At 44.0% G+C, this 144,179-nt stretch overlaps 4 protein-coding genes, 1 long non-coding RNA gene and 1 pseudogene across 5 annotated transcripts; 4 read left to right on the forward strand and 2 right to left on the reverse strand.

Moving 5' to 3' along the window:
• Positions 1–9,431: 9,431 nt before the first annotated feature.
• On the forward strand, positions 9,432–74,999 carry LOC124689765. Its single transcript, XM_047223237.1, has 7 exons — positions 9,432–9,922; positions 10,016–10,078; positions 10,164–10,367; positions 10,508–10,614; positions 11,506–11,670; positions 74,032–74,378; positions 74,611–74,999. Exons 1-7 carry the CDS (start codon positions 9,470–9,472, stop codon positions 74,997–74,999), a joined length of 1,728 nt encoding a protein of 575 aa, XP_047079193.1. The 5' UTR covers positions 9,432–9,469.
• An 8,539-nt stretch (positions 75,000–83,538) lies between these two features.
• On the forward strand, positions 83,539–84,333 carry LOC124686513. The gene is made up of 2 exons (XM_047220441.1): positions 83,539–83,999; positions 84,135–84,333. The coding sequence occupies exons 1-2, from the start codon at positions 83,613–83,615 to the stop codon at positions 84,243–84,245; spliced, it is 498 nt and encodes a 165-aa protein (XP_047076397.1). The 5' UTR covers positions 83,539–83,612; the 3' UTR covers positions 84,246–84,333.
• A 457-nt stretch (positions 84,334–84,790) lies between these two features.
• LOC124686514 lies at positions 84,791–85,422 on the forward strand. Its single transcript, XR_006997854.1, has 2 exons — positions 84,791–84,913; positions 85,023–85,422. It is a non-coding gene; the product is annotated as an uncharacterized LOC124686514 (long non-coding RNA).
• A 2,575-nt stretch (positions 85,423–87,997) lies between these two features.
• Positions 87,998–89,523, reverse strand: LOC124689766. The gene is made up of 4 exons (XM_047223238.1): positions 89,350–89,523; positions 89,202–89,255; positions 88,500–88,625; positions 87,998–88,354 (listed from the first exon to the last, which is right to left on the reverse strand). Exons 1-4 carry the CDS (start codon positions 89,476–89,478, stop codon positions 87,998–88,000), a joined length of 666 nt encoding a protein of 221 aa, XP_047079194.1. The 5' UTR covers positions 89,479–89,523.
• A 560-nt stretch (positions 89,524–90,083) lies between these two features.
• Positions 90,084–99,167, reverse strand: LOC124689767. Its single transcript, XM_047223240.1, has 6 exons — positions 98,982–99,167; positions 98,819–98,930; positions 98,523–98,581; positions 97,806–98,441; positions 95,195–95,421; positions 90,084–90,196 (listed from the first exon to the last, which is right to left on the reverse strand). Exons 1-6 carry the CDS (start codon positions 99,165–99,167, stop codon positions 90,193–90,195), a joined length of 1,224 nt encoding a protein of 407 aa, XP_047079196.1. The 3' UTR covers positions 90,084–90,192.
• Positions 99,168–128,038: 28,871 nt separating this feature from the next.
• On the forward strand, positions 128,039–132,213 carry LOC124689768 (annotated as a pseudogene).
• The last annotated feature ends 11,966 nt before the right edge of the window (positions 132,214–144,179 follow it).

Genomic DNA, 144,179 nt, shown 5'->3' on the forward strand with positions numbered 1-144,179 from the left:
GTGATGAAGCAATCTTCATTAGAAGTGAGGCCCACAAAACTTCTGATATTTCTTCTGATGCATCTTCTCATAGCCGTCAACCTAGACCATTGCTTTCATCAAACAGTAAATATCTCAAGGCTGTACTTTATAAAAGACATGGTATTGCTGCTTTAAGATCTGTAGCTGATATGTTGACAAAGAGTACACAAGATTCAATCAAGGCGATTGCCAAATGTCAACGTGTTATTGATGATGCTAATAGAAGTCCTCAATGATTCTATATAATTTTTTTATTTGAGCACATGAATTGCCTTGTAATTTTCCTACTTGTTTTATTTGTGTATGTAATTGTGTGTATCATTGATATCAGATTTTAGGCTCATGAAATTTAATGCAAGTTGACTAGTCAAACAAGTAGGGCACTACAACAGATTGGGCCGGCCCACTTACAGTAGTGTGGGACCCACTTTCATTTTGGACCGGCCCACTTCTTTAGTAGGCCGGCCCGTTACACGATAGTGGGATCCACATGCTTATTGGGCCGGCCCACTATCTTGTTGGGCCAGCCCATTTGCTATATGGTGGTCCCACATGGTAAATGGGCCGGCCCTTTAACAGGAAGGTGGGACCCACATGTGTTTTTGGCCCGGCCCACTATCTTGTTGGGCCGACCCACTTGCTATATGGTGGACCCCACATACTAAATGGGCCGGACTTTTAACTGGAAAGTGGGACCCACTTGTGTTTTTGGCCCGGCCCACTATCTTGTTGGGCCGGCCCACTTGCTATATGGTGGACCCCACATACTAAATGGGCCGGCCTTTTAACAGGAAGGTGGGACCCACCTGTGCTTTTGGCCCGGCCCACTATCTTGTTGGGCCGGCCCACTTGCTATATGGTGGACCCCACACACCAAATGGGCCGGCCCTTTAACGAGAAAGTGGGACCCACTCGTGTTTTTGGCCCGGCCCACTATCTTGTTGGGCCGGCCCACTTGCTATATGGTGGACCCCACATACTAAATGGGCCGACCCTTTAACAGGAAAGTGGGACCCACCTGTGTTTTTGGCCGGCCCACTTGCTATACGGTGGACCCCACACACTAAATGGGCCGGCCCTTTAACAGGAAAGTGGGACCCACTCGTGTTTCGGCCCGGCCCACTTGCTTCTTGGGCCGGCCCGATAGGCCGTAAGGTGGACCCCACATGTTAAATGGGCCGGCCCATTTAAGTTTTGACCGATCAACCTTAGAGGTTAGGCCCGGCCCACATAACTAATGGACCAGCCCAGCTATATAGTTGACCGGTCAAACTATGTCAGCTGGCCCGGCCCGCTTAAGACGTGGCAGGCCTCGTGTGAGCCTACCATCTACCACGGGGTTTCAGCCGGTTAACGCCGTTAACTGCCGGCTAACGGCGTCCGCCACGTGTCGGCTTGCATGACGTCGGCAGTCAACGGGCTCCCGGAAACACTTGCGCAACGGTCCGATTTTCCGTGGCGGAAGGGCGCCCAAGCGCGACGGACCGAAAAAACGTCGTTGGACTTTGCCTGACGCAGTTTCCACAACAGAACCCATATCGTCGGGTTAGGCCCATAGGCGACGAAAAATACCCCTTAGCGGACGATTTTGAGACGTTGTCTATCAGAACTTTTCTTGTAGTGGAGGTCATCTGAAAAACGCGACATGTAGGAGGATATATGGTCGTCCAAAAATGACACGGCCGGCCGCGGTCGTGGCTGGGTGAACCAAAGAGAGCGGAGGTTGTGGATCGGCCCCGGCGTCATCAGGGCTGTAGAGGTACGCAAGGATGCACGGGGATACAATGCCTCCTTGTCGGGTGACGCGGTGGATGAAAGACGGATAGAGTATGTCGCGACGGAGCAGCCTGAAGGCGGCGGCGCAGCGGACGAGAGTACGCGCATCTGAGCGTGCGACTCAAGCGGTAGATCCGCCGGTAGCGTCCACTGGATTGCTGCCGGTGACTCCGGATCTTCCGGCATGCATTCGCTGCTTCCTTGTTGGTGTTTACACGCTGCCATCGTCTTTGTCTCTTTGACTAGGGGCTAGTTGATTGGCGAACGCTACGCGTCGGCCGATGGATCTGGGGCCAAAAATCGGTTGTCCTCCGCGCCGTCCGATGGTGATGCGACGGGCAGAATCAGTCGTATTAGGAAGTTTACATTATAGCCCCCGGTTTTGTGGAGAATCAAGCCGCAGTACTATATTTCTCAGATAATAGTTTAAATGCAGTTTTACATTTGCCACCCTCCTTTTTCTGGAAACCAACCCACAGTACCTCCCTAATGTGAAGAGGATTACAACAAAAATCATCTCTCCGCATACAAAAAATATATACTATTACAACAAAAAGTCGCAACATTTTTAAAAAGTAATGTCACAAATAAAGTGGTTAAACCAACAAATTGTTTTGTTGGACATCAATTTACAACAAAAGTAGCCATTATTATTAACAAAAACCGGAGACTATTACAACAAAAATCCATATGTTTACAAAAAAAAACATTAATTTGTTACATATTAATTACAACAAAAGTCACCAACTTTTTTCACAAAAAGTCACAAAGGATTACAATAAAAAATCAATATGTTTGCAAAAATGATGCAAAGTGGTCAAGCGATATTTAATTTGCCACAGATTGAATTACAACAAAAATCACCTAGTATTTTATCCAAAAGTCACAAATGGTTACAACAAAAAAATCACTTTATTAGCATCAACATAAAAATAAAAAAAAATGTTGTCTCTTTACAACAATTGTTAACAACAAATGCTACAAAAATTACGGATTGTTTACAATAAATAGTTCATCATCTCACTCATGTGTTTGCAGCGAAACCATTGTTGGGCCGAAAAAACAGGCCCATTAAGCCGAAGCGGGAGCGAGGCCGGACGACCGATCGGTGGCGAGCGATCGGTCCCCGGATCGTAAGCGTTTTCCTAGTTAATTGGTCTGCGGGGATGCTTTGGTTCGGCTGTTGTATATAAGTTGCAGATCGATTGAATTGTACCCGGACGCTGAACTCCAACAGGACTCGGTTTCTGTTGCTCGCTAATTAAGGGTGTGTTCGGTTTGAGAACCGGAAGGAATGGAATGGAATGGTTCCATTCCGACGGAATGGGATGGTTCCGACCCCGTGTTCGGTTCAGACAAAGTCGAGGAACGGAATGGTTCCGTTTTCTGTTCGGTTCAGGAATCCCACGGCGGAACGGAATGGCCTAAATATGATTTTATTTGTCCAAATCAAAATTAACATGAGCTAAACATGATTTTTTTTGCAAACCAAAGTCAACTCAGGCCAAAATTAACAGGAACGGAGGAGGAGCACGGCGTGCCCTTCCTGGCCGCCGCTCGTGCCTGGCCTCCCGCGGGCTGGCTGCCGTGTGCTGGGGTGCCGCCGCGCGCTGGCCCTCGCCGGTCGTGCTAGGCGCCGCCGCGTGCTGGCCATCGCGGGCTGGGCGCCGCCGCGAGCTTGGCGCCGCCGCGAGCTTGCCGCCACGGGCTGGGCACCGCCGGGGGCTGGGCTCCCGCCGCGCACTGGCCGTCGTCTCGTGTTGGCCGGCCGCCGCGCCTAGCCGAGGCCGCCGCGCGCTGGCCCTCGCCGGTCGTGCTGGGCGCTGCCGCGTGCTGGCCATCGCGGGCTGGGCGCTGCCGCGAGCTTGCCGCCGCGGGCTGGGCTCCCGCCGCGCACTGGCCGTCGTCTCGTGCTGGCCGGCCGCCGCGCCTAGCTGCATGAGATGGACGGCGGCGAGCACGGAGGAGGAGGAGATGGACGGCGGCGGCGTCGGTGTTGACCTTGGAGAAGAACCACAGGAGAGAGAGGGGAGAGAGGCTATGTGAGGGAGCGTGAGAGAGAGATTAGTTTCGGCATTAGCGAGTCGTTCCTCGCGATTCCACCGATTCGGCCGGACGAGGCCGTTCCGCATATTTAAGGAATATTCTCTTTCGGGGAACCACTTCGTTCCGTTTCTTTGCCGAACCTAACAGAACGGGCTCCAGGTGCGGAACGGTTCCGTCCCATTCCTCTAGATTCTGGAACCGAACACACCCTAAGAAATAGAGTAGGTGTTTTACATTTTAGTCCTCCTCTCTAGTAATTATTCGCTCCTTTGTACTGGCTGATGAAAGGTTTTCAGTTGATCAAATCAAGCCCACATGGTCGTCGGTAGCATGGCGTGGTAATAACAACCTTGTGTGTGTTATTTTGTGATCCAAATTCATATACTAAAGGGAGGCTAACTTCTGACGAGCGGAGCGAGGCCCGTCGCCGGAGGCTTGGTACGGATCGTTGCCACCGCCTATTTATATTCCCTGTAAGCCGCCGCTAGGGTTATCATCGCATCATTGTACACCCACGGCGTTTGTAAACACCACCGAAATAGTGAAGTTTTGCTGGCTGGCGCCCGTGGTTTTTCCCTTGTGTGTTGCAAGGGTTTTCCACGTTAAAATCTCGTGTCCCCTGCAGTGTTTTACTTTTCGTTCTTCGTTTATTGTGCATCTCGATTATAACAGTGTGCTGACCATCATCTGTACAAGTGCGTCCGAGCTTGACCTTGCTGCCTGAATTTTGCCATCCGAGTTCGACCCAACCGCCGATCTCGTGCCGTCTGACTGACCTGCGCTGCCGGAATCCTGCTGTTCGACTGGTCTGTGAGACATTAGGCGTTCTTGTTTCGTATTTTTACTGCAGCTGCTCTCTTATTTGGCTGCTGTTAATAACTTTTCTTGTGCACCAACAACCACGTTTGGTTGTCCACCATCTCTTTTCTGCACGCGAGAAGGAACATGTCAGGGTACCAACGAAAAGACTGCTCAGCTCGAACGAGAGCTGCAAGAAGAAATCGTCAAGGCCAATCCCCATTTATATACAATGCAAATCTTGTCGCAAATTTCATCTATTTAAGATCGTGTGAGGAGAAGTGTGGATGGTCACGCACGCTAATAAGCCCAAGAAGCCTCTCATGTCTCATCAGGGGATTTCTACGACCAATGGAAAGAACGAGTTCCATTTGGAAATAAGCTAGTACTTTAGGTGTTGGATTAAAGGAAGTTTGTTGCTTCTTTGATTCGTATTTGCATCCAAATTTTGGAGGAATAAAATCCTTATAAACTTTTTCTATAGTGTTTGTCTTATTTGTAGGATTAAAACCATAGGAATTGTTCTAAAAGAAATCCTTTGCACTAGTTTGTATAGAAAATCTAACATCCGCTCAAACCTCTTTTACATAGTCCTTTATTTTTCTATAATGGAATAATAAAAAATTGATATTGCAATCATGCGTTTTTTCCTATCATGTAAAATCAAAAATCAAGGAGGACCTTGCAATTTTTAGACAAAAATTAGCTTCTAGTTTTTTTAGGCAGAAAATATAGCATTTTTTAGAACAATGGCTGAAGCTTTATTCTTCCCTTGTAGAGTAGTTTACAGCAACACCCATCCCATTTGGAGGATTTACAAACCACACATGTCTACCAATATCTACTTTCATAGTAGCTCATGCTAGACGATGTGCTTCTCCATTCGTTTCGCGCCGCTCGTGGATGAAAGAGACATACACAAAAGCTTCATTCGGAGATAGAACTTCCTTCCGAGATAGAACTTCCTTCCTCACCGTGCAATGAGAGCCACCACTCTATGCACTCTGGAGTTCCTGATTACAGCGAGGCAATCTGAAGAAACTGTAAACTTGGTAGACTTGAGACCAGCCGGCAGAGACATGGACTCCGCACACGCCATTGTCTCCAAAGCAACCGGGCTGGTGATGTCGTCCACCCTGACCGGTGAGCACCCCAAAAATCTTCCTCAATAATATCTACAAACAACACTAAAAGCTCCAGAATTTTAAGCCTTTGTAACCACCACATCGACATTACATTTTAGAACTCAAGCAGGTGGTGGACTCCACTGCGTTACGATCAGATTTGTTGCTCCCGTGTTGGATGATTAGCAGGGCAGTGGCACCCCAGTCCAGTAGAGTTTAAAACCCCAGGTTTGACACTTTGGTGTCTCATAAAGGTAGAATTTTCTTTCAGTGGGAGGCGATGTTTCCATCTATAGCGAGCCTCATGTGGTGACTTCGTCAATCTCAAGACATGTCGGATCATCAGTTTCATGAACTCGGTCTCTCATAGGTGCTCACATGGGTAGGGTATGTGTGCGTTTATAGGGGTTAGTGTATCTGCGTATTTGTGAGCGTATGCGTCTGTATCGTGCTTGGAAAAAAAACCTTGAGTCTAATATAGGCAGGTGTTTCTCTCCTTGCATGGTTGCAACAATAGTGTTTGTCTCTCGAGGATAATTATGGGTTTTGATGTTGAATCAAGGTTAAATGGGATTTGAGGGTGGTGTCTACCACATTGTGTGTGTGTGTGGGGTGGGGGGGGGGGGGTCTACCATCCCTCTAGCCTGGTCGGTTCCTGGGTTTCCCAGCGACGTGATGCCTTGTACCGCATGATTTTCTATAGCATGTGAAAAAAGTATCATAAACACATTTGTCCGAACTTCTAGAAATTTCTTGGTCTGCCACTAGGAAGTCATGAATCTAACCAAGACTAAGGACACATGCTAAGAACTCTTAGTCACGCTTTACTTGTTTATGTGTTCTAATATGCTACACCTTTAGCTTTATCCGTCTTTTGTGTTGTAATATGCTAGACCTTTAAGCTTTACTTATCTCAATATTTTGTGTTGTAATATGGCAACTTTGGGTTATGATGCTTTTTAAACTAGTATAGTCCTCCTATTCCATCTCTGTTATTTACTACTTGTGATTTGTATAATGTGCAAACTCTAACATGTGTCCCCAAATGGTCCAAATATATTCTCAAATTCACCTGCCCAGAATATTCCTTAAAATTTATAAAATTGAACATATCTTTGACTTATCGGTGAAAGTTTTATTCCGTTTTAATGAGTGGTTTGAGAGAACAGTCGATGTGAATGCTCACTTTCAAATTTTGACCGGAAACTGGATGCTTCAAAAAAAAATCCAGTAATTCAAGTACATATATGTAAGAAATCTGGGAACTTTTCATTCCATTTTAATGAGTGGTCTGAGAGAACAGTCGATTTGAATGTTCGGCGAAAATCATACTTTTCAGAAAAATAAAAAATCATTACTAGTAATTAAAGTACTTGTATGTAATCAATCTGAAAAAATTTCAATTCATTTGACGGTTCTTCCATTACAGAGTTTATTAAACGTGGAAACTAATTGTAGTTACTCCTTACACAAGATTGATTATGTCAATAGATAAACCATCGGCCACTTGGGGCCTTGGGCAACAACAAGTTTCAGGTAGCAGACTTTGGCAAGTTTCAATGGCTGGAAGAGGCAAGGGGCGGCGACGCGCGGTGGGCAGCAGCTAGTGGTGGCGCCGACATGTAGGGTCTGTTTGGATTATGGCCATGACCTGCCCAACCAATTTTTTGGCATTGACTGTGGACACGGGCAATCGTTTGGATGGAAGCCAAGATTTCACATCCGTTCCAATTATTTGGCCGTACCTTCAATTTTTTCTACCCGCAACTTGGCGAGATGGGGCGGCGAAATCGTCCACCGAATAATTGGTTCGCCCATGTTTTGGCAGGGTGCGCGTGGGCACAATCCTAGTAGACCCGAAGAGACGTGCCTCCGCCGACATGCGGCAAGCTAGGGTTTCTTGTGCGAAGGCTAGGTTTCGGTTGGGTATGTATCAAGGGCAGTTCATTCAATTCACTCCTCGAGCTTTTCCACGAATTCTCGAAATAAAAGAAAATAAGTCAAAACTGTAAATAATATAGTCACCAAATTAAAACCGTGCCAAAAAAGGAAGGTCAAACAAATAGAGGGCAAATCCTAGAGATACCAATTAAATAGGGGTAAAAATAAATACAAATCACCATAACTGGCAGCGCCGTCTCCTCCAAAAAATCTGCCCCGTCCCAAATCCACTCATTCCAAAATGGCGGGTCAGATCGATCCTTGTTTCCCAAAACCGCAAGCCTCCTGCGTAATCTGTATTCCCATGGCTGCTTGATTTCTTACCTACCGAGCTCCCTATATGAGCCTCTGTGTTGAGCCTCGGCAACATCCGGTGGATTTCCTCAAACGAAGAAGAACGTCGGCTGCTGGATGAATTACGCTACTTGTCTGCTCATGTGCGCTTCCTGCTGCTTGCCTGCTTCTATTTCAGTTTACTTTGCATTGAGTTTCAACTTTCAAGTCAGTCAGACTAGTCATTGTGTGTATGCTAAACTACAGCCCGCTTGTTGGATTCTATTATGTTCATGTCCAGTTTTGTGTTAATTATCTTGGCTAGTTTTTGTTGTTTACTATCACTAGTTAGTATGTACGTGCATGCACGTCTCGATTTGTTGATATAAATTGTAATGCAACATATATATCATAATAAGCTTAATGATTTTTCATCACTGATGCGTGATAGATTAGGTGGAGCGGGATGCAGCCTTTGTATTCTAGAGCTTGCGGCAGCGTGGAGATTTTTTTCGAAAATAACTGCTAATTTAATGGAAGGTTTTCAAATTAGTCGGACGATTCGTTCGTCAGCATGGAGATTTGTTTCCAAAATAACTGCCAATTTAATGGAAGGTTTTCAAATTAGTCGGACGATTCGTTCGGCAGCATGGAGAAACAAAATAACCGCTAATTTAATGGAAGGTTTCCAAATTAGTCGGACAATTCGTTCGCAAGGACGCGCAATGTTATTGGAGCATGCTAGTCCACAGGATCTCAGTAGATAGATGGCTGAGATTAAATGTTCCTGCCAACTTCTTGCTTTTATAAATAGTTTAGATTATAAATAGTTTAGATTAGATTACTGACGGTAAATGCTGGCCAAATTTTCTGCCTCTGTCGAAGTTTTTCTTTGTGTGGAAGCTTCCTCTGTCCAGCTAATGCGCAAGTATCCCAGCCGGCCAGCCCAGCCCAGCCCACCGACCTAGCTAGCAGGCCAGCCCAGTACTTCGGTCCGATTGCTCCAAAACCGATGACCAAACAGAACGATCGGGGCACCGATCTCTTTTATTGCTTCATTTAAGTGTAGATATGGACACATTAATGGCGTTTAATAAAAAAATATCACCATATATCTTTTAGTACTACTTCATATAAAAGTTTATTTTCTATATGCTTGGTTTTTCGTATGATATTTAACACAAAGGAAACTCTTCAATGTACATGAGTAATGACAAGATTGGCACGGTGAGTCATGCAACAATTTGAGCAGTCATTTGGAAAGAGTTCCCACGATAACACCACCATTAATGAGTATAGGCTGTCCATCGCTTGCTTTATTTGTCACATATGCCTATCCTCCGCTCATACTTTTGGAGGTATTTAAGTTTGAACTTTATGCCTTAACTTAATTGATAAGCATATATACCCCCATACCTTCTTCCTTATGGGTATCCTGTGATTCAGAACTAGCATACTCTTCTATCCTTCTGTCCTCCTAACCCACCTCCATGGAACCCGGTCAATTCCATGCCTATAACTTTTCCTATCTGATACTTCGAGAGTTGTTCTTTCGCTTGGTTGTTTGTTTTGAAATTGAGTCTTCCCTTTCCAGGGAGATAATAGCCTTTTGGTTGTGGCTCCAAGGAAATAGCCAGGCTGCTCTCCTTTTGAGCATTGCGTCTTTTGATGATAACCATTTTCATGTGATTGCTTCTACTGCAAAACCTTTTGTTGAGGTTCTCCATTTTGAGTTTGATGGCTCAGATCCTAGATCTGTACCAATAAATCACTTTCGGAGGGAAGCTATTGAAGGGATTTCTTACTACCTCAACAAAGTTTGTTATGAGGCCTTGCAAGTTCTTCAAGAAAGAGCAAAGATGAACTTTTTCCATAATCAGACGGCAGATCTGTACGAAAGAGCCTATGGACAATTCATGAATGATAGGGTTCCTATATGCTCGGTAAGACTAGGGTGGACATTTTGTTATCCAAGATCTGATCTGTAACTAGTTTAAAGTTTGTTCCCGTTCTGATTTTCCTTGTCATCTATGCAGATGACAGATCTACACAAAGAGGCATATGGCAATTCCATGAATGACCAGGTTCCTTTGAGCTCGGTAAGAGTAAAGTAAATCTGTAGATCTGCTAATAGTATGTCAAGTATTTTTCTCGTTTCTGTGATTTACCAAGTCATCTATGCAGAAGCACCTTCTGACCAAGATCAAGGCTTTGTATGCTAACACTCAAAATCATCATGGTGGAGAAGGCACAAGTTCTAGAAATCTGCATCTTCAAACAAGTCATATGCTCCTTCAAGATATAAAGGGAGTATACGAGTGTCAGCCAACCTCCCGTTTGGTGACATTGTTTGATAACTTGAGCTTCAGAGAGAGGCATGATAATCCAGTAAGAATGTCATCTATGTATTCTTGTTACAAATCACTAATCATTATTTGCATCGTTTTATTTTTATATATGAGACTTGATAGCCTTCATGCAATATTATTGCAGTACCTAGCATAATGGAAGTGTATATTTCTATGCAGATCATGCAGCAGCTATCTGATGTTCCACGTGATGAGAGAACTTTGTTTGTAACATTTTCCAATGGCTACCCACTGACCAAAGATGAACTGCACGATTTTTTCATGAGGTATGCCTGTCATTTGAGGTTATAGTATATACGTAAATTAACCGCCATACGTGCATTTCAGAATCCCGGTGATTTGATGTGATGCATAATAATAGAAAAACATAAAAGGGTAAATACAGATTTAATTTTTTGTTATTAGACATTAATAGCATTGAGTTGTTAGGCTAAACTACATCCTCCTTCAGGTCCACAAAGACATGTCATTTCAGTCCTAGGTGTAGTCAACTTTTGATACTTCGACTGAATAGTTGAAGGTCATATATTTATATTTGTCCCTATAGTTAGTTGATAAATATTGTATGTTTTTACGTACTTACATTTTACAAATATGCTATAATACTTGGTTGTCAAAGTTGCATTCGAAGACCTTGTCGATGTCCAAAGCGACATTCATATTTGAGAATCGCTGCAAGTAAATTAAGCAAGTCACATGCATACACAGGCTGTTAATAATAACCATTACGTAAACTTCTCCATCGGGAAATATAATTTGTATGCTCGTGTGCAGTATTAAATAATCGATCTAGATGAAAGGTTACTAGAACAATCAACATCTTGAAGTCCGCCCACTGAACCTTATTAGTATGAACTGGAACAAGTTACAGACACCCATGACACTAGAAAAGTAAGTTTGTTACCAATGTAGTTTGATTTTTTAAGCGATATGAAGATGAATGTTCTGATTTTTTTTTAAAGACCTGTGTAGCTCCTGAGGTTGTAAATTTGATTTGATAGTTAGTAGTAGATATGGATGACATAAGAGATAGTAAACTTTATCTACAGTTGACTGAATCATTGCAGTAATTTTACCTATGTGGCTGCTTATTTTATCAGTTTATTTTGTAAAACAATTGCGAGTGAGTTTTGTTATACTAATTTCTTTTATCACAGGCACTATGGAGATGTTGAAGAGATAACTGTAGAAGAGCCAATTGGAAACAAACAACCCTTATATGCACACGTTATATTTTACTCACAGGTGACGCTCTTCCGTGTCCTTGATGGGAACTTGAGAGTCAAGTTCATGACGAGGGGAAAACATCTGTGGGCTCGTCAGTATGTGCCTAAGAAAAAGAATACTAAATCATGATGAGCTAAATCCGACTCGTTAGTATTGATATCCTATCCAATCATCTCTGAAGCATTGGAAAAGTAATGTACTTCTATAATTACTCTTGTGCAGTCTGCACCTTACTACTCTTTTGTAATCTAGATTTATGGCCATTGTTCTGAACTTCAAATGTATGGCATTGTAATCACTCAAATGTGTACGTGTTAAGGGTTGCAAATCAATACTTTGGGTATGACAGTATTTACATTTGAATTTATTCTTGGAAACCTATTCTAGTGTATGGTAGTTACTGTGTGAGGCTTAAATGGTAAGCTTATTTAGCTAAATCTAGACTCTGTACGGATGAATGAAGCACTGAATAAATGGTTCACATAACGGGCAAGAGTGAGTACACATCTTTTTTTTTTAATATAAGGGTTACCCCGATTTCATTTAAAGAAACCAAGTCTACAATATTTTCCACCTCACACCACAACCACCAAGAGTTCTCCCTTGGAAAGAGCTGAAAGGAAGAACTCTTGGTGGTTGTGTACTCAGTCACTCAGTCACAGTGAGTGCACATCTGTTTTGTCGTCTATGTTTTCTTTTTAGATTGAACTGGTTCAGCATGCTCCAGCAAGATATAGGTCTCGTCCATGTTGATCCATGTGCGGTGACACCATTAAAACCGGTGATTAGTATGCTCGTACACTGCCGGGCAATGATTCCTAGGTACCCGAACAGGTTAAATAGAAAAAAAGTGGTGTCGCCACTATCAATTTTAGGAAGGGGATCAACAAATAGGGGATAGTGGGAAATACTGAGGTAGGTTAATTCGATGGCATTTTCCTGGGTCATAGGAAAAAGCCTACAATGGACATGACTGCTTACTTCGATCTAGAAGAAAATTTCAGTCGAACCAAAAATATGATGGGTAGTTCGGAATTTTGAGGCCGACAAAAATATCAGAAATATTGATAATTTCCTATATATTTTTATGAGATTTAAGCGGGGCATGAAGTGTAGTAATTAACATACCAACATGCAAGTGGTCCACTAGACATTGAGAATGTCCCGTGTAATCAAATATATAGCATGGTAGCGACCTATGTTATGCAAGGTTCCATTATTTATTTGTGGCTGGGAGAGTACCGTAGTCCAAAATCCATCTTGAGCAGACTGGTTCAGATGAGTAGATTCCGTTTTAATTCAAGCCTACATGCTTCAATCAGGCTAAATGGATATAGGAAGCGCCCAAGTTCCACCAGGTGATACTTTTTGCGTGCAACTCCTCGTATTTCCAAATCCCAAGAAGTAAACTATTGACAAATGCCATGGCACGTAGTTACTTCATACTACTAATCAAGTGGATCTCAACACAACCTACCTCCCTTCGATTGAATTGGGCCTCCGAGTGGCGAGCAGACTGATGTCAGAGTGTGAGGTGCATGATGTCATCGGCGCGAAGAATGCGCAGCTAGCCATGGCGGCTTGGAGCGGGTGGTAGCCTACAATGCCTTGGAGGTGCCTCACTGGAGAAGGCAAGTGGGGGCTGTAATGTAGGTCACCGGGTCACCGGGGTAGCAGCCAAGGTTGAGATGATGTGATGTGGGGTTGGTCGTATGTAGAGCTAATAATAGTAGTACTATCAATGATTGATATGGACATATTTTACTTCATGAATGTGTGTTACCGACCGGGATAATTCTACTATGTTAACTCGGTAAACATTGCATTTTTTATGTGTTAATGTGGTAATACTGTGTTTGAATGTGTCCATCCTAGATGCATGGAGCATATGCTCTTTATTTTTTTATGGCTTTATATGTTGCCTGATAATTTTGCAGGGAATCAAATAAATAGACATCTTATCATCAAAAGAAATATATATGTCCATAGTTTGTTTTGGAAGATGGTTGAGAAGTTCACATATATCGAAGAGAATGAATTCTCAAAGGATTAGGATAAGGAATAATCGTCGGGCAAAATGGGTCATATGGTTGTAATCATGTTCATTGTGCATGCCTCAAATCGCATGTTCATATGCCTGAGTAGTTAAATATGCATGAAAGCGCACATGACCCAATCAAAAATGCCACTTATGGTCATTTCATGGACACTTATTAATAATACACGAACTAACACTCTCGACGGTCTAATAATACAAATCTTAATTGTTAGTTATATATCCCCAAGTTTCATACAATCTTGGTAGGAGGGTCCAACATTTCAATATTCACGTAAAATTTTGACACCCATCATGAAATCTCCAATACCGACTAAACAAAGCTAATAGAATAGACATAAAATCATGAACGAGATGGTCCTGACGCTTGTGCCAAGCGTGACTAGACTGACTGTAACTTGGTGGTGGAGATGCATTTGATGGCATCAATAGGTTTGTTATTAATTGCAATATGTTGATTTTGTACACTTGGAATGAGCGGTCACAATTATGTCTTTGGTTGTATACATGTCATGGAATCTTGTTGACAAATATCGTATCTCAAACATGAGTATACCATGAGATGTTGATGAAGGCATGCCAGTCGATACTTTTTGCGTGTAATTACTCGTATTTCCAAATCCCAAGAAGTAATCTATTGACAAATGCCACGGCACATAGTTACTTCATACTACTAATCAAGTGGATCTAAACACAACCTACATCCCTTCGATTGATTTGGACCTCTGAGTGGCGAGCAGACTGACGTCAGAGCGTGAGGTGCATGATGTCATCAGCGTGAAGAATGCGCAGCTAGCCATGGTGGCTTGGAGCGGGGTGGTATCCTACAATGCCTGGGAGGTGCCTCACTGGAGAAGGCAAGTGGGGGCTGTAATGTAGGTCACTGGGTCACCGGGGTAGCAGCCAAGGTTGAGATGATGTGATGTGGGGTTGTTCATATGTAGAGCTAATAATAGTAGTACTATCAATGATTGAGATGTACACATTTTTCTTCATGAATGTGTGTTACCGACCGGGATAATTCTACTATGTTAACTCGGTAAACATTGCATTTTTACATGTGTTAATGTGGTAACACTTTGTTTGAATGTGTCCATCCTAGATGCATGGAGCATATGCTCATTATTTTTTATGGCTTTATATGTTGGCTGATAATTTTGCAGGGAAGCAAATAAATAGACATCTTATCATCAAAAGAAATATATATGTCCATAGTTTGTTTTGGAAGATGGTTGAGAAGTTCACATATATCCAAGAGAATGAATTCTCAAAGGATTAGGATAAGGAACAATCGTCGGGCAATATGGGTCACATGGTTATAATCATGTTCATTATGCATGCCTCAAATCTCATGTTGATATGCCTGACTAGTTAAATATGCAAATATGCATGAAAGCGCACATGACCCAATCAAAAATGCCACTTATGGTCATTTCATGGACACTTATTACTAATACACCAACTAACACTCTCGATGGTCTAACAATACAAATCTTAATTGTTAGTTATATATCCTCAAGTTCCATACAATCTTGGAAGGAGGGTCCAAAATTTCAATGTTCACCTAAAATTTTCACACCCGCCGCGAAATCTCCAATACCGACTAAACAAAGCTAACAGAATAGACACAAAATCATGAATGAGATGGTTCTGACGCTTGTGCCAAGAGTGACTAGACTGATTGTAACTTGGTGATGGAGATGCATTTGATGGCATCAATAGGTTTGTCATTAATTGCAATATGTTGATTTTGTACACTTGGAATGAGCAGTCACAATTATGTCTTTGGTTGTAGACATATCATGGAATCTTGTTGACAAATATCGTATCTCAAACATGAGTAGACCCATGAGATGTTGATGACGGCATGCCAACAAATATACTCCAAGGACATCAAACAAAACGTATGTTATGTGGAATCGCATAAAAAAGAAATACATGAACAACAATGAGCATAAAACACATACGTGAATGGTAGAAGTCAAATATAGTGTTTTTCAGTAATTAGTTCAAATAATGGAGCAACACACATGCAATTGTTATGTTCACTCTTATTTGGCTATATGGGCTTCTTGGGGATTAGAGGTAAACATTGCATTAGCATATTTTGGTACAAATAACAGTTGGAGTTAACCCCATAGTCATACGTTCCTTGTGTGCGTGCGTGCGTGCTTGTGTGTGTGTCGTGTTTAGTCCTTGTAGTCGTAGAATATCAGTTCATGTTGATTTGAGTCGAAATCGGCTTGCATTTGACATTGTCTTAGTTGGGTGATTCCTACACCGAGTTGTAGTTGGGTCATTATAAAATCACATGTTCTGGTTCTTCTAAAAATCACATGAAGTTGAAGCAATATACAAAAAACTTGCACTATGCTTGACTATATATGGATGAGAGCTACTAAGGATATAGTCAATCAAACCTACTAGCTTTATAGATGCATGTTGAGGAAAGTTGGCAAATAGATATCAATCCAACTTGTTTTCCACTAAGGATTGCATCGATGAGATTGGTTCGTCATGGACGCTGGTAAGTACTTGAAGGTCGAGTCTTCCAGTATCGACATTACCTAGCAACATGTTATGGACATAAAATCATGCTCATTCAGTTTCATGTCACTTTTAAATCCCACGCAACCAGTGAGCTAGTGAACACAAGAGATGTATGGCTCAGCCAAACAAGTGCATGTTGAGAGATCAATAGGTACATCCTAGAACCCCTAGCCTAAATAAAGACCTTCTAAACCCGAACCGAGCCCAACCAGAAAAACCGGCTACCCTAGCCGTAAGTGAACCTCTACACCCGGCCACCCGCACGTTCTCCACTAACCCAACCCGACACCCTAGCATCGTCCCCAACCCCGACACGCCGCTCCGGCGATCTCCCTCCGTGCGCCGGCAAGAGACTCCTCCCCTCTCCGCCTCGCAGATCTCCGCCCCGCCTCCCCGTAGACCTTACGTAAGTGCCGTCCCGCAAACCTCCCACCAGATCCCCATGTGCGCCCTGAAGAGCTTCCCCGTGCGCCAGACCGGAGGCCTCGCCTGGGCGCTGTGGCAGCTCTGCCGGAGGTGTTCCTCTCTCTTACTTTCGCCTGACCGCACTTCCCACCACAGCGCCTTTGGATGGCCTCGATTCCGGCCGGTGCTGGGTCAGAGGAGCCACCAGAGATGGAGAAGAAGATCCCCCCGCTTGAACTTGCTTGATCGGATGTGGGAGTCCACCAACGCAGTCGCAAAATTGCGATCTCAAGCGCCACGCGTGGCAGTCCGTCGGCCCGACGGACGGTAGTTCACCGGCAGCACACGGCATCAGTGCCTCCCGTCCAGCATAAACGAGGTCTCGTTCAGGTAGTGCGCAGGAGATTCGATTTTTACTCCTGCTATCTCACTAGGGCGTTGGTAGTTCTTGATGTGGTTAGGTTCAATCTTGTTTTTGTTGTCTCTGTAATTTTACATACTAATTAGTCGATGGTGTGCGTTCTAGAGCATGCTACCGTACTCTCTCTAATTGATTCTCTCCCATAATTGATTTTTTTTCTGTTGTTGTAGGTCTGCCTACATGACAACTGCTGATTATTTAGTGGTGAATGTCCTTAGAGTACATACCTTAACTCGTCTAAATGATCTCCTTGCAGTCAGCGTTGGCTCAGTGTACTGCTGCTCCGCGCTCGCCCACAAATCAATAGTATCTACAAATTGGGAGGGCTTTGCTGACACGAGGAGAGCGATGGAGAGGAGGCCATGAGAGATGGCCACTCTGAACCTTCCTTCGGCCATGGACCAACGCTGTCGCGCCATGCACACAACAGCAGTGCCCGCCTCTCTATTGTCGCTTCTACGTCGGCACAGCGCCCTGGTAACCAGCAACACCGCCCCTTCCTTTACTCCTCTTACCAGATGAACTCTGTAGTTTACTGTCTTTAAAGCATGAAATTCAGATGATGAACTTGTGAAGTTCAGTTGATGAATATGCGTAATCCACTTTGTTAACAAAAAAATTCATTTTCTTATGAATTATCTAGGAGTGTAATTTGCCGTGGAAGCTCACAAATTCTTGCTAGGAGGTTCAGTGTGTTGTTGTGGAGCATGCGTTTGTTCTTCCCCTGCACTATGTACTGCAGGGACACCAAGTAGTGGAGGCCAAACATACAGTAACGAGTACGATACATCCTCTAAACTGTACATCTGGCTTGAAGTCCACTGTTTTGCTAGCGAGTAGTTTAGAATTCACAAAAGTTCAAACTATTTTGGACTCTGCTGCCCCTCTCCACCTCTCAATGAGTAGAGAAGTCATGTGGTGGGCTGAGCCCTTACAAAGCATCAGGATCTTGCTCAGTGTCCACAAGCAGTAGCACAACGAGATGGGAGATATTTAGGCTGTAGGTCCTCCCACGGTTGAAGTGCAGCTCTAAGTCGTGCTCTTCTTTTTGTTTGGATGAAGTAGCAGCTGGAGCACAAGTGCACACCCAAAAAGAAAGATGCAGTTACTGGAAGAGAGAAGTGTATGCGATGGTGGTGAGAGGGTAATATAAAAATGTGTGATATAGAAAAGACCACCTCATTTCCTGATGCCCATTGGTCAGTATCTAGATTTCTTCTGTGAATAACAGTGATCGTACTCATTGTTAAAAAATAGACAGCAACATGAGGTGTCTGGGGGAAATAAACTGGGCAGTTCGGGAAGGTTTTTATTCCTCTATTTATTTTTTGTCGACTCTGAAAATGTTCAGAGGGTTGGAAATGCTATTTGTCGACTCTGGTTAGCTTTGTGTATGGGTGTTCGCTCTATTCTCATCTGGAGTTCACTCTTTTCTTTTTTGATGGAGTTCACACTTTCCTTATTCTGAAGTTCAGTTTGGTCCATGTCTTTAGGTCGATGAGGGAGTTCATGTTCTGTAAAAAACGAGAGAGAAAAATGCCACCTGTATGATTGTTTTATTTAGGCAGTTGGTGCCATTGCTTCTTACCACTTGATGTAAGTTCAGCAACTGAGCATGATACATCTGTCTAATTGATTCTACGTCTCTCTAACTAATTTATACACTGGCCATTAATTTATCTTTTGCTCAATTAAATATGGATCGATTAGATAGCCATAAAAATAGAAGTTCACCTTCCACATATGATCTTTACTTATTTTTGTTGGAAGTTCCCTTGGTCCCCTGAATTTGGGTTAAAAGCGAATAATTGCGAAGTTCACTTATATTTTACGGCAAAGTTCGGCTCGTCGAGTGCGAAGTTTAGGTTTTCTTTTGAATGCACTGGGGCGTTCACTTTGAATGAGCTGGTAGTTTACCTCGTCTTCCTGATCAGTCAAGAAGTTTGATTCGTCTATACTTGAAGTTTGCTTCTTTTTTTCGCGGTAGTCTGCCTCATCAATTAGTTTACTGCAAGCTCACATCGTACTTGTGTGGAAGTCCACCTTTTGAATCTATGAAAAGTTCAGTTTTGTAGAACAAACTGTGGTTACTCTATCGCTTCTCTGTCCATGTGTATAATTTTTCACTCCTTTTCTTATCTTGCTGTACTACCAGTACTTACGTTTTTATTTCTTTCTTCTATCTTGTGAGAAGCATTTGATCAAATAATCATGTAGCCAGGTTGGATGTAGAATAGAAGGGAGCAAGAGCTGGTGGTGTTCCCCTTTATTTTGAATTACGGTTTTCTCTTGATCTAGATTCAGCCTGTTAGCATGTGCAAGTTAGTGTGATTATGGTTTATTATCGGCAAAGTTCATTCCAAGTTAATTTCATCCTAAAAAAATGAAGTACACTCTGCAAACCATGACGTTTCAGTGTTTTCAAATTAAACTAGTGAAAAATAGACCGATCAAGATCTTGGCCAATGAAACATTGAGAGAAGTTCACTACATGTAAAAAAGAGAACTTTGTTTCCGAATTAATTTATGTTATGTTCTACCATCCATACCATGCCTTTTTGTACTTTCCTCATAAAAGCGAGGAAAAGGTTAAGAAAAATAGAAGTGCACTTCTTAAACTACAGAGGTTCACCGATGTAAGAAGTTCATTCTAGCTCCCTGGAAGTTTACTTCTATGCAGAACAAGCAGTCTACATATTGAGGAACAGGAAGTTAGCATGCTTATTTGAGGCAATGCACTTAATACATACATATTAAAAATTAAAAGAACCACAGATGTCCCTGGACATCAACAGCTAGTCATGTTATATATTTTTAGCGCGTATATGATTGCAGTTCAGTTTATTTTTGGACATAGTTCAGATCTTCGCGCTTGAACCTCTGTATGAGCGAACTGCATTGCTCTACTCTATTTTGATTCTTATTTCTTGCTGATAATTGAAATATACGTACGTTGTTCTTGCACTATGCCTGATAGAAAATATAGAAGTTTAGTTTGGTACAGTGATGTAGGCCATTGTGTTAGTATACTTCTTTGTGAAAAATAAGTTCACTAGATGTACATAGAGAAGATCATTTCTAAGTTAATTTATGTTATAGTCCACCATCCATAAAATTGTGTTTCGTACTTTCCTGAGAAAAAGTTACTCTTATCGGATGTTCAGTCTTATCTGTTGTGGAGTTCACTTGAACCTACGGAGGAGTAATATTTATTTTGGCCGGAGAGGTTTCATTAGTTCACATAGGAAGTTTTCATATTTATGGTGAATTTTTTTACAAAAAGTTGGCTTTGTAATAGCTAAGGAAGTTCACTCTTTGTTCTAAACCGGCTTAGTAAATGAAAAATAAAAGTTTATCTACCACTGAAAATAACCATTATAAAATTGCATGTCCGGAGGTCCACTTAGTTACAACCTGGAAGCTCACCATTCATGCTTCACTTCACTTCATGTTCTGCACCTCAAATATGCTCATCGTGGTGGTCGTTTGCAGTTCCTCCTGGTGTTGTTGGCAGTAGATGACGGAAAAGAGTGTAGCATGGCTTGTGTTAATTGTTTCTTTTATGTTCCTAAAGTTTTCTAATCAAAGGAAAAATACAAAAAGTTAGTGTATCTGTTGGGGTCTAATGCAGATAAAGTCATATGCTACACTTAGGTGTTTGTGGTTATGCCTAGTTATTATGACAAGTTTAGTTGGTGTCCATTCCATTGTGAATTACATGTGGGTGGCCGTGCAACTAATGCAGCGCTGTAGATTCAAACTGCGCCAGCTCCCCAACAGTCTACTACGTGGGGTCAGGAAGTTTGCTGCGCCTCAACTGACAGTCCAGTGCGTGGTGCCGGACAGCGAAAGTGGGGAGTTCACATTGACGGCACTGGGAGTCCAGCTCGCCAACCCTCATCGCCCTACTGGCACGGTATTTCCTCTAATTATGAATTCAGCGGCAGTTTGCACATCATTGAATAAAAAAGTTTGCTATCATATTTGTGTGATATTGAACTCGTCCATGTATGTTTCTGAACTGTCGTTAGATGAGAAATAATGATGGTCAAAGCAGTTTGATTCATTTGTGCGCTGAGTTTTCACTTAATCTAGAGGAGGAATCCACCTTTTGTTGTATATGACAATGTCCACCTGCAGTACTTGTTCATTTTAGGTAGTTCACTCGTTCGAGAGAGGTTCACTTTTTCAAAATCTTGAAGTTCTAATCATCTGAGGAGGATGTTCACCTTTTTTGCAAGTAAAATTTTGCGAGAAGTTAACCTTTTCTGTTAAGAGTTAAATTAGCAGTTCACTATTCCTTGTCACAAAGTTCACTTTTAAAATGTTGGGAACATAAGTTCAATAAATGAACTACAAAATGGTTCACTTTAACCACAATTTGTGCATGAAGTATTTTTAAATCAAGAAGTTCACTTCATATGTACCTGAAGTTTGCCTGTTTTTATCCAGGGTTTTGTCTTGTTAATTTTGTTGGCAAGTTCACATCTTCCTTGCATAAAAGTCCGCCTTTTGTCTCTATGGAAGTTCAAATTACATTATCAGGGAGTTCAGTTTGTGTGCAAAGTTCATTTTTTATGAGTCTAGTTTGTTCAAGAAGTATAGTGTGCATATAGTATAGAATTATAATGGGTCAGGAAGAGTTCATTTTTCTGTTTAGGAAGTTCAGTTATTGCAATAGGAAAGTTCAATTATTATTTTGTACTAATCTATAGGCTGCAACCATGGCGTTGTTCTTTATCAGCTGGGAAGGCACATAAGAGAAGCCTTCAAGATGACACCATGGAATAAGCAGTGGCGGTGGCTGCCTGTAGTCATGGGAAGTTTAGTAACAGGTTGTTTGATGTTTGTTTTTTTCTTAGATTGTGGTCTGTTGCTATGCCAGCGTCTCCTTCTGGTAACCACCTTACTAGGTTGGGAAGTCCACTATGAGCATCCAGGGGAGTTTACCTTGTGTAGTTTGGTTCTATTGCAGATTAGTTGTTCAGCAGTAGTAGAGTGGTGGCTCTCGTCTAGATCTTGGTATTGTCGAGCAAGCAAGCGGTGTGTGAGGCCCTTCCAACGGTAGGTACCGCTGCTGTAGCTGTTAACCTAATTTACATTGTTGATGCCACCCTAAGTATTAATGCTTTTGTTTCTCTTCATCAGAATAAATGGATGCTTGTGTGTGATATTTGAATGGATAAGCAAAAGAGCAACAATATATGGGAAGAAATTTATATGTTATACGGTGGATCAAAGAACTAAAAAAACAATGTGTGGTGTTTCTATACCTCTCCTGGCAGCTCGTTTCAATAAGCATAATGAGAGGTATATTTCTCGTTTCTCTTTCTCCTTCCACAAGGAAGATTATAATTTTCTGAACTCTTGCGCCACTCTGCTGTGTTAGTTGATTGTTCTGTCTTTCTAGGAAGTTGGTTCCCCTGTTTGTTTTATGCACATGAGAACAAAAAATAGTTATTCATAATTCCACTTTGAGAGTACAATGGTTGTGAGTAAATTGTTCTTACTAGATAATTCTTTGGAATGACTATGGGTTTCCCTGCACTTTATCCCATTCATATGGATGTAGTAGTAAGAAACAAATGTATATGCAGTATGGCTGATTCATGCATGACTAGCTCTAGTTATCCAATCTTAGAAAAACCAGTAGTTACTTATATATATATATAAATATTGTTCATGGAATGCAAATGTATGTGTTGATGCGTGGCTGATAAAACAAATAGAACTCACTTTATTCTCGGAGCAAAGTTAACTTTTATATTGTGTGGAGTTCACTGTTCGGCAGCAACAGTTAAGGTTTGTTGACAAGAAGAAATAAGCTGTTTGCTGACAAGAAATAGTTTGTGTTAATTTCTAGAAAGACAACTTATGTGAACTTTTGAAGATTTAATCATTGTATTTCTCAAATATAATTGGTGAACTTCTCGAAACATGATCGAAGATATGGACTACTGATCGACTATGTTCTTTCATTATAATCCAATATTTCGAGTTATTATTCACCTAATTAGTTAACTTTGGTGCTAGGTATTTGGGAAGTACACTCTTATTGTCTGAGCATTACATGTATATACAACAGGGACTCCCCTGAGTGCTGCCACCCCGATGGGGCAATGCTGGAGAGGACGAGGTCATAAATGTGGTGCCAGCCCCGTCTACTTCAGGGTGGACACGTCTTGGTGGTCGCTCCCTATCCATGGCGTCGTCATGCCCAACAGCCTCACGTCGTGGGGGCATCTGTTGAAGGAGCATTGCTGGGACGGGAATATGACGTGGGATGCATGAAGTTCACTTATACTACTTTGTGGAGTTCACTTCTCCTATTCGTGATGTTCATGTATCCTGATGCTTCACTTTAGATTTTCCCTGCTAGATGGTTTTTCATTTGAGTCTGCTAGATGAATTATTCCCGAAGTTCACTTCCAATGTTTGTGCTGCGGGGTGGATGATTTCTGTATATAAACTATGTGTTAAGTTAACTGTTATGTATCTGGTGGAGCAGTACACTTATTTGTGAAAAGGTGGTGCAGCCTACCGTATAAAAAGTTTACTTCTTTGACATGAAGTTTGTGCATCGAGTAAATGTGTAGCAACCAGATGCTACTTCTATTGAACCTGTAAAACTGGTTTTAAACTGCTAACTTGGATGTGTACGTTTGTGATTTCAATTTTACAAATTTCGTTTTCGCACAGATTAATAAAGTTCTGTAAAATGTGTTGTAGCACACGGGCAGTGCATTCACTTGTATTTTGTCAATATTATATTTCAACGCGGAGGATGTTCATCACGCACATGCCAGAAATTTGTTTTTGTTAAAATTCACTTTTTTACGGAGCAAAACTTTGAACCATGTAGGAAGTTCAATTTAAACATGCCCAAAACTTTTATACCGCGATGGGAAGTTCACTAATAGATATCAGGAAGTTCACTTTCATATTCGAGCAGCTCACACACTTGTGGGCGGAAATCATACACATAGAAACCATTCGTACGACTACCGATCGCGTAAATCGACCAACTCCACGTACAATTAGCACTAATATAACTCTATTAATACCCTAACATACCGCAATGCCACATCTAATCAATCTAGATGAGCCAATTTCGAAATGTTCTCGTGTCGGCGTTATTTTCACTTTTATGTATTTCTAAAATTAAACTAAAATCATTTAGTATTTGGAAAAAGATTCAACATGAAAAATATGCACCTAATCAATATCTTTTCAACGCAATATCATTTGGTACATTCCGACAAGTGGTTCGGAAATAATTCACAAAAAACAGTTCGAAAAACCGAGAAGCTCGAAAAGAGCAATCACGTATTTTCAAATCTGCTCTTAAACAGTAAAGAATTTAGAAAAGTGTTCTTCATGAGAAAGATGCGCCTATTCATCAGCTTTTCAACGGCATATCATACGCATCAATCTAATAAACGGTTTGAAAACTAGAACCCCAAAACTGCACGAAAAGAGATAAATCCGCGAAAATGTTGTTTTGTATATTTAAAATTAGTTTTAAACAGTACAGAATTTGGAAAAATAATGAACACGAAAAAGTTGCGAAATTTCCAACGAATCCAACGGTATATTGTATGCATCAATCCGATAAGCAGTATGAAAATCAACATGAAAATAGTGTCCGCACGGACATGCAATTATGGTATTCCGTCGAGAAGTTCACTTGGAAAACATCCAGAAGTTCACAAGTGGTTCCAGAGAAGTTCAGACGCGACGGAAGTTCGCTATATTTTCTGAAGTTCACTTCAAACTAGACTCAAGTTTCGGAAGTTCGTCCTGTACAATATTGAAGTCCGTCAGGAAATTCGGATTCAAGGAAGAAGAAGTTCAGATCCATGTACTGGGAAGTTCAGAAAGGGTTCGAGAATAGCAGACCTATATATATATATATATATATATATATATATATATATATATATATATATATATATATATATATATATATATACACACACACACACACACACACACACACACACATACATTGAGAACATAACAAAGTCACTCGGACGAGCTTTAACATCTAATGCAACTTAATTTCCTACCCATCATTTGTAACTTGTACGTAAGTGAATTTTCTTTGTTACATATATACATGTAGAGCTTATAATAGTAGCACTAATTGAGATGGGTTGCATCTTGGTATACTTCTGTGTGGCCTTTAACTTCATCAACGTGTTCCTTGGTGTTACCGATCATTATAGCCTCATGATAGCCTATTTAGTTTTCGCAGTTGGTGTTATACTTCCCTTTTAATAGTTTTAATTTGGTTGTTTGACATGTGTATATTTGATGCATGGAACGAGATGTTAAACTATTAAATGTTTGTATATTCTAGCATGTTAATTATGAAAAAAATCAAATAAATAGGTATATTATTAGGTACAATTTTTTCCATAGGATGGTTGGAAAGTTAGCACTATATGTAGGAGGAAGATTTTTCAAAGTATTAGCGTAATGGATGATCATCGGGAAAATGTCTCTTATGGCCATACTGATGTGTATTGTGCATGCCTCGGACTCATGTTGATATGTAAATTAGTTTGGTGTATGCTTGTTGCTAAGACACTAAATAGCGGTCTCTCGACTTGCTACCCCCTCTATATGGGATTATAAGTCTCGAGGGCCAATTTGTTGGCGCTAAGGTAAAATTTGATTGGCACAATAAGTGCATTGTTCTCAATCAATATTCATGGGATGAGATGAACGCAAGTAACACCTTTCTATTCTCGACCAATAACCCCCTCCCCCTCCCCGCCTCCCACAAAAGAACACATGTACTAGTTAGTGGGAAAGAATTAGGCATGAAGAACATTACACCATGTGATGAGTGTGAGATTAGCTATGATAACTAGTCTCTTTGGACTTATACAAGTATGACACTTTGCACGCTGCAGTGAAAATCACTTTAAGAACTCTAAAGGTTATTATATGCTTGAGATGAAGTATCTAAAATATTCTAGACTAAATTGGTGAAAATAGTTGAGATGCCAAATTTAATGTTTGTGTACTCCCTCCGTCTCAAAATGTAAGGCGTCTAAGGACCGGTCAAAAGTCAAACTTTACTAACTTTGATCAAATATTTAGAAAAATATATTTACATCTACAATATCGAATGGACATATTAAGAAAATATATTTTATGATGAATCTTTTCATGTTGATTCAGTACTGTAAATGTTTATATTTTGTGTATAAACTTGGTCAAACATAAAAAAAAACATTGACTTTTGACATATCCTTAGACGCCTTACATTTTGGGACGGAGGGAGTATTTGTCAAATTAAATGTCGTTAAGGTTCAATAGTCTAGATGACTGATGTTGATTGCAACGGAAACTGGTCGGTATACCTTGCCAAAAATAAGGTGACATGCACATTTTGCCACATGAACTTCTGGAAAAGTCTTACATATAGCAGAGCACAAAATCTGGAATAACAATGGCATCGAATTGTCACACAACTCACTTGGTTAGCTGAAACATGAACATCCAAACAAATTGTAGTGTTCGATTCAAATGATTTAATTTTGTAACTACAAAGCATAATGGTGTGATATCATCAACTGAATGTCTAAGAAGGATATACTGCTCAATTGGATGGATAAAAGAAAGAATAATGTGGATAGAGAAGCCAAGCAAGTTCATGGAAACAAAGTTGAAGCTCGACTAAATGACATTCTAGAAAACCATCAAAGTGGTTCTTCTCAAACAACTAATTAAGTATTCAAGCTACAGAATGATATCATCCTTGATGAAGACATGCTTGTGGATTACACTCAAGATGTTTTTTTGGAGATATCAGGTAATCTCCATCAACAATTTATGTCATGTTGCTATTCAAAATACTATTAGATGTTATATATTGTATAACAATAAGTAGAATAACGTCTTTCATACTATGTATATTGTATGATGTGAAACAGAAATAATATTGTTTTGTATTTATATTTGACATTTGTAATATAGATACCATGTTGATGAATACATGAATAAACAATAAGTTATTCTAAAATATTCTCTTTAAGTTCACATGAAACAATCTTATGGAAAACGAATTATGTTTAGTGGATTGACTACCACTAATAAAAATTTAAGTGAAACAAAATAATTTCAAGCACTTACTAACAGAAAGGATGATGTTATGACCATCGCTAGCCATAACACAAAAAAATTTGGTTACTGAGGAACCATATTCATACTCCCTATAGGTACTACTCCCTCCATTCACTAGTATAATATGTTTTAGATTTTAGTAGATTCGTCTATTTTCGTATGTATCTAGTATATTTTTAGTGTGTATATTCAGTCATTATAGTATTATCTAGTTCACTTCGAAGTGCCTAAAACATCCTATATTTATGAACAGAGGAAGTACTATTGAAATTCAGAATGCACTCTTGTATCATGATTCTATTGGTACCCTCACAAGTTTCCAAGATATGCGATCAAATGTTTTCCGACTAACATAATAGAGGTGGACAATAAATAATACTTGTTTTTAACAAAAAAAACAACAAACATGAGAAATAAACCCTAAAAATAATTTCTCTTTGTTTTGATCCAGATTATGCTATGCATACATAAAAATTGTACCTTATGTTGCGTACAACATAATTTTCCAAGTTTTGTTTCGATAAATTAAGGAATTGGCATGATTGCCTTGATATATTGGGACATGTATGATAAGAAAAATTCGTGATAATTATGTTGGTCAGAACTAAAAAAATTCAAATTTCTCAAGTCTTCAGATTTTATGTACACCACGTCTTCTGTGAGAAAATAAAAAATTTAGGGCTCTCTCACCTTAAAATTTGAAAGGATCCATTTAAATTTATCCAACACTGCATGGATTACCCAACCATAATTTTTTCCATAATATAAGTACTTAGTAGTATCAATAGACACATATAATAGATGGTCTTATGCGGGTCTTTACACTACATAAAACCCATTATTTTGCTAAAAATAACTTCTCAAATCAAGAGCAAATTATCCTACTGGTTAAACCCAGTTGAATGCCGCTTTCACGAGCATTTACGATTATATTAAGTACCTCATGTACATATCCAGAATAGATAATTTATTTTTCCAAGAGCCAAATTACTTACATGACCTCTTATATATAATTTTATATACAAACATCTTGTTGAAAACATGCAGTCTTACATGCCGCATATCTAATCTGGATCAGGACAACTGCATATTATATTGCTTCCCCAACCACTTCCCCTTGAAACATGTACGTGAAAATTAAATAAATATTTCTCATCTACCATCAATCGTTATATGGCCACTTCAACTTACATCAATGGCCATCACATATGTTTATCCGTCAATCATAAACATCCCAATCTCCTATCAGGTGAATTGTTTATAACACGTAGGTTGCTTATATTTTAAATAATTGCATTCAGAAGAAGCTTGGTGACCGGATGTATACGTGAGCACGCATCCATTGGTTGACACGTGTCACATCTAGCAATCCACCAATCCACTGTTACCATCATTGTTGGGTCAGCAAACCACATCAGCACTAACAATACTTCCAAATCACGTAGGACCCACCGTTTTGAAATACTGGGCCAGATGCACTTTCAAATCACGTAGGACCCACGCCAATTATGCTTAGCGATGGATAAGACAACGTCAAGGCAACAGATCCAATTCCTATTTGCATTTTAGGAATTAGGGGATAGTAGTACCACAAATAATGCTGATAAATAATTTAGAAACGTCGTTATTTGACAAAGAGTATATATTAATATCAGAGATACCAATTACACCCAGCCTCTGCAACAACGCACTGCCCTAACGACATTACGGATGCACACAGCCAAAAAGAAAGAAGAATTACCAAAAAAGAAAAGCGCCGCTACAGTGATCTAATCATTTAAACAACATCACTAACACCACCATGACAGCACCAGAAGTTCAGCTTCTCCAAAAGCGACGCCTCCAAGAAGGTAACAGTGCACCAGCGCTGTCGTCGCCCGATCATAGATCTTAGGTTTTCACCCTGAAGAAAATCCTCACTCTCAAAACAATACCTTCAACAAGGACATTGCAAGGCACAACCAATTAAGACCAGACCTTGGATTTTCACCCTGAAAGGTAAGATTTTGAACTTCTCCTGTGCAGTCGCCCCCACTCGCATGCCGCTGCTCCAAAGACACCGATCACGAAGCCAATTCCTCCTCGCCACCCAGACTCGAGTCACCATTGCAAGACCACTGATCTCGACTTCCATGTCATTCTCCGCCAGCACCACAGAACGAAAACGTGCTCCATGATAATAACTGCCAGTAGAGCTTCGAAACGCTCCCTCTGTAACCAAACGGCCAGAGTAAAAACATGGGTTCGCTCGAATGAATTCCACCCGATCCGGCAACCTCCAGGCTTGAATCGCCCAATGGAGCGCCGGCGGAGCATTCCGGAACATGACACATCCGCCAGATCGATGAGGACAGGCACCAGCAGATTTGCATCTTGGCGCGAGAAGAAATCCAAGGACCACGCCATTATTCGCAAGATCAGCCGGTCCCCACACCGCTGGTTGATACGTCTCCGACGTATCGATAATTTCTTATGTTCCATGCCACATTATTGATGATATCTACATGTTTTATGCACACTTTATGTCATATTCGTGCATTTTCTGGAACTAACCTATTAACAAGATGCCGAAGAGCCGATTGCTGTTTTCTGCTGTTTTTGGTTTCAGAAATCCTAGTAACGAAATATTCTCGGAATTGGACGAAATCAACGCCCAGGGTCCTATTTTGTCACGAAGCTTCCGGAAGACCGAAGAGGAGTCGAAGTGGGGCCACGAGGCGCCGCCACCATAGGTCGGCGCGGGGCCGCGCCGACCTATGGTGTGGGGCCCTCGTGTGGCCCCCCACGTTGCCCTTCCGCCTACTTAAAGCCTCCGTCGCGAAACCCCCAGTACCGAGAGCCACGATATGGAAAACCTTCCAGAGACGCCGCCGCCGCCAATCCCATCTCGGGGGATTCTGGAGATCTCCTCCGGCACCCTGCCGGAGAGGGGATTCATCTCCCGGAGGTCTCTTCACCGCCATGGTCGCCTCCGGAGTGATGAGTGAGTAGTTCACCCCTGGACTATGGGTCCATAGCAGTAGCTAGATGGTTGTCTTCTCCTCATTGTGCTTCATTGTTGGATCTTGTGAGCTGCCTAACATGATCAAGATCATCTATCCGTAATGCTATATGTTGTGTTTGTCGGGATCCGATGGATAGAGAATACCATGTTATGTTAATTATCAAGTTATTACCTATGTGTTGTTTATGATCTTGCATGCTCTCCGTTATTAGTAGAGGCTCGGCCAAGTTGATGCTAGTAACTCCAAGAGGGAGTATTTATGCTCGATAGTGGGTTCATGTCTCCGTGAATGCGGGGAGTGACAGAAACCCCTAAGGTTATGGATGTGCTTGTTGCCACTAGGGATAAAACATTGATGCTATGTCCGAGGATGTAGTTATTGATTACATTACGCGCAATACTTAATGCAATTGTCCGTTGTTAGCAACTTAATACTGGAGGGGTTCGGATGATAACCTCGAAGGTGGACTTTTTAGGCATAGATGCGGTTGGATGGCGGTCTATGTACTTTGTCGTAATGCCCAATTAAATCTCACTATATTTATCATGACATGTATGTGCATTGTTATGCCCTCTCTATTTGTCAATTGCCCGACTGTAATTTGTTCACCCAACATGCTTTTATCTTATGGGAGAGACACCTCTAGTGAACTGTGGACCCCGGTCCATTCTTTTATACTTGAAATACAAATCTGCTGCAATACTTGTTCTTTACTTGTTTTCTTGCAAACAATCATCTTCCACACAATACGGTTAACCCTTTGTTACAGCAAGCCGGTGAGATTGATAACCTCACTTGTTTCGTTGGGGCAAAGTACTTTGGTTGTGTTGTGCGGGTTCCACGTTGGCGCCGGAATCTCCGGTGTTGCGCCGCACTACATCCCGCCGCCATCAACCTTCAACGTGCTTCTTGACTCCTACTCGGTTCGATTAAACCTTGGTTTCTTACTGAGGAAACTTGCCGCTGTGCGCATCACACCTTCCTCTTGGGGTTCCCAACGGACGTGTCAATTACACGCATCAAGCAAATTTCTGGCGCCGTTGCCGGGGAGATCAAGACACGCTGCAAGGGGAGTCTCCACTTCCCAATCTCTTTACTTTGTTTTTGTCTTGCTTTATTTTATTTACTACTTTGTTTGCTGCACTTATATCAAAACACAAAAAAATTAGTTGCTAGCTTTACTTTATTTACTGTCCTGCACTCTATATCAAAAACACAAAAAAAATAGTTACTTGCATTTACTTTACTTGATTCATCATGTTTCCTTTTAATTTTACCACAAAAGACATACCGGTAGGACGCGGGTCTATAATTGGGAGAAACAATATAGAAGAGTTTTTCAGTCATGTTAGTACCGTTGAAGATTTTGAGGATAGACACTTGGTAGAACTTGCTCCTACTTATGAAATTGCTGCTGCTGCTTTAGTTCGCATGTTGGAAACTAAATTTGTTAATCTCAATCCTATAATCCAACATATGTTTCTTACACTCGGTGCTATGGAAGAGGGGAAAAGAAAGATTTTGTTTTAGAAACCCTTCTTAGAGAATTTGGTGGTCTAGCAAGAGAGGCTAGAAAGGTCTTTGCTAAATTTAATATGCTTGGTTCTCATACTAATTTTGTTGATCTCCTTGAAAAAATGGACATGGATAGAATAAGGTACACTAATAATATTAATGATGGTGGGGAGATCAAAGCACCAATACCATGTAAACTCCTAGCTATGAATGATGCACTAGAAAATAACTATGCTTGGCTTGTTCCTGAAAATTTGTTCGATGAGAGTAGCAAGCCCAAGACTAATGAAAAGGGAGACGCTGAAACTTATGTATCCAATATACTATGCATGGTTGATAAAACTCTAAACCCCGCTGTAGATGCACCACCCTTTGATAATACTTGATATACACTTTCTGCGCCTAGCTGAAAGGTGTTAAAGAAAAGCGCTTATGGGAGACAACCCATATTTTTACTACAGTATTTTTGTTTTATATTTGAGTCTTGGAAGTTGTTTACTACTGTAGCAACCTCTCCTTATCTTAGTTTTATGTTTTGTTGTGCCAAGTAAAGTCTTTGATAGTAAAGTAAATACTAGATTTGGATTACTGCGTAGAAACAGATTTCTTTGCTGTCACGAATCTGGGTCTAATTCTCCGTAGGTAACTCAGAAAATTAAGCCAATTTACGTGAGTGATCCTCAGATATGTACGCAACTTTCATTCAATTTGGGCATTTTCATTTGAGCAAGTCTGGTGCCCTAATAAAATCCATCTTTACGGACTGTTCTGTTTTGACAAATTCTGCCTTTTATTTCGCATTGCCTCTTTTGCTATGTTGGATGAATTTATTTGATCCATTAATGTCCAGTAGATTTATGCAATGTCCAGAAGTGTTAAGAATGATTGTGTCACCTCTGAACATGTTAATTTTTATTGTGCACTAACCCTCTAATGAGTTGTTTCGAGTTTGGTGTGGAGGAAGTTTTCAAGGATCAAGAGAGGAGTATGATACAATATGATCAAGGAGAGTGAAAGCTCTAAGCTTGGGGATGCCCCGGTGGTTCACCCCTGCATATTCTAAGAAGACTCAAGCGTCTAAGCTTGGGGATGCCCAAGGCATCCCCTTCTTCATCGACAACATTATCAGGTTCCTCCCCTGAAACTATATTTTTATTCCGTCACATCTTATGCACTTTGCTTGGAGCGTCGGTTTGTTTTTGTTTTTGTTTTTGTTTGAATAAAATGGATCCTAGCATTCACTGTATGGGAGAGAGACACGCTCCGCTGTAGCATATGGACAAGTATGTCCTTAGGCTCTACTCATAGTATTCATGGCGAAGTTTCTTCTTCGTTAAATTGTTATATGGTTGGAATTGGAAAATGCTACATGTAGTAATTCTAAAATGTCTTGGATAATTTGATACTTGGCAATTGTTGTGCTCATGTTTAAGCTCCTGCATCATATACTTTGCACCCATTAATGAAGAAACACATAGAGCTTGCTAATTTGGTTTGCATATTTGGTTTCTCTAGAGTCTAGATAATATGTAGTATTGAGTTTTGAACAACAGGGAAGACGGTGTAGAGTCTTATAATGTTTTCAATATGTCTTTTCTGTGAGTTTTGCTGCACCGTTCATCCTTGTATTTGTTTCAAATAACCTTGCTAGCCTAAACCTTGTATCGAGAGGGAATACTTCTCATGCATCCAAAATCCTTGAGCCAACCACTATGCCATTTGTGTCCACCATACCTACCTACTACATGGTATTTCTCCGCCATTCCAAAGTAAATTGCTTGAGTGCTACCTTTAAAATTCCATCATTCGCCTTTACAATATATAGCTCATGGGACAAATAGCTTAAAAACTATTGTGGTATTGAATATGTACTTATGCACTTTATCTCTTATTAAGTTGCTTGTTGTGCGATAACCATGTTTCTAGGGACGCCATCAACTATTCTTTGTTGAATAATCATGCGAGTTGCTATGCATGTCCGTCTTGTCTGAAGTAAGAGAGATCTACCACCTTTATGGTTGGAGCATACATATTGTTAGAGAAGAACATTGGGCCGCTAACTAAAGCCATGATTCATGGTGGAAGTTTCAGTTTTGGACATATATCCTCAATCTCATATGAGAATAATAATTGTTGCCACATGCTTATGCATTAAAGAGGAGTCCATTATCTCGTTGTCCATGTTGTCCCGGTATGGATGTCTAAGTTGAGAATAATCAAAAGCGAGAAATCCAAAATGCGAGCTTTCTCCTTAGACCTTTGTACAGAGCGGCATGGAGGTACCCCATTGTGACACTTGGTTAAAACATGTGTATTGCGATGATCCGGTAGTCCAAGCTAATTAGGACAAGGTGCGGGCACTATTAGTATACTATGCATGAGGCTTGCAACTTGTAAGATATAATTTTCATAACTCATATGCTTTATTACTACCGTTGACAAAATTGTTTCATGTTTTCAAAATAAAAGCTCTAGCACAAATATAGCAATCGATGCTTTCCTCTTTGAAGGACCATTCTTTTTTACTTTTATGTTGAGTGAGTTCACCTATCTCTCTCCACCTCAAGAAGCAAACACTTGTGTGAACTATGCATTGATTCCTACATACTTGCATATTGCACTTGTTATATTACTCTATGTTGACAATTATCCATGAGATATACATGTTACAAGTTGAAAGCAACCGCTGAAACTTAATCTTCCTTTGTGTTGCTTCAATACCTTTACTTTGATTTATTGCTTTATGAGTTAACTCTTATGCAAGACTTATTGATGCTTGTCTTGAAGTACTATTCATGAAAATTCTTTGCTTTATGATTCACTTGTTTACTCATGTCATTACCATTGTTTTGATCGCTGCATTCATTACATATGTTTACAAATAGTATGATCAAGGTTATGATGGCATGTCACTTCAGAAATTATCTTTGTTATCGTTTTACCTGCTCGGGACGAGCAGAACTAAGCTTGGGGATGCTGATACGTCTCCGACGTATCGATAATTTCTTATGTTCCATGCCACATTATTCATGATATCTACATGTTTTATGCACACTTTATGTCATATTCGTGCATTTTCTCGGAACTAACCTATTAACAAGATGCCGAAGAGCCAGTTGTTGTTTTCTCGCTGTTTTTGGTTTCAGAAATCCTAGTAACGAAATATTCTCGGAATTGGACGAAATCAACGCCCGGGGTCCTATTTTGCCACGAAGCTTCCGGAAGACCGAAGAGGAGTCGAAGTGGGGCCACGAGGCGCCGCCACCATAGGGCGGCGCGGCCCGGGCCCCGGCCGCGCCGACCTATGGTGTGGGGCCCTCGTGTGGCCCCCACGTTGCCCTTCCGCCTACTTAAAGCCTCCGTCGCGAAACCCCCGCACCGAGAGCCACGATACGGAAAATCTTCCGGAGACGCCGCCGCCGCCAATCCCATCTCGGGGGATTCGGAGATCTCCTCCGGCACCCTGCCGGAGAGGGGATTCATCTCCCGGAGGACTCTTCACCGCCATGGTCGCCTCCGGAGTGATGAGTGAGTAGTTCACCCCTGGACTATGGGTCCATAGCAGTAGCTAGATGGTTGTCTTCTCCTCATTGTGCTTCATTGTTGGATCTTGTGAGCTGCCTAACATGATCAAGATCATCTATCCGTAATGCTATATGTTGTGTTTGTCGGGATCCGATGGATAGAGAATACCATGTTATGTTAATTATCAAGTTATTACCTATGTGTTGTTTATGATCTTGCATGCTCTCCGTTATTAGTAGAGGCTCGGCCAAGTTGATGCTAGTAACTCCAAGAGGGAGTATTTATGCTCGATAGTGGGTTCATGTCTTCGTGAATGCGGGGAGTGACGAAACCCCTAAGGTTATGGATGTCTTGTTGCCACTAGGGATAAAACATTGATGCTATGTCCGAGGATGTAGTTATTGATTACATTACGCGCAATACTTAATGCAATTGTCTGTTGTTAGCAACTTAATACTGGAGGGGTTCGGATGATAACCTCGAAGGTGGACTTTTTAGGCATAGATGCAGTTGGATGGCGGTCTATGTACTTTGTCGTAATGCCCAATTAAATCTCACTATATTTATCATGACATGTATGTGCATTGTTATGCCCTCTCTATTTGTCAATTGCCCGACTGTAATTTGTTCACCCAACATGCTTTTATCTTATGGGAGAGACACCTCTAGTGAACTGTGGACCCCGGTCCATTCTTTTATACTGAAATACAAATCTGCTGCAATACTTGTTCTTTACTGTTTTCTTGCAAACATCATGTTCCACACAATACGGTTAACCCTTTGTTATAGCAAGCCGGTGAGATTGATAACCTCACTGTTTCGTTGGGGCAAAGTACTTTGGTTGTGTTGTGCAGGTTCCACGTTGGCGCCGGAATCTCTGGTGTTGCGCCGCACTACATCCCGCCGCCATCAACCTTCAACGTGCTTCTTGACTCCTACTGGTTCGATTAAACCTTGGTTTCTTACTGAGGGAAACTTGCCGCTGTGCGCATCACACCTTCCTCTTGGGGTTCCCAACGGACGTGTCAATTACACGCATCACTGGTCAACTCCGATGCAGCAAAGGCCGAAGAGGAAGAAAAGGGATCTAGTGTAGGACCGGACTAACCCCACGATCGCCGGATCGGGCCACAGCCATCCACCAGATCTCGTGGGTTAGGGCACCGCCACGGACGCCTCAACCCTCCTCCTCGACGCCTCCCGCCGGAGACCTCAAGCGCCGGCCATGGGGCAGCTGCGCGGCCCTTCGCCCCCGAACCGATCTCCCACCTCCTCCCATGACCATGAGAGACCTCCAGGGCACGCCTCCCCTGCCGACCATCGGGTGGGTGCCACCACCAATGCCGGTGAGGGCAGCAGCGACGGCCAGGAGGGCGGCAGAGGGCGGCCTTGAGGCGGTAGCGGCAGGGTCCCCCGGAGTCTCTCGGGAGAGGAGCGACTCGGGAGGAAACAGTTACACAAGGAAGTGAGCCTAGTTCAACTGGTTGGGGGAGTGGATGTACAAACTCAGCACCTGAGTTCAAATCCTCATGGACGCGAATTGAGTTCCTGTTTATACTTAAGGCCCAGGCTGGTCCTGGTACTCATGCAATTTATCTTGAGGACTATGCTTTAATCTTAATCAAGATTAAAAATCTTAGTACTCATGCCAAATGGTTGTGTGCATCCCTGGTTGGTGCAGAGGCCCGGAAGTGAAATTCTCCCCATTTTAGATTTAGAAACGTCGTAGCCATTCAATCCTTATATTCACATACGTCAAAATTAGAATGAAAAATTCAATGATAATTTACAATGCATTACAAATCTTCTAGAAACATTTACTGATATAAAGATGTGTCTTCCTCATACTACTCATACAACCAATGGGCCAAAAGAACGTGGATGTATCTCATACAACCATTCTTCTCCTAAAAATGGACCAAAAGGGCAGAAGCATGGTCACATGATACACAATTTCTCATGTCCTTCGACTTAAACAAAAGAAATTTTATCCTCAATTAGTAAATGCCGTTCATATTGAATGTCACAAAAGAATGCTCATCATCGAAACCCAGCCCAAATGTGCATGCAACACGCTGGCTCCACTATTATGGGAAATCAGGAGGAGTTAACCTATACAATGTTTCCACATATTTCATTGATACAATAGAATCATACAATATAAGACTATTTGTTGAAAAATATTTATTCTTCAAATTGCTAAAACCTATTGAGTCTTGAACTAAAATCCATGGTAGATTTGCCTCATGCACTCATATATTGGTTCCACTAGAAATAAAATTAACACTCGTTCAACAAAAGAGATGTATTTCCCAGTGCAAAACCTTGTCCTCAGAAGTATCTTCCCTATGGAAGACAAATGACTTTCCGTATATAACGAAAAAATGAGACTGTGAAAAGTGAGGCTTGTTGCACAAGGTTGCACATAAAACCCGACATCAATTATGATGTAACATATCCTCTTTGCATAAGTGGAATTATGTTTTGATGTTTAATATTGTTGGCAGTTGACGAATGTAGTGACTGCATACTCAGATGGGTCACTCAATTCGGATATCTATATAAAAGTCCACGACAACCTTAAACACAACATATGTTGTGTAAAACTTCAAAGTCAATCTATGACTTCCAAATAGTAGAAAATATAATACGGTACAACCGACTAAGAGAGTTCCTTCTTCAAAAATATTACTCGAATAATGATGATTATAGTCATAACCAAAATCCCTAACTGGATTCTACATGGCCTCTATTTATGTTAGTGATTTCGTCATCAAAATCTGTGAATAAGGAAAGCTTCTTGCAATCCGTCCTATGAAGGACATTCTTCATATATGTAATTTTTTTTGGAGAACTTAAGTGTGGATAAAGTATATCCACCTAATAGACCCATGGTCAGATCCTTTGACATGAAATAAGATCCTTTTAGACCTCGGGAGGAAGAAAATTAAGTATTGGGTCCCGAATCACCATATCTCGATGGCATAAGAGAACCAATGTACTCAGAAACAATTGCATTATATGAAAGCTCACAAGTGATTGTATGGCTTCTTAGACTAACCAAACATATTAAACAACGATATATTGGTTTATTAGAATCACCAACCATTATTTACGGAGACAATGATGTGTGTGTTGCTCAGATACATACTGGGTACATTAAAAGTAGTATCACAAAACATATTGCTCAAAAAAATATCTTTTCCTCATGAGTTACAAAAATGCAAAAATTGATATTTTACAAATATAATCATGTGAAAATCTTGTAGATTTGTTCACTAAGTTGTTATCAACATCTTCATTTCAAAGAAAGGCGCGTCGCCGTGCACCTTCCCCGCGTCTCTCCGCCTTCCACTCGACGTGTTGGACCGCGTCGATGCGTGTACAGTGCTAACGTTGTTAAACACGTGTCGAGCAGAGAAGGGGTGCTCACGTATCCCCCTAATCACCAGGCTTCATCCGTTCAAAGAAACATCCAGGACATTGATATGAGGCGCATATGAATTTCTCAAAGTTCAAGGTGTGCAAACTCCTAGAACATAACATATTAATTATCATCTGATAAACAAAATATTGAAATCTTTTCCTTATGAGTTCTCTAAGCAAATTTTCATATACGTTTTATGAGACAATTACTATACCCACAGTTTATCAAATTTCTATATTTTCTCTCCTCTTATTTCCTACAGGATTTTTGGAGGACGTAGAGTTTCAACATCAGACTATCAAGACCATAAAGGAATTTTCAACATTCAATAGTATGTGAAGATTCAAGGCGATGATTTCACAATGGAGATTGGGGGAAGTGCTAGAGATAAAATAGCAGTTAGAAGTTAGCGTTGGATGTAGGCTAATATGGCATTTAGTATCTAGCGTTATCCAACCGCTACCCAAATCAAAACGACATGTCTATTGGAACAGACGTGAGGCACTGTAACCGACATGTAAAAGGACCCCTGGGGACATATAAGTACCCAAGTTCACATCAATAACTCACACACTTTTCTTCTCAATCTTTCCGTTTCGCTACAAATATAACCACAAGTCCACACTTGATACGTCAGCAGTTCTTAACCTTCTAGTTAACTCGCAAGCCTACCCGCAAAAAAAAAAACTTGCAAGCCTACATGCACCATGGCCGACTTTAACCATAAGTCCACACTTGATACGTCAGCAGTTCTTAACCTTCTAGTTAACTCGCAAGCCTACCCGCAAAAAAAAAAAACTTGCAAGCCTACATGCACCATGGCCGACTTTTACATGCCGAGGATGACATGGGCATAACCTTTTTTTTTTTTTGAGAATACAGTACAACGCAGACGCTCACAAACACGCACGTACAAACACCCCTATGAACGCACGCACACCCTACCCCTATGAGCACCTTCGAGGGACTGAGTCGGCATATCTTGAGGTTGATGAAATCACCACTGGCGCCTCGCTGTTGACGGGCACGTCACCTACCACTAAAAGCATAGCGCCGGTTAAATCCTGAAATAAATCCAGGTAAATGCAAACAACCCTGTCAAGTCTATGACTTGAATCTGGGTGGGCTGGTTCCACCACAAGGGACCTAACCACCAGAGCCAAGCTCTGTTTGCATGGGCATAACCTTTTGGGTACCCATTGTCACTATATCTGGTTCGGCCCAATAAGGAAATTCCAGTATGTAGTCGATTATGACTCTTGTAAACCACGTCTTGGTTGCATATATAAATCCAAGCAAGGGTACCTCTTGAGAACACGGGAGATCATACGAGGCGCAACATAGATGGACTAGATACAACTCCACCTATGGTGGCTTCCTGTAAAATAACTATTATCATATACTAGATTGTTAGCAGGATGTAGAGATCCTCCATCGTGAGGACGTGAACGTGGGTATGTTGTGTGCCTAATCTCGCTCCCGAAATATATCTCTATCGTCATCTTTCCCTGAAACCCCTAGTCAATATCCATGGGCATTGCCGAGGTCACCCCTCGTCAATTGGCACCGTATGTGGGAATTGCGACGATTGGATTTTGTCATCCAGGTGAGATGCATCACCATCAACAACGGCCAAATCGTATCTAGTCGACTTGTCTTCTTCAATGTGATCAACTTAAATCATCGACAAGACGACAACAGTCGAGTTGGCGATCTCAACGACCAAATCTAAGCGCATATGCAGGCGTGGAAGTACGGCTCCCCTGCGCGAACGTGCGTCCGAGCAGTGTACCGGCCGGCCCCTATTGATTTGTATACTATCCGGACTCGATGATGGACAAAGCGATATCGATCAGACTAGAACAAGGCGAAAAACACCAACCAGTTGCATGGATTCGGCGAAATGTCCGGCAACTCATTAATTGCTACCAGCATATGATGGATTTAGAGGAAATCAACTGCACAACTGGATCATGTTAAAAAAGAAAACAGACGATGATTGTAGCGCCTAGGTCAAGTTGGGTCGAAGGAAGAATCTATCTGGGGACATTTCAGGAAGTCATCTTGGTCGTCGGAAGCCGTGTATTTTTTCGGGCTACCTCGCTAGGCACATAGGCTGAGATTCCTTCCGCCGTGTCAAGGAGGCATTGTCGGGTAACCCAAATCGAGTACCACAAACACACTGCTCGAGGACTTGCCGATCCTGACAACGCTCGAGTGCTGGGGGGCTTGACAACAATTTTCGCCCCTGAATCGTGACACATGCCAACCACCCAATGGCGGACTCATGTGTATATTGGAGACACAAACTTCACTACTTCGACTCAACAAACCAGGCAGTGCTCGGCAGCACCCGATAGCTCGGCGAATTCTTCATCAATGACTTGGCGCGCGACCCTATCTATCGCACCTACGTCTGTGTTTACCGTGCAGCACCTAGCAAAACGGTTTGGGGTTTGGGCTCTCTCGTGACATGGTGACATTGATTGCTTCGTCCATGATCAATCCCTACAACGAGTCAACCCTTAGGGGCTCAACAACGACATTTCCCCTAATAATTTGTGGAACAACAAACATGGGCATATGCTACGTCGACTACATCCACCGCGTTGACTGCTTCAGGCTAAACGCCGTATGACTACGCCGCTTCGACTACGTCCGCCGCACGACCTGCTTCTGCGTGGACTGCGTCCGCCGCGTCAACTACTTCAACATCGAGTCCATATAAAGCTAAGTGTTCCTCTCCTAAGAGCTAATTATTATTTACTTTTGCCGCACCCGAAAGTTGGGGGCTGCGCCATGCAAAGTCGTCCTATATATCATCGACTCCGAGTGTCTGACACCTCACATGCGAAAGGCTGAGTAGCTAATTGCCCCGTCAAATCCTTCAAAACTCCAATCCAGTTGCAGCCCAACTAACAGGTTGGTAAGGCATAGAGACACCGGGTGTTAGGCTAACGAAAAGGTTTAGCATAGGTGGCCACTCGATTGGTCTTATCACCGCCAACGACACTATAAGTTGTAAAGGAAATATTTTTAAGTAATAAATATTTCATATCTCTTCACATTATTTGTAGTTCGAATACTCAAGAAAAATATTTCATCGAGTGTCCCAAAAACCCGAGATGAATATTTCCTCAGTTGATTCAAAAAAATCGGGGCAAGTACTTACCCGAGCGCTTCAAAAACTCGGGTTTAGTATTTCCTTCGAGTGATTCAAAAACTTGGATTGAGTGCTTCTTCGAGTGGTACAAGTCGACTCTACGCGCAGCTGCAAGCACCCGCCCATAGACCCAGGAGCTACACCCGTCTGAAATGCTGGTCGCGCACCCGATAGAAAATATTGATGAACTAGATAATTTCGATCATTGCTTTGGCCAAATAAAGCATCCGACAAAAAAATCCTAGATCACGTCCTCCACGATAACATGTTTGGACGCCATGCTTTTCAACATGAAGGTAAGATCTCAGGATCCGTCCTATGTGGCTTGGTACTCGCACAAGAATACGCTCTGCTAGAAATTATCCATATCGACGATATGATGAAAAATCCATACGGACGAGTTGGGTACACTTAACATTTAGTCGGAATTTAGAACTCGATAAGACCTCCGCGGCCAGAGATGAATTACGCCAGTAACCTGAATTCGTGTCCGGGGACTAGAGTTTGAAGTACGTTCACATGTTTTTGCTCACGAGCAATTAACTGGTTTGCCGATTCGTCGGATGCACGAGACTTGCTTTACCAATATCGTATGACAAAGCAATATATGAGAACATTTAAAATGTCATTTTATCTCGAATACAATAGGTTCAGGCTACAAAGGAAGAAGTCAAGATTTGACACTCAACCCAAGTCTACTGCTCGAGACGAATATTTCTTCACGTGGATAAAAACCCGAGACAAATACTTCCTCAAGTGCTTTAAATAGCTTGAGTCGAATACTTTCTCGAGTAGTTGAACTTAAGTCTACGTGTGGTTCATGCACCTAAAATACATGCAGGAACTTTGTAGTTTATTGACACATATTTCCACGTATTTTCAACATACATGATGTTAGGAGCACAAGCCTTGAGTCCAGAAGGTCATGCATGCACATACCCCTCTTCATGGTTGTCAATGAAATGGATGAGAGAAAATCGCTGATGAGCGCAGATTGCACACCATTGGGGAACCCCAAAAGAAAGGTATGATGAGCATAGCAGCAAGTTTTCCCTCAGTAAGAAACTAAGGCTTAATCGACCAGTAGGAGAAAGACGTGACTTCTGAAGGTGTTGCTAGTTGACTATTGGCAGGGTGCACTACCGGCATCAGAAACAACGTGGAACCTAGACACAACACAACCAAAATACTTTGCCCCAACTTATAGTGATGTTGTCAATCTCACCGGTTTTGCTAAACACAAAGGATTAAATGTATCGAGTGGAAGGTGATATTTGCAGTAATTAAAGAGAATAGTGCTTGCGGAAAGTAAACATAACAGGATTGCAGTGGTGGAATTTATCAGTGTAAAGGAAAGGACCGGGGTCCACAGTTCACTAGAGGTGTCTCTCCATAAAGATAAATGACATGTTAGGTGAAAAATTACAGCTGATAAATTGACAGAATATTGATCATACATGATAAGATGATTACTATGAGATTCTTTCGGGCATTACAACATGATACATAGACCGTAATCCAACTGCGTCTATGACTAAAAATCCACCTTCCGGTTATTGTCCGAACCCCTTCCAGTATTAAGTTGCAAGCAATAGATAATTGCATTAAGCATTGTGTGTAATGTAAACAATAGAATTACCCTTGGATAAAACATTGTTGTTTTCGCTCTAGTAGCAACAACACATCCACAATTTTAGAAGTTAGGGCTTTCTATTTTCGTGCCCTCGGGTCCTTAGTTGTGCTCAGTTTTCCCCAGCTCCTTAGTTTTTCCTCAGTTTTCCCCAAGCCCTTGTCTGAAACCATCACACATGCTATAATGGTCGGTTGCCCGACGGTTGACCGTTATCTTCTGACTAGTGGGACCATGTAGAGCCCGCAAAGTCACGTAAGACCATCCATCTTTATTTGACTGTAAGCATCGCTGTATCCCTGACCAAAACGCGAACGAGTAGGGCTTCGGTATATCGAATTACAAGTGGTGCCATGACGCTGATACAAGGGGAAATACACGGGTAGGATTAGATTTTTAAACGAAGCTCTACAGCGATGGCACGGAGGAGGTGGCCTGCGGGGTGCCGAGATGAGATCGATGTCCACAAAGAACTGCATTAGGCGAGACCAGACGCACTAGATAGATATGAACTAGACGCGTTTAACCATGCAAAGAAAAGAAGAAATGGTCGAGGACATCGACGACTACCTCAAAACTTTGACTGACCGTGTCGGACACGAACGCGAGCAATGTAGAGAAAACTAGTGTCTCTCCTTTTTGGCGTGTATAGATGGGTGCTAGGAGAGTGTAGTGGCGAAGGGAAAGACCTCGCGGTGGTCTGTGACGTCCAGCATAGCGGGACGGCGTGGTCGTGCCCACAGCAGCGTGCATGCATGTTCAGCATTGGCATCAGCATGTACGTTCGGCATTGGCCTCGGCGGTATCTCTGGTGTGTCAGTGATCGAATGAGGGAACGGGATTGAGGGTGCATCTCGACGGTGACCTAGCAGTGGCGGCGAGCATAGCCGTTCTGACCATGCCGATATCAGCATCGACATCGTTTGGAGGCTGTGGTGCTCGAATCAAGATGATATTTGTTTCTTGTACGCTAAAATGAATTTGAAACAAGTTTCATGTTGAAGGTTAGGTAACGAAAGTTTGTAACTAAAAATTATACTAGCTCCATGGTGAGGTTCTTTTTGATAGAGCTATACGGTTCGGCAAACGTTTTTGACACTTTTTAGATATTCCTTGTTGTTACACGTATGGCATCATGTATGGCAAATTTGGGGTCATTTGGGGATTGATACGTCTCCAACGTACCTATAATTTCTGATGTTCCATGCTTGTTTTATGACAATACTTACATGTTTTGCTTGCACTTTATGATGATTTTATGCGTTTTCCGGAACTAACCTATTAACAAGATGCCACAGTGCCAGTTCCCGTTTTCTGCTGTTTTTGGTTCCAGAAAGGCTGTTCGGGCAATATTCTCGGAATTCGACGAAACGAAGACCAAACATCCTATTTTTCCCGGAAGCACCCAGAACACCGAAGGGGAGTCGGAGGAGAGCCAGGGGCCACCACACATGTGGGCCGCGCGGGCCACACCTTGGCCGCGCCGGCCTACTGTGGGGCCACCCTGTCGCCCCTCCTGCGCCGTCTCTTCGCCTATTTAAGCCCTTTCGACCTAAAAACGCAGTACCAATTGACGAAACTCCAGAAAGACTCCAGGGGCGCCGCCGCCATCGCGAAACTCCAATTCGGGGGACAGAAGTCTCTGTTCCGGCACCCTGCCGGGATGGGGAAGTGCCCCCGGAAGCCATCTCCATCGACGCCACCGCCTCCATCATGCTCTGTGAGTAGTTCCCCCATGGACTACGGGTTCTAGCTGTAGCTAGTGGGTATTCTCTCCCCCATGTACTTCAATACAATGATCTCATGAGCTGCCTTACATGATTGAGATTCATCTGATGTAATTGGTGTTGTGTTTGTCGGGATCCGATGGATTGTTACGTTATGATTGTCTATCTACAAAGTTTATGAAGTTATTGTTGATGCAATCTTGTTATGCTTAATGCTTGTCACTAGGGCCCGAGTGGCATGATCTTAGATTTAAGCTCTATACTTATTGCTTAGATTGTATCTACAAGTTGTATGCACATGTCTATGTCCGGAACCAAAGGCCCCAAAGTGACAGAAATTGGGACAACTGGAGGGGAAGGCTTAGATATGAGGATCACATGTTTTCACGGAGTGTTAATGCTTTGCTCCGGTGCTCTATTAAAAGGAGTGCCTTAATTTCCGAGTAGATTCCCTAGAGGCCCGGCTGCCACCGGCTGGTAGGACAAAAGATGTTGTACAAGTTTCTCATTGCGAGCACGTATGACTATATATGGAAAACATGCCTACATGATTAATGATCTTGATGTTCTGTCTTAATGCTATTTCAATCCTATCAATTGCCCGACTGTAATTTGTTCACCCAACACTTGTTATTGGAGAGTTGCCACTAGTGTAGATAGCTGGGAACCCCGGTCCATCCTTCATCATCATATACTCGTTCTACATGTCATTGGAAGTAGTATCAACTATTTTCTGGTGCCATTGCTCTCATACTGCTATTACTGCTGCTGTGTTACTGTTACTACTGCTCTCATATCACTGCTACTTTCACATCACCCCTGTTGCTAGTGCTTTTCCAGGTGCAGCTGAATTGACGACTCAGTTGTTAAGGCTTATAAGTATTCTTTACCTCCCCTTGTGTCGAATCAATAAATTTGGGTTTTACTACTGCGAAGACTGCTGCGATCCCCTATACTTGTGGGTTATCAAGACTGTTTTCTGGCGCCGTTGCCGGGGAGGCATAGCTCTACTCATAAGTTCACCTGGGGAGTACACTCTACCTCTCTCTCTGTTTTATTTTATTTTGTTTTGCTTAGTTTACTTTTGTCTAGTTTATTTGTGCTTAGTTTATTTGTGTCTAGTATTATCTTGCTTAGTTTACTTTTGCCTAGTTTGTTTTTGTTTTGTTTTACTTTTCCTATATACCCAAAAATCCATAAAAATTTGAAAAACCAAAAAATTAAAAACTATTGCTATGGGAGAACCTACAACCTATTTGGAGCTTATTGAATTATATAATAATTATAGAGAATCAAGAAGGGGAAAAGTGATGAGTGTTGTGATAGAAAAATTGAATACAATTGCTAAAATCTTGCTTAAACGCCATGATATAAACTGTTGCTCTCAACAGGACACTAAACATCTTAAATTTCAATGTGGCTTTAGTGAGGAATTTTTAATTAAGAACTATAATCGGAATAGCTATATTCATTTTGGGTTTGAAGAGGTAGAACAATTTGTCATATTTATGGAAGCCTCTGAGATAGAATCCTTCATGGTTAAAAATTATGAAACTTGTGTTGTTTGTAAGGACCTTTAAGATTATGTCTCTTCTATCCTTAATTTTTGCAATGAAAGTTACACTGATAATCCTTATATCATTGATTATAAAGAGAGACTCATTAATGCACAAGAATGCACTCACAATTTGCAGGGACCTGTGGAAGAAGAAATTGATGAATCTGAAAGCTCATTGGATGAAAAAGAGGAGGAAATTGATGAACCTGAAAGCTCATTGGATGAAAAAGAAGAGGAGAGTTATGAACAAAAGGAGGAAGAATGGATTAGCTACCCATGCCAACCTTCTAATGAGAGTAACTCTTTATCTCTTACACTATTTGATTGTCCTCCATGCTTACCGAAAGAGGTTGAATGTTATGTTCCTGTGGATTCTCTTGAAATATTCCCTATGAGTAAAACTTGTGAGAATAATTATGCTACTGTTATTTATGATAATCCATTCTACTTTGATAAATCTTATGATAATGCTTTGTTTGTGCCTGATGTCGAAATGCATGGTACTAAAGAATTTTGCTTGGCAAATGTTTATGATAAATCTTTAGATGATGGTCCTATGTTACTTGATAATATTAATTGTACTACTAATGAAAATGGGATTGGAGAGATCTTGACATTATCTATGAGTCCCATATCTCTTGAGATTGATCAACCATCTTGTTATATTATTGATAAAAGTGTGTTTGAAAGTTTTAATCGCACTATTTTTGAGCTTGATAAAAATTATGTGTTTATGGATCATGAAAAGCATGCTTTATGTGATAGTTATATTGTTGAGCTTGTTCATGAAGCTACTGAAAATTATTATGAGAGAGGAAAATATGGTTGTAGAAATTTGCATGGTACTAAAACACCTCTCTATATGCTTAAAATTTTGAAGTTACTCTTGTTTTATCTTTTTATGCTTGTCACTTTGTTCTTCATGAATTTATTTGTGTACAAGATTCCTATGCATAGGAAGTGGGTTAGACTTAAATGTGTTTTGAATTTGCCTCTTGATGCTCTCTTTTGCTACAACTCTTATTTCTTGCGAGTGCATCATTAAAACTGCTGAGCCCATCTTAATGACTATAAAGAAAGAACTTCTTGGGAGATAACCCATGTGTTTATTTTGCTACAGTACCTCTATTTTATATTTGTGTCTTGTAAGTTGTTACTACTGTAGCAACCTCTCCTTATCTTTATTTTATTGCAATGTTGTGCCAAGTGAAACCTCTAATCGAAGGTTGATACTAGATTTGGATTTCTGCGCAGAAACAGATTTCTATCTGTCACGAATCTGGGCTGTTTTCTCTGTAGGTAACTCAGAAAATTATGCCAATTTACGAGCGTGTTCCTCAGATATGTACGCAACTTTCGTTAGTTTTGAGTTTTCTTATTTGAGCAACGGAAGTACCTGTTTAAAATTCGTCTTTACTGGCTGTTCTGTTTTGGCAGATTCTGTCTCTGTTTTTTGCATTGTCTCTTGCGGACTTTAAGCAAGGCTTTCTACACGTGGAGAGCTGTAGCTAATGTTTTATTGAGTTCTTGCAATGTGTCACTACAGGACCAAGGTGGATTCAAGTTTTTTGAGTACTAACCCCTCTAATGAAGTTTATGAGAAGTTTGGTGTGAAGGAAGTTTTCAAGGGTCAAGAGAGGAGGATGATATATGATCAAGAAGAGTGAAAAGTCAAAGCTTGGGGATGCCCCCGTGGTTCATCCCTGCATATTTCAAGGAGACTCAAGCGTCTAAGCTTGGGGATGCCCAAGGCATCCCCTTCTTCATCAACTTATCAGGTTTCTTCTATTGAAACTATATTTTTATTCGGTCACATCATATGTGCTTTACTTGGAGCGTCTGTGTGCTTTTATTTTTGTTTATGTTTGAATAAATTTGGATCCTAGCAATCCTTGTGTGGGAGAGATACACGCTCCGCTTTTTCATATGAACACTCGTGTTCTTCGTTTTACTTTTAATGTTCAATGATAAAAGTTGGAAGTTATTGCACTTATTTATATTTGGTTGAAAATAGAAAATGCCTCATCATGTCTTGGATAATTTGACACTTGGCAATTGTTTTGAGCTCTCAAGTAGATCATGATTAAGTTTTTTCATGTAGTCTAAGCCTATTAGTGGAGAACTACTGTAGAGCTTGTTGAAATTGGTTTGCATGATTGGTCTCTCTTAAGGTCTAGATATTTTCCGGTAAAAGTGTTTGAGCAACAAGGAAGACAGTGTAGAGTATTATAATGCTTGCAATATGTTCTTATGTAAGTTTTGCTGTATCGGTTCATACTTGTGTTTGCTTCAAATAACCTTGCTAGCCCAAAGCCTTGTACTGAGAGGGAATGCTTCTCGTACATCCAAAACCTTGAGCCAAAACCTATGCCATTTGTGTCCACCATATCTACCTACTATGTGGTATTTCCTGCCATTCCAAGTAAATACTTCATGTGCTACCTTTAAACCTTCAAAATGCTTCTTAATTTGTGTTAATGTTTTATAGCTCATGAGGAAGTATGTGGTGTTTTATCTTTCAACCTTGTCATTTACTCTTGACGGACTCTCACCAATGGACTAGTGGCTTCATCCGCTTATCCAATAATTTTGCAAAAAGAGTCGGCAATGGGGTTCCCAGCCCCAATTAATTAACTTGCATTAATAATTCTCTTCACGTGTTTTGCCCTGATTCATCAGTAAGCAACTTAATTTTGCAAATAGACACTCCTCCATGGTATGTGAATGTTGGAAGGCACCCGAGGATTCGGTTAGCCATGGCTTGTGAAAGCAAAAGGTTGGGAGGAGTGTCATCCATAAATAATGAAACTAAAATACATGTGTAAACAAAAGAGAAGAGGGATGATCTACCTTGCTGGTAGAGATAACGTCCTTCATGGGAGCCGCTCTTGAAAGTCTGGTTGATGAGGTAGTTAGAGTGCCCACTATCATTCGTTGACAACAACAAACACCTCTCAAAACTTTACTTTTATGCTCTCTATATGATTTCAAAACTTAAAAAGCTCCAGCACATGATTTAATCCCTGCTTCCCTCTGCGAAGGGCCATTCTTTTACTTTATGTTGAGTCAGTTTACCTACTTCCTTCCATCTTAGAAGCAAACACTTGTGTCAACTGTGCATTGATTCTTACATACTTGCTTATTTGCACTTATTATATTACTTTGTGTTGACCATTATCCATGAGATATGCATGTTGAAAGTTGAAAGCAACTGCTGAAACTTAAATCTTCCTTTGTGTTGCTTCGATGCCTTTACTTTGAATCTATTGCTTTATGAGTTAACTCTTGTGCAAGGCTTTTGATGCTTGTCTTGAAAGTACTCTTCATGAAAAGTTTTGCTACATGTTATCTATTTGTTAGAAACTATAGATCATTGCCTTGAGTCACTTCATTCATCTCATGTGCTTTGTAATAGTATGATCAAGGTTATGTAAGTAGCATGTCACTACAGAAATTACTCTTTTTATCGTTTACCTACTCGAGGACGAGCAGGAACTAAGCTTGGGGATGCTGATACGTCTCCAACGTACCTATAATTTCTGATGTTCCATGCTTGTTTTATGACAATACTTACATGTTTTGCTTGCACTTTATGATGATTTTATGCGTTTTCCGGAACTAACCTATTAACAAGATGCCACGGTGCCGGTTCTCGTTTTCTGCTGTTTTTTGGTTCCAGAAAGGCTGTTCGGGCAATATTCTCGGAATTCGACGAAACGAAGACCAAACATCCTATTTTTCCCGGAAGCACCCAGAACACCGAAGGGGAGTCGGAGGAGAGCCAGGGGCCACCACACATGTGGGCCGCGCGGGCCACACCTTGGCCACGCCGGCCTACTGTGGGGCCACCCTGTCGACCCTCCTGCACCGTCTCTTCGCCTATTTAAGCCCTTTCGACCTAAAAACGCAGTACCAATTGACGAAACTCCAGAAAGACTCCAGGGGCGCCGCCGCCATCGCGAAACTCCAATTCGGGGGACAGAAGTCTCGTTCCGGCACCTGCCGGGACGGGGAAGTGCCCCGGAAGCCATCTCCATCGACGCCACCGCCTCCATCATGCTCCGTGAGTAGTTCCCCCATGGACTACGGGTTCTAGCTGTAGCTAGTGGGTATTCTCTCCCCCATGTACTTCAATACAATGATCTCATGAGCTGCCTTACATGATTGAGATTCATCTGATGTAATTGGTGTTGTGTTTGTCGGGATCCGATGGATTGTTACGTTATGATTGTCTATCTACAAAGTTTATGAAGTTATTGTTGCTGCAATCTTGTTATGCTTAATGCTTGTCACTAGGGCCCGAGTGGCATGATCTTAGATTTAAGCTCTATACTTATTGCTTAGATTGTATCTACAAGTTGTATGCACATGTCTATGTCCGGAACCAAAGGCCCCAAAGTGACAGAAGTTGGGACAACTAGAGGGGAAGGCTTAGATATGAGGATCACATGTTTTCACGGAGTGTTAATGCTTTGCTCCGGTGCTCTATTAAAAGGAGTGCCTTAATTTCCAGTAGATTCCCTAGAGGCCCGGCTGCCACCGGCTGGTAGGACAAAAGATGTTGTACAAGTTTCTCATTGCGAGCACGTATGACTATATATGGAAAACATGCCTACATGATTAATGATCTTGATGTTCTGTCTTAATGCTATTTCAATCATATCAATTGCCCGACTGTAATTTGTTCACCCAACACTTGTTATTGGAGAGTTGCCACTAGTGTAGATAGCTGGGAACCCCGGTCCATCCTTTATCATCATATACTCGTTCTACATGCCATTGGAAGTAGTATCAACTATTTTCTGGTGCCATTGCTCTCATACTGCTATTACTGATGCTGTGTTACTGTTACTACTGCTCTCATATCACTGCTACTTTCACATCACCCCTGTTCCTAGTGCTTTTCCAGGTGCAGCTGAATTGACGACTCAGTTGTTAAGGCTTATAAGTATTCTTTACCTCCCCTTGTGTCGAATCAATAAATTTGGGTTTTACTAGCCGCGAAGACTGCTGCGATCCCCTATACTTGTGGGTTATCAGGGATGTTCGAAAAAAAATCGCTTTGCTTAAGTGCATGCCGTTTCGTCTCACTGAAACCAGCTTTTCTAACAAGGTGATTTTTTTCTACCTTCTCTAAGTAACCTCAAATTTCATACAGATGATCTTCTATACATAGATAGATAGATTGTTTCGTTTTTACATTTTTCGAACTTTTTATTTCCCTTTATAATACCCAATTGATTTTCAGGTCAAAACCTCGAAAAACAGCATCATGTATGGCATCATTTTGACCCTAAATTTCAAATTTTGTGAAACTTTCCCTTTTAGATATTCCTTGTTGTTATAGGTATGGCATCATGTATGCCAAACTTGGTTAGGTCTCACTGAAACCAGCTTTTGTAACAAGTTAGGGTTTTTTCGACCTTCTCTAAAGGGATTTTTTTCTACCTTCTCTAAATAACCTCAAAAATCATACAGACGATCTTCTATACAAAGATAGGTAGATTGTTTCGTTTTTACATTTTTTTGAACTTTTATTTCCCTTTATAATACCCATTTGATTTTCAGTTCAAAACCTCGAAAGTTAACATAAGTAGATGGTGAACCCTCCTAAACTTCAAATACAGAGATAGATAGATTGTTTCATTTACCATTTTTAGCGTGAATAGTGATGGCTACAAGAAATCGGTGATGGTTTATCATTTTTTGTGTGAAAAGTACTCCCTCCGGTCTCTTTTAATTGACTTCGATTTAGTACAACTTTATACTAAATCTGAGTCAATTAAATAAGACTAGAGGGATGGCTACAACAAATCGGTGATGGTTTATCATTTTTTGCTTAAAAATTAATGGCTATAACAAATCGGTGATGGTTTATCATTTTTTGCGTGAAAAGTAATGGCTACAACAAATCGGTGATGGTTTATCATTTTTTGCGTGAAAAGTAATGCCTAAAAGAGTTTATAATTTTTAGCGTGTGAAAAATAATACAGAAAACCGCCCTTTAGCATACTTAGAGGGTGGAAGCTAACCGCCGACAGAGAGAGAGGGTGGTGGCCCCGATCAGAGAGAGAGAGGGGTTATCCTGCCCATTAGATCATACGATCAACAGTCGGCAGGCACGATACGCGTGACATGGGCTAGACCAATCAGGGCAATGTTGCACGTCTGTGAGAATTTGTGAAGGGAGAGGGCAAAACTGAGTAGTATCAAGAAACCAAGGGTACGTGAGTAGTAAACAGACTAAGGGAATTCAAATATGAGATTTAAAAAATGGAAAATACGTGTTTTTTATAATGAAACCCATCTTGGCCTACCTCAAACTATTTGCAATACAAATATACATGAGTGTGAGAATTATGGCCTCATTCAGACAAAGTATGTTTTGGGGAAAGCTGTTTTGGGAAAGGCTTATTGTGGAAAGCCATTCATCTTCATAGCTACTAGGTGATTTGAGAAGTGACAATTTGTGGTAAACTTGATTTATCTATGATTGTTATGGTTCCCAACGTGGCAGGTCGCGTAAGAAGACTCCATGAGTAAGTGCCACTATTTTTCGGAATTTTTGCACATTAAATGACTCATTTAACTAGTTAATCCAATTTGTTGACTCTTTGTTGACCAACCACTTGAGGGTAAAATTGAGTATTTGCACTCAAGGGGAAAACTGAGCACACAAAAATGTTAGTATAAGACTCAAGGGTATACCTGAGTATATCTAAATTTCCAGGGTTAGACTCGAGGACGCGTGTTGTGGTGCAGATGTGGAAGACGTGCAATTGTTGACGCGTAGACGCGAGTCGCGTTGCAGAAGTCGAAGACGTGCAATCGTGGACGCGTGTCGCGTTGCAGAAGTCCAAGACGTGCAGACGTGCAATGGTGGACGCGTAGGACATGGGTCGCATTAACAAACCCTCGCCTTTATAGACGCCTCCTCGCACTATCTCTATCACTCTCACTCGCTCACGCAACATCGCGTCTCATGTCCCATCATCTTCTCCAAAGCAAAAAAAACCCTCTCCCTCTCCTGTGCCAGCGAGATGGACAAGGAGAATGCGAATCCCTACGACACCTGCAAGGACGACCCATGGAACGAGGTAACTACGATTTGCTCCTTTTTGTTCCCCATTCCTTTTTGAACCCTATTTTTGCTGGTTCCCTAGTGCCGATCTGAAGATGGATGAGTGTTGGGTTAATATTTGCGTCGATTTTATTCCATTTTGTTTTGATCCCTTCTTGATTTCGTTTAAGATTTGGGGTTCGGCCGTTCGGTTAATTTATGCAAGTAATAATGGGATCTCAATCAGTTAATTTATGGAAGTAATCATGGGATCTCAATCAGTTATTTTATGCACGAATCAAAAGATATCAACCGTTTAATTTTGCAAATAATCTGGAATGTGTTCAAATTCAGATCCGGAATCTGTTTCTTTGCCTATGATGAATCGTTGGGCACAAATTTTTACAGGGAGGGTTCAGCGAACCATTGCTGTGTACAAATCTGGTGTGCATGAGCTTTGGTTCACTAACACCGTCCCTGTAGATATATAATCGTGTTCACTCTAACTGAGGCTGGCTCTGTTTTTCCTAGCTTTGTTATCATGCACGTTAGTCATCGTTGCAACTCATTCACTCATAGTTTCCGTTTGATATGGATCAGGTGTCTAACAGCGACGACGAGGACCAGCACACCAAGACTCTGCAGGTGCTGCGGACGCTGCAGGTCGGCCAGTACATCTCCTACTTCGCCAAGGGTGTCTACAGGTGCCCCTTCTGCACTAGGAGACTCGGCGGCACCGACTTCAACTGCCTCGTCACGCATGCCGAGGACATCGGCAAGACCTTCCCCAAGGTCGGCGCGACAGTGAACATCTACTCCTTCCATGCCAAGCACAAGGCGCTCGGCATTCACCTCCGCAACTTTCAGCGGGTGGAGATCTCCGCCGGGCGGATGCCTCCGCTCAAGCCCAAGGTGCCCAAGGGGAGCAATAAATGGAGGCAGAGCCAGATGGGGCAGGCGGAGTTCTAGACATGTGCTGCTGTTGTCTCCTCTATTTTGTTGTTAGCTAGGGATCCCTTGTTGTTATGTTGTTAGTATGATGGTGCTGGGAAGAACCTCGAACCTGTTACAATGTTGGCTGATGTATGCAGCTTATTATCTAGGGAGGGATCCCTATTATCTATCCCTAATCTAATATATGACTATGTGAATTTATCGTACATTACCCTGGAGATTTGCTTCTAGATTTAACTACATACATATGGATGATGACCCACAAGTATAGGGGGTGTATCGTAGTATCTTCGATAAGTAAGAATGTCGATCCCAACGAGGAGCAGAAGGTGTTGACAAGCAGTTTCGATGAAGGATTCACTGTAAATGCTCACAGACAAGTATTCGGGGGTTTTGATGTAACGGATGAATAAAGTACGAGTAAGTAAAGTGCGAGAGTAATAATTGCAGCGAGTGGCCCAATCCTTTTTAGCACAAAGGACAAGCCGGTTTGTTTACTTATAATGACCAAACGTTCTCGAGGACACACGGGATTTTAGTCTAGTGCTTTCGCTACATACGGCTAATTAATCTTCATTGTTTTGATAAGTGTTGTGTGGGTGAACCTATGCTAATGTACCGCCCTTCCTAGGACTAATACATACTTGTGATTATACCCCTTGCAAGCATCCGCAACTACAAGAAAGTAATTAAGATAAATCTAACCACAGCCTTAAACTCTTAGATCCTGCGATCCCTCCTGCATCGATATACCAACGGGGGCTCAGGTATCTGTCACTCCGGCAACCCCGCAATTGGCAAACGAGTACAAGATGCATTCCCCTAGGCCCATAAAGGTGAAGTGTCGTGTAGTCGACGTTCACACGACACCACTAGAAGAATAACACCACAACTTAAATATCATAACATTGAATATTACTCAACCATACTTCACTACTAACATTTAGACTTCACCCATGTCCTCAAGAACTAAACGAACTACTCACGAGACATCATATGGAACATGATCAGAGGTGATATTATAATGAATAACAATCTGAACATAAACCTTGGTTCAACGGTTTCACTCAATAGCATCAATAACAAGTAGAAATCAACACCGGGAGAGTTTCCCTATCAAACAATCAAGATCAAACCCAAATTGCTACATCGGTGACGAGGTGCAGCGGTGGAGACGGCGGTGATGATGATGAAGATGATGGTGATGGTGATGGAGATGATGTCCAGCTCGATGGCGGTGACGATGGCGTCGATTTCCCCCTCCGGGAGGGAATTTCCCCGGCAGATCTCAGCCTGCCGGAGAGCTCTTTTCTCTCTGGTGTTCTCCGCCCCGCAGAGGCGGCTGTGTCTCTTCGCGACGTACCCCTTCTGGCTTAGGTTTTCGGGACGAAGGAGTACGCGAAGAAAAGGAGGCGAGAGGGGCTGTGGGCCCCCTTCTCACAGGGCGGCGCGGCCAGGGCAGGGCCCGCGCCGGCCTGTGAGGGGGGCCCATGGCGGCCCTCCTCAGCTCCCCCTTCTGGATCCCTTCGTCATCTGGAAAAATAGGAGTTTTTGTGTAATTCCCATCAATTGTTGATCTTCCGAAATATTGCGTTCTGACGATGCTTTTTCCAGCAGAATCCTGGCTCCGGTGCGCGATCCTCCAATAATCATGAATCATGCAAAATAGATGAAATAACATAAGTATTATCTCCAAATATGAAATATATCAATGAATAACAGCAAATTATGATATAAAATAGTGATGCAAATTGGACGTATCAACTCCCCCAAGCTTAGACCTCGCTTGTCCCCAAGCGAAACCGAACTCGGTAAACGGGACCACATGTTTATGGAGTGAAGAGTCGATAAATCAAATACGGACAAGAAGCATCATATTCATTCACACAAGACATTCTAGTAAACAACTTCCTCATATAACTCAACTTGAAACAAGTATAAGGTAATCACAAATAAAGGTGCATAAGAAATCATAATTGGTGATGGCAAACTTTGTTCTTGGTCAGAGAACAATTAACAGATTATACTTATCTATTGAGCAGCGCTCTCATGTTAAAGCTTATGTGGCTCATCTTGCATACTCAATCATAATTATCATTGATAACTTTCAAAGCTTCATTCATTCAGATAAAACTTGTACTAAACAAGGAAGAATAAAAGACATGATGAAGCAAATCACAATATAATAGTTTGATCACAACAACTAAAATGCTTGCTTGAGATGGAGGGAAATAGGTTTACTGACTCAACATAAAATAAAAGACAGGCTCTTCGCAGAGGGAAACAGGGATTAAATCATGTGCTAGAGCTTTTTCAGTTTTGAAATCATATAAAGAGAATAAAAGTAAAGTTTTGAGAGGTGTTTGTTGTTGTCAACGACTGGTAGCGGGTACTCTAACCCCCTTGCCAAACGGACCTCCAAAGAGCGGCTCCCATGAAGGACGTTATCTCTACCAGCAAGGTAGATCATCCCTCTTCTCTTTTGTTTACACATGTACTTTAGTTTATTTAAGGACGACACTCCCCCAACCTTTGCTTACACAAGCCATGGCTAACCGAATCCTCGGGTGCCTTCCAACAATCTCATACCATGGAGGAGTGTCTATTGCAAAATTAAGTTGCTTACTGATGAATCAGAGCAAAACATGTGAAGAGAGTTATTAATGAAAGTTGATTAATTGGGGCTGGGAACCCCGTTGCCAGCTCTTATTGCAAAATTATAGGATAAGTGGATGAAGCCACTAGTCCATTAGTGGAGGCTGCCTAACAAGACCGAAAGATAAAACACCACATACTTCCTCATGAGCTATAAAACATTGACACAAATAAGAAGTAATAAGTTTTGAATTGTTTAAAGGTAGCACATGAAGTATTTACTTGGAATGGCAGGAAATACCATGCAGTAGGTAGATATGGTGGACACAAATGGCATAGGTTTGGGTTCAGGTTTGGATGCACGAGAAGCATTCCCTCTCAGTACAGGTCTTTGGCTAGCAAGGTTAATTAGCAAGCATAAGAGTCGAGGGAAACAAACGAATATAAATGTGATAGAAACAATCATGCATCTTTCTTGTAAGCACAAACAATCTTAACTTCGAATAATAAGCTATGAGCTAACAAGAAAGGAAGACAATGAAACAACTATATGTATTTCTCTTTTCTACTCAAACCTCAAGGTGTTGTTGCTATTGACCAATGCTAAGTTTGCCAAAACCAAATAGATTTACTCAATGCTGCCAAAGTGGTACCAATACTAAAATCAAGATCAATCATATAGCAGAAATTGCAAACTAAAATAAGGTGTGCGATATGTAAATGATAAGACTTCTCATTAATATTTCATAACGATAACTCACACCAAGGGATACATAGACAAACTAAAGGAGAGATACTTCCACACTGCAACCCATCTTATATGATAACTTCCCTACTCATGATATGACACTACTTCATAGTAAAAAGTAAAAAGGTGGTGATGATGTGATACCGCGGCACTCCCCCAAGCTTGGAACAAACCAAGGGGATGCCAATACCGATGATGAATCAATCCTTTGGCGATGGTGGTGATGAATTCCCGTCTTCAGACTTCCAAGGAAGAGGCTCTCCATCAACGAATGACATCTTGGTCTCGGGAATCCTGAAACTAGCAGCATGGCTTATGTGTTTAAACCTGTTTTCATACTCACAGTTCTGATTCTGAACGTCATAGAGTCGAGCTTGGAGTTTGTTGGTGGTGTCGTGAAGTGAGAGGATGTCGCCCCATAGCTTTGCAGTCTCCTTCTCGTGTTCAGCAATGAGTTCAGACACAATCTTGTGGAAGATATCCACCTCACGCTCAGCCATCTTCTTGTAGTTGAAGACCTCTTGTTCTAGCTTCACCATCCTGTCTTCCAAGCTTCCTTCTCCTTTAGGACCCTGGACATCTTTGATCTGCAGCTTCCCATCAACGAGCAGCAACTCCTTGGGATGCATCCTCAGCTCGTCCATGTACAAGTTGTCAAAGTCCTTGCAGGAGCTATCCTTCGGAGTTTCTGACGAAGACATGACACCTCTAGATCCGAAGCAAATCCTGGCAGAAACAGCTCAAAACAAAACGCGTCGAGAAAACGATATACGGACATCCAGGGGTCCGGGGGATTATATAGCAAGAATTTTTACAACAAACGGAAAGTACCAGGTCGAACCAGAGTCGGAGAGGGGCGACGAGGCGGTGTCCTCATAGGGCGGCGCGGCCAGGCTGGGGCCCGCGCCAGCCTATGAGGGCACGCCCTCGTGCGTCTACTCCACTCCGTTTCGATCTCGTAATTTCTCATATTTTCCAAAAACAGTAAAAACATTGTTCGGAAAGTAAATCGCGAACTTTTTATTACCTGTACTGTTACCTATTCAAAGTCGGGTTCTGGCGGACTGTCAATTTGACCTTTAATGAAAGCCTCCGGTGTTTCCACTCGAATAACATCAACATCAACATTATAAGAATCACCTGAGATATAATGCTTGAGTCTTTGTCCATTCACCACTTGCGTGGCATTGCCTTGGAGAGAACTAATTTTAATTGCTCCTGATCGATACACCTCCTCAACAACATATGGTCCTTCCCATTTCGAGAGTAATTTCCCGCAAAGAATCTGAGACGAGACCGATACAATAGGACTTTATCCCCAATATTAAACTCTCTTTTGATAATCCTTCTATCATGCCATTTCTTAACTTTCTCTTTAAAGATTTTAGCATTTTCATAAGCTTCACTTCTCCATTCATCTAGAGAACTTAATTGCAGCAACCTCTTATTACCGGCTAGTTTAGGATCTTTATTTAGTTCTCTAACGACCCAATAAGCTTTGTGCTCTAGTTCTAAAGGTAAATGACAAGCTTTTCCATAAACCATTTTATAAGGTGACATTCCCATGGGATTTTTATAAGCAGTTCTATAAGCCCATAGTGCTTCCTTCAATTTACTAGCCCAATTCTTTCTAGTTTTATTAACAGTCTTTTGCAAGATAAATTTAATTTCTCTATTTGATAGTTCTACTTGCCCACTAGTTTGAGGATGATAAGCGGAAGCAATTCTATGATTAATACCATATTTAGCAAGAGTTTTTCTAAAACCTCCATGAATAAAATGAGAACCTCCATCTGTCATAATATATCTAGGAACTCCAAATCTAGGAAAAATAATGTCTAAGAGCATTCTTAAAGAGGTCTCACCATCAGCACTTTTTGTGGGTATGGCTTCCACCCATTTAGTAACATAATTAACAGCAACAAGTATATGAGTGTTACCTTCTGAAGAGGGAAAAGGTCCCATGAAGTCAAATCCCCAACAATCAAACGGTTCAATAACAAGAGTATAATTCATAGGCATTTCATTGCGTCTGGAGATATTACCAACCCTTTGACACTCATCACAAGATAAAATAAACTTCCTTGCATCTTTGAAGAGAGTTGGCCAATAAAAACCTGATTGTAGAACTTTTTGCGCGGTTCTATCTCCGGCGTGATGTCCTCCATAAGCACTACCATGACATTTACTCAATATCTCTTGTTGTTCATATTCGGGAACACATCTTCGCAGAATACCATCCACTCCTTCTTTATATAAGTGTGGGTCATCCCAAAAATAATGCCTAAAGTCATAAAAGAATTTCCTCCTTTGCTGCGCTGAAAAGGTTGGAGGCAAGTACTTGGAAACAATAAAGTTAGCATAATCAGCATACCAAGGACTGTCTCGCGAGCTCACCTTTATTACAGCCAATTGTTCATTTGGAAAACTATCATTAACGAGAACAGGATCATAAGCAATATTTTCCAATCTAGACAAATTATCGACAACGGGATTATCAGCACCTTTCTTATCTACAATATGTAAATCAAATTCTTGCAAAAGAAGTACCCATCTAATAAGCCTTGGCTTAGCATCTTTCTTTGTCATAAGGTATCTAATTGCAGCACGATCAGTATGAATCGTAACTTTAGAATCAACAATATAAGATCTAAATTTATCACAAGCAAAGACTACAACTAACAATTCTTTTTCAGTAGTAGCATATTTTCTTTGAGCAGCATCAAGAGTTTTACTAGCATAATGAATAACATTTAGTTTTTTATCTACTCGCTGTCCAAGAACAGCGCCTACAGCGAAATCACTAGCATCACACATAATTTCAAATGGTAAATTCCAATCAGGAGGTTCAACTATAGGGGCAGTTGTTAAGGCTTTCTTTAGAGTTTCAAAAGCTTCCTTACAATCATCATCAAAAACAAAAGGTACATCTTTTTGAAGAAGATTAGTAAGAGGCTTTGAAATCTTAGAAAAATCTTTAATAAATCTCCTATAAAACCCAGCATGACCAAGAACACTACGAATACCTTTAACATCCCTAGGATAGGGAATCTTCTCAATAGCTTCAACTTTAGCTCTATCAACTTCAATACCTCTCTCGGAAATTTTATGTCCCAATACAATTCCTTCATTAACCATAAAGTGGCATTTCTCCCAATTAAGAACAAGGTTAGTTTCTTCACATCTCTCGCAAAACTTTATCAAGGTTTCGCAAACAACTATCAAAAGAATTCCCATAGACGAGAAAAATCATCCATGAATACCTCTACAATACTCTCACAAAAGCCATGAAAAATAGCAGACATGCATCTTTGAAAAGTAGCGGGAGCATTACATAAACCAAAAGGCATACGCCTATAAGCATAAGTTCCATAGGGACAAGTGAAAGTGATTTTCTCTTGATCTTTAGTTTTAACGACAATTTGTGAAAACCCGGAATAACCATCAAGAAAGCAAAAATGAGTATTTTTAGATAACCTTTCTAACATTTGATCAATAAAAGGCAAAGGGTAATGATCTTTCTTAGTAACCTTATTAACTTTTCGATAATCAATGCACATTCTATAACCTACAACTACTCTTTGAGGTATGAGCTTGCTGGCGTGTAGTTGACGTGGGAGTTAGAAATCTTTGTGGTGTAACTTTTCTTCAGTTCCCCGGCAACGGCGCCAGAAATTTGCTTGATGCGTGTAGTTGACACGTCCGTTGGGAACCCCAAGAGGAAGGTGTGATGCGCACAGCGGCAAGTTTCCCTCGGTAAGAAACCAAGGTTTAATCGAACCGAGTAGGAGTCAAGAAGCACGTTGAAGGTTGATGGCGGCGGGATGTAGTGCGGCGCAACACCAGAGATTCCGGCGCCAACGTGGAACCTGCACAACACAACCAAAGTACTTTGCCCCAACGAAACAGTGAGGTTGTCAATCTCACCGGCTTGCTGTAACAAAGGATTAACTGTATTGTGTGGAAGATGATTGTTTGCAAGAAAACAGTAAAACAAGTATTGCAGTAGATTGTATGCGATGTCATGATAAATATAGTGAGATTTAATTGGGCATTACGACAAAGTACATAGACCGCCATCCAGCATGCATCTATGCCTAAAAAGTCCACCTTCAGGTTATCATCCGAACCCCTTCCAGTATTAAGTTGCAAAACAACAGACAATTGCATTAAGTATGGTGCGTAATGTAATCAATAACTACATCCTTAGACATAGCATCAATGTTTTATCCCTAGTGGCAACAGCACATCCATAACCTTAGAGGTTTTTGACACCCCTCCAGATTCACGGAGACATGAACCCACTATCGAGCATAAATACTCCCTCTTGGAGTTAAGAGCAAAAACTTGGCCAGAGCCTCTACTAATAACGGAGAGCATGCAAGATCTTAAACAACACATAGGTAATAACTTGATAATTAACATAACATAGTATTCTCTATCCATCGGATCCCGACAAACACAACATATAGCATTACCGATAGATGATCTTGATCATGTTAGGCAGCTCACAAGATCCAACAATGAAGCATAATGAGGAGAAGACAACCATCTAGCTACTGCTATGGACCCATAGTCCGAGGGTGAACTACTCACTCATCACTCCGGAGGCGACCATGGCGGTGAAGAGTCCTCCGGGAGATGAATCCCCTCTCCGGCGGGGTGCCGGAGGAGATCTCCGAGAATCCCCCGAGATGGGATTGGCGGCGGCGGCGTCTCGATAAGGTTTTCCGTATCTTGGCTCTCGGGCCGGGGGTTTCGCGACGGAGGCTATTTGTAGGCGGAAGGGCAGGTAAGAGGCGGCACGAGGGGCCCACACCATAGGTCGGCGCGGCCGGGGCCCGGGCCGCGCCGCCCTGGTGTGTCGCCACCTCGTGGCCCCACTTCGACTCTCCTTCGGTCTTCGGAAGCTTCGTGGCAAAATAGGACCACGGGCGTTGATTTCGTTCAATTCCGAGAATATTTCGTTACTAGGATTTCTGAAACCAAAAACAGCAGAAAACAGCAACTGGCTCTTCGGCATCTTGTTAATAGGTTAGTTCCATAAAATGCATGAATATGACATAAAGTGTGCATAAAACATGTAGATATCATCAATAATGTGGCATGGAACATAAGAAATTATCGATACGTCGGAGAATTTCTGAAGTGACATGCCATCATAACCTTGATCATACTATTTGTAAACATATGTAATGAATGCAGCGATCAAAACAATGGTAATGACATGAGTAAACAAGTGAATCATAAAGCAAAGACTTTTCATGAATAGTACTTAAAGACAAGCATCAATAAGTCTTGCATAAGAGTTAACTCATAAAGCAATAAATCAAAGTAAAGGTATTGAAGCAACACAAAGGAAGATTAAGTTTCAGCGGTTGCTTTCAACTTGTAACATGTGTATCTCATGGATAATTGTCAACATAGAGTAATATAATAAGTGCAATATGCAAGTATGTAGGAATCAATGCACAGTTCACACAAGTGTTTGCTTCTTGAGGTGGAGAGAAATAGGTGAACTGACTCAACATAAGAGTAAAAAGAAAGGTCCTTCAAAGAGGAAAGCATCGATTGCTATATTTGTGCTAGAGCTTTTATTTTGAAAACATGAAACAATTTTGTCAACGGTAGTAATAAAGCATATGAGTTATGTAAATTATATCTTACAAGTTGCAAGCCTCATGCATAGTATACTAATAGTGCCCGCACCTTGTCCTAATTAGCTTGGACTACCGGATCATCGCAATACACATGTTTTAATCAAGTGTCACAATGGGGTACCTCCATGCCGCTGTACAAAGGTCTAAGGAGAAAGCTCGCATTTTGGATTTCTCGCTTTTGATTATTCTCAACTTAGACATCCATACCGGGACAACATGGACAACAGATAATGGACTCCTCTTTAATGCATAAGCATGTGGCAACAATTAGTGTTCTCATATGACATTGAGGATATATGTCCAAAACTGAAACTTCCACCATGAATCATGGCTTTAGTTAGCAGCCCAATGTTCTTCTCTAACAATATGCATGCTCCAACCATTAAGGTGGTAGATCTCTCTTACTTCAGACAAGACGGACATGCATAGCAACTCACATGATTTTCAACAAAGAATAGTTGATGGCGTCCCCAGAAACATGGTTATCGCACAACAAGCAACTTAATAAGAGATAAAGTGCATAAGTACATATTCAATACCACAATAGTTTTTAAGATATTTGTCCCATGAGCTATATATTGCAAAGGTGAATGATGGAATTTTAAAGGTAGCACTCAAGAAATTTACTTTGGAATGGCGGAGAAATACCATGTAGTAGGTAGGTATGGTGGACACAAATGGCATAGTGGTTGGCTCAAGGATTTTGGATGCATGAGAAGTATTCCCTCTCGATACAAGGTTTAGGCTAGCAAGGTTATTTGAAACAAACACAAGGATGAACCGGTGCAGCAAAACTCACATAAAATACATATTGTAAACATTATAAGACTCTACACCGTCTTCCTTGTTGTTCAAAACTCAATACTAGATATTATCTAGACTTTAGAGAAACCAAATATGCAAACCAAATTAGCAAGCTCTAAGTGTTTCTTCATTAATGGGTGCAAAGTATATGATGCAAGAGCTTAAACATGAGCACAACAATTGCCAAGTATCAAATTATTCAAGACATTTTAGAATTACTACATGTAGCATTTTCCAATTCCAACCATATAACAATTTAACGAAGAAGAAACTTCGCCATGAATACTATGAGTAAAGCCTAAGGACATACTTGTCCATATGCAACAGAGGAGCGTGTCTCTCTCCCATATAGTGAATGCTAGGATCCATTTTATTCAAACAAAACAAAAACAAAAACAAACCGACGCTCCAAGCAAAGCACATAAGATGTGACGGAATAAAAATATAGTTTCAGGGGAGGAACCTGATAATGTTGTCGATGAAGAAGGGGATGCCTTGGGCATCCCCAAGCTTAGACGCTTGAGTCTTCTTAGAATATTCAGGGGTGAACCACCGGGGCATCCCCAAGCTTAGAGCTTTCACTCTCCTTGATCATATTGTATCATACTCCTCTCTTGATCCTTGAAAACTTCCTCCACACCAAACTCGAAACAACTCATTAGAGGGTTAGTGGACAATAAAAATTAACATGTTCAGAGGTGACACAGTCATTCTTAACACTTCTGGACATTGCATAAAGCTACTGGACATTAATGGATCAAAGAAATTTATCCAACATAGCAAAAGAGGCAATGCGAAATAAAAGGCAGAATCTGTCAAAACAGAACAGTCCGTAAAGATGGATTTTATTGAGGCACCAGACTTGCTCAAATGAAAATGACCAAATTTAATGAAAGTTGCGTACATATCTGAGGATCACTCACGTAAACTGTCTTAATTTTCTGAGTTACCTACAGAGAATTAGACCCAGATTCGTGACAGCAAAGAAATCTGTTTCTGCGCAGTAATCCAAATCTAGTATTCACTTTACTATCAAAGACTTTACTTGGCAAAACAAAAGACAAAACTAAGATAAGGAGAGGTTGCTACAGTAGTAAACAACTTCCAAGACTCAAATATAAAACAAAAATAATGTAGTAAAAACATGGGTTGTCTCCCATAAGCGATTTTCTTTAACGCCTTTCAGCTAGGCGCAGAAGGTGTATATCAAGTGTTATCAAGAGATGATGAATCTTCAGCGGGGTTTGGAGTTTTCTCAACCATGCATAGTATATTGGATACATAAGTTTCAGCGGCTCCCTTTTCATTAGTCTTGGGCTTGCTACTCTCATCAAACAAATTTTCGGGAACAAGCCAAGCATAGTTATTTTCTAGCGCTTCATTCATTGCTAGGAGCTTACATGGTATTGGTGCTTTGATCTCCCCACCATCATTAATATTATTAGTGTACCTTACTCTCTCCATGTCCATCTTTTCAAGGATACTAGCAAAATTAGTATAAGAACCAAGCATCTTATATTTACTAAAGACCTTTCTAGCCTCTCTTGCTAAACCACCAAATTCTCTAAGAAGGGTTTCTAAAACAAAATCTTTCTTTTCCCCTTCTTCCATATCACCAAGTGTAAGAAACATGTGTTGGATTATAGGATTGAGATTAACAAATTTAGTTTCCAACATGCGAACTAAAGCAACGAGCAGCAATTTCATAAGTAGGAGCAAGTTCTACCAAGTGTCTATCTTCAAAATCTTCAACGGTACTAACATGATTGAAAAATTCTTCTATATTGTTTCTCCCAACTATAGACCCACGTCCTACCGGTATGTCTTTTACGGTAAAATTAAAAGGAAACATGTTGAAATAAGTAAAGCAAATGCAAGTAACTAATTTTTTTGTGTTTTTGATATAGAGTGCAAGACAGTAAATAAAGTAAAGCTAGCAACTAATTTTTTTGTGTTTTGATATAATGCAGCAAACAAAGTAGTAAATAAAATAAAGCAAGACAAAAACAAAGTAAAGAGATTGGATTGTGGAGACTCCCCTTGCAGCGTGTCTTGATCTCCCCGGCAACGGCGCCAGAAATTTTGCTGCTGGCGTGTAGTTGACGTGGGAGTTAGAAATCTTTGTGGTGTAACTTTTCTTCAGTACCCCGGCAACGGCGCCAGAAATTTGCTTGATGCGTGTAGTTCACACGTCCGTTGGGAACCCCAAGAGGAAGGTGTGATGCGCACAGCGGCAAGTTTCCCTCAGTAAGAAACCAAGGTTTAATCGAACCAGTAGGAGTCAAGAAGCACGTTGAAGGTTGATGGCGGCGGGATGTAGTGCGGCGCAACACCGGAGATTCCGGCGCCAACGTGGAACCTGCACAACACAACCAAAGTACTTTGCCCCAACGAAACGGTGAGGTTGTCAATCTCACCGGCTTGCTGTAACAAAGGATTAACCATATTGTGTGGAAGATGATTGTTTGCAAGAAAACGAGTAAAACAAGTATTGCAGTAGATTGTATGCGATGTAAAGAATAGGACCGGGGTCCACAGTTCACTAGAGGTGTCTCTCCCATAAGATAAAAGCATGTTGGGTGAACAAATTACGGTCGGGCAATTGACAAATAGAGAGGGCATAACAATGCACATACATGTCATGATAAATATAGTGAGATTTAATTGGGCATTACGACAAAGTACATAGACCGCCATCCGGCATGCATCTATGCCTAAAAAGTCCACCTTCGAGGTTATCATCCGAACCCCTTCCAGTATTAAGTTGCAAAACAACAGACAATTGCATTAAGTATGGTGCGTAATGTAATCAATAACTACATCCTTAGATATAGCATCAATGTTTTATCCCTAGTGGCAACATCACATCCATAACCTTAGAGGTTTTTGTCACCCCTCCAGATTCACGGAGACATGAACCCACTATCGAGCATAAATACTCCCTCTTGGAGTTAAGAGCAAAAACTTGGCCAGAGCCTCTACTAATAACGGAGAGCATGCAAGATCTTAAACAACACATAGGTAATAACTTGATAATTAACATAACATAGTATTCTCTATCCATCGGATCCCGACAAACACAACATATAGCATTACGGATAGATGATCTTGATCATGTTAGGCAGCTCACAAGATCCAACAATGAAGCACAATGAGGAGAAGACAACCATCTAGCTACTGCTATGGACCCATAGTCCGGGGGTGAACTACTCACTCATCACTCCGGAGGCGACCATGGCGGTGAAGAGTCCTCCGGGAGATGAATCCCCTCTCCGGCAGGGTGCCGGAGGAGATCTCCAGAATCCCCGAGATGGGATTAGCGGCGGCGGCGTCTCGGCAAGGTTTTCCGTATCGTGGCTCTCGGTATCGGGGGTTTCGCGACGGAGGCTACTTGTAGGCGGAAGGGCGAGGTAAAGAGGCGGCACGAGGGGCCCACACCATAGGTCGGCACGGCCGGGGCCCGGGCCGCGCCGCCCTGGTGTGTCGCCACCTCGTGGCCCCACTTCGACTCTCCTTCGGTCTTCCGGAAGCTTCGTGGCAAAATAGGACCCCGGGCGTTGATTTCGTCCAATTCCGAGAATATTTCGTTACTAGGATTTCGAAACCAAAAACAGCGAAAACAGACAAGCGGCTCTTCGGCATCTTGTTAATAGGTTAGTTCCAGAAAATGCACGAATATGACATAAAGTGTGCATAAAACATGTAGATATCATCAATAATGTGGCATGGAACATAAGAAATTATCGATACGTCGGAGACGTATCAGAGCTCATCATTATCATTAGGCACAACAGTCATTCCTCCTTTCTTAGGAACATAATGCACATGACTCACCCATCTACTATCAGCAATAGGATATATAATACCAGCTTCAAGGAGTCTTAATACCTCATTTCTTACCACATCCTTCATCTTAGGAATTAGACGACGCCGAGGTTCAACAACAGAGCTTCGCATCATCTTCCATATTAATGGCGTGTTGGCAAATAGAGGGAGAAATCCCCTTCAAGTCATCAAGAGTGTAGCCAATAGCACCTCGGTGTTTCTTCAGTATTTCCAATAACCTTTCTTCTTCAAACTCGGAAAGCTTAGAACTAATAATAACAGGATATATTTTCTTATCATCAATATGAGCATATTTAAGATTATCAGGTAATGGTTTTAAATCAAAGACAGGATATTCCTTTGGTGGTGGTGTTGTACCCAAATCTTCCACCGGTAAATCATGCTTAAGAATAGGTTGACGAAGGAAAATTTCATCAAGCTCATTTCTTTCTTCCCTAAAAACTTCACTCTCACTATTCTCCAAATGTTGCTGCAAAGGATTATTAGGAGCAAGAGCAATAGATGCACACTGTTTAACTTTAAAATCACTATTAGGCGAATCAATTTTATAAGGTGTTTTGGTAAATTTAGTGAAGTTAAACTCATAAGATTCACCAGCAAATTTAGTCAAAATTTTCTCTTTCTTGCAATCTATAATAGCTCCACAAGTATTTAGAAAAGGTCTACCAAAAATGATAGGACAATATTTACTAGCAGCAGAACCAAGTACCAAAAAGTCAGCAGGATATTTAATCTTACCACATAGGACTTCCACATCTCGAACAATTCCAATTGGAGAGATAGTTTCTCTATTAGCCAGCCGAATAACCACATCAATATCTTCAAGTTCACAAGAACCAATTTCGTGCATAATCTTCGTGTAAAGCTCATAAGGAATAGCACTAATACTTGCACCAATATCACATAATCCATAATAACAATGATCACCAATTCTAACGAGATAGCATAGGAACACTAGCTTTCCTAGACTTATTAGGATGTGAAACAATATTAGAAGCATCTTCACGAGAAAATAATATGACCATCTTCTACATTTTCAGTCACAAGATCTTTAACAATTGCAACAGACAGAGTTCAAATTTTATTTGTTCTTCGGGTTCTATAGGTTTCTTTTCACTTTTATGAACCGCACTATTTATAACAGAGTACCCCTTCATTTTAGCAGGGAAAGGAGTTTTTTCAATATAAGCTTCAGGAATAACATGATCAACAGTTTCAACTACAACACATTTATTTATAGATGAATCAATTTTATCTTTATACGGTTCATGATACTTATCAAAGTTCTTCTTAGATAATTCATAATGAGAAGCAAAAGCTTTATAAAGATTTGCAGCAACTTGAGAATCAAGACCATAAGTAGCACTCATATTACGAAATTTATCAGTATCCATAAAAGCTTCAATGCATTTATAATCATAAATTATACTTGATTCTCTATCCTTGTCGTTCTCCCATCCTTCAGTATTTTCTTGGATCCGATTAAGAAGGTCCCTTTTAAACTCTTCCTTGTTGCGTGTAAATGATCCAGAACAAGAAGTATCCAGCAAGGTCTTGTCTTGAAAAGAAAGTCTTGCATAGAAATTATCAATAATAATATTACCGGGAAGCTCATGAATGGGGCATTTGAGCATTAAAGACTTCAATCTCCCCCACGCTTGGGCAATACTTTCTCCTTCATGAGGCCAAAAATTATATATGCGATTCCGATCTTTGTGAATCTCACTTGGAGGATAGAACTTAGAATAAAACCGGGGCACAATATCATTCCATTGAAGAGAATCCCCATTATCCAGTAATTTATACCAATGCGCCGCTTTACCAGACAGCGATACAGAGAACAGTTTCTTCCTCACTTCATCCATAGCAATACCTGCACACTTGAATAAACCGCATAATTCATGTAAGAACAGTAAATGATCTCCAGGGTGGACAGTTCCATCACCTGTAGAACGGTTACCCACTACACGTTCAATAATTTTCATAGGTATTTTGTATGGTATTTCTTCCTTACCTGGCGCCTCATCCACTACCTTTGCAGTAGCAGTAGATTTCCCAAATAAACACTCAAGAGAAGATCTCTCCATAATGAGTTATAGCAACAGGCAGAAATAAAATCAGCACAAACAGTAGAAATTTCCCTTACCAATTCCACTTACCAATAGCGCTTCACTCCCCGGCAACGGCGCCAGAAAATAAACTTGATGACCCACAAGTATAGGGGGTGTATCGTAGTATCTTCGGTAAGTAAGAATGTCTATCCCAACGAGGAGCAGAAGGTGTTGACAAGCAGTTTCGATGAAGGATTCACTGTAAATGCTCACAAACAAGTATTCAGGGGGTTTTGATGTAACAGATGAATAAAGTACGAGTAAGTAAAGTGCGAGAGTAATAATTGCAGCGAGTGGCCCAATCCTTTTTAGCACAAAGGACAAGCCGGTTTGTTTACTTATAATGACCAAACGTTCTCGAGGACACACGGGATTTTAGTCTAGTGCTTTCGCTACATACGGCTAATTAATCTTCATTGTTTTGATAAGTGTTGTGTGGGTGAACCTATGCTAATGTACCGCCCTTCCTAGGACTAATACATACTTGTGATTATACCCCTTGCAAGCATCCGCAACTACAAGAAAGTAATTAAGATAAATCTAACCACGGCCTTAAACTGCGAGATCCTGCGATCCCTCCTGCATCGATATACCAACGGGGGCTCGGGTTTCGTCACTCCGGCAACCCCGCAATTGGCAAACGAGTACAAGATGCATTCCCCTAGGCCCATAAAGGTGAAGTGTCGTGTAGTCGACGTTCACACGACACCACTAGAAGAATAACACCACAACTTAAATATCATAACATTGAATATTACTCAACCATACTTCACTACTAACATTTAGACTTCACCCATGTCCTCAAGAACTAAACGAACTACTCACGAGACATCATATGGAACATGATCAGAGGTGATATGATAATGAATAACAATTTGAACATAAACCTTGGTTCAACGGTTTCACTCAATAGCATCAATAACAAGTAGAAATCAACACCGGGAGAGTTTCCCCTATCAAACAATCAAGATCAAACCCAAATTGCTACAGCGGTGACGAGGTGCAGCGGTGGAGACGGCGGTGATGATGATGAAGATGATGGTGATGGTGATGGAGATGATGTCCAGCTCGATGGCGGTGACGATGGCGTCGATTTCCCCCTCCGGGAGGGAATTTCCCCGGCAGATCTCAGCCTGCCGGAGAGCTCTTTCTCTCTCGGTGTTCTCCGCCCCGCGAGAGGCGGCTGTGTCTCTTCGCGACGTACCCCTTCCGGCTTAGGTTTTCGGGACGAAGGAGTACGCGAAGAAAAGGAGGCGAGAGGGGGCTGTGGGCCCCCTCCTCACGGGCGGCGCGGCCGGGCAGGGCCCGCGCCGGCCTGTGAGGGGGCCCATGGCGGCCCTCCTCGGCTCCCCTTCCGGCTCCCTTCGTCATCCGGAAAAATAGGAGTTTTCGTGTAATTCCCGTCAATTGTTGATCTTCCGAAATATTGCGTTCGACGATGCTTTTTCCAGCAGAATCCTGGCTCCGGTGCGCGATCCTCCAATAATCATGAATCATGCAAAATAGATGAAATAACATAAGTATTATCTCCAAATATGAAATATATCAATGAATAACAACAAATTATGATATAAAATAGTGATGCAAATTGGACGTATCAATGGACCATAGGGAGTACTAGATTTGCTGTCATATTGGGCAAACAACGAGGGCCAAAGGGCACAAATAATTGAAGAAACACAGAAATGAAAGCTTCTCTAGATTTAATACTAATTAGGTGAAAAAAGACAGAGAGAAAGAGGGAGAAAAAGTACTCTTAAAAATGCTAATTTGGGCCGAGAGAGACATAACCTAGCTCCTGCTCACGTACAACCAAACGCGGTCTCGTCCTGTCCCACACGGTCCCTTTCTACCGGCCTCACGTGACGCGGCCCCACACGTCAGCATGGAACGGTCAACTAAATGGGAATCCTACCGTCCAACCTCCTTCTGCAGGTTTCAGACAAGGGCGTGGGAAAAACTGAGAAAAAACTAAGGAGCTGGGGAAAACTGAGTACAACTAAGGATCGAGGGCACGAAAATAAAAAGCCCTAGAAGTTATTGTCACTCTTCCAGAAAACTAGAGGCATGAACCCAGTATCGAGCATAAATACAACCTCTTGGAGTCACAAGTATCTACTTGGCAAGAGCATCTACTAGCAACGGAGAGCATGCAAGATCACAAATAACATATGACATGAATATATAATCGACCTGAACATAGTATTCAATATTCATCGGATCCCAGCAAACACAACATGTAGCATTACATAAGGATGATCTTGATCATGTAGGGTAGCTCACAAGATCTAAACATGAGGCACATATTGGAGAAGACAACCATCTAGCTAGTGCTATATATGGATCCATAGTCTAGGGATGAACAACTCATGCATCACTTCGGAGGTGGGCATGTCAATGTAGATGCCTCCGACGATGATTTCCCCTTCCATCAGGGTGCCGGGAAGTACTTCAGAACCCTCCTGAGATGGGTTCTGCGATGGCGGCCGCGATGGAACTTTTCATGGATGGAGACTCGGGTGTCTGGGTTTTCCCGAGATCATGAATAAATAGGCGAAAGGGCGAGGTCGGTGGAGCCCTATGGGGACCACACCACCCCTTGGCGCGGCCAAGGCCTGGGCTGCGTCTAGGGTTGGCCTGGCCGCCTACTGGCGCTTCTTCGTCCCCCCTTCGGTCTCTGTCTTCGTTACGAAGAAATATTGACTTTAGCTTTTGTCCCATCCAATTTTGAGAATGTTTCCTGTACAATTTTTTTGAAACCAAAAACAACAGAAAATAGGGAACTGGCATTGTGGCATCTTGTCAATAAGTTAGAGCCGGAAAATATATAAAAGTGTAACGAAGTGTATGTAAAACATAGTGGAATTGGTGTAAAACAAACATGGAGCATCAAAAATTATAGATACGTTTGTGACGTATCAAGCATCCCCAAGCTTAATTCCTGCTCGTCCTCGAGTAGGTAAGTGATAACAAAATAATTTTTGAGGTGACATGAAGCAAACACAATCTTGATTAAGCATGTAAAGTATTGTGAGCTGGGATCAAAGTACTCTAAATATAGGCATGATAGATATAATTCTAGCAATAGAACTTAGCAACTATGTGATACGGGGTGACTTTTGGACACCTCCTCCTCAAGACCGACAAGCCCTCCTCGTGGCCTAATGACACGAGCTCGGTCCAAAGCTATACACCAAGAGGTGAATTCGCTCCTTTCCACGTATACATTTGATACCTTCTTTTCCCCACTTGGGCTCTTACTTTAAGAAACACAAAAGGCCGAACTTACATGTTCGACTATTTCGTGAGAGTTAGAATTTACATTAACATGATAGATGTAATATGTGAATATACCATGTAGAAGCATTGACTTACACGTTCGACTATTTCACCCTCTAATGGTTCAGCCTCCATCAATTGTAAGCTCTTATCAGAGGATCCTCCTCTTCGTAATTGGATGTGACTTCGAGGATGTGGCTTATGGCACATTTTATGAGATGCTTTATCTACATAGAAGATGTTTCTTTTTTGAGTTAGCTTTGTGTGTTTTGCTAATTAGGATGAGGGTGATGGTGAGCAGAGTGGAAATGATGAGGATCGCGATAAGCAGGGTAAAAATGATGTTGATGGGAAGAGTAGAAGTGATGGGCCTAGTAATAAGCACCATGGATGCAATGGGGATGATGACGATGAGCAGACTAAAAGAGATGAGGAAACAACAAATTACCAAGTTCAAAAGCCTCTCAGGAGGGCCCAAGCCACTTCACAAGGGCCTCGCCTCTATCACCCTCCTCTTGACCTGGATGTTGTGGAAACATTGCAACCAGTGTATTTTCGATGGAGCTCGACCTTCGATGATGTCCCTCATCACAAAGATGGATGAGGTGGCACTGTGGGCAAGGACTGGTGTGTGGACGTTTCTCTAGAAACTTTTTGCTTCCATGTAAGTTGCCTTCTATGAGAACTGTAACCCAAACTCTCTTTTCGATGACATGCAATGCAAAGTTATCATCAAGACCAATTGGTCGCAATATTTCTCTACCAAGAGTAGTTCTAATCGACACAAATGGAATGTGCTATGGAAAGTATATAATGACATCATTTGTCCCGCTTCAGTGTCCATGGATATGAATTTTAGGTATCCCTGATATCTGGCCCAAAGGATTAGCGACCAATGGACCGAGGCACCGAGCCGAGTCGACCGAGATCGAGCGTCTCGTCTCGTCGTCTCCTTGCGTCCGCCGCCCTGTTCTCTTCGGCCTCCGCGGCAGCACGGCTCCGCCCCTAACTCCCAGGCAGCTCCTCTTCGTCTCCCCCGGCCGTGGGCCTTCTCTGCTCTACATCTCGCCGGATACGACGCTCGGCCAGCCACAGCTCGCCGCCTTGCCGCCACAGGCCAGTAGCACTACTGCTCCAGAAGGCAGAAAGACTCCTGCTCGCCGCCGCAAGCCCGCAGCCCCGGACCACTGCAGGTACCGGGCATGTACCGATTTGGCGATTTACATCTCTGTTTTGTTTCCGATTTAAGAGATAGCCAGCTCCTATCTCTGTCCATTATTTGTAATTAAAATGACAATAGCATACTCTAGTTTTCAGATGACTCTTACGATCTAAAAAAATTTGATGCTTACTTTCTTGTGACAATTTTGTAAGGAGTGTTCAGTCTGGAAATCGCTTCTATCTTTGAACAGCCCATTCACAAGGGCAGGCAAAGTAGGTTTTACATTCAATTTAGGGTTTTTGATATCAGATATATCCAGAAATTTCGGTAGACCCTCAACCTCAAAGAAGTTTCAAGTGTGTCTAGTTGTGTGTTGTTCACTGCTTGTTTGTGCGTCTGAAACTTATTATCTTTCCCCATTTTATTTTTTAAACTGCTTTGATTGAGCCGGATAGAAGGCATGAACTAGCAAATAGTGAGAGAATTCATCTTTCACAAGTATTTGATATATATATTGAACTTCAGTGTTAACAATTAATTTGCCTTATATATTAGTCTTCACAATTGAGAGGGGGCAAATTTTTTTTTGGAGGTGCCCCCCCCCCCCCCTCCAGTTTTTTCCTGCGTCCGCCACTATGCAGCCAAGCAGTCGCCCTTATTGCATTTTGATGGATAAAAGCATGTCGCCAGTATGATTTGATTCCCTTGTGTTCAATGTTCCGCGTTTGATCTCCTAGCTGAAGGCTTTTCATGCAAGTGACTGTTGCTCAGGCAGTGGTCTGAAAACAGATGCTGCTATTTAATTTTTTTAATTTTTTTTCCATGGAGGCATCTCCACTAAAAGAAGCCTCAAGGAACGAATGCAACACCCAATTGTTTTGGCAATAAGGTGAATTCAGTTCACATTGCAATCTGCGGCTTTCGAGATGTGGACATCCAAATCATCTCGACCGCACTTAAATTGACGGCGTTATAGGAAGAATGTACTCCAATATATTTAAATATGAAATTCCATTTAGAGTTTTATAAATCTAGAATAATATGGTTTCATTCAACGAATAAATATTATTATTTATACAGTGAACTTTTTTTCTAAAGAATTTTCATAGTGATGATCTTCATTTACATTTTCCAGCAAACCTTGTTTACAGCTTTGGTGGGCTGAAGGCCATTTTAGAACCCACACTAAAGCAAGCTTGTGTTTCCTGAACTGAACGGCCATCAGCTCCACTCTCTCTCTTTCCATTTGGAATCCATGGCGGAAGGCGGCGGAGAGGGCGGCGGGAGAGCCGACTGGCTGCCCATATACGACCGCGTGGAAGCGATGCTGAGCAAGAGCCAGGCGGAGGCTGAGGCTGAGGCGCTCGCCGCCGACCGCGCGCGCCTGGAGGCGGCCGACAGGGTCCAGCGCGAGTCCCGGGAGTCGGTGAGGATGCTTCAGTGGACCGTGGAGGAGCTTCAGGCGGTGGCGCGGGAGAAGGACGTCGAGATGGATAGACTTCGGGAAGAAGCCGCCGACGCCAGGAAGAAGCTGCAGGAAGTGTGCCAGGTGATTCACTCGATTGCTATCTCCATTCCTATTTGGATTCATCTCGGGACAGCTCTTCCTGATGCTAGATTGTGTTCTTGTGGAAGGAAGGCAGATGTGAGCAGGAGGGGGGGTGGGAGGCGGCCTACCTGGACCTGCTTCTCGGCGCTAACCAGAGGCTCACCGGTGAGGAGCCCTTGTTTCTTGGTGCTAGTTCGTGTCAGGATTATTTCCGATTTCTTAGGATTTTTGTCAATTTTGTTAGTGAACTGAATATCAATTTTAATTTTGTTTTCTGTTAAATGAAGGTTAATGTTGCTAGCCTTCTAGTACTGATAGTCATTGTCTTCATTGAATTTAGAACTCAGAGATGGTGACTTGGAGGGCTCTTTTACGGTAGGGACAAAGAAGCCTCAACCGTCCAACGGACTAGATCGAAGTGCTCAGATTGACTCATACTAGTCTAGCAGACGACTAGTATTTTTTCACCGAAGTGCAAAACTGTTGTATTGCTGATTATCCAAGGGTACTTTCGGAAGTTGTAAAAAAAGGAATTTTTGAGGGATCGAAATTTGTCCAACCGGCTAGCTCGACTGGACTTCCACTCCGCTTACGTAGATGGAGGAGACCGGCGACTCGGCATCAACATGGCCATCCGGCCTGCACGCTCCAGCCCTGGAGCCGTTCCTGGCCATGTCGCCTGTTTCCGCGTCAAGCACCGCCGATGGAGCCACCATAGTGCCGACCTGCCGTCGAGAAGCCCGAGGTCGAGCCGCCGCTTGCACACCGCCGCGGCGAGGCCGCTGGTGCCGGGCGCGCGGATGAGCTCCTGTGCCAGGTTGTACGCTGACCTGCCGGCGAGGAGCCTGAGGCGGACCAGACGCTGCTTGCACACCTCCACAGTGAGGCTGCTGGTGCGGGGCGCGTGGGCGAGCTTCTGCGCGCCAGGCTGCACGCCGACCTGCTGGTGAGGAGCCCGAGGCAGATCCTCCGCTTGCACACCGCCGCGGCAAGGCTGCTGGTGCTGGGCACGAGGGCGAGCTCCTCCGCCAGGCTGCACGCCGTCGCGTACGCCTGCTCATCACCGCAGCACCACGGCCACTCCGACGTATGATCCTCTAGCAGATACAGCACGGGGTAGTGGCATCTGTTTCAGGCGGCAACACACTCCACTGACATCCCCATGAGGAGAACTACTATTGCAGGCGTGAGTGGTACTGATCGGCGATAGATAGCAGAGCGGGAGCGAGGCCGTGCGAGCAACGACAGGGCGACCATGGCTCTCTCTTTTTCCGTCGGGCGCTGCATGGAAACTGGAAAGGATCGACCAACCCCTAAATCCAGGACCAAGCTACCCTTTCAGGAAAAAAATCAAAACGTTACCTACCTAAACTACCCCTGCCTCAATACTACTCACCTCGGGGACAAGTAAATTGTACCGTAAAAAGTCTCGACTTGGAGGATTCCAGAACTTGTGCAGGAACCCCAAACCCTAAGGTGACGAATTACCAAAACCTAATCTGTGTAGCTCAAAACATGCAGTCCAGCTTGTGCTTCTCATTGATTATCATAATCGTTTTTTTACATAACTTAAGGAAGTTGGAAGTTCCTCACATAGTAGCCATGTTCCCGGTACGGTGGGAACGAGGGACGGGAACGGGGGACGGGATTCAGAGGCTGGCAAAACTAGGGTACAGTGGGGGTATACATCTCTCGATCGATTTTTCGATTGGGGGGACGTGAACCAATCAATTCCGGGACGATGAACCCGGTACGAGATGGTGAATCGGGAACGCGAACCTCTCATAGTTGGGAAGAAAGAATATAATGGAAGCGCAGGAGGCAAAAGGAGTCCTTCTGAAGGACACTTGCTATTGCTATCAGTCTATCACCGTATAAAACTGGATCCAATTGATTGATTGTTCCTTTGATCTAGGTACATAACTCCATATACGTGCGAACAAGGAAGTGAATCGGCAGTTGCCTAATTGATTCATTCCATACTTTAGTCTTTCCTTTTCAATACCGATGCTGCATCGATTAAGCTACCGTTTCCATACCCATGACTCGATCTGAAACGCGAATCTAGCAACTGGGATCGCTGAATCAGGAAGAAGTGCCGATCATCCAGGAACGCGTACCGGCCACTGAATCGTACTGAATCGTACTTCGTCCCCGAACCCCGATTCGGTACGGTGATTCCGATTCAGGGAACGGTATACCGTTCCCCGTTTCCGGCTACTATGGTTCCTCAAGGCTCAGCCAAAATATGGTGGATCACATTGGAAGCGATTTACGTACAGAGCTAAGAAAACTAAAGCAGGCTTACGAGACTCTGAGCCTGGTGACCGGCGCCGTCGGCATCGTCGACCAGATTGAGCGGGCGCCCGGTGTGGCGGCCTGCCTGTCCGTTCGCGTCCTGGCTGATGCCATGACATGCACCTCACCGCTGCAGATGGTTCCCTACCGTGGCGCGATCCCCGGACCTGTGGACGCCGCTCCGGTTGCCAGGGACCTGTTACCTGCTCTCCGCTCCGCTGCAACCCCCGCCTCCGACGGGCTGCAAGTCGCCGTCCCCGAGCCTGCTCCGGTGCCTCGCCCTGCCCCTCGTAAGCGGGGGCGCCCTGCGAAAGCGCCCGCAGCCGCTGCTGGGCCGGCCGCCACTGCCGCGGCTCCGCCGCCTCCGGCCGCTGCCGGACCTCTAAAGCGGAGCGCCCGCGTCCGTGACATGCACGGGCCGCTGTTCGAAACCGTGTTGGAGCGCGCGGTTAGGCTGAAAGCTCTCAAGACCGGCGGTGGCAACGCCGCGCCGTCCACCTCCGTCCCTCCGCCGTTCCGCACCGACGAGATCGTGGCGATGGCTCGAGCTTGTCAGCTCCCTGATGAAGACGTTCGTGACCTTGTGTCCGCGTCTGAGGCGTCAGGCAATACCCCATGAGAGCTCCCCAATCCCTCGCGAGGCGGGCCAATTTTGGCCTCTGTGTGCGCGTGTCGCTGCTCCTTTCGCGCGCGGTGCCCGCCTCCATCCGGTGCTGCTCTATGCTTGCTCCCACCTCTGTAATGTGCGTGCCCAAACTGATGTATAGTCTAGCCTCGCACGTTTTGCAGTTTGCTGTGCTGTTGTGGGCGATGCTTGTTCCTCTCCCTCAACACCTTGTATATATAGGTTCAGACTTGGAGCCTGTTCCATGTCTTCTACTTACCCGCTCGCTGCGTCCGAGCTTAGTGATGGTTGTATCTAGCTGTGCCAGTTTGCTTTGGTTGGTGCTCCCGATAGCTCAATGGATGTAAACCGTTTTAGACAGCTCCTCCTCTCCTCCTGGAACGTACGCGGGTTGAATGACCCTGACAAATGCCTGGATGTCAAGATGAACCTGAACGCCCAGCCTCTGCACGTGATTTGCCTCCAAGAATCGAAGCTCATGTCGATCGCGCCTCAGAAAGCAGCGTCGTTTCTGCCGCCCGGTTTCTCGACGTTCTCCTTCTTACCATCTATCGGGGCGTCCGGGGGCATTGTCACGGCCTGGGATCCACGCTACGTCACCCACCTCTCCGATCGCCCCCTGCAGTTCTCGCTTTCTTCGACTTTCGAGCTTGTCGAAGACGGCGTCCGCTTCTCCATCACCAACATTTACGCGCCCTGCGATCGAGCCCGCCGGGACGACTTCCTCTCGGAAATGAGATCACTCTCCGACTTAGACTTCGAGGCCTGGCTCTTGATCGGCGACTTCAACATTGCCCGATACGCCGACGACAGGAACAACGACAACTTCGACGCAAGCGCTGCGGCTGGATTCAATGACCTTATTGATGAACTTGCCCTCCAGGAACTGCCGCTCCTGGACCGTCGGTTCACCTGGACAAACTCTAGGGATGAGCCCACCCTAGTGAGGTTGGACCGCGCGTTCATTAACCTCGGCTGGGGCGCTCGCCTCTTCAACTCGACTCTCCACTCGCTGGTTCGAAACACCTCGGATCATGTGCCCCTCATGCTAACCGCGTCTTCCCGTGCTCCAAAAACGCATATTTTCAGATACGAGAAATCTTGGGCTTTCTCACCGGAGTACCGGGCCCTGGTGGCCTCCGTTTGGGCCCGTCCACAAAATAGGTCGCTGCCCTGTGCCTCCCGGAGATTGTGCAACTCCCTAAAATGGGCCCGTGCTGAATCTAAGAAATGGGCCAAAAACCGCAGACGGCCTGCGGAAGTGATCTCCAACTGCAGGAAAGTGATCGAGCTGCTGGATTTAGTAGAGGAACTCCGAGCCCTGCTCGCTCCTGAAGTATTGTTGAGAGACCGGGTCCGGGTGCGCCTCTCCCGGGAATATAAGGCCCTGGACGCATATTGGAAGCAGCGATTCACGTTTCGCCTGTGCCGTTTTGGTGAGGACAATACCAAATTCTTCCATGCATGTGCCTCAGCTCGACTAAGGAAAAATCATATCAAAGTCCTACACGATGGAGACCGGGTCTTATACAACCACGCCGAGAAAGCCGAATTGTTACGCAGCTTCTATGCGGGCCTGCTTGGCTCCTCCACCACCCCGGTGTGGGGCTTCGATCTGCGTACCGCCATGCGGAGCGTCGCAGGCCTACAGGATTTGGAGAGGCCTTTCACCCTGCAGGAGGCGAAGGACGCCGTCTGGGCTATGCGTATGGACAGTAGCCCCGGCCCTGACGGCTTCGGCCCTGCATTCTTCCGCACTTTCTGGGACCTTGTCAGCCCGGACCTCATGGCCTTCCTTCAGGACTTCTATGATGGGGTTGCCCCCCTCGACGGGCTCAATCGGGCATTTATTTCCTTAATCCCAAAGAAGGATGAGGTGCTCACTGCCGACGGCTTTCGCCCCATCTCACTCCAGAATTGTGTAATGAAAATTGTCACTCGGATCCTCACAACAAGACTCCAACACTTCATAGAGCGCCTCATCTCCTTTGAGCAGTCTGGGTTTGTCAAGGGGCGGAATATTGTTGACAACTTCCTCTACGCAGCCGACGTGGTCCAGAGCTGTCAGGTCCGAAGTTCTCCGGCAGTGGTGCTCAAGCTCGACTTTAAGAAGGCATTTGACTCTGTCAACTGGGAGGCTTTAGACGCCATTTTGGATGCTCGTGGACTCGGGCCCCTCTTTCGGTCCTGGATTTCTTCTATTCTTAACACCGGACGGACTGCTGTGCTGCTCAATGGTGTTCCTGGGCGATGGATTACATGCAAGAATGGGTTACGCCAAGGAGATCCGTTGTCCCCCTACCTGTACTTGGCCGTCGCTGACTTGCTCCCCAGCCTCATCGCCATGGAAGGGGGCGGTGTCCGTCTATTGCACCCCCTTGTCGACGATCTCCCATGCCCCGTGATCCAGTATGCCGATGATACCTTGCTGATTTTGAGAGCTGAACACTCCCAGGTCCGTCGCCTCCGTGAGATTCTGGACCTCTTCTCGCACGCCACCGGTCTCCACATCAATTTTCACAAGAGCACGTTTGTACCCGTTGGCGGCGTCTCGGCTGAACTGGCTTCGGAACTAGCGGGCATCCTCAGCTGCCCCGTCTCGTCCTTCCCCCAGACATACCTTGGTCTGCCGCTCTCGGACCGCAAGCTCCCTGCCGCCGCACTGGAATTTTTATCTGTTAAGATCTCCAAACGCATTCCAGGTTGGCGGACATCCCTGCTTCCCATCGGTGGGCGTCTCACTCTCACTACTGCGGTGTTGTCTGCTCTCCCGTCGTTTGCCATGTCTGTTCTGCCGATCCCTAAAGGGACGCTCGCGAAGATGGACAGGCCCCGAAGATCGATGTTCTGGAAAGCAAAAGAGAAATGTTCCGGTGGCGATTGCCAGGTCGCCTGGGACTATGTGTGCCGGATGAGATCCGAAGGCGGGCTTGGAGTTGTTGACCTTGGACTTCAAAATAAGTGCCTCCTGCTGAAAGCGGTCCATGGGCTATTCTCGGGGCGGGACTCTCCGTGGACCAGATGGATAAAGCGCAGTTATCTTGGTGAACACCCTCAGGCGGCCACCCCCGCTTGGAAATGCTTCCAATCGCTTATCCCACTGTACCGCTCCATTACGAGAGTCGAGCCCCGCGACGGGCACTCCACGTCGCTCTGGCATGACGCTTGGACCCAGCTGGGCCCCCTGTCGGCGGCTCTCCCCGCAGCTTTCTCGCACTGTCTCCGCCCCCTCGCCACCGTCGCCGATGCCCTTGAAAGCGGAACCGTGGAGATCCCGCTCGCTCACCGGGTGTCCGCGGCAGCCTCCGGGGAGATGGAGTTTGTACATGCTTGCCTCTCTCGGATCTCCCTCGCGGCGTCACCGGACGTCCGTTTCGTCGCCCTCGGCCCATCTGTCGACTTCTCCACAGGGTGTGTCTACCAAGCTCTTCACGCCTCCGGTTGTGTCGTCCCGGGCCAGGACGTCAACTGGAACTGCTTCGCGCCCCTCAAGGTGAAAGTGTTCTTCTGGATCATGCGCCTCCGGAAAACAAGGACGCGTGCGGCTGCTGCATCGTCTCGGGTGTGTGCCCTCCACGGATTGCCCCTTCGCTCCGGCCAGCCCGAAGACATCTCGCACCTGTTCGTTGGCTGCCCCCGCCTCCGCCCCTTGTGGAATATCATCTCTCCTCGGGGCGCCCCGGGCCGATGATGACGTGTTGGGCCTCCTCGATGCTCTCTCCGAAGACTTGCCCCCCATGCACCCGAAAGCGCGTAACACCGCCATCCTTGCCTTGCTGTGGTCCATCTGGAAATCCCGGAATAGAATGGTCTTCGACGCGGATCTTATGTCTACCCTGCGCGTGCTGGATATGGTAGCCGACCACCTCCGCATGTGGATCGTCCGCGCCCCCTCCAGTGTCGACACGAGCCCCCTGCTGGCTTGGTGTGGATCTATCTCTTAGCCCCTTAAACACTTGTACCCCTCCTCTAGCTGCTCCCCTTCGTGTTGAGCGCGGTATGCCGCCTCCCCGACCCAGGATTGTTGGCTTACGCCCCCTGGCTTCGCACCCTTTGTAACCCCCGTTAATTAATGAAAACTGAGTTCAGCTGGGCGATCGCCCCCCGTTGATTCTTCAAAAAAAAAAAAAAAAAAAAAAAAAAAAAAACGAGACTCTGAGCTCAAAGAAGGACCGGGAAGTTTCTGCACAAGTCGCAGAAAAGGATTCTGTGAGTAAACAGTTGAGCATGATGCATCAAGATTACGCTAACAAGAAAGTGGAGGCAGCACTAGCTACCGAAGCAGCACTAAAGCTCCAGCAGAGTGTCGATGAGCTTAAGGTATTGGCCCAAAAGAAGGATGATGAGATTGCTAGACTCCAAGCACAAGCTGCGGGGGCCAAAATGAACTTGCAGGAAACACACTCCTTGGTGAAGGAGAAAGATGATGAGACCCCAAGACTCAAAATTCGGCAACCTATGTCTGTTCTAAGGCCCATCAAGGATAGCAATGAGACACATAAAAAATCCAGGTCTGATGATCCAGCTGTAAGTGGCAAATCCAGAAACAATGTAGGAAAAGATGGGCAAGATGAAACTAGTCAGAAGCGCAGGCGTGTCTCTTCCACATCTGATGTAAATATTCTGTTTCTAGTAACTTGGTCGTGCTCACATTGAGCTATGTTTGCTCCTGCATATCGGGAACAACTTATCTGATGATTAATTCCTGCCGCTTGTTTTAATTTTGTGGTGGTCTTGTGTGTTTTGCAGCGTCAGCACACAGTACGCCAACATCATGGGAGTACTTTGCCACCCTCGTTTGCAGCCAGCCTGGTAAAGCTCAAGGAGATGGAACATCAGCCCAAGCTGGAGCAGGTTTAGTCGTCTTTGCTGACTGATAATTCAAGCTTGTTAACTACGAATAGCTCATCTGATGATCACTGCGGCTTCTTGTAAATTGATACTTATGTCATGCGTGTGTATAGTCTGTTCAAAGGTCAGTTGCTGAATGATTTACCAATGTTTGATATAGGATCAGAAATCTGATACATGTGCCATGCATGAAAACTATCAGAAGTTCAGAACATGGACTTACTAATGACTAATGACAGTAGCAAAACTTTTTCTTGGGCCAGTTTATTCTTGGGTCAATTTGTGGTTACGTAACTCTATTTTGCTGATGTGGAAAAGCCAGTATCACATTTACTTTGGAAATGTTGTTGCATTCAAACTGCATTTTTTAAACTAGGATGTCATTGAACTCCTTGCTGCGTGTAATGTCCTTGGTTGCAATGAACTGATCTTCTTATCAACCTGTCTACCTTTTCTAAACTACAATAATTCCTGTTTCTTAGGAACAGCTTGTTTCTGTTCTGAGTTTGTTTTGTGTTTTGCAGCGATTAATTGGGCGCTATGGCCGTGGCCGGGGCCGGGGCCGTGGCCGGGGTTGTGGACGTCTAGTTGGTCAGAGACAGTCATGCGACCAGGCTGAAATAGGAGGTCAGATCCAGGTTGAGGAGAAGAAACAGCAGCCCGAGGAGGAGCAGCCGGTCTGATCATCCTTTTCCATTCATAGCTACTGCTTGTTAGTAACAGCTCATCTGATGATTAATTCGTGCTGCTTGTTTCTATTTTGCATTGGTCTTGTGTATTTTGCAGCATCAGTGCAGAGTAGCACGTCCTTGTGAGCAACTCCTATCAGCGTCAGCGGCAGCTGCCCTGATCAAGCTCAATGAGGCGGAATAGCAGCCCAAGCAGAAGTGTATGGCTTTCAGAAAACTTCTAGCTTGTCACACTGTTTGAGCTCGGCTCGAGGCCTAAACAAGCCAAGCTCAAGCCAACAGGAGCGGGTTTAGTCGCCTTTGCTGACTGATAATTCGAACTTGTTAACTAGGAAGAGCTCATCTGGTGATCACTGCCGCTTCTTGTGATAGATATTTATTTATCTCATGTGTGTGTCTGCTCTGGTTTGATGTTGGATTAGAACATCTGATATACACTTGGAATGCATGAAAACTATCAGTATGGACTGACTAATGACAGTACAAAAGCTTTTTCTGGGGCCAGTGTTGATCTGCGGTCGCAAAACTCTATTGGCCTGATGTGGAAAATCCGGTGTTATGATTAATTGGCAAATGGCGTCAGGTTGAAACTGCAATTTTTGTTAGCTAGGATTCGATTGAACAGCTTTCCTCGTGTAAATGTCCCTGGTTGCAATGAACTGGTACATCTGCCTATGATGGTGTTTTTCTTCTCATTTCTCACTCTTGTGTTCAGTCGTTGTCTCACCAACTCGACTACATGATCTGTACTACTTTGCGCTGTTGAGCTGGACCTGAATGTTTTTTTTTTAATCTTTCTTTTCTCTAAACTACCTGATATTTTTTCGTGGCAACATTACCAAGGCTAACGAGTAGCAAGAAAACGTGATGAAATGCGAAAGCTTGTGCTATCCTCCAAGGTATTACTCCTATTTGAAAAATACAAATTTGAAAAGAACTAAAGTATTCTATAGGTTTGCATATATTCGTTTATGGTGGAATTGAATGATATACACTAAATGTATGGGAAAAGTTTGGCATTGATGTACATGTGCGGAAATTCAGTTCGGCTCCCGGGTGGATATGCTTCCTCCAACCCAAAAAAAACATATTTCCAATTGTCAAAAAGAATTAATAAAAAATTCCCATGTATATCTCGACAATCTATGTGAGTTCGTACAGTTTCGCGAAAAGCCGATATTTTTTCTGTGTTATAAGTTAAAAAGATAAAACATGACTAACAAAAAGCCTTATTTTTAGCACCATTTTTTGTCTTTTTATACAGCCTAAACGAAAGTCAATTTTTCATGGAAAGACTTCCTCCCTTGGTTCGTGCTACGGAAGAACAAATCTTTTTTTTAGCAAGGGCGGCCTCTAAAGGCCTGGAAGCTGAATTATATGCGGTGAGTATAGAAATTACAACGATGCCCTTTTACATCTCTTGCCCTAGAAAACCTAGAATTTAAAGAAAAGGCATCAAAAATTACAAAAAGGACCCTAGCATAAAATTACATCTATTCTATCGAGAGTAGCTTTCCGAGTGTCGCGAAAGCATCTATCCCATGTGATGATGAGAGCCAAATACACCTTGAGAGCAAGAGTGATAGACCACATGACTTGAGTGGAGGGATTTGGATTTCTAACAACTTAAACCTCTACATATCTTGTTATCTTCCACTTGCTAGGTTGCTCAATGATGATGTCCTTCCCATGGGATACATGAGATGCGTGCATCCACTAACTATATGTGAGATTGAGTGCTCCCACTTTGAGGATATAAGTGATACACCGAGTGAGTTGAGAGATGTAGTTGATAGATCAAGTAAGATAATTTTAAATTCTAACAACTTACCATCTATCTCTAGTGTGTTCTCTCTTGTGTCTCAATAGGCTCCATGAATGATGAAACGCTGATGATGGATAAGTTCTATATGGTGAACAAATATGATACCACACCATGCTTATGCGAAGATGAGTATGTTAGCCACATGGAGCCTACCATTTTTCAAAAAAAAAGTATCTTACCTGTCTAAACTGTCTTGCTGCAGCCGAATATGGTTCTACCTTTTTTTTTTCTTTTGGTGTCACACAGGGCCGTGCCCATAGGAGTGCGGCCGCACAGGGCCCATAATTTTGGGGCTCCAAATTTTGGTATAGGCCTTTATACGAGTACAAGCCTGGCAGCGACAATTTAAGTTGACAGCCTGCCCGCCTGGAAAGTGATAGACTCTCTACTCAAAAAAAAAAAAAAAAAAAAAGGAAAGTGATAGACTCCGATCGAAGCGAAAGCGAGCAGCGAGGCCAGCTCGGCGAGTCGGGAGGAGCCGAGGAACATCTCTCGGATGAAGGCGCCGGTTCCTCAAAATGACGACGCCGGCCGTTCCCGTTAATCTTCTTGTTGACTCGCCCATTGAATCCAACATTGCTAGGTGCGTGTCTCACTGCCTCTTTTCTTCTCTGTCCCAGCCTCCTATGTCTACTGCAATTCAAATCAATGTCGACCATTGCCTGCTCGGTTAATACTTTCATAGTTCAATGTTCAATGGATTGAGAATGGCACATCCGTTTAATTCCAATCAATGGAGTGCTTAAAGAATAACGATCAGATCCATCATGGTAAATCGTCGATCTAATTCACAAAAGCGCAAGAGAAAAGAAAAATAACAAATTTATTTGATGATTTAATTTCAAAGAACAATGATGTTGCTCAAATAAAAAATTTGCATCTAGGAGTTGAATAGGTACTCCAAATAAGTTGACTTAGATTCAATGAATCTAATATAGAAAATATTTTGCATAAATATGCATCAATTATTTTGGATCGTAGGGTGTAAAATTTTAATATATATGATTTCTATGAAAGATATTACGACATAAACATTAATTACAATGGTTTATTAGTTTAATTTTTCTAATAAATAGGGTCTCATTTTAGAGTTCCGCACAGGACCTTAAATTTTGTCAGCCCGGCCTTGGTGTCACATATGCTGAATCATCTACGACAACAACGGCAACGAGAAGATGAATTAGTATATATATATTCTTGATATAGTTATTTATTGAAGATAATATATCTTAGTGCATATAACAGTACTAATTAGTACAGCCACCGGGACCCCCGTAGGTGAATCTGTCAGTCACAAATTCACTAACGTTATAGCATCCCGTATCAGTTATTCTGGAATGAACGTTGGACTTTGGAAGATGACCATTCCCATCAGTGTCGACATATTGCACGTCTTGAAATGAAGCAGAGTCGCCTCCTGGCCAATTCCCATTGCCCATTGGTGGGCTAGGGTCCCCTACAGGTGACCTAGTGTACCCGCCCCAAGTTACATAATTTGCATGGTCAGCCAAACCACCAAAAAGATCTTTTGGCCAGTATCCCACTGGAGCAAAATTTTCACCAACATGGGCAAAGTGTAGCCACCAATTTCCGTCGTCTTTACTCTGTAAAATGGATGAAGTATCCTTGTAATATTTGAATAAGCAACGCTACTTTTAATTTGCAGGTAACACATAAGCACAACAAATCTATCTTTTTGAATAGGGAAAATAATTTAGAAACAAGGTACTAAGAGAGTTGGCATCCCACCTTGAATATCTTGATCGATATCTTACTTTTCCCCTGGAGAGTATCTCCTGGATTAATTGGAGCATACTTAACTGGCACAAATCCAACACATTTCATATCAAAACAACCCGGTGCTTTGTACCCAGCCTGACCATTCCGATGAAACTCATTAGTTATTAAAACATGCAGTACATTTATTCAATTAAAGTATATTTTATTTTTGTGCCATGAACATGAAAAAACACATATATCCAGGTCGAAAAAAATCTCAACAAACTACACATATTCCGTTCGTTCTCTTTTAATTAAGATTCTACAAATTTTAAGATGAATTAGCAAGTCATTTAATACTACTATTTTCAACCAATCCAATGCACATTAAAATTAATGACAATCAATAGAGAGAGTAGGAATGCTTCGTGTTGTTTTTCGTTAGAAAGCTAAAACATAGACTAATATAAAACAAATATTTAATCTAAGATGTACACTAAAAGAGAACAGGGGGAGGGGGGGGGGTTACGAGGGAAATTTCATCCTGTGACATCTTCTTCTGATCAACAACATGATAAACCTATGCGATGTTGTTTTGATATTGTCTGAGCATGTTTTCCACGAGGCCTAACATAGAGTCTGCCCTTAATATTCTCAAACTAAAAGTGCATAGATGGAAATCTGTAAGTTATTAAGACTAGTGAGCAAATGAGAATAGGCTGATTACAGTACCGTCCATCCTATAAGGAAATGTGTCTTGTTGTCACCATAGTAAGAAGGTTCAATCTACAGAAAATAGAAGAATTACTTGAGAATTCTGGAGCAGTGGATACTTAAAAAATATACCATAGTTTTGTATCAATGAGGACAACTGGCTTACATTCCATCGGACTTGTACAACATTAACAAAAGCAGACTGATGTTTTTGGTAATTCTCTACCCATATTCCAGAAGAAGCTATTTGTCCCTTCTTGATATTCGGAGACTCATAAACATCTAAAGTTGCCATGGCACCATACAGTAAGGTCGCAGGACATGGCACGGATTGGTATGCCGCGATCTGCAAAGAAATATCAACCTAATTGGTAGTTCGTTCCGGAGGATTTCGGTAATATTTCGACATATTTACATGTAGTTTATTCATATGCTTTAGATAATGATATATCGTGGTGTTGTTCATCGTCTAGATAAAATGTTTACGCCAAAAATATAAACTATCAAATATGGTAACCCCCCTGACATCGTGATTGCTAAAAAAGTAGCTCATACCACAAGTCCACTGAATTATGTCTTTTTGGAGGCCACTCTATTTATTGATGGAATTTGAACCCACATTTGTAGATCAATAGGACTGGCTTGATGCTGAACTTGGAGATCATGAAAAGTAAGGAACTGTATATTTTCATACTGATGGCAGGCGGAAAAAAAATTCCAGTAAGCTCACAGTAAGTACTTTTCCGGTTTTCGCCACTTGGGCTCTTATTTTAAGAAACACAAAAGGCCAAACTTACATGTTCGACTATTTCATGAGAGTTAGAATTTACATTAACATGATAGATGTAATATGTGAATATACCAAGTTAAGCATTGACTTACACGTTCAACTATTTCACCCTCTAATGGTTCAGCCTCCATCGATTGTAAGCTCTTATCAGAGGATCCTCCTCTTTGTAATTGGATGCGACTTGGAGGATGTGGCTTATGGCACATTGTATGAGATGCTTTATCTACACAGAAGATGAAAAACATCAAGAAAATATAGAAAACTTTCATCGTTTCTCTATAAAAGAAAAATGTGAATATCTGCACACACTCTTTAAAGGTAGATACGAAAGCAATTAAGTAAACAAATTATATAGATGTAATGGTTGTGGAAGTCATACTTATCTCTTAAATTTATTGTGATCATTTCGGTGTGAATGAAAATATACATCTTATACACTTAAGTTGATTCATTAAGTGGGAAGAGATTGATATCTTTTGCATACACATTTTATTCATTAACTCCATAAAGATCATTATGATCATTACTACTATGTAAAGGAAAACATATTCCAACATATTTAGATACATTTTGTTAGTCACAATACTTAATGTTGTCGCTGCAACAAAATAAATTACCATTATTTTCCCTGTTATATAGCTCACTAATCACATGAAAACTATTGCTCTGTTACATTAGTGTGGAATTAATAATCACATAAAATTGCTACTGAGGTTGTAATAAATCACATATTAAGTACTGGATTAGTTTATTTCAACTACACCCCAAGGACCCATCAGTTTGTACCGGTCGGCTTCTGAACCAATATCCATGGGAAATGTTCATATCTATATATAAAATATTCATAACATGTATTAAGAAGAATATTTTCACCAAACTGAGGAAAACCGGATGATTTGACTAGCATTATTTTATTTTATTTTAGATGGATTATAAATATTTACTATTGGAACAAAAATAAAGCTGAACTATAAATGAATATTCTTTAAAAAATTGGAAGAATACAACAAACCAATAAGAACAAAGTACTAACTCAAATAAAATTAAAATAGTAAATGACAAACTGAATAAAAAATAAAGATAAATTATGTAAAAAACAAAAAGATAGTGGACAAACCCAACACAGAATTTAATCATACTGGTGAATTATGAACACCCACGCAATGATAAGCATAAGAAAAGAGAACACCCAAAACTTACTTTATACATAATTGATTTTCTCATTTCAATATTTTGAAACTACAAAATTCTTTTACTATGTTTATCTCACATTATCTACTGATATCTCTCGTATCTTAGGTTTTCTAGATGGAAAGAAGCCATTCACCACTTATCTCTAGATTTAACATATTAGGCCACTCATTTAAATAAAAAAAATAGGATAGAGATTTGGTACACATTAGCACTAGTGATCCCTATTTAAAATAAAAAATAAAAATCATATTCTTAAGTTTTAGAAAAATCTGAAAATAAATCATGATGTACCCAGTATTGTATCCCACCAACACGTAAACTTACAACTGGAAATAATGTGTATTTTGGAGTAGAAAGAAATAATAAATTCAAATCTCCAAAACATAATCAGACTTTTTCATTTTCGTGTAGCTTATAAAACAAAACATTTGAAATTGAGATTTTGTATGTTAGTGGGATATATCTTTAGATACTTTTATAATTCAATTATATAATTTTTTTAAACATATAAATATGATTTTTGAATTTTTCATATGGTGAGAGCACTGGTGCTCATGAGCCAAAATGACTTTCCGAAAAAATGCTATTATTTTACATACCTTCATGTTTGGAGGCCTAAAAAAATTATCTACAAGACACAATTGTTTTCTGAGGTCAGGGGGTTACCAGCAGCATCATATTAGCACCACACTTTGGCTAAAGTAAATCACTCGTGGGGCGATACATTGTAAAAATAACTATTACTTTTGAATTTCAATTTTGTATATCCTTTTTTGCATGTTATTTGTTTTAGTTTTCGGGACTAACCTATTAATAAATATCTGAAGTTGATCCACCTCCTTTTATGTCTGTCCAAGGTGCTTTCGTGAAATAGAAAAAATAACTAAAAAATACATCAAAGAGGACATTGGGCAGGCCCTAGGCGCGTGGACGGCGCCAAAGGCCTATGCACACCTACCAGGCCCATGACCGACATCTCACCGCCGCCTTTCACCCGATGATTTTGTTCAACCCTAGTAACCTCTGCCTATTGCTGTGTGATTTAGGACACTCATTTAAATGAATAAATGCTACTATTTACAGACCTTCATGCTTTGGAGGCCCAAAAAATGTATCTACAAGACACCATTGTTAGTGTGATTGTCAAGGGGCTACCAGCAGCATCATATGAGCACCACACTTTGGCCAAAGTTAATCACTCGTGGATATGTCATAAAAATAACTATTACATTTGTTATTTACCTTTTATTTTTTGTTTTTTGGGACTAACCTATTAATAAATGACCAAAAGCATTTTCCACCTCCTTTTATGTATGCTTTTGTGAAATATAAAAAATGATTGAAAAATATATCAAAGAGCACATTGGGTAGGCCTGCGCATGGGTGGCGCCAAAATCCTATGCACACCGATCAGGGCCGTGACCACCACCTCATCGCCGCCTTTCACCGGATGATTTTGTTCAACCCTAATAACTTATGTCTATTGCTCTGTGATTTATCTACTCCACCATAGAGGATACCTGCATGCAAAGATCTCCAAACGGAACATAGATCCAATCTCCATGAATACTTCTTCTTTGGTTATCATCCCCATTTTTGGTTGGTGCTACTACCGGTTGTCTCACCGCCATGTCGTTACCTAGCTATTACTGTTATTGCTCTTGCCACTCACCCTAGTATCCTTCTAATCCCTACATACATTTTTCTGTTAAAAAGAGTTGATGTCTCACCCTCCAACCCTAATACTCTCACCCCACATCTCTATAATTGTCCCCATATATATCAGTTCGTTGTCGCCTCCACTGTTGCTGTATAGCTCGGTAGGACTCGGGATGAAATATCATGTTTGAAATCTCAACTTTGTTTTAGGGAAAAACAATCGACTAGAAATACAAAAAACTAATTGTAAAACATAAGGAATTTTTGATATTCAAAACTTCTCGCAAGATCATATGCTCATGGTTGAAATATAATATCATTCCGATGTAAAAAGAATATGAATAACTTTATAGAGTTAAATTTTTGTGTTGTGTGGGTACATGTAAAATTCCATGAACAAGGGACAACTTTTGTGGCACGTGTGGGAAAAAGTTGGTGCTTAAAATCCTGTTTTTTCGTCTTCTCAGGACATGACAAATTTGGTGCTTCAGTAAATGGTTTTTAAGAGCACTGGGTACTGTACTGTTTTTCTTAGGACAAGAGATGCACCTTTTATTCATGAAACTTTGCACGTACGCACATGAAAGTATAAACATATCGATTTTAGAGCAATATGAGTTTTACAATATTTCTAACAATTTTAGTGTTTTAATCTTGGGAGCTAAAAAAGCCATTTACCGGACAATAATCTCTTCAATAGTCATGAATGAACTTATTTACAGTTTGTTGAGAGAAAATCCAGTAAGACACAATCGAGAAAATAAGTGGTTGCAGTGCAATATGATAAAATTTTATATCTGACTGAAATAGAATTTATATCTAAATGAAATGAAAATTATTATCTGCATAAAAGGGGATAAATGTTATATTTGATTTGATTGTGAGTAACTTCTAACATGAAAATAGTATGAGTCGCGCGATCTGTCCACGTGGCCCATTTTGCAAGGGATTAATCTATCAAGGCGCAAGATCTAAATGCCGCTCAATGAATCGCAGGGCGTATAGTATCTACTGAGCCACAAAAAGCGCTGCACGTACGCTTATCATGATCCTGTTGATGACAGATTTTATGCACCACCTAACCACAAACACGACCTTTAGGCGTGTGGCTTGGCGTTTAAAAGAGGATCTTTTAAGGGGCTTTACTGCCTAAGGAAAAACTATGTCGTCTAGCCATGTATATAACCACAAAGGTCCTTAGTTTGATGATAAAAACATGTTATCTTGGAGATATAGCATGATTGATATGTTCAATGATATGGGTCCAAATATTGTTGAATTATAAAGTGAGGTTCTTTCTGAGAAATGCATATCTGATCTCGGGTCTAGATGCTCCCTATTTCTAGACCAATCACATTCACCGTCTCTCTGACTTGGCAGTGTATTCACTCGTGTATTCCTAAACGTACCTTCCATTTGAAACAGTACACGAACTTAGCACACCAGAGCTCATTACTGCTTCCACGAGCGTCTCAGACGCACCAACAGCAGCGCTCCCCACATTGAAACAATTGCAAAACCATTATTTTTGCACAATTTGAAGAATATCCCGCATCAAATGCCCAGAACATAGAAGCCCAATTTTAAAAATAATCGCCATGGGCGGCTCGTCGACGCTGTGAGGGTGTTCAGGAGCGGAAGAAACTCCAGCAGCGGCTTCTCACCGCCACGAAGATCAACACGCTGCTAGCCGAGGACGGCGAACAACTCTTTGCCGGCGCGGAGGACGACGCCATCTACATTTGGAGGCTGAATCGAGAACACCACCGGTTGGATCAGGTCGCCGCGCTCACCGTCCACGATGGGCACGCCGGCCGCGCCGCTCGCGCAGGGGAAGGGCACGCTCTACTCCGGCGCATCGGCGACTCGAGCACCCTCCCACCCTTGCCATGGCTGCGACCGAAAAGCACGGCCACGAGATTGGCTTCCATGGCGACATCGAGGAGCACGAAGCGATTAAGAAGCCACAAGACGGATGCGACCCCGGTGTACCGCGGCCAGAGGACAGACGGGGCAACGGCTTGGTGAGGCGAACGTCGAGGAGCACGACGGCGGAAGGCGGCGGTGCTGTGCTTGCAGGGGAGGTGCCGCTTTGGATTGGGGGCGAGGTGAGCGTCGAGGAGCAAAACGCCTCGAATTTATTACGATTTGGGTCCCACTTTTCTGGTACAGACTAGTACTGCTATCATTAAAGTTGTCAGGTATCCAACTTTTCTATCGCCTCGTATTTGGCTAGAGAAATACACTGGCACACCTCCCGACACTCCTCACAACCAATCCAGGGGCGGGAGCAGATGCGCCCGGGATCAGAAACACCGCGTCCATACTATTATAATGATAAACTTTGCAGCAAAAGTTGAGTATTTACCGATTGCTTTCACCGTGGCTTTTGCCATTGGCAGTCTCGGCATTACAAGCATCTCTCTTCCTCTTGTGGTTTCCCAGAGGCTTTAGAATTTGGTTGTTCATTGTTTCCTTATCATGTCCACTCTGACTAATGTCGTGCTCATCGCTTCTACTCTGCCCATCATCATCATCCTTGTCACCTTGACTCTGCTCATCAGCATCCTCATTGCTTCTACTCATCTCACAATCCTAACTAGCATATAGGTTGGTTAGCTACATCTCATGAAAAACAAAACCCACATGGGACCAAGATAATGGCAAACATTATCCAAAATGAAGAAAATGCTGAAAGTAAGATAAGAATAAGATCCTATGAGAAAATCTTGGAAATCAAAACTCAGGTCAGCCATACCGGAACAATATGAGAAACCTTGCCCTAGAAATTTCGTACCATAGTACCATGTGAAGCTGGGACTTGTTCTTTTGCATTCAAAGAAAAATGCTCCATGTAATAGGCATACATGGTTTTTATCCACTTCAAATTTTACCTAGGATTCAGATCGGAAGGCCCACAATAGCCTGGAGCATGGAAGCACACCAAGCACTGTGGAGGTGATATGTAGCCATTCTACAACAGACAACTCATGCACGCAGCCTTTCAAGAATTGGATGCTTAGAATCGTATTTTCCTTGGTGTTTTTTATTATTTTCCTAAGAAAGAATACCCAGGAAAATATGGTTCTTGGCTATAAAGGAAAACTAGACTATTCATCTATGTGTTTTAGTAAAACAACTCATGATCACACAGTATGAGGTCATTCTTGGAAAGTATTGAATCTGGATTAAAACATTAAATCAAGCAGGTTTACTTAGTCATATAGACACAACATTATCTGGAATTAGCATATACATAACCAAACCTTCTAACTGCCCCTGCCAAGTCTCTCCTCCCCCCCGTGTCGCACCCAGGCGACACCGGGGGCTCCCCCGCCGCCGCCCCAAACCCTCCCCACCGGCCTCCCCCCTCGCCGCCGCTGCCGCCGGCCCTTGCCGCGGCGGCGGCGGGCCCTGCTGCCAAAGGTGGCATGGGCTTCTTCCGTCGTCTGGAGGCGCAGGTGGAGGGCTGAGGCGACTGGGACGTCGTCGGCCAGCTCGCCGGCGCATGGAAGCCGGGGCGGCGGCCCCGGGGGCGGTGGCGGTCTCTGCGCCGGTGCTGCTTCGGCGGAGGTCGGGCGGCGGCCGGCAGCGGGTGGTTTTCGATCTGGGGCTCCCCAGATCCGTTTTGGGGGTGGGCTCGCCGCCGGCCCCCCTCGGCGTGGCTGCTGCCCATTGGCGCGGCCAGGGCTGGATCTTGGCCTGGAAGGGCCCGATCTGGGCCTGGGCGGGGCGGATGCTCGCCGGCGCTGGCTGGCCGGGGCGGCGGCCCCGGGGACGCGGTGGTGGAGGGTTTGGGGCGGCCGGCTTCGCCTCGGCACGGAGGTTGCGCGGAGGACGGCGGATCTCGGTGTGTCTCGGCGCGCGGTCGCGTGGAGGCTGCTCCCAGCTTCGTCGGTGTCCCGGTGGCCGCGGTGGGCCACTGCGTGTGGCAGGCTGCCATTGCTGGCACCTGCAAGCCCATGGCAGAGGTGAGCCATGGTGCATGGACGGCGGCGCGGCGGCGCGGCGTTCTGGTGGACCGGGCGTTTGTTTCGCAACGTCCCGGGGACGGCGGCAGGTTTGGCATGAGGAGCTGGCCTACCGTGCGTGGAGGCCGGAGCGGCGGCTCCGGGAACAAGGCGTGTTGTTGGTATGCCCTGGCTGCGTGGGCGGCAGGGTATGTCTCCGTGGCGTGGGCGGCGCCCCTGTTGCGGTGGTTTGTGCTCGTCCGGGGTTTGGGCTGTCTTTGACAGTGGCGGTGCTGTAGGTCTCCGGACGAAAGTCTTGCCCGACTCGGTCGGTGCCGGCAACGACGACGCTCGAGGGCGCCGTTCTCCTCCTTGGAGGCGTTGCCGTGGAGTCCTCACACACCTCCGCCTATCATTCCGGGGTGAAAACCTAAATCCAGCTGCGCTGGATTGAATGACGGCGGCGTCTTTGGACGTCGTGACCTCCTTGGAGGCGTCATTTTTTGGAATGTTTGGGAGCCACCTCCGGCATTGCCGGACTGCTGCTTGGGTCGACGTTTTCGTGTTCCGTCGGTGCGCGAGTGCCGCTGGCTTGCTTTGCGGCCTGCCCCACCCCTCGAAGCTTGAAAGGCCTAGCCGTCTCTCTCGGCTCTGACTTCCTTTCCAGGGACGTGGACCGGGCAGTCGCGGCGCTCGCTGTTGCCGTCGTGCTGGTGCCATTCGGCGGCGCTCCAGACCTGGTTTATCCAGGTCGTGTGGCCAGGTGTGCGGGTTTTTGCCGGTTTTCCCAGAAAAACTGTGCCGTGTGTGGTTTTCTCTTGTCTGGTTTTCCTTATAAACCGGACACGGTGTTGTGTTTGTATTGTTTTCGGCCAGTTTCCCTTATAAACTGGCCAAATTTCCCTCTTCTTAATGAAAAGGCAGAGCTCCTGCCGGTTGCTCCAAAAAAAAAGCAAGACGAGGTCCTAAACAAAGTAAAAATGGTTCAGTGTGAGCTCGGCCATATAACTCGAAACACAAAATGCTTACATTTGACATTGAAGAGGCATGCATTGCAGTTACAGCTGGATCAACAGACCTAGATTTTCTATGTGCCTTCTTGTAGTGCTTCTGAACAGACTCAACGTGCCAACCTTTCAGTCTTTGGATTTCATCATCTTTCTCCTTGAGCAAGGAGTGCATTTGATGTACCTTCCTTTTGGCACCAACAACTTCTGCTCGCAATATGTTAATCTCATGAGACTTCTTTTGGGTCAAAACTTTCTTCGACTTCAGGAGCTTGATGTAGTTCATACTCAACTGTTTACATACAGAATCCTTTTCTACGAGTAATGCAGACAATTCCTTGGTGTGCTTCTTTTCGCCCCCCACAACTATAACTTGCAATCTAGCAATCTCAGCATCCTTATTTTGGCCCAACGCCTTATGCTCATCTACACTCTGCTGAAGCTTTATTGCTGCTTCTGTAGCTTGTGCTGCCTCCACTATCTTGTTCTTCAGGAGCTCCGCATAGTCCTTGTGCATTATATCCAACTGGCTATACAGAGAATTCTTTTCTGAGAGTAACGCAGAAACTTCCTTGTCCTTCTTAGTTTCGTAAGCTTGCTTTAGTTTTCTGAAGTTGCTTGCAGTGTGATCCACGGTGGTTTGAAAACTTTCAACTTCCTTCAGTAACACAAAACAACAATTATGTCAATTAATGGGATGCACAAGCTGGACTGCATGTTTTGAGCTTAGGTTAAGTACCTTAGAGTTGGGGGTTTCTGCCAAGGTTCTGGAATCCTGCATGTCAGCATCTCTGAGTTCTAAATTGAAAGCAGAAGGCAATAGAGTGTCAGTAGCAACACACACAGATATTTGGTGCTCCGTTCCAACATTAATCTTCATTTAAAATAAGAAAAAATGAAAATTGATATTCGGTTCATTATCGCCACCCAACAAAATCGACACTGAAATATCCTCACACAAGCATAAACCATAAGAAATTCCTAGGAAATCTGAAATATCCTCACACGAGCATCAAGAAATGAGGGGCTCCTCACCGGCGAGCTTCTGATTAGCACCGAGAAGCAGCTCGTATGCCGCCTCCCACCTCATATTCCTTCTCGCATCAGCCTTTCCTTCCACAAGAACACCAGCTAAGATCAGGAAGAGCTTAATTCAGAGAAACCCATAGAGGATTTAAAGCTTCCCAGGGCGCATCACCTGCAGCTTATTCTTGGCGTCGGCTTCTGCTCGCAACCTGTCTATCTCGGCGTCCTTCTCCTTCAGCGCCGCCTCCCAGGACTCGCGCTGGATCCTGTCGGCCGCCTCCCGGCGCGTGCGGTCGGCGGCGAGAGCCTCCGCCATTTCCTGGCTATTGCTCACCATCGCCTCCACCAGATCGTCCATGGGGAGGCACTCGGAACTCCCACCGCCCTCTCCGCCTCCCCCGCTGTCGAGGGTACTCCTCGGCAATGCCCTCCGATTGGGCTTAGGGTTGATGGAATCCTGCAAGCTGATACGAGACATCGGTTCACAGACAAGCGGGGAGAGCGATTTACCCAGGTTCGGGGCCCTCGATGAGGTAAAACCCTTACGTCCTGCCTGTCTGATCTTGATTATGATAATAATGGGTTACAATGGGGTGCCGAAAGGTTCGGCTGAGATCTCGTCGAGAGGCTAAGTGCTGCGGCGACCTAGCTCTAGACTTCTGGTGGCTATGATTGCTAAGATTGATTGTGTCCCTCGGTAGCCCCTCTCCTGGCCTTTATATAGGGGGCCAGGTCTCAAGAGGTCTAACCGAGTACGACTAGATTTACAGTAGTTCTAAATCCAAACTTTCCTTGTTCGGCTCCTTCCTTGTCTTGCCCGCCAAGGAACCTTCTGGTGCGCCATCCAAGTGGCCCGCCTTGCCTTCAAGTGCCTTCATGGGCCTCCAACTAGATTGTATAGGATAGGGCAATGTTGGTTACCCGAAGGGTAATGCCCACGTCAGTAGCCCCCGAGTGTCTAGCCGAAAATAGTTCGGGTAGAGACTGAAGCATGCCTCCTCTTAATGTTCTTCTCCTTGATTGTTCTTGTTCATCTTGAATCAGTATCATCTTCTTTTGTCGGGTGCGCGTCAGCGCTCCCGATGGGAGTAGCCCCCGAGTCTAGGTACGGATGCTTGCAATCCGTGCGTAGACTCAAGTTGTACCACTCGAACGTTTTTCTGCAAGTCTTCATAGATCATCCGATATATTTTAAGCACGCAAGGGATAACGAGTAACGTGCCCAACTTTTGCTGGTTAACTACCGATGGCAAAATAACATTACCCTACACATAATCAAGTCCCCGGGCATGATCCTGGAGTGCAAAAAAGTTCTGTCTGGTGCGCATTCAGCGCTCCCGATGGGAGTAGCCCCCGAGTCTGGGCACGGGTGCTTGCAACCGGGTGCAGACTCGAGCTGAGCAATCATCTTTTTCTTCAGTCTTTTTTCTTCGAGTCCTCATTTGTCGGGTGCGCGTCCAGCGCTTCCGATGGGAGTAGCCCCCGAGTCTAGGTACGGATGCTTGCAATCTGTGCATAGATTCAAGTTCACCATCCGATATCTTTTTTATTCCTTCGAATGCTTCGAGCATTCCTCACGACGTCATTGATGACGTTTACTGACATCTTGATTTTGAATGACAAGACGCGAACCACTGGGCCTATTCTTTCTATGGCTGGCCCTATTTTAAAGCAATATCCGTCCTTCTTGTACAGCTACCAAGGCGCCTCCTCGATTTCCGCAATCATCTATGGAAAAAGGCCCCCTTAATGAACTGGCAGCAACGACGCGTGCCCACGCAATCCTCAAGTTCTCCCTTTCTTAAAACCTTCAAAGGACAAAATCTTTTTGGTTTCCTCCCATATTCACCATAGCATCTTCCTGTCCTTCTTCTTCCTCTCTCTTTCGCAACCGCTGCGCCGCCACCACCGCTTTTCAGACCTTCCCCAGATCTCGCAATGGTGAAGAAGAAGAACCTCGCTGCCGCCGCCAGTTCCACGAGCGGTGGCGCCGCCGCCAAAGCCTTCTCGAATCTTCCGAAGAGGAGCACTCCAGATGCTCCTCCCCCAGCTCCGGCGCCGCCAGCGCCGCCAAGCTCGATAGCCAAACCTGGAGATTGGCTAGCGTCCTCCATCACGAAGCGTGATGAGAAGAGGGCCCGAAGCCTCGGGTTAATCTCCTCCGACGAGGGGAATGTGATTCTTCCAGGTGCGATTTCTCGGCCCAATCCCCCTGCTGGTTTTACCGTGATGTTCCTGTCGTTCTTGTATCGGGGTCTCTCGCTTCCTGCCCACGAATTCCTTCATCGTCTTCTGCGGACTTACGAAATCCAACTGTGGCAACTCACCCCTAACTCAATCCTTCACGTTGCTGTGTTCATCACCCTCTGCGAGGCGTTCTTGGGCATTGAGCCTCACTTTGGGTTGTGGAAAAAGATCTTCTTCGTAAAGAGATACAACAGTAGTAATGGATCTTTTGTCATCGGAGGAGTGGGGTTTGTTGTCCGTTCAGAGGTTAACTATTTCAGTTTCCCAATGAGAGAATCCGTGCAAGGATGGAGACTGAAATGGTTTTATGTCAAGGATTCCTCAACAACCGAGTCCCAGCTTCCTTGCTTTGCCGACGTCCTTGAAGCCAAGCCTAGGCATTCTTGGAAGAACATTCTCTCTCCGGACGAAAGGACTGCAGCCGACGAGTTATTTGCCAAATTCCTTCGAATCAAAGAAGCCGATGGTCAACCTATGATCGGCACAGAGGTGGCAGCGGTGTTCTTGAAACATCGAGTCCAACCAGTCATGGCCAGAGTTCGTCCGATGTGGTTGTATTCGGGTCCAAAGGATGAAACCAGGATAAATACTGCCGAACTATCAGAAAAGGAGCTGCTTGATGAAGTTCGTCGCCTTACTCTCTTTAGTCAAGAAGACTCGATCCCATTGATGTCTTCTTATTCTCCTCTTGATGCTGATCATCCACCGTCAGAGGTAATTTTCCTTCTCATACTCTTATTACTCTGTTCCACTTAGTCGACATAATTACTATTGTTCTTATTTGTTCTTTTCTTCGACAGATCCCCATAGTTTATGGAAACCTGCATGATTCGCCAAACGATACTTCTGAGGGAAGAGGCTCCTCAGTCCCTGTTGATTTACATACTGCCGAGTATACAGGCCCAGAGAGCGAACACGATGATCCGATAGATTCTGACGCTGCCCACACCGATCTTCCTTCCTCAGCCAATGATGCTTGCGACACAGAGGGATCAGTGTGTGATGATGACGCTGATCGTAATACCTTTGTTAATGCAGCTGTGGAGGAGACCAGAGCTTCACCCGTGAAGAGATCAATCGGCGGCTTTGCCGACGAAGACGATCTCTTCGATATGTAAGCGCATTTTTCCCTGAATTCATATTTGCCTTTTATTACTCGCATTTCTTTCATAATTCTTGTCAGCCATTTCCTTTTGCAGTGACGAAGGTTTCATTGAACCTCCGTCTAAGAAAGCCAAATCTGGCGCTGCTCCACTAGACGTCGCGGCTTCCGAAGCTTCGGCTCCTAAGGCAGCCCCCGCGGCCCAGGTATCGACTGCTTCCTCCCTCTCTAGGGGGAAATATGTTCCTTCAACTGCTGCCGCCACGATCCCTCCTTCAGAAAAACCTGTAAGTATTTTTCGATTACAACGCGAATTTCTTGGAGCGTGCCTTGTTTAACGATTCTTTGTCAAACATCTACTTTTCCTTAAGGACCTGCGGGGCGTTATATCTTCTTTGGAGGCCTTCGCCTCCCAATTTACTTCCCTGGAGGCAGACAAGGTTCGGTTGCAGAAGGAAGTTAAATCTTCTTCCTCAAAGTTGGACGGCGCAGTCAAAATAGCCGCCGCAGCTCGCCAAGAGGTCGACTCCCTGAAGGAGGAACTGGGCAGGCTGAAGGAGAAGCTGGAAGAAGAGGAAGCGTCTAGGCTGGCCGCCGAGGCTCGGGCGACTGAAAAAGATGAACTCCTTCGCCAGTCTTCGTTGGCTTTGCTTGGTAATCTCTTTTATGCTTCTCTGTCGATTATTGCACTTATGATTTCGATTCTTTGTCAGTAATTCATTTTGTTTCATTCTCTTGCAGAGGCCGCCGACATCCCTGCCAATGCTTTGGACAAGATTCCAAACAACTCTCCGGCAAACGGTGTGTCGATGACTCTCACCTCCCACCAGCTTACACGGGAGCTTCTTGAAAAGGGGAAAGGCGCCATGGCGCGGATGCACTCGATGATCTTCCCCAAGATCATTCAAGACAAGACTCTAGGGCAGCTGATCGACGCCTTCGTAGTCGACACCAAGGAGGTTATCAAGGTATTCAAACGCACTTCGCGTACCTATGGTGCCCTCCTAGCCTTCCAACTTATGATGGGTCATGGCTTCAAGGCCGATATCGAAGAGATGTCTAAGGAGCTGCCGAAAGAGCAAGATGGGTGGTTCATTGATTTAAGCGTCTTCAAAACGTCAGCCCTTAAGTGTGCACGCCAGCTCCTTGAGCTGGTTTCATCAAGGAAGACATCGGCTGGCCCCAGTTTATCAACCCAGACTCAAGCCCCCTGATTCTTGTAACAATCTTCTTTTTGAATTGATGTGAAACAATGTTTTGTCGTAAAACTTGTGATTGTAATGAATTCCGTGCTAGCAATGCTGCTGGTGCACCTTTGTTATGACATTTATACTTGCATTCTCCCGATGGGAGTTACTTTTGATGCTGGAGCGATGATCTGTCATGCCTTTGACGCTGTTTTTTGCGGAGTTTTCCCGATGCCCTGCGTTTATCGATGATTCTTCGGGTGCTCTCTCTGAAGCTGATCGAATCCAGCGTATGAAGGATCGGATCACACAGATGGAAAAGGATCTGCGCAATACCTATGCCTTGGCCGCCATTATCAAGAAGAAGGGCGAGATTGCAGCCGACATAGAGCGCTATGCTCTTACTGAACTGCATAAGGCCGCTGAAAGCTTGAACTGTAAGTTCCCTTGTCCTTGTACTCATTATTTCTTTGTCAAACGTGTATTGCCTGATCTTCCATCGATTCCTTTACCAGTCATAGCCCTGAACCGTGCTGGAGAGAACAAACGGATTCACGAGCGCGTGAACGCATTGACTCAGCTGTCATCGGCCGAAGAAATTTTCTGGCGGGAGCATTCGAAGGCTTCGGCTGTCGCACAATTTCAAGATCGGGTCCAGCAGGTCCATCATTTCTTCGACAAGTGCTACAAAGCCCTAAGGGTAATTTGGAGAACGATGTTTCCTTTGAACGCAGTCCCTCCTACGCTTTTTGACTCTGATGTCTGAATTTGGGAATACCAAGAAAATTCACGATTTGGTGCGAGCTCAGGTTTTCGCCGGGGCCAGATTTACGCTTGCCCTCGTCCTTGCACGCTATCCTTCGGCAAACCTGCTGAGTATCGCCAACACGATTGGTGACTTGGAGACGATGTACCCGAAGGTGGTGTTACCCGCCAATATAATTGTCGACAAGCTTGAAAAGGATTCGAAGGTTCCTGAAGAAAGAGAAACTCCACAAGAGTAGTTCAGGGTTAGGTCTTTATTGTAAATAGGTGATTTGGCTACTTCATCCAATCATTTGGATTGCGTAGTTGAAACTTTCTGTTCGGTAGATACATGTATATGCACTTTTACCGTGTTGATGCCATTGGCAGATTTTGGAGGACCAAATCTTAATTGCCTGTTTTATACGTATATGTACTCGTTGGTCAGCAAATTATTTGAGTGATCAGCTCGTGTTGCAGGTCTTGCTAAACCCGTTGTATGTGCAACTTTGCTTTCAACCGATGTATGTTTTGACAGCAGCTCTCGAATATATCGGGAGCACTAACTCTGCCGATTAGCCCGTTGTTCTTTGATATTTCCTTAAGTGAAATATCGAACGTGGGTTGTATTATATGTATTTCCAAACTCTTGCTATTTACGGCGCTCGTAGAGGCATCTATAGCAGAGGGAAAGGTTAGCACCCTTGTTTATTTTGCATCCTTTAGCACTCGTAGAGGCTTTTTTGGAGCACGATCTTTTGCCGCGTACTACGTTGCGTCGTTGCTCGCCAAGGGGCATAGGCAAGGTTTACGATGGTGCGGATTAGATGCTCCGAATTACTGCAATGCTTATCAAGGGATTAAAACTTAAGTTCTCATTAATAAAGTAAGCACGGGACTAAAAGGGCGAAAAAAGGAGGGCCCTGTTGAAGATAAAGGGAAAAACTAAACGCTGTTCATCTACTTTAAGCAAGGAAAGGGTTCTTCTTATCTTCTGGCTTGTCCACCACGTTAGCGGTTTTCGAAGCGTCGTCGATTTCACTAGGGGTCTCGACGGCAATTGCCAATGTCTTGCTTTCTCCCATGACTGCTGCGCCATCGGCTGCCGAAGCTTTCTTGCCGAAACTTACGGGGCAAGGTCGGCTGGCTTCTGCTTCGTTTCCCTGACGTGTTTTTCATCCTTATTATCGCGTGGCGATGGCTTGGAACGGAGATCGGTGACTTCCTGTTTGAACCCGAACTTTGCTGCAATCCTCTGAAAATCGCGGTCACAATTGTCTGAGCGTGAAAAACTTCCATAGACTATGATGTTTGTCCCGTTGCTCCCAGGCATTTTCAGCTTGAGGTATGTATAGTGTGGTACAACCATGAACTTGGCATAAGCTGGTCTTCCGAGTATAGCGTGGTACTGCGATTCCCAGTTCACGACTTCAAACTCGATCTTCTCCTTCCTGAAATTGTCGGGTTTGCCGAAGACGACGTTCAGGTAAACTTTGCCAAGAGAGTACGTCGGCGAAGTAGGGAGAATTCCATGGAAACAGGTGTCAGAATCCTCTAGCATTTTCATGGTGATCCCCATACTTTTGATTGTGTCGACGAATATCAGGTTTAGCCCGCTTCCACCATCCATGAAAACTTTGCTCATCTTGAAGCCCCCGATTTGTGCCTCGACTACTAGGGCAGCGTGTCCTGGTTTTGGTATGGTCATCGGGTGATCTGCTCGGCTGAACGTAATGTTCCGAGACGACCACTCGACATACTCGGGGATGTTTGCCATGATACTTTCTGCCAGATTGATTTCTCGGGTGAGCTTCTTCATTTCTCTTCTCGAGACACCCGTTCTGTGGATCATGCTCATCTGCCCGCGTGGTGGTGGAAACGCCTCGTTGGGTTGGTGAGGCTACGCCTGCTGGACCTGGTGCTGCGGTGGGGGTGGTGGTGGTGGTGGTTGATGTGGCTGCTGCTGCATGAGTTCCTGCATTTCAATGAACTGTCTACAATCTCTGAGCAGGTGGCTTGACTTTATTTTGTTATCCTTGGAGTCGATGTACGAGTGCAGGTAGCAGGGAGCGTTTATCTGTTCGGCGTAGGGTAACTTGGGAGTCCTCTGTGGTCGTGGTTTGTAGTTACCACGGTTTCCAGAGTTGTTCCGATTGTCGTCCTGCCGATCGTCTCGTTTGTCGTCTGATGCGTGCAGTTGACACACGTCCGTTGGGAACCCCAAGAGGAAGGTGTGATGCAGACAGTAGCAAGTTTTCCCTCAGAAAGAAACCAAGGTTTATCGAACCAGGAGGAGCCAAGAAGCACGTTGAAGGTTGATGGCGGCGGGATGTAGTGCGGCGCAACACCGGAGATTCCGGCGCCAACGTGGAACCTGCACAACACAACCAAAGTACTTTGCCCCAACGAAACAGTGAGGTTGTCAATCTCACCGGCTTGCTGTAACAAAGGATTAACCGTATTGTGTGGAAGATGATTGTTTGTAGAAAACAGTAAAGAACAATTGCAGTAGATTGAATGCGATGTAAAGAATAGGACCGGGGTCCACAGTTCACTAGAGGTGTCTCTCCCATAAGATAAAAGCATGTCGGGTGAACAAATTACAGTCGGGCAATTGACAAATAGAGAGGGCATAACAATGCACATACATGATATGATAAATATAGTGAGATTTAATTGGGCATTACGACAAAGTACATAGACCGCTATCCAGCATGCATCTATGCCTAAAAAGTCCACCTTCGGGTTATCATCCGAACCCCTTCCAGTATTAAGTTGCAAAACAATAGACAATTGCATTAAGTATGGTGCGTAATGTAATCAATAACTACATCCTTAGACATAGCATCAATGTTTTATCCCTAGTGGCAACAGCACATCCACAACCTTAGAACTTTACGTCACTCGTCCCAGATTTAATGGAGGCATGAACCCACTATCGAGCATAAATACTCCCTCTTGGAGTTAAGAGCAAAAACTTGGCCGAGCCTCTACTAATAACGGAGAGCATGCAAGATCATAAACAACACATAGGTAATAGATTGATAATTAACATAACATAGTATTCTCTATCCATCGGATCCCGACAAACACAACATATAGATTACAGATAGATGATCTTGATCATGTTAGGCAGCTCACAAGATCCGACAATGAAGTACATGAGGAGAAGACAACCATCTAGCTACTGCTATGGACCCATAGTCCAGGGGTGAACTACTCACTCATCACTCCGGAGGCGACCATGGCGGTGAAGAGTCCTCCGGGAGATGATTCCCCTCTCCGGCAGGGTGCCGGAGGCGATCTCCGAATCCCCCGAGATGGAATTGGCGGCGGCGGCGTCTCGGTAAGGTTTTCCGTATCGTGGCTCTCGGTACGGAGGGTTTCGCGACGAAGGCTTTAAGTAGGCGGAAGGGCAACGCGGGGGCCACACGAGGGCCCCACACGCCGGGGCCGCGCGGCCTAGGGCTGGGCCGCGCCGCCCTGTTGTGGCGGCGCCTCGTGGCCCCACTTCCTTTCCCCCTCGGTCTTCCGGAAGCTTCGTGCAAAAATAGGACCACGGGCGTTGATTTCGTCCAATTCCGAGAATATTTCTTTACTAGGATTTCTGAAACCAAAAACAGCGAGAAAAACGAGCAAGCGGCTCTTCGGCATCTCGTTAATAGGTTAGTGCCGGAAAATGCATAAATACGACATATAATGTGTATAAAACATGTAGATATCATCAATAATGTAGCATGGAACATAAGAAATTATCGATACGTCGGAGACGTATCAGCATCCCCAAGCTTAGTTACGCTCGTCCCGAGCAGGAAAACGATAACAAAGATAATTTACGGAGTGACATGCCATCATAACCTTGATCATACTATTGTAAACATATGTAATGAATGCAGCGATCAAAACAATGGTAATGACATGAGTAAACAACTGAATCATAAAGCAAAGACTTTTCATGAATAGTACTTAAAGACAAGCATCAATAAGTCTTGCATAAAAGTTAACTCATAAAGCAATAAATCAAAGTAAAGGTATTGAAGCAACACAAAGGAAGATTAAGTTTCAGCGGTTGCTTTCAACTTATAACATGTATATCTCATGGATAGTGTCAATGTAAGGTAATATAACAAGTGCAATATGCAAGTATGTAGGAATCAATGCACAGTTCACACAAGTGTTTGCTTCTTGAGGTGGAGAGAGATAGGTGAACTGACTCAACATAAAAGTAAAAGAATGGTCCTTCAAAGAGGAAAGCATCGATTGCTATATTTGTACTAGAGCTTTTATTTTGAAAACATGAAACAATTTTGTCAACGGTAGTAATAAAGCATATGAGTTATGTAAATTATATCTTACAAGTTGCAAGCCTCATGCATAGTATACTAATAGTGCCCGCACCTTGTCCTAATTAGCTTGGACTACCGGATCATCGCAATACACATGTTTTAACCAAGTGTCACAAAGGGGTACCTCCATGCCGCCTGTACAAAGGTCTAAGGAGAAAGCTCGCATTTTGGATTTCTCACTTTTGATTATTCTCAACTTAGACATCCATACCGGGACAACATGGACAACAGATAATGGACTCCTCTTTAATGCATAAGCATGTGGCAACAATTAGTGTTCTCATATGAGATTGAGGATATATGTCCAAAACTGAAACTTCCACCATGATTCATGGCTTTAGTTAGCGGCCCAATGTTCTTCTCTAACAATATGCATGCTCTAACCATTAACGTGGTAGATCTCTCTTACTTCAGACAAGACGGACATGCATAGCAACTCAGATGATATTCAACAAAGAGTTGATGGCGTCCCGAGGAACATGGTTATCGCACAACAAGCAACTTAATAAGAGATAAAGTGCATAAGTACATATTCAATACCACAATAGTTTTTAGGCTATTTTGTCCCATGAGCTATATATTGTAAAGGCAAAGAATGGAAATTTTAAAGGTAGCACTCAAGCAATTTACTTTGGAATGGCGGAGAAATACCATGTAGTAGGTAGGTATGGTGGACACAAATGGCATAGTGGTTGGCTCAAGGATTTTGGATGCATGAGAAGTATTTCCTCTCGATACAAGGTTTAGGCTAGCAAGGTTATTTGAAACAAACACAAGGATGAACCGGTGCAGCAAAACTCACATAAAAGTGTAGGATAACGTTGCATAGAAAACAAAAAATTTCCTACCGCAAACACGCAATCCAAGCCAAGATGCAATCTAGAAGACGGTAGCAACGAGGGGGTATCGAGTCTTACCCTTGAAGAGATTCCAAAGCCTACAAGATGAGGCTCTTGTTGCTGCGGTAGACGTTCACTTGCCGCTTGCAAAAGCGCGTAGAAGATCTTGATCACGATCGGTTCCGGCGCCACGAACGGGCAGCACCTCCGTACTCGGTCACACGTTCGGTTGTTGATGAAGACGACGTCCACCTCCCCGTTCCGGCGGGCAGCGGAAGTAGTAGCTCCTCTTGAATCCGACAGCACGACGGCGTGGTGTCGGTGGCGGTGGAGAACTCCGGCGGAGCTTCGCTAAAGCTACGCGGGAGATATGGAGGAGAGGGGGGCGGCTAGGGTTTGGGAGGGGGTGGTCGGCCTCAAGGGGGTGCGGCCAACTTGTGGCTTTGGTGTGGCCGGCCCCCTCCCCTATGCCCCTCATTATATAGCTGGAACCCCAAGTGTTGGTATCCAAGTCTTCGAATAAGACCCGAACCAAAAACCTTCCATAAGGAGGGAAACCTAGCCAAGCTAGGACTCCCACCAAAGGTGGGAGTTCCACCTCCCATATGGGGGGTGGCCGGCCCCCTAAGGGGGAGTCCACTTGGGACTCCTCCCCCACTAGGGTTGGCCGGCCATGGAGGTGGAGTCCCATGTGGACTCCACCTTCCTTGGTGGTTTCTTCCGGACTTTTCTAGAACCTTCTAGAACCTTCCATAGAACCTTCCGCGACATTTTAATTCACATAAAATGACATCCTATATATGAATCTTATTCTCCGGACCATTCCGGAACTCCTCGTGATGTCCGGGATCTCATCCGGGACTCCGAACAAATATTCGAACTCCATTCCATATTCAAGTACTACCATTTCAACATCCAACTTTAAGTGTGTCACCCTACGGTTCGTGAACTATGCGGACATGGTTGAGTACTCACTCCGACCAATAACCAATAGCGGGATCCGGAGATCCATAATGGCTCCCACATATTCAACGATGACTTTAGTGATCGAATGAACCATTCACATACGATACCAAATCCCTTTGTCACGCGATATTTTACTTGTCCGAGGTTTGATCTTCGGTATCACTCTATACCTTGTTCAACCTCGTCTCTCGACAAGTACTCTTTACTCGTACCGTGGTATGTGGTCTCTTATGAACTCATTCATATGCTTGCAAGACATTAGACGACATTCCACCGAGAGGGCCCAGAGTATATCTATCCGTCATCGGGATGGACAAATCCCACTGTTGATCCATATGCCTCAACTCATACTTTCCGGATACTTAATCCCACCTTTATAACCACCCATTTACGCAGTGGCGTTTGGTGTAATCAAAGTACCTTTCCGGCATAAGTGATTTACATGATCTCATGGTCATAAGGACTAGGTAACTATGTATCGAAAGCTTATAGCAAATAACTTAATGACGAGATCTTATGCTACGCTTAATTGGGTGTGTCCATTACATCATTCATATAATGATATAACCTTGTTATTAATAACATCCAATGTTTATGATTATGAAACTAATCATCCATTAATCAACAAGCTAGTTAAGAGGCATACTAGGGACTTCTTTGTTGTCTACATATCACACATGTACTAATGTTTCGGTTAATACAATTATAGCATGATATTTATCATAAACATAAAGATATATAATAACCACTTTTATTATTGCCTCTTGGGCATATCTCCTTCAGTCTCCCACTTGCACTAGAGTCAATAATCTAGTTTACATTTGTAAAGATATAACACCTTGGCCTTCTGGTGCTTTATCATGTTTCGCTCACGAGAGAGGTTTTAGTCAACGGATCTGACATGCTCAGAACCGTATGTATTTTGTAATTCATTTGCGTCTCAACGCATCACTCATTTCCAAATGAGTCGGCCTTAAATATGTTTGGTCTTCCGGTGGAACCTTAATTCCGCGGTCCGAAATATGTCACTAATATTGTCACACACAATATAGCTTCAAAGTTCTGACTCTGTCGGAAATACACCAAGTTCTCAAAGAACCTCTTGACTTAACATCCTTTGTCATTGTCAAAACAATGACATACTGTGCCTTCTTTTGTAGATTCCGTCACAATATTTTATACAACACTTAGTCTAATTTGAGATTGAAATTATATTTTATATGTGACAAAACCAATATCGGTGTAACACCTTACAGCGATTTGTTTGTCATTTCTTCATACAAAAATATATATATATATATATCCTTAGTTCTTCTAAAGTACTCAAGGATATTCTTACTGTTGTCCAATGATCATCATATGAATCATTCTTGTATATGCTCATAACACTTTATAGCACATGATATCTGATTGTGTACATATTATTCGTGATCTATAATCACTCATGTGTTTTTACTCATTGAGTGTCAGATACACTCAAGTCTTGTTAAACCTTCACATGACAAGAACATTTTCTTAATTTTTCTATATTGAACTACTTCAATATCCATCATATGTACTTTGACTTAAACTTATTTATGTGTTTCAATCTATCTTCATAGATCTTGACACTAAATTTGTTTCAGTCCATATCCTTTCATTGAAGTCAATGAAACCTTTTTAATCAAGTATATAATTACATCATTTATAACCAACTATATGTCACCTACATAAAGTATTATAAATGTGTCTTAGCGCTCCCACTTAATTTCTTGCAAATGCAAGCCTCTTCATCGTCTTTGATGAAAACAAAAACTCTTTGACTATTTCATCTGGTGAAGATTCCAACTCCGTGATACTTACTTCATCCAATTGAAGCTTGTATACCTATCTAGTATTCCACGGACCAGCAAAACTCTTGGTTGTATCTTGTATACATACTTCTTTAAGTAGTGTATTTTGCCATCCTACTAGCATATCTCATAAAAGAAATATGTAGTGATTACTAGAATAATCCACATAGACTATAAGCATTGCTACGGAAGATCTAATCTTATCGTATTCAACTCTTTGAACTTTGTCGTAAACAATTTTTCGATAAGTCGAGCTTTCTTCAAGGATATTTCATCCAAGTCTATCAATTTCATAGATCCATTTACTTTCATAAAGTATTCATCTATCTTGGATTTCATGGCGCATGGCCATTTTAACGGAGTCAGGGCCCATCATAACTTCTTTGTTTTGTAGTTGGTTTATCATTGTTCAAAATCAATCCTTTGTCCACAAATCATTTATTTGATCACAAAGTAAACCATACCTACAAGGTTCAATATGTACTTCGATCTCCATGGCTAAAACACTTTGTAGCCATGAGAGCCATGATCGTCGTGGCCGCTTCCGAAACCAATTCCGATGCTGCGATACTCTGATCATTATGCTCAGGTTCATAAACCTTATCAAATTATATTATCCTCCCACTCAAATACTTCACTCGAAACAATTTCTCGGAAATAAGAAACATTGACAAACACTTTTGTCTTTGTCTCGTGGGAAGAATTCCCAATTAAATCTCTGGGATAACCAACAAAGACATTCATCCGATTTTGGTTGACTATTAGGGTTTATACCCATGCCATAACTTGTATGGTGTCATTTCAATCGGATCATGATGATGCTCTATTCAGTGTAAAAGCGGTAGTCACTAAAGCATAATTCACAAAAATATAATGGCATCAATATTTTATCTCATCATTGATCCAACAAAGTTTGGATATATCTCTTGGATACTTCATCATCACTATGATACTCCAAGAAACGTAAGTTGTAGAACAATTTCATAACTCTCTTAGATGTTCGCTAAAACTCGTAATTCAAATATTTCCACCATTATCCAATCATAGATATTTGATTTCTATTACGATGATTTCCACTTCATACTGAAATTTATTTGAATCCATTCAAATGTTTCAAACTTCTTCCTTATTGAATATATCCATATATATATACTCAATTCATTGTTGGAAGTTTTTATGAAGTAGAAGAATCTCCCGCACACAACTATGCCCAGTGAACCACATACATCAGCATGTATATTTCCACTAAGTTAGTTGCCCGTTCAACTCTTGGCCTATGAACGGTATTTTAGTCATTCTTTTTAGAAAAGATTTGCAAGCGCCAAATGATTCAAAAATCAAATGACTCCAAAAATCCATTTGCATGGAGTTCCTTCATGCATTCCTTTCTAACATGACCTAAATGGCGGTTCCACAAATAAGTGGAATTCAAATCATTTTCCTTATGGCATTTTAGCGTCAGTGTTATGTATGTGTGTTTCACCATTAAGATTTATAATAACTTATCCATCGTACATGGAGTAATGTCATAATTTGAACAACTCATTGTTTTCATTTGACCAGAGCAAAATAACAATTATTAAGTTCTTTATTATAAATTCTAAGGGCTAGATAGAATGCCAATGACGAACATAATAACACTTTATTTTGTTCCAGACATGCATTCCTATCATATTCCTTGTCAGTCACTTAGGCCATTGTATTCTTGTATTGCTTTGTTTTGTATGACACTTCATACCAACCAATATAGTACTAATACCCAAGAATTTCATAGTGTGACTTAACTAGGAATACAACCATAACATGTATATCATTTATATACACCTGAGCTAGACTTTCTAGTCTTTTCTTTTCTTTTTGCCAAAATATCTTTTGCAGTTTCTCTTTTAGCTTTCCTCATTATTCGAGAAAACACTTCAACATCATTAACTTCTAGGTTTGTTGGTCAAATACCAATAACCTTGAGGTTCTTACTTTGAAGTTGATCATCATATGATAAGTGTTCTAGATTTCACTTATTAGTAACTATGATGAACAATTTCACTCATAATTTTATCCATCAATTCATGACAACTTTTTGAGACCATGTCTGTACATGCTAGGCTCATAAAGTTTAACTTTAGTATTCGCATGTGCAAATCTGGCTTGCACCCGTTGTAAGCACACGTAGAATCTATAACACCCGATCATCACGTGATGCTTCGATACGACGAGTCTTAGCAACGGTGCATACTAAGGATGATAACTTCATGGATATGCGAATATCGTTAGTGCTCCAATAGTTGGAGGATTGTGACGCCTGGCGTCTTCAACCTTCATACATTCCCATAAAACTTATGAGTTTATGTAGTCTCACCAAATTATATTCTATCATCTTGCAATAAGGTCTTAGATATCACATATATCTCATACCTTGATTATTTCTGAAAACTAAATTTTCAGCTCCTTACTTTTCAAACAAATTTGAACTTCAAGTTTGACGGAGACAAGATAACTTTAGGTACTAATTGAAACCATAGATCTTTGAATCAACAATGTGAGTTTTACTAAAAGTTTGCAATAGGACTTAATCAATTCTTGATTCTTTAACAATACGGTACCAATCCGTAAAGTTTCTTGTCAGATTTTAACAGTATTTCTATCTCAATAACAAGACTAGCGCATAGTAGAAAACGGATGCCAATACTACAAAATTAATTCAAAATACTACTCAGACTATGTTTATGATAATTAGTTCATGTTTTAATCTAATTACTAATGAACTCCCACTTAATACAACATCCCTCATAGTTGTTAAGTGGTACACGATCCAAATCCACTACACCAAAACCGATCATCACGTGAGATGATGTAGCTTCAATGGTGAACATCAACATGTTGATCATATCATCCATATGACTCGTGTTCAACCTTTCGGTTTCCGTTGTCCCGAGGCCATGTCTGTACATGCTAGGCTCGTCAAGCAAACCCAAGTATTCCGCGTGTGCAACATGGTTTACACCCGTTGTATGTCGAGTTTATCACACCCGATCATCACGAGATGCTTCAAAACGTCGAACAATGCAACGGTGCATACGAGGGAAGAACACTTTATTATCTTGATATTAATGTGAGGGATCATCTTATAATGCTACCGTCGCGATCTAAGCAAAATAAGATGCATAAAAGGATTAACATCACATGCAGTTCATATGTGATATGATATGGCCCTTTTGTCTTTGCGCCTTCGATCTTCATCTCTAAAGCACGGACATGATCTCCATCATCAACGGGCATGATCTCCATCATCGTCGGCGTAGCGTCAAGGTTCATGGCGCCGTCTTCATGGTTGTTCACCTCATGTAGCAACTATTACAACTACTTTGAAATACTACTCAACATGAAAATTAAAGACAACCATAAGGCTCCTGCCGGTTGCCACAATACAATAATGATCATCTCATACATATTCATCATCATATCATGGCCATATCACATCACCAAACCCTGCAAAAACAAGTTAGACGTCTCTAATTTGGTTTGCATATTTTACGTGGTTTAGGGTTTTCGAGTAAGATCTAATCTACCTACGAACATGAACCACAACGGTGATACTAGTGTTGTCAATAGAAGAGTAAGTTGAATCTTCACTATAGTAGGAGAGACGAGACACCCGCAAAGCCTCTTATGCAATACAAGTTGCATGTCAAACGAGGAACAAGTCTCATGAACGCGGTCATGTAAAGTTAGTCCGGGCCGCTTCATCCCACTATGCCACAAAGATGCAAAGTACTCAAACTAAAGATAACAAGAGCATCAACGCCCACAAAACCATTGTGTTCTACTCGTGCAACCATCTATGCATAGACACGGCTCGATACCACTTGTAGGATAACGTTGCATAGAAAACAAAAAATTTCCTACCGCAAACACGCAATCCAAGCCAAGATGCAATCTAGAAGACGGTAGCAACGAGGGGGTATCGAGTCTTACCCTTGAAGAGATTCCAAAGCCTACAAGATGAGGCTCTTGTTGCTGCGGTAGACGTTCACTTGCCGCTTGCAAAAGCGCGTAGAAGATCTTGATCACGATCGGTTCCGGCGCCACGAACGGGCAGCACCTCCGCACTCGGTCACACGTTCGGTTGTTGATGAAGACGACGTCCACCTCCCCGTTCCAGCGGGCAGCGGAAGTAGTAGCTCCTCTTGAATCCGACAGCACGACGGCGTGGTGTCGGTGGCGGTGGAGAACTCCGGTGGAGCTTCGCTAAAGCTACGCGGGAGATATGGAGGAGAGGGGGGCGGCTAGGGTTTGGGAGGGGGTGGTCGGCCTCAAGGGGGTGCGGCCAACTTGTGGCTTTGGTGTGGCCGGCCCCTCCCCTATGCCCCTCATTATATAGGTGGAACCCCAAGTGTTGGTATCCAAGTCTTCGAATAAGACCCGAACCAAAAACCTTCCATAAGGAGGGAAACCTAGCCAAGCTAGGACTCCCACCAAAGGTGGGAGTTCCACCTCCCATATGGGGGGTGGCCGGCCCCCTAAGGGGAGTCCACTTGGGACTCCTCCCCCACTAGGGTTGGCCGGCCATGGAGGTGGAGTCCCATGTGGACTCCACCTTCCTTGGTGGTTTCTTCCGGACTTTTCTAGAACCTTCTAGAACCTTCCATAGAACCTTCCGCGACATTTTAATTCACATAAAATGACATCCTATATATGAATCTTATTCTCCGGACCATTCCGGAACTCCTCGTGATGTCCGGGATCTCATCCGGGACTCCGAACAAATATTCGAACTCCATTCCATATTCAAGTACTACCATTTCAACATCCAACTTTAAGTGTGTCACCCTACGGTTCGTGAACTATGCGGACATGGTTGAGTACTCACTCCGACCAATAACCAATAGCGGGATCTGGAGATCCATAATGGCTCCCACATATTCAACGATGACTTTAGTGATCGAATGAACCATTCACATACGATACCAATTCCCTTTGTCACGCGATATTTTACTTGTCCGAGGTTTGATCTTCGGTATCACTCTATACCTTGTTCAACCTCGTCTCCGACAAGTACTCTTTACTCGTACCGTGGTATGTGGTCTCTTATGAACTCATTCATATGCTTGCAAGACATTAGACGACATTCCACCGAGAGGGCCCGGAGTATATCTATCCGTCATCGGGATGGACAAATCCCACTGTTGATCCATATGCCTCAACTCATACTTTCCGGATACTTAATCCCACCTTTATAACCACCCATTTACGCAGTGGCGTTTGGTGTAATCAAAGTACCTTTCCGGCATAAGTGATTTACATGATCTCATGGTCATAAGGACTAGGTAACTATGTATCGAAAGCTTATAGCAAATAACTTAATGACGAGATCTTATGCTACGCTTAATTGGGTGTGTCCATTACATCATTCATATAATGATATAACCTTGTTATTAATAACATCCAATGTTTATGATTATGAAACTAATCATCCATTAATCAACAAGCTAGTTAAGAGGCATACTAGGGACTTCTTTGTTGTCTACATATCACACATGTACTAATGTTTCGGTTAATACAATTATAGCATGATATTTATCATAAACATAAAGATATATAATAACCACTTTTATTATTGCCTCTTGGGCATATCTCCTTCAAAAAGACATATTGTAAACATTATAAGACTCTACACCGTCTTCCTTGTTGTTCAAACTCAATACTAGAAATTATCTAGACTTTAGAGATACCAAATATGCAAACCAAATTTAGCAAGCTCTAGGTGTTTCTTCATTAATGGGTGCAAAGTATATGATGCAAGAGCTTAAACATGAGCACAACAATTGCCAAGTATCACATTATCCAAGACATTTTAGAATTACTACATGTAGCATTTCCCGATTCCAACCATATAACAATTTAACGAAGAAGATTCAACCTTCGCCATGAATACTATGAGTAAAGCCTAAGGACATATTTGTCCATATGCAACAGCGGAGCGTGTCTCTCTCCTACACAATGAATGCTAGGATCCATTTTATTCAAACAAAACAAAAAAACAAAAACAAACCGACGCTCCAAGTAAAGCACATAAGATGTGATGGAATAAAAATATAGTTTCAGGGGAGGAACCTGATAATGTTGTCGATGAAGAAGGGGATGCCTTGGGCATCCCCAAGCTTAGACGCTTGAGTCTTCTTAGAATATGCAGGGGTGAACCACCGGGGCATCCCCAAGCTTAGAGCTTTCACTCTCCTTGATCATATTGCATCATTTCCCTCTCTTGATCCTTGAAAACTTCCTCCACACCAAACTCGAAACAACTCATTAGAGGGTTAGTGCACAATAAAAATTAACATGTTCAGAGGTGACATAATCATTCTTAACACTTCTGGACATTGCATAAAGCTACTTGGACATTAATGGATCAAAGAAATTCATCCAACATAGCAAAAGAGGCAATGCGAAATAAAAGGCAGAATCTGTCAAAACAGAATAGTCCGTAAAGATGGATTTTATCGAGGCACCAGACTTGCTCAAATGAAAATGCCCAAATTTAATGAAAGTTGCGTACATATCTGAGGATCACGCACGTAAATTGGCTTAATTTTCTGAGCTACCTACAGGGAGGCAGGTCGAAATTCGTGACAGCAAAGAAATCTAGTAACTGCGCAGTAATCCAAATCTAGTATTCACTTTACTATCAAAGACTTTACTTGGCACAACAAAACACATAACTAAGATAAGGAGAGGTTGCTACAGTAGTAAACAACTTCCAAGACTCAAATATAAAACAAAAATACTGTAGTAAAAACATGGGTTGTCTCCCATAAGCGCTTTTCTTTAACGCCTTTCAGCTAGGCGCAGAAAGTGTATATCAAGTGTTATCGAGGGACGAAGCATCAACATTACCTTGGGCTTTACCCTTACCTTTCTTGTTCTTTTTCTTATTCTTTGGTTTAGGGAATATATGTCTACCCCCAGGTGTAGAGGTGAATTTTAGGGTACCTTCTCCCATATCTATGACTGCTCCCAATAGTTTCAGCAGGGATCTTCCGAGTGTGATTTGTCCTGTTCCTGCACATTCAATAACAAGATAATCAATGGATATTGTTCTCCCAAGAATGGTTGTATGCACACCCACAGCTATTCCTTTAGGAATTATAACAGAGTTATCAATAAGAGTTATTCCTTCTCCCCCTTCAGCGAATTCCCAAAGTTTCAAAGATTTATGAATACTCTTAGGCATTAGGCAAAATTCAGTCATAATATCACAATTAGCATGAAGAGTTTGGTCACCTATAACAATTTTAATAGTAGGATCCCATAATGAAGGTTCAGAGTTCACTAAAACTTGATCAAGACGGTTACGAATATATCCATAATTTTCATTCAGGTGAGATGCACTTGTCTCAAGAGTGTTTAATCTATTATAAATGCTAATAAGGGCTGAATCAAAGTTATTAGCTGAATCATGTGATGCAACCAACTTCTTTATGGCATTAAAAGCTTGATCCCCATTGCAATGAAGGAAATCTCCTCCCACTACAGACATCCAAGGCATATCTATAGCGAATCATAAGACCAAAATAAAAATTACTAAGGAGCAAACTTAGAGTCATTTGAGGTTCAGTTTTACGATAAGAAGTAAAAATTCTGGACCAAGCATCTTTAAAACTCTCCTCATCCCCTTGTTTAAAAGTGAAGACTAATTCCTCGGGTGAAGAAGTAACAAGTGCAGAACTAGACATGGTAACAAAAGTAAAATGCAAGTAACTAATTTTTTTGTGTTTTTGATATAGAGTGCAAGACAGTAAATAAAGTAAAGCTAGCAACTAATTTTTTTGTGTTTTGATATAATGCAGCAAACAAGTAAGTAAATAAAATAAAGCAAGACAAAAACAAATTAAAGAGATTGGATTGTGGAGACTCCCCTTGCAGCGTGTCTTGATCTCCCCGACAACGGCGCCAGAAAAAGAGCTTGATGCGTGCAGTTGACACACGTCCGTTGGGAACCCCAAGAGGAAGGTGTGATGCAGACAGTAGCAAGTTTTCCCTCGGAAAGAAACCAAGGTTTATCGAACCAGGAGGAGCCAAGAAGCACGTTGAAGGTTGATGGCGGCGGGATGTAGTGCGGCGCAACACCGGAGATTCCGGCGCCAACGTGGAACCTGCACAACACAACCAAAGTACTTTGCCCCAACGAAACGAGTGAGGTTGTCAATCTCACCGGCTTGCTGTAACAAAGGATTAACCGTATTGTGTGGAAGATGATTGTTTGCGAGAAAACGAGTAAAGAACAATTGCGGTAGATTAAATGCGATGTAAAGAATAGGACCGGGGTCCACGAGTTCACTAGAGGTGTCTCTCCCATAAGATAAAAGCATGTCGGGTGAACAAATTACGGTCGGGCAATTGACAAATAGAGAGGGCATAACAATGCACATACATGATATGATAAATATAGTGAGATTTAATTGGGCATTACGACAAAGTACATAGACCGCTATCCAGCATGCATCTATGCCTAAAAAGTCCACCTTCAGGTTATCATCCGAACCCCTTCCTGTATTAAGTTGCAAAACAACAGACAATTGCATTAAGTATGGTGCGTAATGTAATCAATAAATACATCCTTAGACATAGCATCAATGTTTTATCCCTAGTGGCAACAGCACATCCACAACCTTAGAACTTTCTGTCACTGTCCCAGATTTAATGGAGGCATGAACCCACTATCGAGCATAAATACTCCCTCTTGGAGTTAAGAGCAAAAACTTGGCCAGAGCCTCTACTAATAACGGAGAGCATGCAAGATCATAAACAACACATAGGTAATAGATTGATAATTAACATAACATAGTATTCTCTATCCATCGGATCCCGACAAACACAACATATAGATTACAGATAGATGATCTTGATCATGTTAGGCAGCTCACAAGATCCGACAATGAAGCACGTGAGGAGAAGACAACCATCTAGCTACTGCTATGGACCCATAGTCCAGGGGTGAACTACTCACTCATCACTCCGGAGGCGACCATGGCGGTGAAGAGTCCTCCGGGAGATGATTCCCCTCTCCGGCAGGGTGTCGGAGGTGATCTCCAGAATCCCCCGAGATGGGATTGGCGGCGGCGGCGTCTGAGTAAGGTTTTCCGTATCGTGGCTCTCGGTACAGAGGGTTTCGCGATGAAGGCTTTAAGTAGGCGGAAGGGCAACGCGGGGGGCCACACGAGGGCCCCACACGCCAGGGCCGCGCGGCCTAGGGCTGGGCCGCGCCGCCCTGTTGTGGCGGCGCCTCGTGGCCCCACTTCCTTTCCCCCTCGGTCTTCCGGAAGCTTCGTGCAAAAATAGGACCACGAGCGTTGATTTCGTCCAATTCCGAGAATATTTCTTTACTAGGATTTCGAAACCAAAAACAGCGAGAAAAACGACAAGCGGCTCTTCGGTATCTCATTAATAGGTTAGTGCCGGAAAATGCATAAATACGACATATAATGTGTATAAAACATGTAGATATCATCAATAATGTAGCATGGAACATAAGAAATTATCGATACGTCGGAGACGTATCATCGTCATACCGATCATCCTGCCGATCAGAGTATCCTGCGGCTACTAGGTTACTGTCGTCGTAACTGTGGTTTTTTTCCTTTTCCTATGGCGATCCCTCCGTCCACCCGAGTCGTGCTTCGGCTGGTCGTCGTCTTCGTCGTCACTGCGCTATCGCGGCTTCCGTACGTTATCCTCGCCATCAGCCCAGCTGTTGGCGATTTCCATTAACTTGGTTATGGTTTTTTGTTTTTTGCGCCCAAGTTCCTCTATGTAGCTTTCTCGTCGGATGCCATCGCTGAAGGCGTCGATTGCTCTGTCGATGGAAACATCTTCGGCGGCGTTTAAGAGCTTGGTGAATCTCCCGATGTATGCGCGCATTGATTCCTTCGCCTCGCTGGCAATGCCGTAATTCCTCAATCCCGACGGGTCTTTTGTACGTTGCTTGGAAATTGGCGACAAAAGCGTCTACTAGATCGTCCCATGACTTGATGGAACCCTTCGGCGAGGCCTCTTAACCAAGCTCGTGCTGAATCCTTCGAGTAAAGCTGCAAGCATTGCATTGCTGCTATCTGATTTCCTTTGTGCTGAATCACAGTCTGCAAATAGTCGTCTATCCAGGACCTCGGCTCCTGCTGTCCATCGTATTTGGCGGCGTCAGAAGGGGTAGGTTTGAACTTTCTGGGTGGCATCACCTCGCGGATTTTGTAGCTTAAACAATCGGCCCCCCTTAGCTCGCCGTCGTTCTCCTGGCTTTCATCCGAAGAATCACTGTCATATTCCTCCCTAGCGACGCGTCGTCGCCTTACTTTGTCGATTCTGCTCTGGGTGATTTTGTCTCGAGCATCTCTCGCATGATGCTTTGAGCCGCTGGCCTGTAACGTGGTCTTTTCCTTCTGCGGGACCAGGTTGTCTCCCAATATTGCGAGACTTTCTAGGGCACCTCGGTGAGCTTGGGCCATAGAACCTTCAGGGCGCTGATTGATGAGGTATGCTGCGAGATTGGCGGTTGCTCCTGCGACGGTTTTTGGCCGTGGCATGCCTGCGGTGTCCATGGTCATAGAAGACTTGGTCAGATTCGACGTTATTTCTCTGGCGTCATCCTCCGAGAGTCTGGATAACCTTGATCGGTGCTTGCCTGCCCCTTGAGTGCTTCGAGAGGCGCTTCCTCGAGAGCCTCTCCGTCATTCACTAGATTGGTCGCACGCGAGATAGGCGTCTCTCGAGGGTGGCTTGTTCTTTCGACAGGCGCTCCCGGTTTTTCTCCAATATAGAGCGATAAGCGTTGAGGGTTCCAACCGAGGTTCCTACGGGGAGCGGTGTGTTGTTAAGCACGGCTGCCTTGGCTGCTGCCCACTCCTCCTCTGCGATGGTGTAATCGTTGTTATTGTTACTGGCACTGTTTGCAAAACTTGCTCGTCTGCTGGAGCGGGGGGTGTGATCTTCGTCTCCCATGTTCCTTGCGTTTCCCGTGTTGTTGGCGACATAAACCTGGTGGTGTGTCGTTCTTCGGGTGGTGCCTCGGACGATGCTTGTCGACACTTGTCCTCTCTCGAGGAGTGCGGGCATTGCAGATGAACGGCGTGTCGCTTGATCCTAACCCGTGTCTGGTATCGCAGTTCAAGCAGTAGTACGAGGTCATCTCCGAAGATGTGGAATTGTCAGATCCAACCGACATGGGAGACGTCGAATGAGGAGTCGATGGCGCGGGTGAGTTCGTTGAGTTCGTCAGACCAGCCGAAAGGTCGATTGATGACGACGTGCTTGGGCCTATCGACCTGGAGGCGAGCGGTTCCAGCAGTCGAAGGACTCCTTCCGAGTTGACGTTGTAGTGGACGATGCCGAAGGTCATCTCCATGTTTCCTTGTAGATCAGAAAAGGTCGAGCGAGACGAGTCGCTGTGCGGGGTGAATTCATAGGAGCCGAATCGAATCGGGCTTCCCAGAATTGGCGATGATGGTGTCGATGAAGCTGTCGATGACATGACTGGATCTGCCGATGTCCGATCTTGTGCCGATAGGGTTCCCACAGACGGCGCCAATTGTCGAGGGTACTCTTCGGCAATGCCCTCTGATTGGGGCTTAGGGTTGATGGAATCCTGCAAGCTGATACGAGACATCGGTTCACAGACAAGCGGGGATAGCGATTTACCCAGGTTCGGGGCCCTCGATGAGGTAAAACTCTTACGTCCTGCCTGTCTGATCTTGATTATGTAATAATGGGTTACAATGGGGTGCCGAAAGGTTCGGCTGAGATCTCGTCGAGAGGCTAAGTGCTGCGGTGACCTAGCTCTAGACTTCGGGTGGCTATGATTGCTAAGATTGATTGTGTCCCTCGGCAGCCCCTCTCCTGGCCTTTATATAGGGGGCCAGGTCTCAAGATGTCTAACCGAGTACGACTAGATTTACAGTAGTTCTAAATCTAAACTTTCCTTGTTCGACTCCTTCCTTGTCTTGCCCGCCAAGGAACCTTCTGGTGCGCCATCCAAGTGGCTCGCCTTGCCTTCAAGTGTCTTCATGGGCCTCCAACTAGATTGTATAGGATAGGGCAATGTCGTTTACCCGAAGGGTAATGCCCACGTCACCCGCCGCCCTCGCCGTCGGCCATGGGTTCGAACTGACGGCCAATGAAGGGAGATAGTGAAGATAACTAACGGCCGACATTCGATTCAGGGAACTGAAGAACATGGGCTTATTTGCTCTTCTTCAACATTGGGCTTAAGATGCCTTTGGGCCCATTTATGCTATACGTACTCCGCCTTATGGGTTCATCTCGCTGGAGCCTGAATTTGCTTTTAAAAAAAGGTGGACACTGAAGAGGCAACAATTTAATGAATAAACAGTGTAAAAAACAATTTAATGAGTAATTTCTCAAAAAAAGTCAATGAACTACATCCAACGTAAATAAATTTATCCTCATTGTGTGCAGCACAGTTTTTTTTGCAAGCAAAGTAGGAACTTCATTAAGTAGGAAGGATTACAAGACGGTCATTCTCGAGCACAATATCAGGGCAAACCTAACCACAATTCATTTCGATATTCCGATCTATCTTGTCTCATAAATATTAACTATATCTTGTGTGATCAATATTAACCTGCCGGAAATATAAACTTAGAAATATCACGCAACTCAGTCGTACCACAAGACTTTATCATCACTTCATCCTGCAGTAATCTTTATCTCCTTGTTCAAATGTGCACTGGATTGTTGTAGTTCCAGCTAAGCCATCACCCCATGATTCATCAGTTATATAGCATTCGTACCATCAGAAATATGACCACAAGGAAATCTTCACTGCTTTCTGAACCGAATATGCACATAAACCAAATACATAGGAAAGTTTAAACAGCAAGCAGGAATTCACAATCCTGCACCACCATTACTAACCCTGGAACTAGCTAAAACAAAATCAACACTTTAGCCTGGATCTAGTCTAGAAAAACAAACTTCCTTATTACCTCCTTATTTTGTATTATAGATATTTTGGTCCTTTGTTTTTTTTAAGGGAACAAGGGAACCTATTTTTCAATCTACCCATTCACTTTTCATCAAAAGGTAACAAGGGTTTCTGATTGTCGGCGCGTGCACTTGATGCGGAAGCTGCAACTTTTTGCTCAAGTATAACTCTTTGTTTTTCGAGCTCTCGTCCGGCACGAGCGAGTCTATATTGATACGCTTGCAGCTCCTCTACTGTGGCTATCGTGTTCACCGGCTCTGTGGCGTTCATGGCTCTCCCGGCTCTATCCCAAGCTGCTTACGAAAGCTGCACTTTTCGCGAGGTGTAGCACCGATGTATTTGCTTCCAGTTCCTCGCGTAAGATCAGCGGGATCGATGTATGGATTGCCCAAATCATCGAAAGCCTCTGATGCCTCCTCTGCATGACTTGATTCACCAATCACACAGATTTGATAATATATTGTAGCTTAGTTTTCTTCAGGGTCGGTGACACCGTCTGATAGTTCAGCGAAGACCTCCCGAATAGAAGTAGATCTGTCGATGAAGTCGAAGTTGTCGATGCTTTCCGAGTCGCTGCTCAGATCAGAGTTCGTGAACGACCCGAAAGACATGTTGCCGAACATATCGGCGAGTCCTCCGCCGAAGGCGGGCTTGATGAAGCTTGATAAGGAAACCTCCTCATCGTCCGACTCGATGATTGATGTTGATGATCCCGAAAAATCGGAATCGGCCGCTAACGGTCCCGAAAAAATCGGTGCCGAAAAAGATCCTTCTTTCCCAGCGAGGAAGTGGAAACTCCCGAACGTCATCTCCGTCGACTCCTCCAAATCGGCATATGCATGCAAACGGGAAGGAGCGTGAGGAACAGAATCGACGAGATCGGGTTTGCCTTGTTTACCTCCGTCAATCGCATTGCTTGCACTGAAGATGTTGTCGATGTTGACGATGCCATCGAGATCAGCACCTTGTCACCTCCAATCCCCACAGACGGCACCAATTGACAAGGGATTAACTTGTCAATGCCTACAAGTTGTAGACTAGGGTTTCGCGGAAAGTAGAGCGCAAGTAGATCTCGAAGGTTCAGCCGAAACAGGTGCTCGACTATGAAAAACTAGGGTTGTGTTGACAATGATTCAATCCTTTCTTCCTCCCTCAACTCCCCTTTATATAGGAGGTGGAGCTGACTGCTGAGGCTTTCGTATCATACAAGTTACAAACAACGAGAGACTCTTTGAGTTCATCCCGTAAATGTACAAATATCTGTATTCCAAATATATCTCTATCTTCCATAACGATGTTTATTGGGCTTCCGGACTTTGTAATCTTCGGGTTGTGGATCTTCATTTATCCCAGGTACTATATTCGGCAGGCCCATTCGGGATGCCTATGTCACTGACACTGGCATCGGAAACGCAAGAGGGAGGATCCGGGTGACATATATGATGAAACAAATCGTCGTTGGAATATAGCACAACAACGTTATTTTCACACTTAACAATTTTCGCATTACATACTTTGTAATAGTTTCCGTTCCACAACTAGTTTTCATGCATGCTGCATGTATCAGATGATCTGGTCCAACAGCAAAATTTAGTACATCATCTAACCAGAGCAGACACATGCATGACAACAAGCAGCAGTTATCATCAGATAACTTGTTCCTAATTAACATGTTTGAATTATCAGTCAGAAAAGACGACTAAACCTGCTCCCGCTTGGGCTACTGTTCCGCCTCCTTGAGCATGACCAAGCCGGCTGTCCCTGACTCGTCATGGTGATGCTTCTCTTCCTCCTCCTCAATCTCGATCTGCCAATACCAAGGCAAAAAACAGTTAAACCAGCGGATGAGCTTGGGGTGTCCGTCTAACAGGACCACCATGGTTCGGGCCACATCTTCAATTCTGCAAAATCAGCAGGTTTCAACTTTAAGCCATCACAAGTCAAAAACAGAAATAATGCGTAGATTGTTGTACATGCTACTGCTCATGCATCACCCACCTCCAGTTCTCGAAATTGCACAGGAACTCGAAGAACTTCTCGTGCTTGTTAGGTTGGTCCGCCAAAATGTCCTTCACGTCACTGACGTATTGCGCCCAGTTACTAGTAGACACCACAACACTCTGGCCATCGGGAATCCGCACCTTCCGTTCGTGGGAGCACAGTGGCACTGGAGCAATGTCACTCCAGTACCACTGGGTCTGACTGCTCTTTACAAACAAGGGTACCGGGAGCACCAACAGAAAACAAACATTTTATCAGATCAGCAATGGATTTTACTTGTCAAAATGCAACAAGTGGACAAGTGCTTGCACGAGAAAATCACAAATGAGAACCCAGAAAGAACAGTTGATCTAAACTGAGTTATGTTATTTGTACCCGCGGTATCCAGAAAGCACATTGGGATGAAGGAAATAGGTTCTACTTTCTTGCAGGATAGTACAAACCTTCACATGTCTTTTCGAGAAAATGATGAAACTTGTGTACATTTCTCGCTGAGCGATTACCTGTAGCCCTGACAAAAGTGTAAGAGCATCTCCAGCCGCGTCTCCCAAACCGTCCCCCAAAACGCGCCGGATTGAGCGTTTAGGGGACGTGTTTCGTTCGTGCCGCGTTTGGGGGACGTCGCTCCCCAGTCGCGTCCCCCAAACAAAATTTCGGAAATTTTAAACTTAACGAGATTCGATTAGATTCGTCCAAACTTACATAGATTCGAACGAAATTTGACTAAATTTAAACTAAACCTAATCTAGAACCACTTGCGGCGGCCGGAGGCGTCGTAGTACTCGCTGGAAGTTGTACATGTCGTCGGTGACGACCTCACTGCTTGACACGCTCGTCGAAGGGCTCGTCGACGGGCTCGTCCGCTTGGTCCTGCCTCGCCGTCGTCGGTGAGATCCACCGGCGGCTTGCCGGAGTCGCGGATGGACATGGCGATCGCCGCGTCGAGGTCGCCCCTCCGGGCGTCCTTGTCGTTCATGGACGCCAAGAACGCCTCCCGCGGACACTGGGCGGTCCTCGGGGTCGTCGGCTGCGGCGATGAGCCGGCTGCTGCCGCTCGTACTCCGCCAGCAGCACCGCCTACGACGGTTCCTCCGGCTCCTCCTTCACCTCCGGCTTCGGGATGAGGAGGGCGCCGCCACGCCTCGTGTTGACGGGCGTCGCTGGCTCCTCCTTCACCTCCCGTTTGGGGACGGTGTAGGGCGCCGACCGGTACGACAAGGACGGCGTCGATCGCGCCGGTCCTGAGGAAGAAGAGTGCGAGGAGGACGAGTACGTCATCCTCCTCAGCTTCCATTGAGGAGACGGCGGCGGTGACGACGGCATCTCCAATCTTGGAGCGCCGTTGCGGATGCCGCGGATGAAGTCCTCGAGGGTGCGCCCGGAACGCCCCAGAACGAGGCGCGACCGTCCTTGTTCCAGGCTGTTGGGGCCGCCGACGAGCCCATCGGTGCTGTACATCTCGACGTCGTACTTCGCCTTGAAGTACGTCGTCCACCAGGCGTCGTTGTTGTTGGCCGCCCACGTCGGATCCAACCGCTCCTCGGCGGTAAGTTGAGCCCGACGGGCCTTGATGGCGTCCCTCCATTGCTCCGTGCGCGGCTTCGGCGGCGGCGGGACGCTAATGCCGTTCACGGCCATCTTCCAGCCGCCGCTGCTTGGCAGCCGCATGTCCGGCGGGACTGGATACCGGGCGTGGTACAGCGCCCACGCCTCCGGCACGGTGAGGCTGCCGCGGCCGAAGCCGTTCACCGCGGCGATCTTGCGGGAGGACGAGCTCGGCATTTTTGGAGCGGCGAGGAGAAGATCTGGGAGGGGGGAGGCGGTGGCGACGAGAAGGTTTGTGAGCGGTGAGAACTGCAGGGCGTCTTAAACAGCGGCGGCAGCGAGTGGTTGCACGCAATAACGCCGGCGCGGACGGCCACGCAGCCATGCACGACGAGACGCGTCCCTGCGTCGCCTGAGAAAACTGGGACGCCATTAATGTCGCTTGACCAAAGGTAGGCGGTGGGGTTTTAGGCTTCCGAGCCGCTGACGCGTCGGGCCCGCGTTGGTTCGCCTCGCTTTCCGTTGTGTCCGGCGTGCCCGGGCGTCCCCGTGGGACGGGGACGGGCTCGGGCGGCCGGACACCGTATCGGGGCCGCCCGGACAAAAATGGGCTTTAGGGGACGCGGCTGAAACGTTTTTTTTGGCCCGGCGCGTCCTAAATTGCTTTGGGGGACGCTTTGGGGGACGCGGCATGCTCTAAGGGCATCTCCAGCGGCGCGACGCATTTCGAACGTCCGAAATGTCCGTTTGCGTCGCGCGGCGGACGCGAGACAGACCGTTTTTGTCCGCGCGTCCGTTTGCACCCTGGGGTGGCTCCAGCGGCGCGACGCATTTCCGCGTTTGCATTAAATAGTTGCCAATGTGTTCGCCGACTGATCGGACTCGTCGTCCGAAGAGGAGTCAACGATCTCCGCGCGGAACTTCTCCACCATATGCCACGCGTCCATCTGCGTCGATACGAACTGTTGATCAATGGCCGCGCACAAATCGCGCCGAAAAAACGAGAAGGAACCTACCGGCGCAATAGGTCGAACAGGTCGTGGGCGGCGCGGAAGGGCGGCGCAACCGGCAACGTTTCGCCCGAAAACAGCCGGCAGGTTCGCGCCGGAGCCAACCCGAGTACGATCCCTGCTCTCCGCGCGGCGACAACGGTGCCGGCGGTGAGTACTGCGGCGCTGCGGCGGACGGCGGGGATTGGGGCGGGGGCGTCGCACTAGGGCACCAACGAGGGTGAAAAAATAAATTAGGTCGAAGCGGTCGATTTTGCTCTCGCTGACTTGCGGGACCGGGTAAGAAATGGAGGACGCTCGGCGCGTCCGCCAAGCGTCCGCGGAGACGCAAACCTGGCGCATATTTGGGCCAGGTTTGCGTCTCCACGGACGGGCCGGTCACTTTGTGTCGTCCCGCTGGAGCAGAGCCCAGACGTATTTCCGGTCACGGCGGACGACTCAGCGACCATTTGCCTCGCGCCCGCTGGAGATGCCCTAACAGTTTTCGAAAAAGTACAGTATAACAGTTTTCGCTTCATGAGCCGTTCTGCCCGATAGGCCAGGCCCACTAAGCAGAAGCAACAATCCCCAAATCATCGAGGCCAACCAAAGCAAAACGAATTTCTCCGGCCGGCGTTCGAAAAAAAGAACCCACGAAAAATCCCCAAATCCACTCGCGGCGGCGCGGCCTCCCGTTCCTACGGTCGGCGGGCGGCTTGCGGCGGCAGGGACGCACGACGTCCTTAAGTGCTCGCCGGGTCGAGCTAAGGTCACAGGAGGAGGCGGAGAGAGGGAGGGCCTAACCGCCCGCCCGCCCGGCGCTCCAGGTGTTCGTGCAATTGCGTCGCCGGCGTGGCTCGGGCGCGGCTCGGTCCTGCTACTGCGTGCTTCGGGGGGAGGGGCGTGGGAGCGCGACCAGCTACACGCAGGCCAAAGAGAAGTGAGTCCTTAGCTCGTAGACCATGTCATCTCTGGTAAACCGGCCACCGCCCCCCGCCCCCGGCTCTGCCCGGCGGCGTTTAACCACCAACAGCGGCGTCAGTGGTGACATTCGGCGCCACATGGCTCCGCAGCAGCAGGAGCTATGGTCCTCGTACTCGGTCTATAGCTCTCGTCCCCTGCACGGGGTCGTCCAGTCGAGGTCTTGCCAAGGGTAAGCAGCAGGCTTGCCAAAAGAACGATGCCGCCGCTGAGAACCAAGACGGGGCTCTGGGATGGAGCAAGGACGAGATCGAGGCCATCTCGGTGCTGTTCGCGCGGCCGATGCGGCAGACTCCGCCGAAGCCCCCGAGCCCGGCGACGCGGCGGCCGCTCCCGCTGCCGCAGCCCCACAAGACGAGGCTGCCCGCTGCTCCGGTGCGGAAGCATCACGTCCGGCTCCCCTCGCGCTCCTCGTTCAGCGATCGGGTGCGCAAGGACCCGGAGGTCCTCGTCGGGATCGCCCGGGAGACCGCCGCGCTCCCGCCGGACTCCGACGTGTCCACGGTGCTGGACAGCTGGGATCCGTTCCTCCGGAAAGGGTCCCTGTCCATGACCATCCGGGAGCTTGGCCACATGGGGCTCCCCGAGAGGGCGCTCCAGACGCTGTGCTGGGCGCAGGCGCAGAAGGCCGTGCCGCTCTTCCCCGATGACCGCATCCTCGCCTCGACTGTCGAGGTCCTAGCGCGCTTCGACGAGCTCAGGATGGAGTCTGCACTCGAGGAGTGCGTGCCGTCGGCGAGCCGCGCCATCCTCGAGGCCATGGCGAGCAGGTTCATCGGGGCGGGCAAAGTAGGCCTCGCGCGAAAGGTGCTCGAGCTTGACAGGGTAAACAAGAGAACGCTGCACCCGGGCGTCTACGCGAAGCTGATGCTGGAAGTTGCCCAGACACCTGAAGGCTACGGGCTCGCTGCTGCACTACTCGATGAGCTCGGTGAGAGGCCGGAGTTTGACCTGCGACCGCAGGACTGCACGGCTGTCATGAAGGTCTGCGTATAGCTCAGGCGGTACGTGGCCGTGGAGAGCCTGTTCAGCTGGTTTACGGCGTCCGGCAGGAACCCGACCGTGGTGATGTACACGACTGTGATCCACAGCCGCTCCCGCGACGGGAGGCACCGGGAGGCGTTGGCCCTGGTGTGGGAAATGGAGCAGGCAAACTGCCTTCTTGACCTGCCAGCATACCGGGTCATCGTCAAGCTGTGTGTGGCACTGCGTGATCCAGAAAGGGCTTTTCGGTACATGTTGAGGCTGAAGGATGCTGGGTTCGTTCCGACCAGTGACATATATTGTAATTTGATTGAAAGCTATGCCATAGCGGGAAGGATGGCCAAGTGCCGTCAGCTGATCAGGGAGGCTGGTTTCAAGCGTGTCTGTGATGAGTGATAGACACCCTTGAACCACTGGCAAAGTGAAAGTCTATGCTCCTCTAACTATCTGTAGGTGGTAAGTTGTATCACAAAGAGTGTGTGTATTCTCTATTGGCAATTCTATGCTAAGAAGCGTATATTTGATAATGCTTCGTACTTAAATTTGGTTTGCATACACTGTTTTAACCTTTGAGACTGTTGATAGTTCACATTCAGCATTCAGACAACAGATGGTTGAGATTTATTGACCAATACTCTCTATACTTACATCGACGACTCACATTCAGTCAGAAACTTTATTACATACTGTTGGTGTTATTATCGTTTCCCCTTGTGTTATGTAAACTGTTATAACTGAACTAAATGTTGAATGTAGATGGGCTGCAGCCCAGTAAGGCAGCCCATGTAGTCTACAATTCCTGAAATCTCAAGGCCCATCACGTTGGCAGCTTGAGACAGCCTTGGGGGACAAAGTTTAGTCCCACATTGCTAGTTGGGAGAGAGTTGGAGTGGTATATAAGGGCTGCTGTTCTAGTCATTCCAAGTGAGTGAGAATAGAAGAAGCCCTCGCGCACTCCTCCTCCTCCGCCCGCCCGGCACGGCACGCACGCACGCACGCACGCACGCACGTCGCGTTTCGTGACTCGAGTTCGAGTTCGAGTTCGAGACACACTCAAGGAAGTCTAAATTTTTGCTTGGTGCACCAACTGTGTTGGGTACGTGTCGACCTGCATGTGCATGCTCGCCGCGTGTCCCTGGCTTCCTACGCGTGTCAACGCGGGCGGGTCGGCTCTCCTCCCAGGCTATACAAGGAGACCGATCAGATCTGGAAAAGAAGGCTCTTAGATCTCTCTCTCGCGAAGTTCCTTTTGCTACACTACTCTCTAGTCTTCCCTATCCCGGCGACTGCGTGCACAGCCGTCCGGGAGAGCAGGCCTCCGAAACTCCGTCCGTTGAGATCCTGCACCGGGAGACGGGCGATAAGGTTTTTGGGGAGCGTCTCGGCGCGACTGCTCGCTACTCGTTCGTCTTCTTCTTCGACGACCCGGCTGCTTCATCGACAGATCCGACTACACCATGGGCGACATCAACAATACCCATGGTGGTGGTGCTTCGTCTGCTGGTGCGACCTTCCCGGTCGCGATGTACGTGCTTTTACTCTCCTACCTTGCACTGCTACTTGTTCCATGTTCAGATCTGATGCATGTGCTTAGTCTGATGTGTATGGTTAAGTATGCTTGTGCATCTGTAATCTTGCTTTCGGTAATTAAACTCACACGGAAATTGCCTAATAATCTAACAATCCAAAAACCTTATATGCATAGGCAATTTTCACCGTCTGGTTTTGCTGCTGCGCTTAAACCGAGCCCGTTTACGGGTTCTCATTTCAAGAGATGGCAGAGTAAGACCCTCTTGTGGCTCACTTCTATGGGAGTGCACCGAGTTGCGGAAGGTACTCCCAGAGGTCCGCTTACTCTCGACGAGGATAAAGCGTTCGGGGATGCCACCGTAATCTTTGTGGGTGCTTGTCCTAAGTGTGCTTGGAGACAAGTTGGTTGATGCTTATCCGCACATCCGAAATGGGAAGGAAGCTGTGGGATGCACTTGGACGCTAAGTTTGGTGCTGCCGATGCCGGAGGTGAACTGTATGCTATGGAGCAGTTCAATGACTACGAGAATGGTTGAGAACCGATCCGTAGTAGAACAGAGCTCATGAGATACGAGATCATGGCAAAGGAACTCGAGCTCCTCAAGTGTGTGCTACCGGACAAGTTTGTCGCGGGATGCATTGTCGCTAAGCTTCCCCCTTCATGGAGGAACTTTGCCACTTCCACGAAACATCGGAGGCATGAGTTTTCCGTTGAGAATATCATGGGCTCTCTGGATGTTGAGGAGAAGGCGAGGGCAAAAGACAAACACACTTGGAGGAACCGAGGGACGTTCTGCTGCCAATATGGTGCGGAAAAATGCCCACAAGTCCAAGGGAAAGAACAAGGGAGTCTCCCGGACTACCAACTTCAAGAAGAAGGGGAAAACGGAGAAGAAAGATCCTTGCTGGGTGTGTGGCGAGACCGGCCCTTGGGCCAATCGTTGTCCACAACGCAAAGGAAAGAAATGTCGAGTCGGACGGAACTCAAATTTTGTCGGCATGGTCATTGGCAACACGAGAGGAAGGAACTACGGGGTATGGTAATATGTTACCTCTTGTTCTTTCGGTGTTTCAGCCCACGAGAATGGTGGGTTGATACAGGTGCTAATGTTCATGTGTGTGCCGACATCTCCATGTTTACCTCTTATCGGGCCCGAGGTTCCTCGGTAATGATGGGGAATGGGTTACATGCTACTGTTCGTGGTGTTGGCACGGTAGATCCGAAGTTTACTTCGGAAAGATCGTGCAAGCCGAAGAACGTGCTCGCATGTCCCTTCTATCAAGAAGAATCTTGTTAGTGGCTCCCGTCTTATGAAAGATGGGTTTAAGTTGGTGTTTGAGTCCAATAAAGTTGTACTTGTCTAAGTATGGAACTTTTGTTGGAAAGGGATATGAATGTGAGGGAATGTTGCGTTTCTCTCTAGAAGACTTCGTGATAATGTTGTGAACCATGTAAGCACTAGTGTTAATGAAACTAATGTTTGGCATTCACGACTTTGTCATGTTAATTTCGGTTGTATGACGCGGCTTGCCGATATGAGTTTAATTCCGAAATTCACCTTTGTCAAAGGCTCTAAGTGCCATGCTTGTGTGCAAGCAAAGCAGCCTCGCAAGCCTCACAAGCCTGCGAAGGAAAGAAACTTGGCACCACTAGAGCTCGTACATTCAGATCTATGTGAGATGAATGGTGAGTTGACAAAAGGTGGAAAGAAATTTTTCATGACTTCGATTGATGATTCCACTAGGTACTGTTATGTGTATCTCCTCAAAACTAAAGATGAGGCTCTTGATTTCTTTAAAATCTATAAGGCTGAAGTTGAGAACCAACTTGAAAGAAAGATAAAAAGGGTTCGGTCCGATCGTGGTGGAGAGTACTTTTCTAATGAGTTCAATTTATTATGTGCGGAACATGGTATAATCCATGAGAGGACGCCTTCCAATTCCCCACAATCCAATGGGATTGCGGAAAGGAAAAACCGTACTCTAACAGATTTGGTTAACGCCATGTTAGATGTTTCGGGTTTATCCAAGGAATGGTGGGGGGAGGCTATATTGACTTCGTGTCATGTCCTAAATCGTGTTCCAACCAAGAATAAAGAGATTACCCCTTATGAGGAATGGGAAAAGAAAAGACCAACACTCTCCTACCTACGAACTTGGGGCTGTTTGGCTAAAGTGAATTTGCCAATCACCAAAAAGCGAAAGCTTGGACCAAAAACCGTGGACTGTGTCTTTCTTGGCTATGCTGCCCATAGCATTGCTTATAGATTTCTTGTGGTGAAATCCGGAGTGGACGACATGAATGTTGGCACCATCTTTGAATCAAGAGATGCTACATTCTTTGAGGATATATTTCCTATGAGAGATATGCATGGCATGTCTAGTTGGGAATCTGATCCAATACACGAAACTCCTATGGAGTCTGATGACGAATCTGATGATGAGAGTTCAGATTCTGATGAAGATAACAATGAAGCTCCCACAAGGAGTAAGAGACAAAGGACTGCAAAGTCTTTTGGTAATGATTTCATTGTGTATCTTGTGGATGATACTCCCACTACCATTTCAGAAGCCCTCGCATCTCCTGATGCAGACTACTGGAAGGAAGCGGTTCAAAGCGAGATGGATTCCATCTTAGCTAATGGAACGTGGGAGTTATCAGAGCGTCCTTATGGGTGCAAACCTGTAGGATGTAAATGGGTATTTAAGAAGAAGCTTCGAGTTGATGGTACTATTGAAAAGTACAAAGCTCGGCTTGTAGCCAAAGGCTATACCCAAAAGGAAGGCAAAGATTTCTTCGATACCTACTCACCTGTGGCGAGATTGACCACAATTCGAGTACTACTGTCATTGGCTGCCTCACACGGTCTTCTCGTTCATCAAATGGACGTTAAGACGGCTTTCCTAAATGGAGAGTTGGACGAGGAAATTTACATGGAACAGCCTGATGGTTTCGTACTGCAAGGTGCCGGTGCGTAGTTGACGTGGGAGTTAGAAATCTTTGTGGTGTAACTTTTCTTCGTTCCCCGGCAACGGCGCCAGAAAATATGCTTGATGGCGTGTATTTCACACGTTCGTTGGGAAACCCCAAGAGGAAGGTATGATGCGCACAGCAGCAAGTTTTCCCTCAGAAAGAAACCAAGGTTTATCGAACCGGGAGGAGCCAAGAAGCACGTTGAAGGTTGATGGCGGCGGGATGTAGTGCGGCGCAACACCGGAGATTCGGCGCCAACGTGGAACCTGCACAACACAACCAAAGTACTTTGCCCCAACGAAACGAGTGAGGTTGTCAATCTCACCGGCTTGCTCGTAACAAAGGATTAACCGTATTGTGTGGAAGATGATTGTTTGCGAGAGAAAACATTAAAAACAAGTATTGCGACGAGATTTGTATTTCGGTATTAAAGAATGGACCGGGGTCCACGAGTTCACTAGAGGTGTCTCTCCCATAAGATAAAAGCATGTTGGGTGAACAAATTACAGTCGGGCAATTGACAAATAGAGAGGGCATAACAATGCACATACATGACATGATAAGTATAGTGAGATTTAATTGGGCATTACGACAAAGTACATAGACCGCCATCCAACTGCATCTATGCCTAAAAAGTCCACCTTCAGCTTATCATCCGAACCCCCTCCAGTATTAAGTTGCTAACAACAGACAATTGCATTAAGTATGGTGCGTAATGTAATCAACAACTACATCCTCGGACATAGCGCCAATGTTTTATCCCTAGTGGCAACAACACAACACAACCTTAGAACTTTACGTCACTTGTCCAGGTGTCAATGCAGCCATGAACCCACTATCGAGCATAAATACTCCCTCTTGGAGTTAAAAGTAAAAACTTGGCCAGAGCCTCTACTAGTAACGGAGAGCATGCAAGATCATAAACAACACATATGTAATAACTTGATAATTAACATGACATAGTATTCTCTATCCATCGGATCCCGACAAACACAACATAGAGTATTACGGATAGATGATCTTGATCATGTTAGGCAGCTCACAAGATCCAACAATGAAGCACAATGAGGAGAAGACAACCATCTAGCTACTGCTATGGACTCATAGTCCGGGGGTGAACTACTCACTCATCACTCCGGAGGCGACCATGGCGGTGTAGAGTCCTCCGGGAGATGAATCCCCTCTCCGGCGGGGTGCCGGAGGAGATCTCCGGAATCCCCCGAGATGGGATCGGCGGCGGCGTCTCGGTAACGTTTTCCGTATCGTGGTTTTTCGCCTCGGGGGTTTCGCGACGGAGGCTTTAAGTAGGCGGAAGGGCGAGTCGGGGCCCGACGAGGGGCCCACACCACGGGCGGCGCGGGCCCCCTTGGCCGCGCCGCCTTGTGGTGTCGCCACCTCGTGGCCCCACTTCGTATGTTCTTCGGTCTTCCGGAAGCTCCGTGGAAAAATAGGCCCCCGGGTCTTCGTTTCGTCCAATTCCGAGAATATTTCGTTACTAGGATTTACGAAACCAAAAACAGCAGAAAACGAGAACGGCACTTCGGCATCTTGTTAATAGGTTAGTTCCAGAAAATGCACAAATATGACATAAAGTGTGCTTAAAACATGTAGGTATCATCAATAATATGGCATAGAACATAAGAAATTATCGATACGTCGGAGACGTATCACAAGGTCAGGAAAGAAAGGTGTGTAAATTAAAGAAATCTTTGTATGGTCTCAAACAAGCACCGAAACAATGGCATGAGAAGTTTGAAAGAACTTTGACATCTGTGGGCTTTGTTGTTAATGAAGCCGACAAATGTGTGTACTACCGCCATGGTGGGGGTGAGGGCGTTGTCCTATGCTTGTATGTGGATGACATACTAATTTTTGGGACAAGTCTCAAAGTGATTGAGGAGGTCAAAACCTTCTTATCTCGGTGCTTCGAGATGAAAGATCTTGGAGAAGCTGATGTTATATTGAACATCAAGTTATTGAGAGATGAGAATAATGGGATTACACTTGTGCAATCTCATTATGTTGAGAAGGTATTGAGCAGATTTGGCTATGTTGATTGCAAATCTTCTCTCACACCTTATGATCCTAGTGTCTTGCTTCGAAAGAATGAAAAGGCAACTAAAGATCAATTGAGATACTCTCAAATCATTGGTTCACTCATGTATTTAGCTTGCGCTACGAGGCTTGATATCTCGTTTGCTGTGTGCAAACTTAGCCGGTTTGTGGCCAACCCGGGAGATGATCATTGGCATGCTCTTGAGAGAGTGATGCGCTATCTAAAGGGAACCATGAGTTATGGAATTCATTATACCGGTCATCCAAGAGGACTTGAAGGGTATAGTGATTCCAATTGGATTTCTGATGCTAAAATGAAAGCCACAAGTGGATATGTTTTCACTCTTGGTGGTGGCGCTGTTTCCTGGAAGTCTTGCAAGCAGACCATCTTAACGAGGTCAACTATGGAAGCGAGAACTCACGGCATTAGATACAGCTACTGTCGAAGCGGAATGGCTTCGTGAGCTCTTGATGGACTTGCCCATGGTTGAAAAACCAATACCGGCTATCCTCATGAACTGTGATAATCAAGCTGTGATTGTCAAAGTGAAAAGTTCTAAGGATAATATGAAAAGTTCCAAACATATCAAGAGGAGATTGAAGTCCGTCGAAAACCGAAGAACTCCGGAGTGATAGCATTGGATTATGTCCAAAGTGCTAAAAATCCGGCGAGATCCTTTCACAAAAGGACTATCAAGAAATATGATAGACCTTGCATCGAGGGAGATGGGTTTGATACCCACTTGAGTTGCCGAGGGGGTAACCCAACCTATGTGATCGGAAATTCCGTGAAGTAGGACCTGGGAAAACAAACCGGAGCAACTGAGTTGAGAGAAAATATAATACTCCCACTCTGCTGCAGATGCAATTCTCTCATAGTTACTGTAAGGCAGGTTGACGATGTCCTAATGTGTTCTGAGCGGCTCTTAATGAGCGAAGACGCTGTCCTACGAGGCGATCTTTGAAGAACACACCTATATGAGTGACACTACTGGTCATAGTGTGGGAGATTTGGGTGAATCTCTAGTAGGCTCATGAAAGGCCGAGGAGTATGACTTATAAGCTCCACCCGAGGGGAAGGCTATGGCAGCCTAGTACCGTGCCGGCATTGAGCGAAACTTGCTGCACAAAGACTGACAATTCAAGGCATAGTCCATTGTTCAGTTGTAGTCAAGCGTAGGACCTTGCCTAGGTGGAAGTTCAACTTAACAGTCTCCACCGAAGTGCAGGTATATTAAACGAGTGAATGGAACTAATGTGTCATCCGATGTGCATATGAGATCTGGTGGGGGATTGTTGAATGTAGATGGGCTGCAGCCCGATAAGGCAGCCCATGTAGTCTACAATTCCTGAAATCTCAAGGCCCATCACGTTGGCAGCTTGGGACAGCCTTGGGGGACAAAGTTTAGTCCCACATTGCTAGTTGGGAGAGAGTTGGAGTGGTATATAAGGGCTGCTGTTCTAGTCATTCCAAGTGAGTGAGAATAGAAGAAGCCCTCGCGCACTCCTCCTCCTCCGCCCGCCCGTCTCGGCTCGGCACGGCACGTCACGACACGTCACGCACGCACGCACGTCGCGTTTCGTGACTCGAGTTCGAGTTCGAGTTCGAGTTCGAGACACACTCAAGGAAGCCTAAATTTTTGCTTGGTGCACCAACTGTGTTGGGTACGTGTCGACCTGCATGTGCATGCTCGCCGCGTGTCCCTGGCTTCCTACGCGTGTCAACGCGGGCGGGTCGGCTCTCCTCCCAGGCTATACAAGGAGACCGATCAGATCTGGAAAAGAAGGCTCTTAGATCTCTCTCTCGCGAAGTTCCTTTTGCTACGCTACTCTCTAGTGTTCCCCATCCCGGCGACTGCGTGCACAGCCGTCCGGGAGAGCAGGCCTCCGAAACTCCGTCCGTTGAGATCCTGCACCGGGAGACGGGCGATAAGGTTTTTGGGGAGCGTCTCGGCGCGACTGCTCGCTACTGTTCGTCTTCTTCTTCGACGACCCGGCTGCTTCATCGACAGATCCGACTACACCATGGGCGACATCAACAATACCCATGGTGGTGGTGCTGCTGCTGGTGCGACCTTCCCGGTCGCGATGTACGTGCTTTTACTCTCCTACCTTGCACTGCTACTTGTTCCATGTTCAGATCTGATGCATGTGCTTAGTCTGATGTGTATGGTTAAGTATGCTTGTGCATCTGTAATCTTGCTTTCGGTAATTAAACTCACACGGAAATTGCCTAATAATCTAACACTAAATATCTAGTTGCTGTGAGTATCATTATTACATTCATCACATGTATATATATGTTCTTTTTAATGGTCCATGCTACCTCATCTTATGAAAGCAGATACCTGTTGGAACTCTATAATTTACAGCACAAGGGTATGGGATAGCGTGTTTCTGGAGCTTGGTAGGGGCTGCTCCTTCTCTAATATCTTTATTTAGTCGACTGTTCAAGAATAAGTGATGATCTTATGTGCCACATAGCTCGAGATTCTAAGAACTTAACAGGAACAGGACACCCCATTTGGCATGGTTATGAAGTAGTTCCAAGTTTGCATCAGTTTGCTGCAAACCTAGTGGAGACAGATGGGAACTTTTTTGTATGGTTAAATTATGTTTCAGTCATGTTTAACCTGGAACTCTGAGCATCATGTTTTGGCAGAACTCAGTTCTGTTTGGTTTCTGAAATTCTCTTGCTACAGATATAGGAGACAAAGCATTGATATCTGTTACCTGGAACTGTTAATCACTTAAAAGGTTAACACTCCAATTTTTTGAGAGGTTTACACTATCATGCATTATCCTTTCCTTTTTTTTCTATCTTTCCCAAACATATCATTCCTTTGCTGATGTACATCCCTATGATGATAAGTTCATATCTCAGTTTGTGAATTTTGTTTCAACTGTCTTTTCATACAGGGCTGCCTGCAATTGCTAAAGATTGCTCTCTTCAAAAGTTAAACTTGTGTGGGTGCCAATTAATCACTGATATTGGACCGACATCCACTGCAAGTGGGTAGACTGATCGTCTGGCTATAAGTGTTCTCCTGGTACATACTTATGACACTGAATTTATGGCACTATCAAATCATCCAAAATTTGAGAAAGAAAATGGCCTCTACTTCAATTGTTGTTGTCCATACTAGGTTTGGGAAGCTGGCCAAAACTGATTGGTAAGACGGTTTAACTAGATTTCAACGAACATAAAATTTGCGCCTCTTGATATGATCCTACTCATGGCCTTTCATGGCAAACCTGTTAACTAGCTGCCCTAGTACAAGCTTTTAGGAGTTCAGATAAAACATTAGCTCCATTTTTACCCAAATAACACGGAGTAACACTATGATGCTAGTCTGAACACAAGTTACAACTCAGAATTCACAACCATAGGCTGGATGGAGGGCAACGCTGGCTGGATTCTCGGTCCAATTGCATCCAGCTCCACTCTCAGGCTCATTACTCCAGAAAATCGGCCTCTGGAGCCGATTTAGTTCGGCTGGCTCCGCGCTGCATGTAAATTGCGGTCGGAAACGAGAAGGGCAGGCCGGGCTGTTCTATTTTTTCGTGATATATGGTTGGGGTTCTCTCATTAATATCTGGGCGAGGAAGAGAGCTGGAATTTATAGACTTTAGTGATGTTATTGAAGAATTTATAGATTGTAGAAGTGTCGTGCTGAATCACTCCATTTTTGTGATATGTTCGGGATTCTATCATTAGTAGCTGAGAGAGAAAGAGAGCTGGAAATCCTTTTTTTTTTTGGCATAAATGGACAGGCTGGCCGTGTATGACGAACCGGGAAAATCCATTTTGCACATAAGTTATCACCAGAACACAAGGGAACCAAATCATACTTGGCTGCTTCAAAATCCATTTTTAAGGCGACTGCTTGGCTCTGCATGACAAATGAGAAGGAAAAGACCAGAACGACCAACTGTTCTAAAAGTGTTCAAATTATTCGTACACTCTGTGCTCGTTGTTTGCTTCTGTTCCTAATTACTTTTTTTTTAGCTGAAAACTGTAGGAGAGGCCCCGACAATAAATTTTATTTATTAAAAAAAAGAAATATATGTACAAGATAGAGGTAAAGAATGTACAAAAGGGCTTAGCCCAGGGCATAGCCCAAAGGAACTACAGATCGTCTAGCCAGGCTAAAAGGGAGGATTTGAGATCATCCTTCATTTTGTAAGAAAGGAGGAAGAGGTCCCTTTTGAAAGAAAAGATCAAGCTCTAACAGAAGGTGTTTCATTATCAAAGATAAGACCATTCCTGCACTTCCAAATATTCCAGCAAGCTGTGGCAAAAACTTCAAAGAAGAAAGGTTTTCCAAAGTTGCATCTAGCTGCTGTAATCATCTGGGGGAATTCAAGGCTGTCATTGATCATGATGTTAATTTTTGCCCTACATTGCCTACTGAAAGTACAGCTCCAGAAAAGATGATCCCTGGTTTTCAACAATCTATTGTCACAAATTTGACATAGCCCATTGTCTTTGAAAGTGTAGTTTTTCCTTATGAGCATATCTTTCATGTTTAGTCGGTCATTGGCAAGGAGCCAGAAGAAAGTTTTTATCTTTGGTGTGCATTTAGATTTTCAGATCCAAGGAGAGAAAGTTTTTTTTCGAGAAAACGCAAAAGAATTTGCGTTTCATTGCATTGAAAAGGAAGGCAACAGGTTACAACCTCCAGAGAGGAGGGACACACACACAAACACATGACCGCCCTCACAAAGCGACTACAACTAGGTGAGGAGGTGCCTTGATGGCGTGTATTTCACACGTTCGTTGGGCAACCCCAAGAGGAAGGTATGATGCGCACAGCAGCAAGTTTTCCCTCAGAAAGAAACCAAGGTTTATCGAACCAGGAGGAGCCAAGAAGCACGTTGAAGGTTGATGGCGGCAGGATGTAGTGCGGCGCAACACCGGAGATTCCGGCGCCAACGTGGAACCTGCACAACACAACCAAAGTACTTTGCCCCAACGAAACAGTGAGGTTGTCAATCTCACCGGCTTGCTGTAACAAAGGATTAACCGTATTGTGTGGAAGATGATTGTTTGCAGAGAAAATAGTAAAACAAGTATTGCAGCAGATTTGTATTTCAGTATTAAAAGAATGGACCGGGGTCCACAGTTCACTAGAGGTGTCTCTCCCATAAGATAAAAGCATGTTGGGTGAACAAATTACAGTCGGGCAATTGACAAATAGAGAGGGCATAACAATGCACATACATGACATGATAAGTATAGTGAGATTTAATTGGGCATTACGACAAAGTACATAGACCGCCATCCAACCGCATCTATGCCTAAAAAGTCCACCTTCGGGTTATCGTCCGAACCCCTTCCGGTATTAAGTTGCAAAGCAACAGACAATTGCATTAAGTATGGTGCGTAATGTAATCAACAACTACATCCTCGGACATAGCGCCAATGTTTTATCCCTAGTGGCAACGAGCACAACACAACCTTAGGGGTTTCGTCACTCCCCAGGTGTCAATGCGAGCATGAACCCACTATCGAGCATAAGTACTCCCTCTTGGAGTTAAAAGTAAAAACTTGGCCAGAGCCTCTACTAGAAACGGAGAGCATGCAAGATCATAAACAACACATGTGTAATAACTTGATAATTAACATGACATGGTATTCTCTATCCATCGGATCCCGACAAACACAACATATAGAATTACGGATAGATGATCTTGATCATGTTAGGCAGCTCACAAGATCCAACAATGAAGCACAATGAGGAGAAGACAACCATCTAGCTACTGCTATGGACCCATAGTCCAGGGGTGAACTACTCACTCATCACTCCGGAGGCGACCATGGCGGTGTAGAGTCCTCCGGGAGATGAATCCCCTCTCCGGCAGGGTGCCGGAGGAGATCTCCAGAATCCCCGAGATGGGATCGGCGGCGGCGGCGTCTCAGTAAGGTTTTCCGTATCGTGGTTTTTCGCCTCGGGGTTTCGCGACGGAGGCTTTAAGTAGGCGGAAGGGCAGAATCGGGGGCCAGACGAGGGGGCCACACCATAGGGCGGCGCGGGCCCCCCCTGGGCCGCGCCG

This window comes from Lolium rigidum, chromosome 2, assembly GCF_022539505.1.
Source record: "Lolium rigidum isolate FL_2022 chromosome 2, APGP_CSIRO_Lrig_0.1, whole genome shotgun sequence".
Lineage (NCBI taxonomy): Eukaryota > Viridiplantae > Streptophyta > Magnoliopsida > Poales > Poaceae > Lolium > Lolium rigidum.

What these genes read in the sequence shown, in the direction of transcription:
- LOC124689767 (XM_047223240.1), bottom strand. Translation starts at nt 99,167, where the DNA reads ATGGACGATCTGGTGGAGGCGATGGTGAGCAATAGCCAGGAAATGGCG. An exon ending in ACGCCAAGAATAAGCTGCAG is followed by an intron (nt 98,931 to 98,981) that starts GTGATGCGCCCT and finishes CTCTGAATTAAG; the next exon opens with CTCTTCCTGATCTTAGCTGG. An exon ending in ATGCCTCTTCAATGTCAAAT is followed by an intron (nt 95,422 to 97,805) that starts GTAAGCATTTTG and finishes TATGCTAGTTAG; the next exon opens with GATTGTGAGATGAGTAGAAG.
- LOC124686513 (XM_047220441.1), top strand. Translation starts at nt 83,613, where the DNA reads ATGATGCATCAAGATTACGCTAACAAGAAAGTGGAGGCAGCACTAGCT. An exon ending in GTGTCTCTTCCACATCTGAT is followed by an intron (nt 84,000 to 84,134) that starts GTAAATATTCTG and finishes TGTGTTTTGCAG; the next exon opens with CGTCAGCACACAGTACGCCA.
- LOC124689766 (XM_047223238.1), bottom strand. Translation starts at nt 89,478, where the DNA reads ATGGCAACTTTAGATGTTTATGAGTCTCCGAATATCAAGAAGGGACAA. An exon ending in ATTTCCTTATAGGATGGACG is followed by an intron (nt 88,626 to 89,201) that starts GTACTGTAATCA and finishes CGGAATGGTCAG; the next exon opens with GCTGGGTACAAAGCACCGGG. An exon ending in TATCGATCAAGATATTCAAG is followed by an intron (nt 88,355 to 88,499) that starts GTGGGATGCCAA and finishes TCCATTTTACAG; the next exon opens with AGTAAAGACGACGGAAATTG.
- LOC124689765 (XM_047223237.1), top strand. Translation starts at nt 9,470, where the DNA reads ATGGAACCCGGTCAATTCCATGCCTATAACTTTTCCTATCTGATACTT. An exon ending in GAGAGAGGCATGATAATCCA is followed by an intron (nt 10,368 to 10,507) that starts GTAAGAATGTCA and finishes ATTTCTATGCAG; the next exon opens with ATCATGCAGCAGCTATCTGA. An exon ending in CTGCACGATTTTTTCATGAG is followed by an intron (nt 10,615 to 11,505) that starts GTATGCCTGTCA and finishes CTTTTATCACAG; the next exon opens with GCACTATGGAGATGTTGAAG.